Source organism: Schistosoma haematobium, chromosome 1 (genome assembly GCF_000699445.3).
Source record: "Schistosoma haematobium chromosome 1, whole genome shotgun sequence".
NCBI classification, from domain to species: domain Eukaryota; kingdom Metazoa; phylum Platyhelminthes; class Trematoda; order Strigeidida; family Schistosomatidae; genus Schistosoma; species Schistosoma haematobium.
Genome location: NC_067196.1, coordinates 58,401,895 through 58,533,960, shown reverse-complemented (window position 1 = coordinate 58,533,960; position 132,066 = coordinate 58,401,895). Strand labels below are relative to the sequence as shown.

General features: G+C 38.5%; 5 protein-coding genes across 8 annotated transcripts; 2 read left to right on the top strand and 3 right to left on the bottom strand.

Moving 5' to 3' along the window:
- Positions 1 to 3,842: 3,842 nt before the first annotated feature.
- DRAP1 (DR1-associated protein 1 (negative cofactor 2 alpha)) lies at positions 3,843 to 6,323 on the bottom strand. Its single transcript, XM_012944282.3, has 4 exons — positions 6,258 to 6,323; positions 6,108 to 6,180; positions 5,977 to 6,070; positions 3,843 to 5,939 (listed from the first exon to the last, which is right to left on the bottom strand). Exons 1-4 carry the CDS (start codon positions 6,294 to 6,296, stop codon positions 5,480 to 5,482), a joined length of 666 nt encoding a protein of 221 aa, XP_012799736.3. The 5' UTR covers positions 6,297 to 6,323; the 3' UTR covers positions 3,843 to 5,479.
- A 16,285-nt stretch (positions 6,324 to 22,608) lies between these two features.
- Positions 22,609 to 47,857, bottom strand: MS3_00001714 (uncharacterized protein; the record flags this gene model as incomplete). 2 transcript variants are annotated; one of them, XM_035729625.2, is made up of 9 exons in its annotated part: positions 22,609 to 26,096; positions 28,534 to 28,586; positions 31,371 to 31,492; positions 34,402 to 34,635; positions 35,288 to 35,345; positions 39,797 to 40,041; positions 42,220 to 42,394; positions 42,430 to 42,639; positions 47,813 to 47,857. In XM_035729625.2, 9 exons carry the CDS (start codon positions 47,855 to 47,857, stop codon positions 25,934 to 25,936), a joined length of 1,305 nt encoding a protein of 434 aa, XP_035586434.1. In that variant the 3' UTR covers positions 22,609 to 25,933. The 2 variants fall into 2 exon arrangements, with proteins under 2 accessions (XP_035586434.1, XP_051074622.1); XM_051209187.1 differs by lacking the exon at positions 47,813 to 47,857 and adding an exon at positions 45,550 to 46,229.
- Positions 47,858 to 58,731: 10,874 nt separating this feature from the next.
- MS3_00000864 (uncharacterized protein) lies at positions 58,732 to 62,402 on the top strand. Its single transcript, XM_051208462.1, has one exon. The coding sequence runs from the start codon at positions 61,920 to 61,922 to the stop codon at positions 62,283 to 62,285; it is 366 nt and encodes a 121-aa protein (XP_051074621.1). The 5' UTR covers positions 58,732 to 61,919; the 3' UTR covers positions 62,286 to 62,402.
- A 796-nt stretch (positions 62,403 to 63,198) lies between these two features.
- On the top strand, positions 63,199 to 96,844 carry MS3_00001713 (uncharacterized protein). The gene is made up of 8 exons (XM_051209186.1): positions 63,199 to 70,961; positions 70,997 to 71,040; positions 71,077 to 71,208; positions 71,245 to 71,468; positions 71,501 to 71,658; positions 71,690 to 71,855; positions 76,784 to 95,759; positions 95,796 to 96,844. Exons 1-7 carry the CDS (start codon positions 70,867 to 70,869, stop codon positions 76,892 to 76,894), a joined length of 930 nt encoding a protein of 309 aa, XP_051074620.1. The 5' UTR covers positions 63,199 to 70,866; the 3' UTR covers positions 76,895 to 95,759; positions 95,796 to 96,844.
- Positions 70,648 to 122,312, bottom strand: TRIP4_1 (Activating signal cointegrator 1). Of its 3 annotated transcripts, XM_051219627.1 has the most exons (13): positions 122,146 to 122,290; positions 109,751 to 109,855; positions 109,564 to 109,702; positions 107,821 to 107,901; positions 105,799 to 106,300; positions 100,745 to 101,001; positions 97,540 to 97,695; positions 95,068 to 95,249; positions 93,755 to 93,870; positions 89,467 to 89,567; positions 85,156 to 85,252; positions 80,627 to 80,744; positions 70,648 to 70,875 (listed from the first exon to the last, which is right to left on the bottom strand). In XM_051219627.1, exons 2-12 carry the CDS (start codon positions 109,813 to 109,815, stop codon positions 80,707 to 80,709), a joined length of 1,734 nt encoding a protein of 577 aa, XP_051074619.1. In that variant the 5' UTR covers positions 109,816 to 109,855; positions 122,146 to 122,290; the 3' UTR covers positions 70,648 to 70,875; positions 80,627 to 80,706. The 3 variants fall into 3 exon arrangements, with proteins under 3 accessions (XP_051074619.1, XP_051074617.1, XP_051074618.1); XM_051219626.1 differs by lacking the exons at positions 70,648 to 70,875; positions 80,627 to 80,744 and adding an exon at positions 84,987 to 85,120 and having other exon boundaries at positions 122,139 to 122,312; XM_051219625.1 differs by lacking the exons at positions 70,648 to 70,875; positions 80,627 to 80,744 and adding an exon at positions 84,987 to 85,120.
- Between the last annotated feature and the right edge of the window lie 9,754 nt (positions 122,313 to 132,066).

Here is a 132,066-nt window from a genome sequence, read left to right as displayed (position 1 = left end):
TGACTGAAATAAACGAATAAGACCACTCGGTAATGACCGATTCTGTATATCCTTGTATCAACCGAACCTGGATAAAATTTTAATATGTGGGGACTAACAGGATTCTTTAGACTACCAAATAAAGTCAATGGTGATGTATATGTTATTAGACTAGGAGCCATATTTAGAATTAAACTGGCAGATTTTTAATGTAAAAGCCCTATCTACCAAGTGAAAAATTAGCATATACTTCGTCTCATTGTATAGTCAGCTATTCCTAACCTTTTCAGTGTCTACCATCTTAGTTTTATTATATTCTAAAGCTGATATAAAAACAATGACTTCTGTTTACTACCCTGAATTATAAGTCTTTGACTCTAATTGACCAGACTGTTACTCACCAAAAGAGGTTGGTAAGACTCCTTACATCACAAAGTGAGTTTCAGGTTTCAATACTATAATAGCTAACAAGAATCAATGGAATGACGCCTATTCCTTAATGGAAATATCTGAGACTAAACCCTCAGCACTAACAACTTATGCGTAAATTCTAAAATATGATTTACAGAAGTTTATAGCTTTGTAGGTAGATATAACTGTTGAAGCAATTAGTTATTCGTCATAACTAAATTTTACAATTAGCATCATGGACTGATTTAAGCCGAAAAAAACCGACAGAAATAAGAAGCACTAGACAGTTATTTCTTCCTAATATAGCAATACTCAACAATGTGAATCCACGATCCAACAACAGATCGAACCAAAAACCTTCAGGTCATGCCGCGAGCGCTTAATCTTTAGATCACTGAGTCATTATTCAATGGTTTGCATATCCAACTTGAATCAACTCGCGATATTGCGTAACCACTACCCAATGTCACTGGTGAATAAATACCTCACATCCTACATGGTTGAATTCTACTGGTCACAGCTTCTCTCTCAAACTCCGAGAATCGCCCCCCGTGATTAGTCCGAAGAGAACACATTGTTATTATTACACTAGATAATGACTTTAACTATGAAATATAACCATCCCTACAAACTTTCCACGGTCATAATCAGCTACTATGTCTTATCAGTACTGTTGAAGCTGGAAAATGAAGACAATGACGTGGTTAAAAGTTATGAAAGGTCATCTATTAAAAGAGGATGTTCTATCACACCACAATGTAATACTAAGTACTATATCTCCAATTTAGTAATAAGACATTTAAATAAATTCAATAACCAGTGTTTTCAGTCCAAATTCATGAAACGAATATGTTCAACGCTAACAAAACCCAAACTCTGAAAAAATAATCGATTCCAACCGAAGTACTAAATAAATCATAAATTTACTTCTAAACTTGATTACAGTCACTATACACTAGGCCTAGACAGTTCAGTTAGGCTAAAATATCAGGACAAGTATATTTATGACAAGCAAATATTTTATATATACGTCCGAACGAAAAAAACATATCCAAACTTCTATTTAGATGAGGTCCTTTGCAACTATAAGTAATGTGGTGGTACAGACATACTGAAAGTAGTAATAGTTTAAATCAAAAACTTTTAGTAGACATTCAAGCCACATGATTTAAGGCAGTTCAAGCTGGCACATTAACATAAAAACGTAAGTCCATAGGGAGAGATAATAATGGCAATGACAATACTGATATTAATCACAAAACCCAAAGGAAAAGCCTTGGCAAGCGGGGGAAAATGATCAAGGAAGATGTATATTGATAAAATATTCATTTACAAAACCGATATCACTAGATACATATGTGCCCCATCCCCGTCGCCAATTGTTGTGCCGGAAAAACAAAAACGCTGAATCACTTATACTCAGAACGAGGGACCTCGGCAATTCCCACGATGCGAAAGTAAGAACACAAGACTGGTATAAGTGAAGATTTATTAGCCCAAACACTATGACAACGACGAATCGAATATAGTCTAAAATACACTGGTTTATATATTGATTGTATACCCATTTTGATTAATAATTAGGATTAAATCACATACTGAGTATAGTTCATGTCAACTGAATACAAGAAAATCGTATATTATACAGAAGAAAATATCATACTGCGAAAACAAATTAAATACTAAGCTGAATGATCACCACGTTGAATCAAGACGGATGTAGTGTTGAATAAAACTCATAATGAGTAACTCAATCGAAAACTAACTTTTCTTTCCATCATATCAAGCAATAATTAATCTACTGGGTATAACTCGGGTCCTAACAGTTTCCAACCAAACCTGGTTCGCAACACTGAGGTTCCTTCCTTTCGCAAGTCCCAGTGAGACAAGTGATGTTTTTATTTATCCTTCAGATTAATAGCCATTGGCTGATGTAGTCTTACTCTGGCCAATACAGTCCATCAAAGCAAGAGCTGGCCGGGTCTAAGTAACACATATTTCGACCATACTAACTGACATACTTTCACTTTGGAGTGTACTCACAACTTCGAAGCTGTTTACTGAGAGTCTGCAATCACACACATACAATACATGTGAGACATAAGTGGTCAATCGTTTGTTGGACAACTGATGAGATAGGAAACAAGTGATCATGACATATTGCAAATATTAAACTCTTGCAGCTATAACTGCAGGCAAATAGCTGTCGTTTATCAAATGCTGTCACTGGTTGATAGGCAAACTACCGCTCTGACAGGCAAATAAGAGACTCAAAAGGACGGTGCTGATACTTGGAAAAATAACAGAAAGGTTAAACTATCTGTGCACATTTCTAAAGAAATTCAGATTATGAAGAATCTCATACGTGAAATCAAAATGTGGAAGAAATTTATTACTAAGCAAAGTAACGAGTGAATATACAGATGAACGACAAGGACAAATCTGCTGTAAATACCCGTCTTTTTCTTTACAAAAGGATACGAGAATTACCCACATCACCTAGTCAGTGATCGATATTGTAGGACCTAGTACAGACGTGTATCACATGTGTTACCACATTTTATATCAGGAAAACGAGGGGGGACTTAACAAGACAAAAATTAAAGGATGAGAATATCAGTACTAACTACGGTGGAATAACTCAATGTCAAAGTCCAAAATATAGACCGTTGCATACTACGATTACCTTAGAGATACAATACTGACGAATAACTAGTGATATTCAACTTCACATAATTCGCATATCACACAGTCAATAATGAATCCTATACTCATGATAGTTATCAAGCAAATCCAAAGATTACCAGGACTTCTATGCGGTAGAATAGCAACTATGACATCTATGATGGGTGATTTATTAACGAATGATGAAAGTGGATAAGCTCATAATTATTTTGACAAATCATCAGATAAAACAAACGATTAATACACTTATCGACACAAACAGTTCCCCGACAGCTGGAAGAAGTTTCTAAGGTTATTTGTATGAACTTAAATACATTTCACTTTAACAATGAAGAATAATATAACGTGAATGTCACGTGCAGAATATGATACACAATCCTAATTAAGATCATACTCATACTTGATCAGAAATATTTATTTGCCTAGACAAAACAGAAACGAGCAAAGGCACTAGATCTATATGTTGTTGTTCGTGGATAAAATAGCGTATTATCTGTATTTGGAAAGGTGATCGAGATACAGAGCAATCTATCAACAATTGATTCACCGTAAGACCATCATCCCTACTCTCGTACCTAATTACATTTGAACACTGAATTACAGAATTGAACCAAGGAATACTGAAGGACTAGAAGCTAGTTAACGGAACTCGGTAACAAGATAATTCCCTTAGAATCAGAAACCATATTGAGTATAGTTACGACTGTTCAGAAAGCTGGTTATCCATATCAGAATCAAACACATACATCCTGAACTGTTTATTAAGACCACGGACCTATTTACATAAAACATTTATTGAGAATTCGGAAGCACTGAACAGCTGTTTCGTTCTAAAGTGGGACCCCGCGATAACGCGCATCCACGACCGCACCATCGGGGATCGAAATTTGCATCTTCGGTCTTGCTCGTGGACGCTTAACCCGTAGATCACTGAGCCAATGTTTAATGATGCGCACGTCTAGCTTCAATCAATTCACAATATTGCATTGTCTTCAATGTGTACCTTTCTCACATCCGGTACGTACTGAACTCTACTTGTCACAACTCACTAGAACTACAGAAACTTCCTCTCAAAGCTAGGCACCAGCGAACAAAATAATTATCATGGGGTTTTGGAAATCATTTGTTTCTAACTAAACTCTGCTTTTAGGAACCATAGTAGAAATCTAAACCGAATAAAATTCATTGTGGAGAAACGAATAATTTTTAGATCTAGTTAATATATTTCTTGAAAATGTTGCAGTGCCAAACTGCGATAACAAATGGCGCATTGAGAACAAACTAGATGTTGATAGGCTTATGTTGTTAATAACGGAGGTAAAATATTTAATTACAGGTCACCACTGTGTGAAATACATAAACCGAACTTTTAGACCCTGGCAACATATATTTCGGCACATTAATCTATAAACTCTTTATAGTTTATAAGTGCAAATCTATCCAAAGAAACTATAGAGATTAGGTTTAAATTAACGACGATATAAAACAAGTTGTCACAATGAGACTACCGAAAGATATACAAACAAACAACTGAGACGGATGTTGATAAAGGGAGTAACAACAAAGGAGATAAGGTTCAGAACAAGAATACATTTGTGCTAGTTTGGACGATTTTGATGAATGAAATTATAAGTACCCAAAAATCTGAACCAGCCCGGTCAATCAAAGATCACTCACTGAACAAAACTAGTCCAACCTTTTATATAACCACAAAAAGTATTGTTATTACTATGTCCTAACGTGAACCATTACATGAGATTAGCTGAATATCATCATTCGTAAAAGCCATGCTTTACTCACAACCATGATATTTCTTATCAACTGACTAAATAGTGACATCCATATCCTTTCATGAACATACCTCAATCTTTAGACGTCAGTATACAATAGTTCCCAATCACAATTATGTAAAAACAAATCGTGAGTTTGCCCATAGTACCGCCATTTTTTTACATATCAATAAGAAACACAGAGAAAGGTTTCATCAAACGTGTAGATCTTGATAATTTGGTCGGCCGTCACCTGGGACTACTTCATATGACAATGATTTTGTATATAAGATGCTCAGCTTATTGAGACCATAGAAATTTACACTACACAAAGTCCCTAGTGTCACAAATTCTGAGCACAAGTCTTAACGACAAGACCACCAGAGGTCACAGCAATGGTGAGTCTGCACTGTTTTTCAAAATGACCAGTAGAGGCTACATGAGCAGTTGGAATACCATGATTATCAAGTGACGACATATTCTAGTAACAATAGCGTTTATTTGCAACGGATGAATGAATAGACAATGACTTTATTCTGTACAAAGTGGGTTCTGAGATTTGATAAAAATTACAGATGGACTGTGTTTATGTGGTATTTATATAAATGTATTAAATACAAGTACTTAAAAGTGTATTATGCTTCAGTATACTGATAATCGACTAGACTTTCGTTCCGAACACCGGGATTACTAAAAGAAACGGAACCATTGCTCGAACTCCCGACAACGTCACCATTTTTGCGGATTTTACTAGCTTTAGTTGTTGACAATAAATCCAAGGCAGATCCGTGATTCTGATCCAGTGAACTTGAAGTTTTATTATCCTCTCCGATGGGACTCTGCTTACTTGCTTTCCGAAAGGTCGGAGACTGTTTTCGCTTTTGCCCTGAGTTCCTTTTAACACTAGAGGACATATTGCTTTGGTGTACTTCATCAACGCTCGATGACGTGCCATCACTAGTATCCGACTGTATATCTGAATCTGCACTTAGTTTGGAACAGCTCTGCTTTCGACTGTTAGGCTTTAAATCTGGGATATTGACAACCAAGGAACGCAAAAATGTAAAGCGAGGTTCGTGTTCTACGACATATTTACTGCAAAATATTACGGATTAACTACAACAAAATTTACATAATCCCGGGACTTATTGTTTTCGAGTTTCTAGTTGCAGTGAATTCATACGCCTGATTAAGCAGCTGTTCGAGAAACAATTCTAAGGAACGTGCTAAAATTCATATGGCATACACCTTAAATTCGCTTACAAACAACAGGAGGGACAGTAGCTGTCAACTTGCCGATTTCTTCATCTAATTGCATGATTTTTTTAATTCTTGTCTGCAAAGAGAATCAGGATTAATTTAAAGATATGGTGGGTTGTATTAAAATATGGAATATCCATATGCTAACCATACCGTTGGAAAGCGAGATGCAAACCTTCGTTTAGCTGGCATTTCTGCACTACTGAACGATCCGCTGAACAACGACCTTTAAGAATAAACTCCAACAAACCATATACTCGAAATTAGGTTGGGAATATCATCAGTCTTCAGTATTAAGGATAATAAGTCAAGGGACCTATATTTATCCTTGCAGCTTCCGTCCCTGTGAAGATTCAATAGTGCTTCGAGCATATGAACATGTGTTGATATTACGTGTTACGTTAGAGAACTCCAGTAGTCCACTACTTTGTGCGATAGACGAAACTCCAGAAGAAAACCATTTGGTCTTGATTTTTAACCTTTTTGGAATCTCATCTCAGACTATCAGTCCTAGATAGAAGGTAAGACAGTATTAGATCGCCCCATAACCTGCGGCATGATATGAAAACAGGCTGAAACGCCTCAGTCTTTCTACACAAGATACGTGAGTTATACCTTACATTATTTGATCTCTCACTGTCGAAATCGTCCTACCACAGCCGGTTAACACTTGAACTAAGGATTCTGTGCTTTAATTTCATATTTTAGATGCGGCCTCACGAATATCGGGTATAATACCCTAAACATTTTTACATTCAAGTGCCGAAATGACCTCCGAATACCATATAAGGCCCTAAAGTCTTTGGCAGCGGGACTCTCGCAGTTTCTCGGAGTTCTAAGGTCAGGGCTTATTGTGACTCCTAGATCTTTTTAATCAGTTTCACGTATTGTGTGATTATATTGTAGTGACTCACGTTTATCACGAGAACACGACTGGTTTAATAAAAACAATTATTATTATAACCAACTGTACCAGTGTTTGTTTTAATGTGCTTTTGTTTGACTGTGCTAATGACAGCTATTTTGTGCTTCCATTCTTATACTGACACTTCGATTGTAACCTCGCGCGAATTCGGTTACCTTCTGTAACCAAGGTTGTGTCCTGGCACGATCTCGGTATCCTTTCGATGCCACGAGATCGCCAGCAAATATAACTCGACTTGGTCCATTAATTGCCTTCTGATATTTGGCTTCTCGGGGATTTTATGGAGTCATTTGGAACGAGCTTCTTACGCCTTCTGATCTATTTGGCACGTGTTTCTTGGTAGCGGTGTTCATAGTTAATCTCAACTCGACACCACGCTACAATTGGTGACCCGTATTTTGGAACACGCCTCAGCTTCTGGTCAAATCTTCCAAAGAAGCCAATTCGGTGAGTCTATGATTTATCTATCCACGCCTGTCGTATATTTTCATATTTAATATATAATATACTCGACATGACGGATAACGATAAGAATAGTATTAATATAATAGACTCCCATTTATGTGTACCGAACTCTTGTTACTTTTTATTCGCGTGACGATGAATTCCACGCTTTATTCGAGAAATTTCCCCCTATTAACTATTCTCCTCGCTGACCCGGCTGTTTGGTACGGAATGCATTCGAATAAGCATTAACGTCTACCTCCCAGCATCAAATGGTTAAGTTGAACGGTTTCACTGCCAACTTAAAAGTGCTCTACGAGCACACGAGAACGACAACTGGTACGAAACCTTATCGCTCGTCCTCTAAGGTATTCAAACGAGCCTGATGGCAGATATACAATGTTCCGCCGCTGAACTGGTATACGGCACGACATTGCGTCTGCCCGGAGAATTCTTCACACCACGGAGCAGACCTGATTTCGGTAAATCAGACTACGTCCATCGACTGTCTGCATTCATGTGAACGCTGTCTCCGGTGTCAACTCGAATACAACATCGACAGGTCGCTCTCTCTCGAGAGTTATCTACCTGTTCACATGTTTTTGTACGAGTAGATTCGGTACGCAAACCTTGGCAACAACCTTACGAAGGCCCTTTTCACGTGATCGCTCGTCACGAAAAGACCTTCAAGGTTGATCGATATGGACGCGTCGAGATCGTCAGCGTTGATCGTCTCAAACCAGCACACGTCGATGACAGTGCCCTATCTGATAACCTGAGATTCAATGCTAGACCAAGCAAACCTACTAGCGGGATCCTCAAACCATCTTCAGGTCCCACGCTAGATACACCTGAAACCTCACTCTCACGTCCCAGTCAACAGCACGCGTCATCTGCACCGTCTACGGACGAGACGACAGTCTCACGTCCAGATCAGCAGACCACGCCGCCCTTGACTTCGGATGAGATTGCAGGCTCACGCGACGCGAACGAGACTACCGTCTCACGTTCCGGTCGCTGAGTACGTTTACCCGTACGCTTCCTCGACTAGTCGCACAGTCGACAACCGATACGGTGTAGGAATATTCCTATGCTACTTGCATGCTACACTCTTCTCTTTTTTTGATTTTCTTTTTGTTTCCTGAGCCCACGCCTTCGACCATCTCCGTTTGGTTCCGTCGACTTCAGTCAACTTTGGCGAAAGCTGGATTGGCCACCCACGCTCTTGTCAACGCACTCAGTCGATATATTGGTTTCGAATGCTTGTCATACGCTTGGTCTCGAACTTGGTCGTTATGGTCGCTTCTGGTTCATCGGCTCAACGTGGTTTCGTCCTACGTCTGCAGCGTTTCTGGTGCGCACTCCTACGAACGCCCTCTTCAGATTCTGGATACAAACCATTCTGGTGTAGCATGCCAACTCGCGCAATAAATACAACACATCGCTCCTGGTACTGTTCTCCGAAAACGACCTTCGTTGGCAACTCGACGATCAACGATCGCTTTCCTGTTCGCCAATTCTTCCGTCCTACAATCGCTCGTCAGCCGATCAGTCCCACGATTCAAACCACTATTTATCAAAAGTGTAAACCCTTTCTAGCGGGGGGCTCCTGTAGTGACTCACATTTATCACGAGAACACGACTGGTTTAATAAAAACAATTATTATTATAACCAACTGTACCAGTGTTTGTTTTAATGTGCTTTTGTTTGACTGTGCTAATGACAGCTATTTTGTGCTTCCATTCTTATACTGACACTTCGATTGTAACCTCGCGCGAATTCGGTTACCTTCTGTAACCAAGGTTGTGTCCTGGCACGATCTCGGTATCCTTTCGATGCCACGAGATCGCCAGCAAATATAACTCGACTTGGTCCATTAATTGCCTTCTGATATTTGGCTTCTCGGGGATTTTATGGAGTCATTTGGAACGAGCTTCTTACGCCTTCTGATCTATTTGGCACGTGTTTCTTGGTAGCGGTGTTCATAGTTAATCTCAACTCGACACCACGCTACAATTGGTGATCCCAAAGTTTGGGACACGCGACGATATAAACCGTCACAGTTACTCATTCATATCACTAACTCCTGCTAGAGTTAATTTCTAATGACCACCTGTTTATCCATTCGACCAGTGAGTTTAGGTAGCCCTGTATTGTCATCATTGTATTTGATGTACAGTGTGTGGGTCTCCAAATCTCTATATCGGCATGACGTAAGACAGATGACTTGGCGTCAGCTAGTAAATCACTTACACAAAGTAAAAATGAAGAGAATTAGGGACCTTAAATTGAAGGACTTCACGTTTTGGAACATCCATCATAAAGAAGCTCCATTTACCTGTGCTCGTTTTCTTCTATCACTGAGAATGTCATTTTGACAGTTTCTAATTACGAAATGGATTTCAAAACTTTCTAGCAATAATTCAAAACCTGGGCTAGAAAATTTGTTGAAAGCTTTACTTATATCTGTAAAAATTAAATCTACCGGGATATTACTGTCTTTTGCAGCAGTCCAATCTTCCCTTGTAACGAAATTTGTCAAATATAAAAGGCTTATCATACAACCATGCTGTTTCCTGTCTAAAAGATTATTTATTCTAAATAGTTTAGAATAGTTACCCAAACAACCTTCTCCGTTGGTCTGACCATTACACTGGTTAGACTAATGGGCCGATGGTTACTAACTAAGTCTCTACTCCCCGCTTAATAAACCGGACTGATATTTGCACCGTTCCGGTCTCTCGGCGGTTCAGACCGCCTCAGAGTGATGTCAAACAGTATTGTCAGAGACTCGGCAGTTACATGTATCAGGACTCCCATTATCCTAGGATTAATTTTACCAGTACTACTGAACCTATCTGGTCTTGAAGTGTTGAAGTAATCTTGAAATTTAGTGATGTTGGTTCCCAACCACACGATCTTTGAAGCCGAGCATATAATTACCAAGAAGATTTACATTCAGTATTTAACTCAAGAGAAGGTCATCAATGGTGAACTAAAGAAAAATTTATCGGTACTGCATAGATCAGACTTTCAGGTGTGGTCATTTTGTCCAAAATGTGTTCTTCAAGAAAGCTGATTAACACCATAGGACGAGTAAGTACAGACAGTAATTTGACGTCCACGTACGATCGTATAGACTGAGTAGTCACATCATGACAAATCCACCATCTTTGGATTAGGTCTATTATGGTAGTGAAGTTAACTGTACTAACACCGAAATAAACAATCATTTTACAAGATAACTTTCTTCTCAATAAAAGAGGATCCATCAGCAAGAAGCCAGCATTGTAACTGGTTGTTGGTCTCTCACCATCGTCCTTGGAAAACAGTTTGCAGAAATATTCTTTAAAAACCCCTATCTTTTCATTAGTATTTCTTGTCGATTCCAACAGAAATGACCTTTTCATTCGGCTTCTGCCTCATATAACAGACTGTTATTTTGAGAATAAACTACTATTATTAATAATTTTAAAAAATGACTGTTAAATTTAAGAGATAGCAATCATCTTGCTAGTCATTCAGTGATTTAAATGTAAAAACTACTATAAACATCAATGATTGGGTGGAGTTAAATGAGGTAACAAAGGAGATATTATTATTATTATTATTCACAAACATCTTATGGGTACATAAGTGTTGTGAAGAAACCATTTCGGGTTTCTTCAAAAAATGCAATAATACACAATTTTCAACAATGTTAGCATTATACTTGCCGTATTTTAAAAAAAATTTTAGAGTAATAATAGTAGAATATTAATAATAATAAATCGGTTCTGTGTAATGAGAAGAATATTGAATTGAGTTTAAAGAAGGAAATGGAGAAAATAAGGGAATAGAAATGAATTAGACGTGAAATACGCAAAACGTTTAATAGGCGTGTTTATGAACACAGAACGACCATGTATATATCGTCAAATTAGTAACAAAAAATAATTAAGGAAAAACAACTTATTATTGTAGTAAGATATGACGCTAGAATAAATGTTTGTGCAGTCATAGTTTGGAGTGATGCGATGAAAGTCTCAATTGAGTGAAAAGGATCATGAAATATCAATATGTAGAGTCATATATGCATAATGAAGATAAAACGGGTCTGAGAAGTCAATTTAAGTGTAACACAAGTTATTGTCTTAATTACAAACTTCATAATCTTAAGAATATTTATTTAGAGGGAAAGAAGAAAGAAAAGAAGTGAACACCTAATGAAAAGTTTCATCCATGATAAGAATAATAATTGCGTAATGAATATCAACCTCAGAAGGAAACCAACAATTTAGAAAAATGAAATAACAATCCTTTAATGCACTCGGATGAATACATTTAGATTTATGTAATAGTATACAGAGTGAAACCGGATATTAGTATAAATATTTGTGCAATAATAATTAAGAATGATGCTATGAAAGTCACAATTAATTTCAAAGGACAGTCAGGAATTAAGATAAGAAGATATAAAAGGAATATCTAATGTGTCGGGGGAACAATAATGATATTAATAACAGTAATAATTATAGATACGAACATAAGCAGACTTCATATATTAAGATAAATAGAAATAAAATAGATGTGGAAAGATTTAAAGGTTTTATTTTACTTTTCAGGCAATTAAATGGATGACGGGCCTTGCTTGTATAAATCATTATTGAATACATTGATATTCAATAGGTGACATAATCCACTTTCAGAAAGAAAGTCTTCAAGCAGACTTCTGAACCGGGTTGTAGTTTCACTGCAACGGAGGTTCACTGGCAGTCTGCTCCACATCGTTGAGTAGCGAATAAGGAAAGAATTCTGATGTAAGTTTGTGTGGGCTCTTGGAATCGCTAGAATATTCTCCTTATTGCGTAGATTGTGGGATGATATCATAAGGTATGAAGGGGTGGATACAGAAGAGTGGGAAATACCGTTAATAAGCCGGTAGATAAAGACAAGATTTAATTTGATACGTCTGATCCAAAGAGGTTCCAAGTCGAGTTGTTGACATCTTTAGTGATAGTCTTTGTTATCAGAATACCCCAGAACAGCTTTGGTGAACTTTCTTTGAACACCTTCAATTCTAATCAGGTCATTATGTCTGCAATTACTGTAAACTAAAATACCATATTCAAGAATGGGTAAGATACATTTTCTGTATAATAACAATCTCGATTCGATATTATTAAAGTTTATCATTATCAATCCGATCAGCTTTCTAGCTTTGGATACTTGAGATATAATGTGCTCAGAAAAGTTCAGACTGTTGCTATATCTTAAACCCAGGTCACGAACAGTGTTGAGAGGTTTGAGTGTATGTGTGTGTACAGTCAAATTTAAGTTAAGGCAGCGACCAATGTGAATAAATCCACTTTTGTCAACATTAAGTGGTAAATTCCACGAAACAGTCAATTCGTACAACTTGTTTATTTCCTCTTGGATTACCGCTGAAATATAGCTTTCTTTCGTAGGAGAAGAGAAGGAATAAACTACTGTCAAGCCTATGAATTTTTTAGTATTCAGAAACTATGTCCACATGAGAAGAAATATTTAGTGGTCCTCTAAATGCCTCCAGTTAAATCGCGTGCCCGTTAATATCAGAGTACACATGTCGCCAATCGACCTAATTCGCGTTAAAGAAAGCCAAGTATGAGAAAGAATTACGAATACAAGTATTTCGTATGCTCATTGATCCGCACGGACAAACAGAGAAAAGAATCGAAGTAAGCGAAACGAAGTGACGTGCAGAGAAGAACGAGAGTCAACCAATAGGGCATGCTCTAGAAAGACTCGATAATAATATTCAGACCACAATTACCAAAGACACAGAAAGAATAGTGAAAGAAATTAACAGACATACAATCACATAAACAAAACAGTTAGGGTTATTGAGTGAACAAGAAGAATACACAAACTAGCTGGTCTGCAAGCTAGAATAACATATATCAGCCTAAAACTGTACCAGCTACTGAAAATAAAGGCCCGTGAAATAAACCCCAAGTATGATCTAGAAAATCCTTAGGTGTTGCTCGGATATCTTCTGAGAATTTAACTGCTTACAAATTTGAACTAATTAAATATTGAGAAGTGGAAGAGTAGAAGTTGTTGGTATGAATTGTTTGGTTCACTTCCATTTGGCTTGGAGAATTATCGCTTATGACTGTGGCATCAGTGATATATTACAAAGCAAACAATTCACTGGTAACGATTCACTTCAACAAACCAGGTAGCTTCATTTAAACGGCACTATTATTACGCACTACAAAGTTGTTTAACCGATTGTTTTCTAATAAACATGTTATTCCCTGCTGTTAGTTCATAATTTTTTACTCTTCTTTAAACAAAACTCTAATCTACTGTATTTAGCTATATTCCGAAAATAAATATTAACCAATCAATACCTCAACCAACGTTTTTGAAAAATAAACATTGAAGCCACTCAAAACAAAGTTTTGTTAGCTCAAAATGTCATGCCATCGTTTTTTCTTAATTTATGACGATTAAATGCTAGCACCGATCATTCGGTAAGCTGCAATAAAGCTAATAACGTTATCAACTCACAGCATAGTAACAAACAATTCGAAATCCTGTATAGATAACCAAATAGCACGGGAACATTAGGCATGAATGACGAGGGTATGTTAGTTTTAAACATCATTTTTAATAAGATATTCAATGTTTATTGGTTCTGTTCGTAGAACAGAGCATGATAAAAAGTGATCATTTACTAACTTCAATGGGCCATCAGTGATTTAAGACCCACATTATACTTTGTAGTATAGAAATTGTAACTTACACATTTCGCGACTAACAATTGCTACCCTGACGTTATGGTTATACTCATATATTATCGTAATCTAATCTGACCAATCCAACTGATATTTGTTCTGCGACTCTACTATACGGAAATTTTCAGCAGGGTGGAACCCTAAAGTAGACAACCACCATAATGCATATAGTTTTGATCTTCTTGAGACGTGCTGGGGGAAAGTAATTGTAAAGTATTGTATGCACAACAAGGCGTCTTCCTCGGTTCATTAGCGCTTCTAAAGGCACTGTTTTCTCATAGTCGGAAGTAAAGGCCAGAACAAGTCAACTCTGGAAAATGTAAATCAAACTCTGCTGTGATCTTCCTTTGTAAATAATAGTGTGTCTCAATGAGTGAATATACTCAACTGAACTCCACGACTTCAAAAAATTCAGCCACTCTGCCTCGGCTACACCCCAACATTAATTTACATTCTGACTGTAATTTAAACTACTATGCTCCAGTAATAAATTTGAACACTTTCATTATGGTGAAAAGAACTTTACTTACTAATAAACATGCATTTCGGGAAGGACAGAACAGTGAACTATGTAAAACGGTAACATAAAGGCATTGTTTGCGATTGTAACAAGGCGTGTTTTCCCATTTTCAGGTCCATTATGACACACGCATCAGTCCCAGAGGAGGTTCGTGAGGTCAACGGGGTCACTGGGAATATGCTTCGCTTGTCAGTGGGACTAGAAGATCCGAAAGACCTATCACTCGACTTATATGAAGCTTTTGACAAATTGAACCAGAATCCCAAACCAATATAAACTTGTCCTCTTCAATTATTGATTGACGTTTCTTCGAATAAATTCACATAATGAATACTTTACAAATTTTTATGACTATTTACTTAATACGTACACAAATATCGGGCTAAGACTGACTGGCATCAATGCTACTGGTGAAGAATCTAGTTTTAGCAATCGCATGCTCACGCACGAAAAGTCAAAACATCTCTGGATAATATACGTGTTAGATAAGTACTGCATTCTAATGGACCGAATTTTATCTGTAATCATGCTGCGCAGCTCTTGGTTAGCGAGCATTCACATAATAAGCAGCCTTCTTATTGAGTTATGTCAGTGACCAGCTTCATTGTTAATTAGGCCACACTTAACTTATATCTCATTTTCCCGCTAGTGTCAGTTTGATCTTTCGTAAACGCGAACACGAGTGATTGGCCAGAGGTGTTCAAACAATTCAAAAGAAAACCTAAGCAGAATGGACACTGAGGTGTGCCATCGCTTGAACTACAAACATGGTGTCGCAATAGACCAATGGATATGAGATCTGTGGTTTTTGTACTACTACCCGCGTCATAAAACAATAACCGCCCAACGTTTTCAACCATTGCTAATATCAGGGAACAACGGACGATATGTAAGTCACCGAGATGACATTCGTAGCACACCAAGCCACCGAGGCTAATGTATCAAAGTGGTGATACCAATTGGGTTGTCGTCACTGTGCCAAAACACATTGTCGAACCTCGGCATTTCTTACGTGGTGTTATCACTGAATTTCAAAACTTTCGTAGACAACGATGACTGAACATGGAGAGCTACTCAGCGTCCTTCACTCCTAACACGTTGTACACTCGACCTTATACAGCCAGACTAATGTCAAGATAGCATCAAAGATTATCACGATTGTGATAACACACCGGTTCTGCCAATACGTAGGTCGTTTACACTACCCTTCTCACCATTGGAACTCACACGACTACCCAGACAAATGAACCTTCCGACCACTTCTGGAGGTTTACAACCAAGAGAGGGTGCAAACAGACTTGTAAGACCAATTTACATGCCGTACCCACTGCTATTCATTGACAACTGGTCTCAAAGCTTATCATTTGACCGTGAGACAATATGATAGGTGTACTCAAGATCAAAGTCTGCCTCCAGATGGATGAACTACACTACCCACCCCACCAAAGCTACCTCCAGTGATGGGAAAGTTGAAAACAAACGATGGAATGGCGCGACACCACGGCTTGGATGAGATAATGGAGACTGGCGGTCACACATCCTAATTCTTCCTGAAATACACCTCTATAAGGCTCTCGGGACGTTAGTAGACTCCCCAGACACACCAACCTAATAGACGGCCCGATAGTAAAGTCCTATCCCGTAAATCGACGACGGATCCAGTGTCAAGCAATACGACGGTTGACCGCTCGCCACGAATGACTGTACCCGAGCAATCACTGAAACGTGGTTATGCGATAAATATGTTCACAACCAAGACGGGCAGTAGGCTCCACACCAGTCAGTCTTACGGGTTTTCGGCAACAAACGAAGCATGATGGAAGCCAACTGCTTGAATGTAATCAGGACGTCTTATCGCTCAATAGATGCAGCAGGGAAAACGTAAACGTTCTGAAGACAAGAACGACAATAAATCAGCATAAGTGGTTTTCCTACATAAGACAAGAACGTTGTACGCCATCACTAGTTAGACCTTTGACGGCAGTCAGGACGGGCTACAAAGTTATAAACTGTGGAAATGCCTCTCGGTCGCATTGTCGAGTGTAAAGTTCGCCACACACCCCTATGAGCTAGTAGCAGGGACTAAAGACGCCAAGATTCTGTGCCACATTCTCTCTGGCGCTGATGTAGGGATAGACAGTACTCATGATGCAACCAACCGGTATAACAAGGAATTTTGCACACATTCTTCGGACTTCCCAGATAGAGCTCAACGTGGCACGGGGCGCTACACGGAACTACAACTAGACACCAGTCGAAACAACATTCCTCCAGCTGATATTGAGTGCTCTACACCCGGCTTGAACAACGCTCGAGACCGGACACATGGGCTGGAAATAAGGAGAATGCTTGAAGTGAGTACAAATAGACGGCCTGCTCTAGTACGTGCATTCCTCCACCAAAGTACCAGAACTGGTCACCCACCCTCGTCCTACTGTAAGCTGCATACGAGGCCCCTAGGTCATTGACACTGATCGTGCCTGATCGACAAGCCTTGGCAGTTACCACGGGAAATCACTGTTGTGTAACGAATGACCCTACCCCACCCACAGGCTAGCTGACGCAATATTCATGACGCTTACTGTGACACCATACCCAACTACGCAAAAAATGAAGCCTGGTTGGGTCGAAATATTTGCACTTCAAGGCCTTCTGATTGAGTGACAACTACAGATAAGACAGAAGTAGAAACAGATATTTCAAGAAAACCTTTTATTTGACTGCAAATCTGACAAATTTTAGTTGTTGCAAGTACAACCTCGAAAAACGGATAAATTGACCATGCTATTGGCAAAATATAGAGCTATCGCGTAGTTTACCAGGTCAGCTACCCGCCGACCAACAAGATACGCATTACTTTAGCATTCAAGCGACCGCTGGTAGTTCAACAAGCGGAGATACAGAATGCACTCAACCAACTATTCGAACTTACCAGTTGACGAGACACCTGAAAAGGAAAAGAAATAGCGTTTTAGAAATGGTAGAAAAACAATCAGTCCTGTTGAGCAAGATAATCACTTATCAATCATAAACATTTCATCACCTGAATTTAGCAACTCACCACTTGAATAAGGAGACTTGTGGTTACGACATATTCCGTACGATCTGAAATGCAAAAACACTCATATTTGCATCTTGTTACTAGTGCACAATCAGGCCTATCATTGAAATATCATATTCATTAAGGGCTCAAACTTTCATCACATTACACAACTAGCGCTTACCAAATTCAAGGAATTCACGACTGGCATTCAAAAACTGAAAGGCATCTCCACGAATATAGGGCGGTCTAAAATAGAAATAACGACAATATTAGCTGAATACCCTTGTGATATCAGATACTATCTAGTGGCATTCACTGTTTCATCCACATGTTAACATCATAACACTCCACACTAAAGCTTACCGCAAACTACCTACCCATAGAACAGTCACGACGTGACATGCACGAGAGTGAGTTTGAACAAATACATCTCGGCACGTCAGCTAACAAGCTATACCTCAGCTAAACACATCCAATGCTCAATGTGTTAGTTTATTAATTGGATATTACCGAACGCATCGATCCAGGTGATTAGGCTTAGTAGGTCCAAGAACGTTCTCTCCAAAGTTGCTGGGTACCATTGCTTTTCGAAAACGAGGGAATTTACGATCGACTTTTGTGACTACACTTACAATTAACCTTGGTATAGACAAGACTCTAGATAGCCCTTGGTAGTCTATGAAGTTGTGGCCGGCATATATTTCAATGGATTCGACTGCATTGGCTGAAACTCACTGAAGTCTAAATCACTGAGTTAAGATAATATAACTCTACAAAAGTGGTCAACGTCTTGATTGCTTGGGGTTGTGTTCCGTAACTCAGTCTTGTGAACAGCGATGGTTAGATCACACAGTAAATAGCCATCAGGGTATATTAAGATCTCTATTTTTAAGACTTGCTACGTAGTGGGAGCATATCTCAAACCATCCGGTTACTTCTCGTGAGTAATCCAAACAGTAACTTTCTCATAGCAGCATTATAATGAATAAAGAAACGCTTGTTGCAATACAAAGGCCTCGTCAAAATGTCCTAAACCATCCTATCATTATAGAAGTCGCCTTCCACTGTTGGTGAATTGAGACCTGGCTCGCTTACTGTATGAATAGCCAACATATGATTGATATGAGGACAAAAACGCTCCAAACATTGAGAAACCGTGACTGGGTTCCACTTAACACTTCATTATAAACCTTGGACCTAAAGATGTTACAGATGTTCATGGCTTAACAACGCTTTCGTTTTTAACACCTTTATAATTGAGGATCCCAATCCCAGTAAAACTAGAAGTCAAGAATCAAGGGGTACAATGATATATTTGTAAGTGAGTCGATATGCCGAGAAGCACGTAATCCAAGCTGACTAGTTGTCTCGAGGAATGCGAAAAAAGGCTAACCCACTCGTAATCTGGTGCGGATGCATGACCGAGAGCATTCATCTATGCTGTATCTAGTAAAACTAATGAGGTAAGTATCAATTTCGTAGACTTGGGGAACTTCTGTTACGGATAAATCGCCGTTATCAACTCGTCCATGACAAAACGTTTGCTGGCCTCCAGAACGCAAGATAATCTCGGTGCAAACAAAGGCATGATGAGATTCCATATAAGTACTCCAGAATTCTGGAGTCGAACGAATACACAGTACTTCACTTATGGTACGGCCAGACGAACAAAAAGAAAGAAAAATATGAAAGCTATGTTTTCAGACATCGGCATGCTTAATACCTAATGTTCGATTACCGAGACTTATTTCGTGTGAATTTTTATGCTCCTTTTGGAGTTAATATTATTATTTGGCAGAAAAAATGTCGATTTCTTTAGAACAGTTGCTGTTAATATTACAGCAACAGCACCAGCAGATGTTAGCCTTTCAACAACAACAGAACCAGCAGATGTTAGCCTTGCAACAACAACTATTTGAAACAGTTTTGGGCAGACTTTTCACTCAACCAGAAAATAAGAAATCTGTTTATGATACAGATAATGGTGCAGTAATGGACATTTCAGAAGCATATCCCGTGGAGGTTTCAAATCCCTGTATACCAGATAGAAAACGTAATACTGGTAAATTGTCCGGCTCACAGCAAGACAATATTGTGCTAAATGCACATTAAGTTGTGAAAATACCAGATGATCAGGAGCCAGATCCTGTAGATGAAGCCCAGAGTCCAGAATTAAATGAAACGATACTGGTTTTGTCTAGCTCTGAAAATAAACTTCAACTCGAACAAAATTGTGGTCCACGTGATTTTAGTCGAGAAAGCTATAGGGACTCATATTCAGAAAATAACCGGAGCAACACGATGAACCCAATTGTACCAAACGTTGCTCAAAATAATTGGGAGACAGAAAGTTATATTGAACTGGATTATCTAATTTCTCATGACAATGTACTAGATATGGGTTCTTATAATAATGCACAGAATTTTGATGGGATTTCTTATAAAAATGAAGAAAATATATCGGCTGTTTCAAATGATGGTCAAAAATCTAATTTAATTTTGCTAGGCGTTGACTTTCTTAATGACTCATTATCTGCTAACGAGATTCATAATGAATTTGAAAGTAATGACCTCAAGTCGAAGGTCGTTCATCATCATCTAGTCATTTTTAGTGGATTCTCCAGTCAATACGAGAAACATGGTTTAAACAAAGTCCTATTAGTTGTAGTTTGGAGCCATAAGGACCCAACATTATTTCGCGGAGGAGGAGAATGTTGGAGAGTTCAAAGATACACATAAATTTTTTAAAAAAAATCAGAATCTAAACTTGGAATCTTCAGAAAAACGGGGTGTTATAACCCAGTGAAGATTAAATTACAGGTAACTCCCGAGGACTACTAATGGACTAATATTCTATAAATATTCTTATTGTATAACTATTCAACAATTACATTATGTATATTTATATTTCTCTTATTATAAGCTTTATTTTGACCTATATTTTATTATTGTACGATTTACGATTCTTAAGCCATGCTCAGTCTATTAATTACTGTCCCCCTCGTTCACAACCACTTTTTGGCTTATTTGTGTACACATGTTATTTTCTATTTTATGGTACGTTGTGGTCTGTCTGATTGATATATAAACCGGGTATGTCTGAAATAAACGATCTGCTCTGATTCGATTCATATTACGGAAGCTGGTATTGTGTTCTGGACTCAAATGGAAGAGCTCGGAGGACATAGGACCAATAAGGACGCCAAACTGCCCACACCGGTTGGACGTCATTGGTTGGCCTAGTGTGAAGATTCGTATAAGTCGTATTCGGATTGGTAGATAAATCGTGTGGTAGAAAAACCAGACGTCAAGGTCATAACACTGGTGACTGGTTTGTGCTCATTTGCAGCAGATTATTACTGATGGTTTCTGGCAGATGCATTCGGCTTCGAAAGACTAGAACACGGATTCGATCAGGAATGGGTTTTAACATCATTTAGACCATCTTAGAAAGACGTGTTCGAGGGATATTGGAGTGCTGATCGAAGATTTCGGCGTGATAACTCAGCGTCTGACTACACAGTGTGATATCTTGAGTGACCCTCGGGGATCACTGGTCAAAAGTCAGACAATGGTGACCGCCTTCTGCAAGTTTGTACCGATCACAGACTGTCTCTTGCCTAAGTTCTCACAAAGCCATTACCGATGTGCGACTTGATTTCTCGCATTTGCAACTCAAACTCGGAATCAGACTGACCACATTGTTATCAAAAGAACCAGGTGTGGTTGTGTACAAAAATGCTGCTCCATCTGAAGTACTTATATGGAATCTCATCATGCCTTTGTTTGCACCGAGATTATCTTGCGTTCTGGAGGCCAGCAAACGTTTTGTCATGGACGAGTTGATAACGGCGATTTATCCGTAACAGAAGTTCCCCAAGTCTACGAAATTGATACTTACCTCATTAGTTTTACTAGATACAGCATAGATGAATGCTCTCGGTCATGCATCCGCACCAGATTACGAGTGGGTTAGCCTTTTTTCGCATTCCTCGAGACAACTAGTCAGCTTGGATTACGTGCTTCTCGGCATATCGACTCACTTACAAATATATCATTGTACCCCTTGATTCTTGACTTCTAGTTTTACTGGGATTGGGATCCTCAATTATAAAGGTGTTAAAAACGAAAGCGTTGTTAAGCCATGAACATCTGTAACATCTTTAGGTCCAAGGTTTATAATGAAGTGTTAAGTGGAACCCAGTCACGGTTTCTCAATGTTTGGAGCGTTTTTGTCCTCATATCAATCATATGTTGGCTATTCATACAGTAAGCGAGCCAGGTCTCAATTCACCAACAGTGGAAGGCGACTTCTATAATGATAGGATGGTTTAGGACATTTTGACGAGGCCTTTGTATTGCAACAAGCGTTTCTTTATTCATTATAATGCTGCTATGAGAAAGTTACTGTTTGGATTACTCACGAGAAGTAACCGGATGGTTTGAGATATGCTCCCACTACGTAGCAAGTCTTAAAAATAGAGATCTTAATATACCCTGATGGCTATTTACTGTGTGATCTAACCATCGCTGTTCACAAGACTGAGTTACGGAACACAACCCCAAGCAATCAAGACGTTGACCACTTTTGTAGAGTTATATTATCTTAACTCAGTGATTTAGACTTCAGTGAGTTTCAGCCAATGCAGTCGAATCCATTGAAATATATGCCGGCCACAACTTCATAGACTACCAAGGGCTATCTAGAGTCTTGTCTATACCAAGGTTAATTGTAAGTGTAGTCACAAAAGTCGATCGTAAATTCCCTCGTTTTCGAAAAGCAATGGTACCCAGCAACTTTGGAGAGAACGTTCTTGGACCTACTAAGCCTAATCACCTGGATCGATGCGTTCGGTAATATCCAATTAATAAACTAACACATTGAGCATTGGATGTGTTTAGCTGAGGTATAGCTTGTTAGCTGACGTGCCGAGATGTATTTGTTCAAACTCACTCTCGTGCATGTCACGTCGTGACTGTTCTATGGGTAGGTAGTTTGCGGTAAGCTTTAGTGTGGAGTGTTATGATGTTAACATGTGGATGAAACAGTGAATGCCACTAGATAGTATCTGATATCACAAGGGTATTCAGCTAATATTGTCGTTATTTCTATTTTAGACCGCCCTATATTCGTGGAGATGCCTTTCAGTTTTTGAATGCCAGTCGTGAATTCCTTGAATTTGGTAAGCGCTAGTTGTGTAATGTGATGAAAGTTTGAGCCCTTAATGAATATGATATTTCAATGATAGGCCTGATTGTGCACTAGTAACAAGATGCAAATATGAGTGTTTTTGCATTTCAGATCGTACGGAATATGTCGTAACCACAAGTCTCCTTATTCAAGTGGTGAGTTGCTAAATTCAGGTGATGAAATGTTTATGATTGATAAGTGATTATCTTGCTCAACAGGACTGATTGTTTTTCTACCATTTCTAAAACGCTATTTCTTTTCCTTTTCAGGTGTCTCGTCAACTGGTAAGTTCGAATAGTTGGTTGAGTGCATTCTGTATCTCCGCTTGTTGAACTACCAGCGGTCGCTTGAATGCTAAAGTAATGCGTATCTTGTTGGTCGGCGGGTAGCTGACCTGGTAAACTACGCGATAGCTCTATATTTTGCCAATAGCATGGTCAATTTATCCGTTTTTCGAGGTTGTACTTGCAACAACTAAAATTTGTCAGATTTGCAGTCAAATAAAAGGTTTTCTTGAAATATCTGTTTCTACTTCTGTCTTATCTGTAGTTGTCACTCAATCAGAAGGCCTTGAAGTGCAAATATTTCGACCCAACCAGGCTTCATTTTTTGCGTAGTTGGGTATGGTGTCACAGTAAGCGTCATGAATATTGCGTCAGCTAGCCTGTGGGTGGGGTAGGGTCATTCGTTACACAACAGTGATTTCCCCGTGGTAACTGCCAAGGCTTGTCGATCAGGCACGATCAGTGTCAATGACCTAGGGGCCTCGTATGCAGCTTACAGTAGGACGAGGGTGGGTGACCAGTTCTGGTACTTTGGTGGAGGAATGCACGTACTAGAGCAGGCCGTCTATTTGTACTCACTTCAAGCATTCTCCTTATTTCCAGCCCATGTGTCCGGTCTCGAGCGTTGTTCAAGCCGGGTGTAGAGCACTCAATATCAGCTGGAGGAATGTTGTTTCGACTGGTGTCTAGTTGTAGTTCCGTGTAGCGCCCCGTGCCACGTTGAGCTCTATCTGGGAAGTCCGAAGGATGTGTGCAAAATTCCTTGTTATACCGGTTGGTTGCATCATGAGTACTGTCTATCCCTACATCAGCGCCAGAGAGAATGTGGCACAGAATCTTGGCGTCTTTAGTCCCTGCTACTAGCTCATAGGGGTGTGTGGCGAACTTTACACTCGACAATGCGACCGAGAGGCATTTCCACAGTTTATAACTTTGTAGCCCGTCCTGACTGCCGTCAAAGGTCTAACTAGTGATGGCGTACAACGTTCTTGTCTTATGTAGGAAAACCACTTATGCTGATTTATTGTCGTTCTTGTCTTCAGAACGTTTACGTTTTCCCTGCTGCATCTATTGAGCGATAAGACGTCCTGATTACATTCAAGCAGTTGGCTTCCATCATGCTTCGTTTGTTGCCGAAAACCCGTAAGACTGACTGGTGTGGAGCCTACTGCCCGTCTTGGTTGTGAACATATTTATCGCATAACCACGTTTCAGTGATTGCTCGGGTACAGTCATTCGTGGCGAGCGGTCAACCGTCGTATTGCTTGACACTGGATCCGTCGTCGATTTACGGGATAGGACTTTACTATCGGGCCGTCTATTAGGTTGGTGTGTCTGGGGAGTCTACTAACGTCCCGAGAGCCTTATAGAGGTGTATTTCAGGAAGAATTAGGATGTGTGACCGCCAGTCTCCATTATCTCATCCAAGCCGTGGTGTCGCGCCATTCCATCGTTTGTTTTCAACTTTCCCATCACTGGAGGTAGCTTTGGTGGGGTGGGTAGTGTAGTTCATCCATCTGGAGGCAGACTTTGATCTTGAGTACACCTATCATATTGTCTCACGGTCAAATGATAAGCTTTGAGACCAGTTGTCAATGAATAGCAGTGGGTACGGCATGTAAATTGGTCTTACAAGTCTGTTTGCACCCTCTCTTGGTTGTAAACCTCCAGAAGTGGTCGGAAGGTTCATTTGTCTGGGTAGTCGTGTGAGTTCCAATGGTGAGAAGGGTAGTGTAAACGACCTACGTATTGGCAGAACCGGTGTGTTATCACAATCGTGATAATCTTTGATGCTATCTTGACATTAGTCTGGCTGTATAAGGTCGAGTGTACAACGTGTTAGGAGTGAAGGACGCTGAGTAGCTCTCCATGTTCAGTCACCGTTGTCTACGAAAGTTTTGAAATTCAGTGATAACACCACGTAAGAAATGCCGAGGTTCGACAATGTGTTTTGGCACAGTGACGACAACCCAATTGGTATCACCACTTTGATACATTAGCCTCGGTGGCTTGGTGTGCTACGAATGTCATCTCGGTGACTTACATATCGTCCGTTGTTCCCTGATATTAGCAATGGTTGAAAACGTTGGGCGGTTATTGTTTTATGACGCGGGTAGTAGTACAAAAACCACAGATCTCATATCCATTGGTCTATTGCGACACCATGTTTGTAGTTCAAGCGATGGCACACCTCAGTGTCCATTCTGCTTAGGTTTTCTTTTGAATTGTTTGAACACCTCTGGCCAATCACTCGTGTTCGCGTTTACGAAAGATCAAACTGACACTAGCGGGAAAATGAGATATAAGTTAAGTGTGGCCTAATTAACAATGAAGCTGGTCACTGACATAACTCAATAAGAAGGCTGCTTATTATGTGAATGCTCGCTAACCAAGAGCTGCGCAGCATGATTACAGATAAAATTCGGTCCATTAGAATGCAGTACTTATCTAACACGTATATTATCCAGAGATGTTTTGACTTTTCGTGCGTGAGCATGCGATTGCTAAAACTAGATTCTTCACCAGTAGCATTGATGCCAGTCAGTCTTAGCCCGATATTTGTGTACGTATTAAGTAAATAGTCATAAAAATTTGTAAAGTATTCATTATGTGAATTTATTCGAAGAAACGTCAATCAATAATTGAAGAGGACAAGTTTATATTGGTTTGGGATTCTGGTTCAATTTGTCAAAAGCTTCATATAAGTCGAGTGATAGGTCTTTCGGATCTTCTAGTCCCACTGACAAGCGAAGCATATTCCCAGTGACCCCGTTGACCTCACGAACCTCCTCTGGGACTGATGCGTGTGTCATAATGGACCTGAAAATGGGAAAACACGCCTTGTTACAATCGCAAACAATGCCTTTATGTTACCGTTTTACATAGTTCACTGTTCTGTCCTTCCCGAAATGCATGTTTATTAGTAAGTAAAGTTCTTTTCACCATAATGAAAGTGTTCAAATTTATTACTGGAGCATAGTAGTTTAAATTACAGTCAGAATGTAAATTAATGTTGGGGTGTAGCCGAGGCAGAGTGGCTGAATTTTTTGAAGTCGTGGAGTTCAGTTGAGTATATTCACTCATTGAGACACACTATTATTTACAAAGGAAGATCACAGCAGAGTTTGATTTACATTTTCCAGAGTTGACTTGTTCTGGCCTTTACTTCCGACTATGAGAAAACAGTGCCTTTAGAAGCGCTAATGAACCGAGGAAGACGCCTTGTTGTGCATACAATACTTTACAATTACTTTCCCCCAGCACGTCTCAAGAAGATCAAAACTATATGCATTATGGTGGTTGTCTACTTTAGGGTTCCACCCTGCTGAAAATTTCCGTATAGTAGAGTCGCAGAACAAATATCAGTTGGATTGGTCAGATTAGATTACGATAATATATGAGTATAACCATAACGTCAGGGTAGCAATTGTTAGTCGCGAAATGTGTAAGTTACAATTTCTATACTACAAAGTATAATGTGGGTCTTAAATCACTGATGGCCCATTGAAGTTAGTAAATGATCACTTTTTATCATGCTCTGTTCTACGAACAGAACCAATAAACATTGAATATCTTATTAAAAATGATGTTTAAAACTAACATACCCTCGTCATTCATGCCTAATGTTCCCGTGCTATTTGGTTATCTATACAGGATTTCGAATTGTTTGTTACTATGCTGTGAGTTGATAACGTTATTAGCTTTATTGCAGCTTACCGAATGATCGGTGCTAGCATTTAATCGTCATAAATTAAGAAAAAAACGATGGCATGACATTTTGAGCTAACAAAACTTTGTTTTGAGTGGCTTCAATGTTTATTTTTCAAAAACGTTGGTTGAGGTATTGATTGGTTAATATTTATTTTCGGAATATAGCTAAATACAGTAGATTAGAGTTTTGTTTAAAGAAGAGTAAAAAATTATGAACTAACAGCAGGGAATAACATGTTTATTAGAAAACAATCGGTTAAACAACTTTGTAGTGCGTAATAATAGTGCCGTTTAAATGAAGCTACCTGGTTTGTTGAAGTGAATCGTTACCAGTGAATTGTTTGCTTTGTAATATATCACTGATGCCACAGTCATAAGCGATAATTCTCCAAGCCAAATGGAAGTGAACCAAACAATTCATACCAACAACTTCTACTCTTCCACTTCTCAATATTTAATTAGTTCAAATTTGTAAGCAGTTAAATTCTCAGAAGATATCCGAGCAACACCTAAGGATTTTCTAGATCATACTTGGGGTTTATTTCACGGGCCTTTATTTTCAGTAGCTGGTACAGTGTCAAGCCTCCGAATGCCTTGGTACGACCGAGGTTGAGGAGAGTTAGTTCTTCCTCTCGGAATGCTCTTACATGTCCACGCGTTCACAGCCATTGCTAGGGAATTCATAATCACAGCCTTCTCGATGCAGGAGTGTTGTTTACGCAAGTACGAAAAGCGAATATCTGACACTTTAACTGAGAAGGCTTATTTAGAGGATCCAGCAATGGAGTTAGAAAACTCTGGTTCTAAACTAACGGTGCATATGGGCTCTAGGATCCTTTGGGAACAAATGGTATACGAACTAATTGTTGGTCACCGGCTACCATGGGACTGTATCTCCTGACGTTGCTCCACTGCCTTATGGATCAGATCTTTAGGTCGAAGGCTGCGGGTGTGACCCCCTAAGGAAACCACCTGTCTCGATTCGGGCACCTGGGCAGCATCTCAGTCCACACACAAATCAAGTGACTTGTGTGTCGCATATGCATTCGGTGCCCCTTGGTACCAATACTTATGTGTTCTAATAAATAAACAAACAGTTTCAAGGCTGCATAGGTTATTCTAGCTTCTGAGCAAACTAGTTTGTGCATCTGGAGTAACAACAGTGACTTCGCCTAAGAAAACACCGGAATTCTGTAGGTTATTCTATCTAACAGATAAATGAATCATGTGGAGTTAGGAAATACGTGTTCGTAAAATGCTTTAATCAGGGTCGTTATAAGGTTATTGGTTTTCGATCATCGACGATCAAGCTTCTCCTGGAATTCCTGAACTGTCGACGCAGTCTAAACCACTCTTTATTGAATTAGAATACCAACATCAACTTATATCCTATTTAATTTCTGGAACATTGAGAACTGTTAAACATTATAACTCGATAGCAAGAAATTATTTGCAATAAGGAAAAATGGTTTTGATATTACGCTTTCACAAGTGCACACAAACTGAACATAAGCATAAATTTTACAAGATTCAACAAAGGACTTACGGAATTTCAATAAGGCTCTCATAACCCCCTAAACTTTCGGCTAACGTAAACAGCTGAAAAATACAAGCATATGTATAGGAAATTTCAGATAATTTTATCGCTTAGTATGGTTCCGATAAACTTTAATATTCCTAATTGAATATATCGTTTTGTTCAGTTTTGTAACTCTTCACTAGTTCTGGTATTATTTCTTAACTCAATGAGCACTACACTTTTTATTATTTGCGTTTGATCATTACTTACGTGAGCACTTATATCTAGCCTTTTGATCGTCTGTTACTATAACTGCTGTACAATTTTTTGTCACGTATGACATATATTTACAAAATTTTTATTCAGTCTCAAATATATTTATATCTCTGCTATAGTATGCTGATGTGCAGTCACAAGAACTCCCAAACCGAATTCTTTTGTGCACGGATTTTCAACTCGTTCCGTGATTTTACTTTTTAAACGTTATAAGTTTTAAATAGATATCACGTGAATATAAGTAACTCTGCTCAAATCTCTGTTCATCTCTCTTCGAAATCATCAAGTCACCGTCAAAATAGAACCTGGCACAGAAGTGTGAAAGCCGTAGTTACATTAACGATTAATTGGAGGAAACCAACTACATGAGCGACGAGTTGGAATGGTGGTAATGGTGAGAAGGGTACACCTTGAAAAAAACGAAGGGGGAAATTATGGCTGGTAAAATTCAAGATCTAGGATGAACGGGTCAACGATTCTTTGCCATAGCGACAGATTTTGAGCCAACACATCTAAGATCCCCAACAGTAGTTTACATTTATCTCGAAGACTCTAATCAGAAAGTTTGCATCAGTAGACTCAGCTCAATCTAAACTTTCAAACAAAAAGTTAGGATTATAAGTGATAATCAACCGGAAAAATTTGTATCAAGAAATAAAGTCAAATAATAAATCTTTATAGCCTTCAAATATCTAAACAATATAACTTAAATTAATCCATTTCATTAAGACCTAGAAATGAGAGTATATATCATGCGAAAAGCTGTAGTGTGGTGGACTAGAGTGCGACATCGATCTATGAAATATTTGCTGAAATAGTCTGAATCTGGTTTAGGATAAAAGTTTCTTGAATGGGAGTTAAAAAGAAGTTACAGACGGAAACCACCAAACCTTTAAATTTTTGCAGTGATGTGAAGTACATTCATTTCATTTTTATAAGAGTAATTTTACCTCTTATTTTCTATTTAGTTTTTTTGGGCTTTAAACTGGCAGTATTGCCAGTTCTTATTGTTCGGGTTCGGTAAATGTTTGTCCTGTGGCAAATTTCTCATGTAATTCATGTGTATTTCGTAATGCTAAATGCTTTATATGTGGTAAAATTGGACACATTCAGTCAGTTTGTAATACTACTGTTCATTTCGCTCCAAGTAATGCTAAACTTTGTTATTCAAATCCTATTAAGTTGAATGCTTCCAACAATCATTTGTCTTCTACGATTTCGAAAAACAGTATAATCATAAAGCAGTCTAGAATCAAACGAAATCAGAATCATTGTGAGATAAAAGCTTCTAGTCAATCAACTTTCTATCAGATCTCTCATGTTTTTGTATCAGTTATCGTTTTGTAGTGAACAAAGAACACGAGTGGGACGACCGAATGTATTAGAACAAGAAATTACAGAACATCCCAATAAAATCTGAGAACCATACAGTAAATACTTAATTTGCAAAATATTAACCCATTGTCTCAAAATTGTCTGTTTCTTTTACAAATATCAGTCCATCGTCTCAGATTTCATTGTTCCTGCATTTTCGTACCGATTACTTTCCGTCCCCGTTCTTTCGTTCTCTATTCTCTACTGGAATACATTCTATTACTGAATACCGTTATATAGTACTTATATGTATATAAGTAGCGCACACCGCAGTTTGTCCCAATGATTCACATATTTCTGATGAAATTTTATATAAATCTGAGGGAAATGTGTTGAATGAATCAAATCATGATAGAAAATATGGTGCAGTTTTGACAGATGCTGATTTTTCTGGTGATACACTTCTCCAATGAAATTCTTAATAAATTTGAGGGAAATATTTCGGAAAAATTGCATCCTGATGTCATAACAAATGTTATTTGTCCTTACACTGCATCTGTCTCTTGCGGGAAACTTGTTCACTGCATAGCACAAGTGCTAAATCAGCTCGATTTTGATTACAATTCATGTGGTTTCAGATCAAATGTTGTTTATATTTATCATGAATCCACCTCTAATGAATCCTCTAATCAATGTGAGATATGTTTCAAATGAAGCCACATTATTCATAACTTGGGGCTATGGAGATCCAACATTATTTCGTGGGGGAGAATAGTGTTGGGACATCTATGGTTCAAATTCTGGATATCAGTGGTTTCAGTACACAACCGACATGGTGATTGTATACAATTCCAGGATCCAGGTGAGTCCGTTTCAATTTCTAGGTCATACATAGTCTACATCCAATACATGGTTGGACAGATACATGATGAACCTAACGAGAAAAGGTAAAATTGATTGCAGAAACTTAGATTCCAATTTAAGCTGTGACGGTTGTTGTGTTTGTATTAACTAATAATTCTTTTGTACTTGATGACTGCCTGATTTTGAATTCCAAATACAATACATTCGTTTGTGCTCACAAAGTTCTGTTTGGTCTAAATTGAGCTATTTTGGGGATTCCTAGTACGTATAATAATCCAAATACTTCTAATCATCACATACATATTTGAAAAAATGAATTTTATCCACTTAATCGCCTGTATTGACTCTTACTATCGAGTTCATAACTCTTTTAGAATATTTATATTATCCATATACGGTAACGCAATTACCTTCAGATTTGTAATAAACGTTTTTGTTTGTTCCCCAGTACATCGTAGATAAACAGTTATCATACCACTAAAACCACGCATCTGCTTTGCGATAATATCCCTTTGAGGAAATGACTCTAAGCCTTGAATATCAGAAAAAAATGTTGAAAATAAAAACGGCCGAATGCAAAACTAGCAAATATCAACTTGTTTACAATTAAACAGGTATAAAAGGTTAAAGGAACAACCGACTTAGATTTAAAAAATGTTGACCTAACCATACATCTTGAACGGATAGAAGTAATTTGTGGGAAATATACAGCGTACCATATCTATTCTCATTTTTCCGACTGCAGCAATGATAAAAATAATTCGTAAGTACTTCATGTGTTAATTAATTAGTATATGAATTAACACTAGGAATAATTTAATAACCCTGACATATAAACTAATGACCAGTATTAGTAAACGGAGAGCATAAACAGAAATTGACAGCTCTCACTTGAAATAAATATGTGTAACATAAACAACCCGTTAACGTTGGTAATTTTATTCTTTAAAGATGCATTTACAATTGTGACACATGAATCGATCATTAATTTTTCATGTGATTAAGTGTTTTAGTGAAGCGAGAATTCTTGTTTAGATATTTAGATAAGAACAAAGGGGTAAGCGAAGAAATATTTCCCTTTAAACAGTACCTTTTTGGGGCTTCGTACCACCCTTGTTCTAAACAAAGCCTTTGAAATCATGCACTGAATTCACCACATGGCTTGCGCATATGTGTTTTAAAAATAACTGAAGCTATCAGCATTCATCACAATGTTATTATATTCTCCTTTATGCCAATGTCTTTTTTTCAAAATGCCGATACTCTTTTTTTGTTATTTAACTGAAGCAGTATTTTTATGCTTGAGTATTTGATTTATTATCAAAAATTTTTTCGACTGTCGTACTAAATATTATGATAGACTTGTCAGTTCCCTAAATACGTGTTGTACATCATCCGTTTGCTAATTAACATCTGATATTAATAATCTTAACCACTTCTTTATTAACCACTCGTAATTACTTTCATAAGCTTCATGCAGTTGGTTCCCTTTAGGAATGCGAACATAGCCAAAACAACAGTTGAGGCAGAATAATACGAACTCATTACATTTCGTGGCTTCTCACCATCTGCTTTCAGTCATATATTTTTATCAGAATGGGTTTTGTGGAGATATTTAGAAATTTCACTGGTTGAAATCATGAGTCAATTGAAGCTAGACCACCATGGAAAACCTGGAAGCACATGGCACGAGACTGATAGGTCCTGGGTTCGAATCTCGCGGGGGGCGGGATCGTGGATGCGCACTGCTGAGGAGTCCCATACTAGGACGAAACGGCCGCCCAGTGCTTCCAGGTTTTCCGTGGTCGTCTAGCTTCAATTGACTCATGATTTCAACCATTGAAATAATATATTTATTAACCTGTGACATTTAGGCATGACATAAAGTGAAGCCAATGACATAGATGACGGAACAATCAAAATAACAAAGAGAGAGAAAGTCAAGGAAGTTGATGTATACTGACGAGTTCCAATCGATTGATTGCTCAACGATGATCCGTAGTGTCACGATGTGGTCTATGTACAACCAATGCTTACAGAATCCAGCCTGTTGATCTCGAAGCTGAGCGTCTACTGAGTCTTTCAACTGGTTCAGCAACACCCCATTGAAAACCTTTCCTGGTACTGACAGTAGTGTGATGCCTCTATAGTTCTCACACTTACTCAGATCCTGATTTCTTCGATCGTTGGTGGAGTGACAGCTATAGGAAGATCTGTATACGCAGCTTCGATGTCCGGTGGGTTCACTGGAGCTGGTCTATTCAAGAGTTCTTCAAAGTGTTCCACCCATCTGTCCCTCCATTCTTGAATTTCAGTGAATGCGTTGCCTCTCTTATCCTTGATTGGTCTTTCTGGTTCACTATGTTTCCCTGCCAGTTTCTTCGTCGTGTCATATAGTTTTCTCAGGTTTCATTCTATTGCAGCTTTCTCCGCTGTCGTTGTTGGGTCTCCCACATATTTCTACTTGTCAGCACTGATGTTCCTCTCCACTAGCTTGTTTAATTCTGTGTATTCAGCTTGTACCTTGACTTTCTTCTTGATCGACTGTTGTTGATTGCTGTCTTCTTGTGCTTCTTTTCTTGAATCTTATGCAGCGTTTCGATAGAAATCTATTACTTATGATGGGGCTTCTTTGATCCCTTCCCAGTTTTCCTCCATCGTAGTTCCTTCTTCCTTCAGTAGATCATGTAAGGCTTGGAACCCGTTGTTGAGAGTTATCTTGAATTCGTTGAGTTTGTCAGTATCTCGAAGGCTGTATTGAACCTTTGTAATGCTATTTCCCCAGTTGTCCAATGCTTCTTTAGCTTCAGTTTCATCTTGGCCACAACCAGGTGATCTAAAGCTATGTCAGCTCCTCTCTTGATTCTCATAATTGCACGTTGAGAATACATCGTAGAAGTAGCTCTTTTAGACAATGTTTTGCGATGCGAATATCGGGGTTATTATTTTCAATGTATTCACATAAAAAAACACATTTTTGTGAGTGGAACATTTGTAAAGAGAGAAGTGACATCCAATAAGACCATCTTTTTTACCATTTACACAGATATTTCTAATTGAGTCAACAACATCAAGTGAATCAGAGAGTTATATTTATTGATGTGATTTGTGACGGGTTTTAAAATATCAGCTAACCATTTAGCAATCAGATTATATGAAGAGCTATTCATATCAAGTATAGGACGTAGGAGAACATTCTTATGAATTTTGGGAATCCGTATAGTCTTGGCATAACGGGACCAAATATTCTTAGATATTCATAGAGGTCACAGTTAATAATAAATTCACCTGTCATCTTCGTTAGGATTTTATGTGAGGAATATTATCTAACGAATAAGCAACTGATTGGCATCAGTTTAACCATTATATGTAAATGTTAACCTCTATCTATACAATTGCGTCTGAAGTCTTATTATTCAGTAAACATTTACAGTAACATACCTGGATGTAGAACCCTTTCAACTAGCGGATGTTTCTCAAGCATCATAGCCACTATAAGTCCATTTCTCATGTGCGCTTTCATTCGTATTGGTAATGTGCGTAATCCTCTAAGACATAACATGCAGTCAAATGGAGACGGAACAGCTCCTGCAGCATACTGTATGAATCTTAGCTGCTTGTGTAGTTCTGACTGATTACGTGTAACCAGTGCGCCCATAACTACATCAGAATGACCTTATCACAGAAACAGAAAATGTTGTTAACGAATACTATGTAGTTATATGGATAGGTTCTTTTGCAAATTTCAAATTAATTTTCTACTACTTATTATATATACTATTGAACTTCAAATGTGCATATCCGTACATTTTTACACTGGACTTTACTTAGTAATAAGCTAAACAGGATCTTCATCACATTACGAAACAAAATCAACTCCAAACGACAAGAGTAATATTTAACTACAGTATATAGTAAAGTCGGACAGCTAGTTAAACTTAGTATTCTACACCGTTAAGTTTAGAACATAGACTGTCACTAAATATATAGGAGGAGGATGAAAATCTCAAACATTTCTTTCAATATGAGGGTAAAAAAGTATTCATCTGTACACCAAGCATCAACCAAACAACCCTTAACATCATTCAGCAATGAGTTCTTTATATTAGTGGTAGCTGACAATGACGCACACCATCTTAAATAAATAAATGGGTACTAGATAATCATAAGAAGAAGACGGCTTTATGAGGTCAAACAAATCCCCAAAATTATGAAAAGTGCTGTCTACTTAGAGATTTTATTCAATACTTAACCACTGAAGACACTATGCGAGGTAGACATAAATTAAGTTATTTTACCTGTTGGTTGTAATGAAAAAGGAGCTTACCATTCATATACTTTGTGAGAGAGTGTAAGACAACATTTGCTCCATGATCAAGTGGACGCTGAAAAAAAAGTAAATAGTCTAAATAATTTGCTACTTTATTTTAAAAAAGTAATGAAACAGTGGAAAATCGGTTGTTTGTGGTTAGGGTATAACGCTTATATCACCTATTCATGTATTTGAATAGTAGAAGTGTGCAGTAGGACCTAAAACGCATATTTCTTTCCATTTGGGATTAATCAACTGGATGTCCCGGGATTCTAGTGTTCATATCCACATTAAGACTCGTCAATTACAGCTCCAAACTAGGACTGATTATTCACTAAGCTACTGAGTTTAGATAGCTACTAACTTATAACCAGTAGGATGCTAATTCGTAAAGTTTTTGGAGTGTAACACGCGTTAGGACAAAAAACATGCCTTCCAAAAAAGACTTTATTAAAATGATTGAGAATTTTATTGATTAAATTAAGCTTCACTGCTGTTCAATAATTATAAATTAAACAAATAACTACCATATTTACACTTGTATGTTCATTATATTAGTGATTATTTACTTTATCATGACTAAAACTATACTTTCCAAACTTACAATGAATGTTTACTCGAAACTATATTTACATTTTCCTTATATTTTTTATAATCACGCGAGAAATCAAATTATTTTCAGTGACTAATTAAAAGTGCACATACAGTTTAAGGTTGATATTCAAAACCACTGAAAACGGAAATATGTTTCCAGTTTATCAACACTGATTTCAAACTAGGAATATTTTGTTATATATATATATATATATATATATATATATATATATATATACTCGAAATTATTGGAGTATGACTAAATATGATGCGCCTTATGAATAGTTTTAGGTTCAAATAAACAATAATTTACGAGGCGGATAGTCCTGTGACCATAACACGGACTATTTTTGTTATTTAATTACGATAACGAGTGTACTATTACGACAAGTTTCAATTTACACAATTTCCAATATACAGGGGAAACATTCGTAGTGATTTTATGAATAACTTCCTACAAACAATCGCTAAGGACCCAGCAATTTATTATTTAACATAGTCAAAAGTTCATTGTCTTCTCTGGTTACATTCTCATAAAAAATGATAATGAATGAATGTAGTAACAAGGTAAATTAGACACCTCATCACTAATCGAAAGTGCACATCGCCTAATAAAAGTCGGAGAACAACGGTGTTCCATGGAAATTTTACAGTCTCCTACTGGTTTGGATTTTACAACCTTGTACGCCAATAAAATGTAATTTAATAGTACCTCACATTTGACTGAAGTGAAGTCATAAACAGGGAAAAAAACTGATATATAATTTTGTAGGTATCATTGGGATATTACAAATATATTATTTTACTGTATTTATGATATATAATTTGCAAGAAGTAAATATCTCAATCATAATGTATATCCGTGTCCGATATTTACATAATAAAACAATGTGTAAAACTGTATCATTCATTATATAATAATAAGTAATAATTGTTTACCCACAATCATGTCTGATTAATCACACAACGTTGAAATTCTGGTTTTAGATATTTAGCATGAGTGTTGCCTCTTTTGAATATTAACTTGACAAGAATTCTGATACTTAGTCTCAACTCATTGTGATTGTAATTGCATTCAGTGGAAAAAAGTGAACACAAATCCCAGTATTTAATTTGTTGCTACAAATAATGTTACTGTTTTTATAAGTTATAAGGCAAGTTTAAATGATTCCTGAATGACAGGTGGACAGTAATAATGACATTTTTTAATGTAGCTATTATATTCACTGAAAATGTTTTATTTACAGGTCAGATCTTTCATATGATTATTTAAACACTTTATTGGGTATAAAGGAGTCGATATAATGGAATATCTTCTAACAACGAAATTCAGTGCCAATATGATGCCAAAAACCCACATAAGTTACATCCAGTCTGCAGTCAGCTACAACGTAGGACCAGGCACATATGTGCATCGGTCCAAGTTGTAATACCTTATTGGCACAACAAGATGAACACGGGATTCATAGAAGTAGTGGTGGTAATATATGAAAGAAAGATTGCATATAAGGACATAGTACAGAAAGGGAGAATTAGTTCGTAGAAAGAAAGATATGAAGTGATTTTAATCTCATAGTTTAAGGGAAGACAGAGTGTATACACCGACGCCATTGTGGTCGATTCTGAGCCATGTCATCCTATATCTCTAACCATTGGTTACGATAGTCGTACCCCAACCAAGTAGTCTACATTTACCAACATGGTTAAGGCTAGAAGTTAATGACTTCAAGCACTGATGCTGAGTTTTGGTTTGGTCGCCCCTAACTTACATCAATCACTGAACTTTGAGTTGTTACTAAAATTGATATCAAGGTTTCATTCGAATCCACGAATACTTTGAGAATAAATTGTAACATAAAGTCAGTTGTAATCAACATAGAACTAGGCATATATATGTTGGGTGAAGTTACCACGCTACCAAAACCAGTTGAAAAAAAAACAAAATGAATAGCAAATGAAACCAAAATAAAATCAATCAAACATTGTGAATATAGTTAGAAAACAAAGAAAAGGAGGTAATTAGAAAAAGTACAGGAACTCGGAATGTAAAAAAAGATAAAGACCAAATGTATTTGTGCTATAACGAATTGTCCCGAATCATGTCACCCAATCTGTCATTTTAATAACACATTGTGTCAATGAATAAAAATAAAGAGAATTAAGCGACAAAGAAGTGGAATGAGGCGAGGTCGAACAAAAAACTTATGCACTACTGAGGCATTGGCAATCCATCAACTCAAGCTCGAACTCTGCGTGCAAAATCGATACGCCCAACCTCTCATTTTTCCTTGGCCCTAATTCTCCTTATGTAGTATGTTTTGGTTTTTTTGTTATTTTTTAAATTAGTATTTTGTAATTTTAAACCTTAATCCTTAAAAAATTTTTCATGATTGTTATTCCGTATTTTTCATTATGACCTTAGTGTTTTTCGTTCTTCGCCATATCTGTAAAGTGTACAATTATCTTTTATAATTCTGACCCGTAACTTATTCTTCTCTTACCTCTTGATTATTGCGTAACGTCACTTGATATTAAGAATCTCGAATCAATTTATCATGCAACCTTTCCTATCTTTCTGTAGACATATATATACCATACAACTATGAATACGAATTTATAGCTTGATTAAATAATTTTGTCGAAAAGAAAATTTTCTTCGCTTAATTCTCTTTACTTTTGTCTCCAACCATTCGCTACAACTAGTGTGAGGAGCATGATCAAGTATTCTATATTCAGTAATATTGCTGAAATCAACAGTAAACGGCTTCATAAACTTATGATATGTCCTTAACTTTCTTCCAAGGTGCTCCTACATTGGTATGCATCGCGTCAAAATAGGTGGTGGTTAGGCATAGGTGACATACATCCCAACCACCTTGATCGATTAACAATCGTGGCCTCATCAAACAATTCATCAATTTCACCTAGCACCCTCTGCACAACCCCAGCATTTTTCACTCAGTTCCACAATATACGAGCAGTAATTTCAATAGTTAAAATCATGAGTCAATTGAAGCTACACCACCATGAAAAACCTGGAAGCACTGGACGGCCGTTTCGTCCTATTGTGGGGCTCCTCAGCAATGAGCATCCACAACCCCGCCTCGTGGGATTTGAACCCCGGACCTGTCAGTCTCACTCCAGGCACTTAACCAACTAGACCACTGAGCCGGCATCCAACAGTGTTAATTTCTAACTTCAACTAATCGACGAAATTGAGCAACACATCTACCATTGTCATCAGTGAGTTACTATCTCACAACTGACCCGATTGAACTCCACTGGTCACTGCTTCTCAAAAGAACTCCAGGATATACATCTTGAAGCCAATCACTAGTGAGCATATGTTGATTAGTATCAGAAGGAGTTTTGTGGAGATTGTAGTAGTTGAGATCGAATATAACTATGGCCGGATACTAGTATTCTACTAATATACTCTATTTTTACGGCCCATGTTTCAAATTCATACAGCAATACAAAGCAAACTCCTGAGCAATCAACATGCAACTATGTATGAGGACGAACAATTCGCCTATACCACGAGAAACATAAGCTGGCAATGGCTAGTTAATATTTCTGAATCCATGCAGAGATTTCGTCAAGCATAATAATAGAAAGAAAAATTGGAACGAAATTCACCGATTAATACTATTTTAAAGCGTGCATTATAGTCTAAGAAATATCTAAACAGTGATTATCAATGAAATACTTCAGCGGAATGAATGCAGTGCCCTGCAAAAGTGTAGTAATCTTCAGTTTAGACGAATGTAACTACTAGAGAAGAGTGAACCCTTGTTTTATATGGATATGAACCTATTGTCATAAAAAATTTTCAAATAACTAAGGCTTGAAATTTGTACAAAGAAATAGTTTGGGGACATATATTTAGGATTATCTCGGTAAGGTGATCAGTGAAATAATTTTGCTTACTTGAAAATAAGAACTCATGAAAGTATTGTCAACAACAACAATAATATCTTTGTTAAACTCATGAGCGATAGACGCAACAGCACTTATATCGACCAGACGCATTAAAGGATTTGATGGAGATTCTATAAGGACTAAGCGAGTGTTTTGCTGTAACGCCTGTCGAAACAAATTCAAGTCACGCATGTCAACGAAAGTAGTTGTTATTCCAGATTTCGAAGCAAGTCGACGCAGATATCGCCCATTTCCTGTTCAAATAAAAAAGCACTACAAACTGAATATAAATTAATTATTGAGTTGGAAATGACAAGTTATTATAAAACAAACTAAGCTGAAGACCTAGTAAAATAGTGGTCAGTAGGGGAACAAAATTCCGACTAACTCAGGCATTAGCGTGGATCCAATATTGATGTATGATTTAATGTACATACCAGTAGGTGTCCTCAGTAAGTCGTAAGCTATTAACCATAATCTCATATCAATAAAAAACTTAATCGCACAAAGAACAAAATCTTTTGATATTGCTTTGATATTTCTGTGTTAGAATAAGTCTTATCTTAGAAAATAAGTCTTAAGGAAACACCAAGTAACGTGACACTTCGTTGTACTAAAAATTTCAATCCCGATTTACTAACCAATAATTATGGTTTTCTTCCATATATGGATATATAGTCATTTATCTCTCTGTATACCTCAGCCTAAGAGTCTGACTTGAAGGGATGATACCAAGTCTTAACCTGTCTGACAATAACTTTTCTCCAAAACACTGTCTCAGGCAGCACATCAAACCGGGTGGTGATTGGCTACACATATAAGAGGATCCTTAACAACTTTAAACAATGAAGCTCTATGAATTTGACTCAGTCCCGTTAATAAGCTTTCATTGTCAAATATCAATATTGCGCAAATGTTGCCCTCACTATACTTCAACGACATCATTTATTATCTTAACACGTCGTTTGTTTTAAAGATATCTTATTTGTGCAACGGATGACGCAAACCAGTAGACTCCAACTAAAAGAGTTGTGAGCACTGAACCATCAGGGTTAATGAACCTTTCAAGACACATAAGAACATCCAAAATACTAAGTCACACCACTTCCTATTGTTAAACTAAATACAATAAGAAACAGAATCAAACATTTCCAGGGCCCTCAAACACTATTGATTCCACAAACAACAGGACTACATGACCACCAGCGTCAGACCCTATCATTAATAAGAAAAAGTAACTGCTGTCGGATGGTGAAATGTTCCAAAGCCCAATGAAGTGTATGTATCAAACTCGGCCAGTGGGTATACTTTAGCGTTCTCATAAGGGTTGGACAGTTTCCGTAAAACTTATTTTTATATAGTTGAACTACAGTAGGTAGAGCCAGGTGAAGATCTTGCTACGAAAGTCATCTTTCACCACACGATATTTTTTCTTCGAACCACATTTTACCATCGCATCTCTGATTTTATCTACCACTTCACTCAGCATCAGAGAACTGATGTTATCAAATATTGTGCTATGGTTTTAATTTAAAGGAACAGAGTGACAAGTTTGTGGATTATAAAAGGTACAAAAAACTTGATGAATTCCCAAACTCAGATTTAGAAAATAAAAACAGATTTTTGGATTCACACAAGTAACGACTGGGAAAGAAATTAACAGGACCTTCCAAAAATATGTTTCAAATATGAAGATTACGAATGACTCAATAATTTTAGCAATCTAAATAATAAAATTACAAGTAAATAAGATTTCCTACCATATTTGCTCATTTTATGATGAAATAACCAATAGTTGGTACTTTTGATGGTAGTAAAAACCTAAATGTCTTATTCACAACGATTATGCCTCTGAAGTTGACCTGACTCACCTTATGTTGCCAGCCCATAATACCTTCACAATACATAAACAGTTTGAAAACCATTGATTTTAATTTCAAGACAGAAATAAATGGGGAAACAAATGTTGACAAATCGTACTTAGGGGATTAAACAGTTTGGACACTAACGTTTGAAACCCAAAGCCATCGGACTCACAAGCCACAGTTTTGGCTAGTATGTATTGATTTAAAACTGATGGAGCAAGCAGTTAGGCAGACTTTCTAATATTTGCATATGAATTCTCTTCTGTAGTTAAAATGAGCCAGTGTAAGGTTATTAAGTTACATAATTCGCCACAAAGGTGTGCTAAGTGTTTCTAATACAGAATTCATCAGTTTATTCTGCATTTATCGTTAACTGGAAAAACTTAAATTGTTTTACAAGTCATTGCATTAAGTAAATTAGTAAACGAACTTTAATTTAGCGGTCTAAAGTAGCCAACATTTCACAGGGGTAACAGTGTAAGTATGAACTGACCAACTATATAAAAGATAATTTGTTTTTGACTTCTAAGACACGTTAATAGAAATCAAAATGTTAAAATAACAAACCTCCGTATAGATCATCGAACGCAACGATGTGGTCATCACTTGATAAGACCTGAATGAGAGTTCCTAAGGCTGCAAGACCAGAACTAAAGACACAGCAGTCATGGCCGTCTTCCAGAGATGCTATGCACTTTTCCAAACACTCCCGAGAGAAATTCCCAGACCTAGAATAGTCATACTTAAAAAAGTTAATACAGAACAAAACCTTATTACTTTTGCAACACCAGGAGAAAGCTGTTGGAAAGTAGACGACAAAGTTATAGGCGGGACAACAGGACGCCCCACTTCCTCTAAATACACTGGATTATATCCACCATGAGTAGCAACTGTATCGATACCGTCAAACGGTTTCAGTGCTTCCGTAAGGGATCGTGAAACACGTTGACAAACATCGTCATATAAGACCGAAAATTCGTTCACTTTCTGAAATAGGATAATAAAATCGTAAATAAAAAGGCGATTGGCCAGACAGGAATAGTTTGGGCTGAAAAACAGTCAGATGTTCAGTGTCGTTATGTGATTTATCAATCTAACTGTGAAATGACTGTTTAGCTCGACGAACTGTGTTTTGGTCTAAAAAGCTAGATTGCCGTTGACTTCCAGTAGTGCAGTTCGATATATGACGTCATGAATGAACGGACGTAAAAGTGATTTATATGACAAAGTCAGTCGTTAACGGTTGTAATTAATTTTAGCTCATAATAACAGCCTGGAGAATTTATTATTATTATTACTGGCTTTATTCAATATTATATTTTGGTACAATATAGAATTCTCAGCACAGGGTATTTCAACAAGTTACTTACGCAAAAACAGTAACAAATACACAAAAAGGTTTTAAAAAATAACCCGAAAAACTGTACAACTTTCAAAATTAAAGACATTTTAAGAATGCAGGTTATTGACTAGGTTAACTCTAACATCCTGTTCGTCACAGAGTATATTTGCTAGGCAAGGTATTATAGAACTTTCATACTTTTGCTTGCGAACACGGATTGTAATGTAGTTACGTCTCGTTTTACCAGAAGATATACAAGGAGAAAGATAAGAGTGAAGGGGATGGTTAGTATCTGATAAAATAACACCTGCCAGGAGTTTGTATGACTTTAGATATCTATCCACAACCATATTAATTATGACCTCGAAAGATTCACCACACGTCTTGCTAACTGCCTTCAGCACTCTCCACAATACAGCAAAGTCTTTTCTCAAAAGCTCGAGAAAGAATAATGGAGAACAGTAAAGAATAATAGGTAATATGTAAGAGTTGACAAATTGTAGGAGTAAATGACGAGTAATCCCAAGAGCATGCAGTCTCTTTATGTAGTAAGTCAGACGGAAAACCTTATTCCATAACAATAAAACGTGGGAAGACCAAGAGAGATCAGAAGAAAAGGGGACAACAAGATAATTGACCTTCGACACTGTAGCTATTAAAGAGTCTCCGATGGTACAAGCATTATGGGATCTCAAAATGGCGTTTAGATTCCGTTCATGTCTCATGCTAAGGCTAATAGCTTGACATTTAGACGGATTAAGTATGAGACCATTACCAACAGACCAACAATCAATACGAGACAAAAACTCATTCAGTTCTATGGGATGTAAAGAGGAAGAGATAGGCATACATATAATGAGATCATCCGTATATTTCACAAAAGTGTGTTCTGTGGAAGATGGCAGATCATGCAGGAAAAAAAGAGAAAATAAGAGGTGAAAGAACAGCTCCTTGTGGTACACCTTCATGAGACAGTAGAGACTCTGAACACTTTCCTCCAAACACAGTGTACTGTTTCCTTCCAGAGAGGTAGGAACATAGCCAATTGGTTATCCAGCTGTCAGTGTCGACGCTGATTAATTTGTTAAGCAAACGTTGTCTTGGTATAGAATCAAAATCTGAAGTATAGTCCAGAAAAACACATCGGACGTACTTCTTACCCTTTTCTAAGTTGAACACTATGTTGTGATGCAGAACAGCAACAGCATCTAAGGTGCTTCTTTTGCATCTGTAAGCAAACTGATATGGATAAATATGCTCTTTTATCGCAGGCTGAAGTGGAAGTATTAATATTTTTTCCATCGTTTTGAGGAAGGGTGAAGTTATTGCAATAGGTCTAAATTTTACATTCTTATCACCAGATGCTTTCTTGGGTACAGGGATTATCTTCATATTTCTCCACATTTTCGGTATGAGATTAGATGAGAAGGATCTGTTAAAGATAGTTGTGAACGGATAACATAGGACGTCAGCACACTTTTTGAAAAGGATGTTTGGGATACCATCAGGTCCCAAACATCGAGATGAATTAAGCGACTGGAGACATCTTCGTACATCAGTTTCAGTGAAACTGGGGACACAGCTATTATTTAAACCTGTCGATAAACGGAGCACCACATCAGATGACTGACGTACAAAAGACTTGTTTAAGTCATAAACAATCAGCTGGTTATCGCTCTTTGTCTGTCACCTGTAAGTTCTTTAAAGAGTTTCCACATACTTGGAGAGTTTTTGCAAGACAAGAGTTTTTGAGCAAACATACAGTTGAGACGTCTAATCTCTAGGCTTATCAGACCATTCAGCTTACGAACTTCATTAGAGTTTTTCTCCTTGTACATTCTTTCTTTCACTCTCCGTAGTCGTTTTAGTTGTGAAGATGTAAGTCGATCAAAACTTACAAAAATGGTTTCAGTGGGACAACAAGCATTAAAACAGAATTTAAGGTAACAAGTGATAACATCAGTAGTGATTTCCAGTGAGTCATCTGTAAATAATTCCCAGTTAGTTGTGGGAAACATGTTTTTCAGATTTCGGATATTTTCTTCTGAGTAATTCCTATATTTGACTTTCTTGGTTTGATGTAAGAGTGTACTCTTCCCATGCTTTCCATATACTTTGGGTAGAACACGAATTATACGGTGATCCGAGCTAGACAATAGAGCACGTTTACGAGTCACATATATACCCACATCATTAATAAAGGCGAAGTATGAATGAGCATCCAACGGGTAGAAAAATCTCCTACATTTTGGTGACCTAGTGACGTGAGGAAGCTACAGTCACATGAATTGAAATCACCACATACAACTGAAAGTGAATCAATGAAGGCAGTAACAACGAACTCAGTGAATTCATCAGCGAAAACAGATAGTGCAGATGATGTGCAATCTGGAGTCACGTAACTATTGTTAACATAAACATATTTGTATTTATTCAGATGTTCTGGACGACATCTTAGAGTTAGACAGTCGATAAAGTCATTTGAAAACTTAAAACACACAAACGAAGATCGACATCAGCTTATTTTTACAAACGTAGCTACACCGCCACCACACCTCTTTTTATTGTTTGATCGATCCTGAAGTTAAATTTTGAAGTCACGTAGTGATACCAGGCAGTCGTCCTGTAAATCATTTAACCAAGATTCTTGAATTGTGATGACACCACAATTACGATACATATTTTGACTTAGCAGGGATTGCAGATAGTCCACTTTGTTGATTAGTGATCGGCAGTTAGAATTTAGCAGCTCTGGAATCGACATACGATTAATGTTCATTCTCTTTAACTCATGTTGTCAACCACCACGATGTCTTTTACAGTACTTTCTGTAACTTGTGCAGCGAAAGGTCGTAGGCTTTTCATAAAAGCGCCTGAATAGGTTATGCAATTAATGAACATAATGATAAGTTAAAACAAATGAAAAAAACATAACTTGTTGAAATAATTAGGTGGCAGAAACAGGTAGCCCAGATATTCAAGCAGGCCGCCGGATCTATGAGAATGTGTGAGCTATTTCCTGTATGGTAGTAAAAGACACTACCCAATAGTTTACGTTTGTTACGTAAATCCAGTTTAAACACTAGACGTCAATCAGTCAGTCGAACAACAAATAGAAACTGGTGCGTGTATACATCCGTTCAAGTTACCATGCTTCATCAGCACAGCGAGATGAAATCGTAAATGCGAATCATAGAGTTGTAGATATTTTAATAACTAAACATCGCCACTTAAACTTAGAAGCTTATTCAGAATGACTTAAGTGGTTCTGGATGGGATAAAAGAGGTTTCTGATTACCGACCTCCCGAGCACAGTAATATTTGATTACTGATGCCTCCAGCTAAGGACCTAGCTATATGAAATAAGACGTATGAGTAAATTAATATGATGTACTGTACTGAATCCTTAAACATGTGCACTATTGAAGGACTCTAGAGAAGCTACTTGAACAACTTCAGCCAGAAGTGAATTCTGATACATACTAGCTGTGGAGAAGATAGGTAGCTCAGATGGACGATTTTGGTGGAGTTTTGTTCTCTGAAGTTGGATGGTCTGTTCGCGGAGCTTTCACTGTTATTCTGAACGACATCATCAGTACAGGCTTCGGGTAGAAGTGAAGTGTTCGGATTTCTCCACATATGGTTCACAGCTTGTCCTGTAGATCTCGACCTTGATTATTCCTTGTTTACCTTCAACCTTTCATTGTTCACTTCCTTATTTTGATTGAATCTCCCAATGATTTGATTCTTGGTCCTATATTTGTCCATAATTTTTCTGACTGGCTGATAAATTTGATCGATTTCGATGTGTTTGTCGATTAGCTGATTGACTTGAGTCCCAAGCTTCTGAAAATTCTCTAGTGTTCTTTTTAGAATTATCTCTATCCATGATCTCAACATTTTCCGGTCGAATGTGACCACAAGCATTGATAAAAGCGAGTATATGTCATGTCTGCTTAGGTTTGAGCACCCGGGCGGTACCCCTGCCCCCACACAAATTGAATGATTTATGTGGCGCATATCTATTTGGTGCCTCTCTGTACCAATGTTTATGTATTTAAATGAATAAATAAATATTTCATGGCGTTTGATCGCTAATTGATGTTCACGCAGGCGAAGATGAAGAGGGTGTCTGCTTTGTCCGATGTAGTGTTTTTCGCAGTTGGCACAATATATTTTGTAGATGATGTTCTGTTTTTCTTCTTTTGTAGTTTCGTCCTTTGGTGATTAATACATCCAAGAATGATAGTTACTTGTTTCACTCCTTTTTCATTGGGATATTTTGTGTCATCGAAGATGTTGTTGATCAGATTGCAGGTGTTTTCCGGCTTGTCCTTTTTGTCGATGATGAATATGTTGTCCACACAGCGGATCCACCGAAAAGACTAACTGTGCCCACAGTCCAGTTTAGGGTGTTGTACCTCCAATTTCAAAGTATTTACTCTGAGGTTCGTTTTAAAAACAAATACAGCAAAAGAGGCGGAATTAAGTTAATAGCAATATTTTTTACGATTTGTCTCAACGATGAACATCCATGTAAAGAATTCGATGTAGACTCATAAAAAACAATTTATTGGAGACTCATGAATACAGTGTAAAAAATTAAGAGAAAAGCTGCTCAATTCTTGCTTCTATGTTGTCAGTGTGAACAATAATTGTCTTTCGAATTCTGAAACTTAATAACAATGACGATTTATATGAGGGTTTAATTTCATATGTTTGGGACTGATATGTAACTAAATAAAGTAAGGCTTACAGTAAGCAACAAAATTTTACTCAGTCACGTGACTGTCCTATGTACATAGGACAGAAAGTTACCACTGGAAAATTCAGTGGTGGAAAACCTAAGTTATGATGTCTCATACACCGAAAAAATCTTTTTCAGTGATGCTGGAGGATGGAAATCGAGATACTCATGTCTCTAATGAATAGAAGTAACAAACTCGAGCTCCCAATTTTGGGGAAGCCGCCATAGTAAACTTTGGGGAAATGGCACAACAACCCCAAAATTTCTTCAGAATTTTATTACACTTTGGGGAAGTGGGCTTACACTTATTAATAAAATTGTGAAAAATTTTGGGAATTCTGCGTTTTTCTACAACTTTTCCCCTGACTTTGGGGTTTTTCCCCAAAATTTAACCATAATCTTAAGACAGTTTATGCAAACTCGTTTTCACGCAATACTTCTAAAATTTTTATAGAAATCACAGAAAAACCAGGTGAGAATACATATGTACAGTTTTTACTGCGAAGTTACATTATGTATGTTAACATACATATTCAATTCGTGTTATTATAAAATCTGCAGTTACGCAGACGACATTCGATAGTTTTAGGTAGTGTAAATTTGCTAGCGACCTCAGCCGTCATGATGTGCGATAAAATATATTACATTGGACGTTTTTGGATTATATTTGACTAGCGCGCCTAGTCAGATCTAATCTGAGTGGAACTTCGCCTATAGCTCTTCTAGGGTTAATACCGATCCCAAGACCAGGTAAAGGAGGAGGGCTGGGTATAGGGTCAGCAACCCAATGGTATTTACGCTGATTTATTAAGCAAAATACCTCATTAAATCGTGTTTAGAACGCTGAATTGGTTTCACTTCCTACCGATTAATCCTGTTACAAGCAAACCAGACAATTCTCTAAAACCGAAGCTTGCTTTAGACCCTATAAAATCCACACATAACCCCATGTTTTCAGCTTTTTTCTCAACCACTTCCATTTGCCTGCTTTTTATCCACTCATACCGTGTTTACACTTATTTTCTTCAGCATATTAGAATGTCCTTACTAAGTAAGTACCCTACCAAAAATGAAATAGACTGAGTAGTCATGCCTTAACTATTCATCCATGAACATTGTCTGCTTTGCTTCTCGTTTCTTCTTTTTCCTGCACCCTTTTCTGCCCCTTGAGATATGCCACCGGAAACAGATATTGGACGTGTGACTTAATCCTGCACCATCATCAAAGCCCCGTATATTCCAGAGGGAAATAAGTTTGCAGTTTCTAGAAGCCCTAACTTCATATGGATGTTTTCTCGACCATGAGTTGCACGTCGCAACTCAACCTTCATAAAGCACGCCGACTACGACACTTCCACCAAGATTCTTACTAAAACCATCTACACTCATATCTTATAAAATATCAGCCAAGCTGAGTAATTTACTACAGTGAAAATTGTATCTTTTGTAACAATTTGATCTTGCCTGTAAACTGGTATGCCTCATGTAACAAACTGTAATATAAGAATAAATTATTATTGTTAACCCATACTTTAGAAAACAACAGTTAAAAAACGCTTACTAGAAGAGACAATTTGAACACTTCCCTTCTAGTTCAAGGGTCTTCATTCAGAAGAAATATGATGCCCCACGGAGGAAGTCGAGATTCTTCGGAAGTTAAGAAGCCTATGCCTCTTCTAATAATCAGAGCAACAATTTTTATGGGTGCATGAACTGATAGGACAATGTGGGAGACCAGGAGGACCAGTTGGAGAGCTACAAAAACGAAGAGATACAATTTCGCGGTTCTTGGGATCAACGAAATCTAATGGACTCAAGCTGGACAGAAAGTGTTAGATTCAGGAGGGATGCTCCACACACTCAATGATTTACTCTGATGCCGTCCAAAGATGCAAGAAATGCACTTATAAGATGGGGATCTCATGTATACAGTACCATATTTAAAGTGTATTATAGCAAATATGTAAAGTGCTTTTAGCCCACCTTTTCTTTGGATCGCCATCCACGCTTATTTGCTTTATCTCTTGCGTCATGCAAGAAAGCCTGGCTTGCAACATTCATGGCGTGTATTGCATCCTTTTCTGGACAGGTCGCACTTCGGAATCTGGAACACAGAACACCTACAAATATATTATTACAGTAGTGTGGACTTACTTACACCGTACGGTAAAATTTGTACTTACTAATACCAAATTTACTTTTCGTCCTGTGCAAAGTGTATGTGATCGTCAGTTCCGGAGACAATAGGTGAGTTAGACAGGCTTCTGCTGATTTACGAGGGTCATCGGATATGAGCTCGTACAATCTGTCGACCTACAATTTGCTCAAACATCTGGCCACAAAGTCTTCCCCCTTGTGATATGGAACGAAAGATTTCATCCTGCACCATCCTCAAAGCCTTAGACATTCCAAAGGGACATACGGTTGCGACTTTTAGAAGCTCCCACCTTCAATGGACCTATCCTTGACCATCAGTTGCACATTCGCAACGCAACTTTCATGAAGCGCGCCAACTGTAGTACTGACTAAAACCATCTACATTCATATCTTAAAAATTATCAACCCAGCTATGTAATTTACTACAGTGGATATTGTATCATTTGTATCAATTTGATCTTGCCTGTAAACTGGCATGCCTCATGTAACAAACTGTTATTTGAGAATAAGTTATTATTATTATTACCTTACGAACTTATCACGCAACTTTAGTTCATCTAAAGCAACTTCAAAAGAACGCAACTCCTCATGTGTTCTTAATGGGAAAGCAATAGTTGAGTTATCTACTTGCTCAGTACGTCTGTCCATTACATCCATGGATAAGCGTACATGTAAAGCCATCAGTTTATCGATCCTGCTCGACAGTTCAGTGACTGCTTCCAGAACCATTTAAAAAATTTTGCTGTCATCACTGCACAACCTTTTCTTGTCATAATTACATTAAATCCAACTTACGGTTTATTAATTTTAGTTGATTTACATGGAAGCGGTGGTGAGAAAACCTCTGTTTTCGATGAACTACTTATGAACATCGATTAAATAGGTACATACTTCGCTACCAGTGAGAATCTTCTGGTCAAAATTTTGACAACTGAAAAATCTAATGGGGAAAATTCCGCTTCAACCTCAGCAACCTCTACTTATTCAGAGGTGCATAAATATCCGTTCAGTTTGCGTTTAGCAGCCCTAACACAAAAGTGATTTACTAAGTTGAACAATTTACGTTTCGGCTTGTTCGCTCCACATGATAATGTTTTATCGTCCGTAGTAATTTTCTTGTTGTAACCGAGTACTGAGGTTAAACAAACTTTCATTTCCTTGGCTAAATGGTAGTCATCTAAAAACAATGAATTTAAAGTGATTATAGCTGACCACAACGATGCAGTACAGTGCATGTTCTCAAACTGAAGTGACTATCAAAATCAACACCTTCAATAACATCCTTTTCAGTCACGTCACCACGATAAAGAAAATAGTCATTGTTCAGCAGCCATTCTTTTGGGATGCAATGAACTTGTTTTTTCTCCTTATCATTAACCAAGATTTATTGTCCGGAAAGATGCTGTAAATGAATGCCGAGGCGTTAAAAATTGAAAATTTATTACATTCATGAAAATTCATCAACACTTCCTGATGGATGATGCAAAATCACCAACCAACAGACACTTAGTGGCTAAAGTACTATATTTACGACAGCAATTGAGAAATGATGTCACTCTCTATCGGAATTTATGCAAAAGGGTGATAATAACCTCATCATTTTGTGTCCTTATACAAATGCATTTACAAAGTATGTCTGACAGCGTAATCCACGTACACTCATGGCTTAAGATAGAACACTTGAACATACCAATATTACTGGAGGGAAAAGGGTCGATATATAAATCTAAAGGGTTACAGAATGCCCGAAATCTAATTCGACCTCCATGAGCCATTTGTGTGACGAACCCTGGTCGACCATTGGCGATTACTACACTGTCCGGCCTTGTGGTAGATAGCCGTGAGTTTCGACAAGTGATGACTTCCTTGGATGAATCATAACTTAACTCAGACTGAGTCACATTGTCAGCTATATCCTGATTGAGCAAACTTTGAAAGTAAACTTCGGCATATCGTTGTACAGCTTGTTTAGGCGCAGCAAATCCGCAGTGTAGTGAACGCCTAATTTTCCTCATGTATGACTCAAAAGGGAATGCAGAGAACGACTCTAAACCGCCATGTTCTATTACGTCATCTACAGTGTGCTTTAAACTATGCACATTATAGATTAAGTGATGGCTACCTTAACAATTTCCGTGGCCTAATAAGAAGTTGTTCACATAAACCCGAACACTGTTCGCGATAATAAATATATTGACAAGGACAAGCACTGGAAGTTTCTGTACATTTATGGTGGTAACCTATCGTGAAGAACTACAGGGCCTAACTATAATGGGAACAACCGACATTTCAAGTGCTTTCCATACAGAAACTTAATTTAGTGAACGACATTTCCTTTGAAAGTCGCATGTAATGTGCTGTCTACATAAGTCTAGTGCCACATTTATGGATGTGAAAATTAATTGATTCATCCTGTTAAGTCAGTTAATAGCTAGATCCTTCCATAAGGAAATAAGATTTTTAGTGATACTTAAGTAGGTCATGTGCACCGGTTCAGACGGGAAACATTTTATCATATCAAGTGGCAGATTTTCAAATGGACTTCCACCACGATGATGGATAGATTGGGACCTACTATGAAAAGTGACATCACTTCTCAATTCCTGTTCACCATTGAAGGTATGGCAACCTGGACCGATGCATATATGTGCCTGGTCCTACGTTGTAGCTGACTGACTGACTGTTCACCATTGGAGAAAGTCATTCGACCACCCATTCGTGTCCCTAAAACCTGACATTTGTCACAGTCAGCGGTACCGTTGTGTCCAACAACATACCCTGACGTAACTGTGATCTGGAGTGTTATAAATAACAGCAACTAATCTAATTGTTAAATGTACCTGACACTTATCTATATAAATACCTACTGTCAGCAACTCTTGTAACTCACTTATAAGTGCTGCAGATATGTCGTTGAAATCAGATGGTTTTACTTCACCACCATAGATCCCAACTATGAATAGATTACTAACTAATGGACCTATTATACGACCTAGGATCGGACACAGCTGTTGGTTAGAGCTTTTGAATAAGCTTAGACCAGCGTAGTTCAACTGCAGCTTCAATTCGATGAAACGGAATTTACGTAGCCAATTTTCGGATATCCTCAGCACACTTGATTTCAGTCACAAATGGTAGTATATTCCCGTTTCCAGTAATTTGGGCATCGACGTAGAACACTTCGGACGGATGTTGGGAGTTCAGGAATGCACACTCGAAAATGTCCCAGAATGTCGTCTGCCTTCTTCACGGTTATGTCACCATCTTTCATCATGCCAATGACAATTCTGTCTACCTCTTCTTTCATTGAAAGATAAACGGCTGGAGACATTTGTGAAATCACACCACCTATAAATTCATTAACAGCTGTTAATAAATAAAGCTAGACTACTGTCGGCTGTAGTGTCAGAACACTGGACGTAACTATATGAAGCAGTGGCTGTTTCTGAGACAATATTGTCGCACTGCTCTGTACCTGCGGTGGTCCCTACTTCGGGGACGACAACTGAATTGTCGTTCGCTGCTGGTTAAGTGACACTTATTTATAAATTCTGCTCTTAACTTCTGCAACCTTCTGTACAAGGTTGATCTGGAACAGCCCAACAACCTCAAGTGTCTGGCGGCTTCAGACCGCCTATTAGCAATCTTATCCATCTGCACATTATTATTCTGAAAGAGACAGTTAACTGAAGTTAGACTGAACAAAAACAGTAATCGAAGTTCTGGACAGCACAAACAACACACCTGCATGGCGTGGGAAATTTGAAAAAGTGGTTTGAAGCCGATGACTTATTTTCTCGTGTCTGTTTGACCTATTAAAACAAAACCTGAAACTAGATAGACTATTCATGACCAAAAGTCAGTTTTTTATTACGACTAGCATTTCCTAATTGTAATTTAATAATTTAAGGTTTTATAATCTAATGGTGATGAAATCTTATTCTGGTAAAGATGCACAACGCGTCTTTTGGGGATTTCCCCAGAATTTCCCCGGAGTTGGGAGGTTGGGAAATGTCAAGTCACCGGTAAATCTGAAATATTTATAGTACTTCCTTGGGTTATTATTGTTTCAAGGAATAACTTTTTTGAATTAATGATTTCTGTTTGTAGTGCTTCATGCCCAAGTGACATTTCAGTGGACCTTAGCGATGCTTTTCAAAGTATGATACCGAACAAGCGTTTCACATGCTAGGATGACTTTGATAGCGCGTTAAAAGAGTTCCAAAAAGTATGGATTAATAATTTTATCTCTTCTCAGACTACCCATACTCATTACATTCACACGGAAAGCAAGTCGCTGAAGGATGTCGGGTTCAAATACCTGTTTGTTACGTTTCACTGTACATATGGTCATAAGCGTAATTCTAATGTTTGAAAGTGGATCAAAAACCACGAGAATTTTAACTAATATCTGACGTCTTAGGTCCAAATTGCTTAATTGCCAATCAAAGTTCAGTGAAAGACTGGAGGAGCAAGGATATGTCACCAAGATGCTCCACAATCATCCATGTAGTAGCTCATGGATGGTTTGTGATCCAGTGACAAAAAGATTGTCGTCGGAAGAGAAAGGGAATTTGAATCCAGTCATTTTGCAGTCTCAGTCAACAGATGAACTTATAGAAAGTGTCAAGGAGAGAACTGGTAAGGTGGTCACCGCTGCTGATGGAAAGACTTTGAAAGCTAAACTCTACGCAGGTGAGTGTATAAAAATATATTTCACGTTGTTGTACTCGAATGCAAGTAATGGATTTGCTGCGACAAAAAGGTGAAGTGAGGGAGCATGTAGAAAATGGATATGTAACGAGAATATGTTTCAGTAGTTATGACCAAATACACTTGTACAATAAATTCTATTCATAATACCAATAATAAGAAGTGATTATGCTTTTCGTTGTATTACACTTTGTAGATATTCCTTATTCCGGTTGGTTGTGACGGATAATTTCGATCGAGGACGTTCCGTAATGCTTACTTGGACGCGAAAGGAAATGCGTGCGTATGTAACGTGGATTCATGACAAATTCAAAGAAATCATGGGATCAACTACACAGACGGAAACATTTGTTATGGACTGCGAACGAGCAGAAAGTGAGGCTGTCCGTGTCACACACGGTTATGCAAACATTATTCTGTGATCCTTTCATATATGTCGCGCTTTCCGCAAAAAGGTACATAAAATTGCCTTAAGACACACGAAAAAATATTGAGAACGTACCTAAGTCGATTGGTAACGACAGGAACGGTTGGAAGGTATTTTTTGAAATGTATTTATTCAGTAGATTTAATCAGTATTTCAGAATAATTAACCAGAGAGACAGACGAATGTGACGTAAAAGTATGTGGGCGCTCGCATTTTATAGCGGTGTTCTAACTCTGGGCAACAACACAAATAATCGTGTTGAGTCGCTTAATCGCCAAATAAAAAGATATATACACAAAACGGACAGTTTGCACAAATGTATATACAAGGTTTTCAAATGGATCACACTACATCCTCTAGAAGTGTTGAAGCTACAATAATAGCCGGAAGAACCTGTAAATATGATGTTCCACATCGCATACTTCCGTTGCTAAACATACTAACGCGCTTTGTACGTTCAAAAGTTTTATAGGAACTGAAGAAAATGCATTTTGTCTACGTGGAATATGAAAACGGAGACTGGTTATTTATGGTTGAATGCGGACAGCATTATGAAGTGGATGTAAGCACTTGTGAATGCAATTGTAGAACATGTTTCACGTGTCAATACCGTTGCTGCCATATGCTACTTGCATATGATAAAAGACGAACTATTACAGGTAAGCTTTATTGAATATAGAATATAAACTGTAAAGCTCACCAACTTCTTAGGCACTGCAGCAGATGGAAGTTACATATTACGCAGAACTTCCGAAATAACACAACAATTGCATTACCGAGACGGAGTGATGAGTATATAAGGATTCTACGACGCCAAAGAATCGATAGACATCACATCATTGAGAAATATGGTGGACGTTTCGCGACAGAAGTTGAGAAAAGTCAACAATTATTATTTAAGAATTATCAATAACTTGTAAACTTGTTTTTATGCTTCAGTATTAATGATGATTCAAGAAACTTTTGCATAATACATATCTTCCTCTTATTTCTACTTTCATAAGAATGAGTACCAATAATGTTTACGAGTAAGTGTCTGTAAGAATTAAGAAGGCATAAGTGACACTACTTCTACGTAAGGTCTTACAGATTAGGCACCCACATGATATATTTACCGTCGTCGGATTACGTTTATTATCAAAATAGTATTAGTACCTAAATAGGCTGTAATTTCATGCGATTATTTCTGCTTATGAATTTAAATAAAACCAGAAGAAATATTGATTCAGAATAGCATGCATTCATCATATTTCGTGGTTCCTCGTCAGCTGCTTACAACCAAATATGTATCAGAATTTAACATGGAGGCATGAAACAGTTGACATAACTGAATGTTAAGGATTGGAATAACGTAGGTTATCAATAATAACCATATACATATGTATATATGCAATAACCGGTCAGAGGTTATTTGTTGTAAGAATCAAGAAAACATTAAGGATGGGTGTTGTAATAATCCAGTAGAGTTCAGAGACAGATAAGTGGTGTGAAACTTTTAAAGGTAATAAAGGATACGTGGGTTTAAAAACTGATGAGTTGGGTTACGTAATAATTGAATAGAATTTGAAGAGTTCCCATAATTGAAGAGGATCAAGTGAGCGGGTGTGAGTGACAGTGTGGTTTAAGAAATCGGTAACTAAATATGAAAAATCGAAATTAAATATCACGTAACCCATCATATTACATTTTAATTCCATGAATCCACGAATTATAATGAATTCACATCATTCTGCATCAATATTTGTCCTGGTGTTATTGAGACTAATTATAAATACCTACATGATTTATAATATAAAACACTGAGTATAGTTGTTATATCAGTAGGCAATATAAAACACAGTTATCGTGAACTTGTAAACTGGTTTTCCACATGGTCTTCCATAGTCACGAATTCCATAACTTGTTCACCGGCGTAGACCTTATCACAAAGCTTTGAGGACCTTAACAGCTTCACACAATTCCGAAAAACAACAAATCAGCCGTAAAATAAACAACCAAACTTAGTTTTCAGTATCACATTCAATAAGTGATTTCGGACTCCGTTAATAGAAATTCATTGATTATCCTTACAACAAACACACCATAAATTAGTGTTAATTACAATTAGGTTCAGTTACTATGCTCACAACAAACAGGCATCGTGCGACTTATGACGAACATGTGACTGATTAATTTGGCACTCATAGTAATTTTATGCACAGTTCCTCGATTCAACCTACATTTTACAAACAGCTTTGAACATCCAAGTTCAACACCACCATAACTAAGGACGTGAGTGAAATGCAAATGGTTTCACAGTTCATTTTGGCATATAACTCCGACATGGGTAATTAGATTACTAACATGACCACAACTCATAAACAATAAGAAAAGAAAGTTAGTGTCCGCTCGTCAGCATAGCCGAAAGCAAAATATGCTTATGTAGTAAGTGCTTGCTGTTATTAGGAATCGATCATCTACTGATGATTTTGTCTTCCAGATTAAACGTCATTTATCCCCACAAATTATCTTATACAATATTCTATTACTTTAGCTGAGTTTCGTGGACAGAATGGAGATATTAGTTTCATAAATTTGTGTTTTAGGTTGGATTGCTCGTTCAATGTTTGCCACGTATTTGGCCTGAATTAGTTTGGACTTATACCGAGTCAGTCTGTAATGCGGTAGGAATTCAAGAAGCTGACTGTGAAAAACGACATAGCTGACGAGATTGAAAAACAACTAACTGATTCACTGAAACAAATTAAACAACGAGGTTTTATTTCAGAAAAGGTGTTCGAAATGTTGAAACCTACAGGAACAATTACACTGATGATGTCACAGGTATTCAGTGTTTGACAACGCCTTTACCAGTAACACCTTCTAATATATTTCGTTCCCACCAAGAGAAATCAAAAGACAGAGTCGAGGAGATCGGAAGAGTGTATCTGGCGATTACCAATATATCGGAATTCTCTGATCTAATCTGGCTAGCGATTGCGGTAGATGTTGAGCACAGCGTTACCACACGTGATCTGGTGCGGATGCATGACCAAGCGCCTTCAGCTAGATGAGTCCACTAAAACATATGGTCAGCATCCAATGTCGGAAACCTAGAGCTATTTATTTTGAGGATTTATTTACCGCTACAACATCAAGACTATATGGCCTACCAAAAATACACAAAAGTGTCTTGCCCCTTCGACCAGTATTAGATATGAATAACTCAGCGTATCATAATTTAGCAAAATGGTTGGTGCAAATTCTTCAACCATTACACAAAGAAATTGTCAGACATAGTATCAAAGATTCCTTTGAATTTGTCGAGAACATGAAAAATCTATCAGTCAAGAATAAATTCATGATATCACTTGACGTATCATCACTATTCACTAATATTCCACTACTCGAAACGGTTGTATTTGCAATGAACTAACGGCGAGACGCATAGAAACCCCGATTCCTGCATACGCGACAAAACATTTAATTCTTAGATGCACTATGATTGTCCAATTCAGATTTGACAATGAATACTATAGACAACTAGATGGAGTCGCCATGGGATCACCATTGGGCCCTCTACTGGCTGATATTTTCCTTGCAAAACTGGAAAATGGACCACTTAAAAGTACAATTACCCATTTACCAACTTATTATCGCTATATAGATGATACCTTCATAGTATTAGAAAAAGAAAATGATAAGCACAATTTACTTAATATATTTAATAACGTTCATCCATCAATTAACTTTACATCAGAAGATGAACAGAATAATAGCATATCTTTTCTAGATGTCCAACCAACTAGAAGAACAAACGGAACTATAAAAAGAAAGGCACACAGAAAGTCAGCAGCAGGTCAATACACTCATTTCCACAGTGCAGTTCCAATCAGATACAAAAGGAACTTGATAAAGATCTTGGCACATCGTGCTAGAATGATTTGTTCTGAAGACACCATTGAAGATGAATTGAACAATATTCGGAACCTACTCAGTCTGAATGGGTACCCAATGAAATTCATCGAAAAACATATAACGGAATAGAAAATAAGGACAAAAATACCCACCGTCCCCAAGAAGGTATTATTCATAATACTACAATTCATAAATGACACCATTGAAGAAGTCATGACTCAGAAACTAAGAAAAGCTGTACAAAAAACATTTAATGCTGCCAAATTAAATATCATCTTCTACAACCACCCGAAAATAGGAACATCCATTAAAGACAGACTGCCAGAATTCGCCAAATCTATGTGTATCTATCGTTTCAACTGCTCCTGTGGAGCCAGTTGCATAGGGCGTACGATTCGACAGGTCCGTCACCGCGTTAAAGAATATCATCCAACATGGCTAAGCAAAGGACAGGTGAAAGTGATTAAAAGTTCTATTCTCTCTCACCTGGTTGACACAGATCATCAAGTCGAAGTGAATAAAGCTTTTAAGGTTACCTACAATATTCCATGAAATCTACCACATGGTTTACGAGTGCGCCTTTTGCACATTGCGGGAGCCATCGCAATCCATGTTCACAAACCTGACTTTTGCATCCAAAAGAAATTCGTACAACCACTTTCTCTGCCCTGACCTTCAGCATAAAATTTCCGTCAGAAGAACTATTTTCCATACTTCTTCCATTTTTATTTTATTTTTTAAATTTTTTAATTTTGTTTCTATTGCTTTTGAGCCTTATAACTTCTCAACACTCATCTCTTGATTCTTACGTAACTACTATTCGATTGACCATCCGTTCAAATTCTATTCCTTTTTTGTTTCTTATATTACGCAACATAGCAACTCCTTGATTACTTTGAATAGTAATAATCTTCTTTCTTCCAATTACTCAATGTTAACTTAACTATCATTATGTAATTATTGCGTAACGTATCCACTCGATGAGTATTATATTATTATTGTAAAACATATATATATTAGTGTAGAGCCATGATGAAAATCTAATTGAAAAGAAATTTCTTCGCTCAATTCGTTCCTTCTTTATTTACCATATGGCAAAATGGGAATTTTCACTAAATTCAAGAATTAACTCAATAATGCTTGTTGTTTGATTCTAGTTCTTCTAAAGTTATGTCGTATCGTACACTGGCAGCTTCAAATCGCCATCATATAACTATGAACGACTCACCATGTTAGTAGTTTGCTTTATACCAAGTTTATGATACCAATCGGTTGGATTAATTGCTTAAATCTGCAGTCTACAAACAGCTACCAATATCCACTTTCAACACCACCATAATTAAGGACCTAAATTAGATGCGAAATTCTTAACGCTCACCTTTCCATTAAACTCTGATTATGGTCTATTTTTGACTTCGTAAACGGTGAATTTCACCAGCCTGAATTAATGTTACAAATAACCACATTGAGCCTACTAGGCATTCACACAGGTTGTCAGCAACAAACATGTCAAACTGCTAATAGACTGCAATAAATGTCATGTAACAAGCAAAAAAATGCGAAAATTATTGTGAGATGGAAAGAAAACTGTTTATACCTGATAAATAACGACATCCCAAAATCCCCGATAATATGTTACATGTGCGCGAAAACCCATGGTGTAACAGCCCGACTGTGCAGTAATAACCTAAATATATATTGACTAACAACGTAAGCAACGACTGAATGGTTATCTGGAGCTAATTCTTTGTTCACCTAACGTTTCAATCTGTTTTAAACTATGCACTGTCCTGTGATATCTTTTCTTCCGACCATTTCCTACCTAATTTCCAATTTGTGAGTTCCATTGCCAAACAGCGAGGACCCTAATCCAAAAACTTACGGTGAGTTTAATCTATAAAGTTTCTGCAATCATAAGGTAATTTTAGATGGTGCACGCAAACACAGACACACAATTATCTGGATTTATTCAGTTGTTCTGATTCCTGTGAATGACGAAAAGTTCAACGGCACTAAGCACTCTGGAATTAGTTGCCATACTGTTTGTCTTATTCTGGATGCTTTTGGATTGTCACTACTCGTCACGAATGGCCTTATATATGTCGTCTATTGAATCTAATTATCGAAAATAATACAGGCGAGTTTAATTATTTTACTGGATGATTTTTCGTACTTAACATGTAAATGTTTTCCAGTTGTTTTTTCCACATATGTGTAAATGTCACTAGGCTCAATGCAGGAAATTCCTATGGAAAGTTCATAACGCGCCATATTCCTGCCCGGAGTTTCATCAGCAGTCCCAACTTTGAAATTATTTTTCTGGCCATGTTTAGTATTTTTAAATTGTCATGTACCTCAACAACTTGCATTGTAAACTGACCCATACATGCGTCGCATTAGATGTCTGTTTTTTAAAGTTAAAAATCATTTGAATCGCATTTAACATTTTTCAACAAACCAATCTTAGTTAATATAAGTGCACGTATTTTGAGTTTATGAATCGGTCTCTCATATTAGTTGCCTAAAAAGACGAACACGGTCACGAAATCTGAGTATTATCATACTGCATAGTTTAATAACTAAGCCATCAGGTAATTGCTGGTCAAACACACAAGAAAGCTGCAAACTTGACTTACTTGGACGCCCTCACGGTGACTCCAGACACTACTCGGATCAAGGTACCCTAAACAACTCTTTGGTCTCCCAATTCGACCTACTCAGCACCCCATTGTTTTCATCTCTCCCCCTCGGAGAAATTGCTATGGGATGTTCACACTTTCGAGACCACCCTCTTTATATTCAGACTTAATGGGAGGAACAAGTAGGCAGGAATCAATACCAGTCGAACAAGAGCAGAGAAAGCCAAGACACAAGCTGAATACACAGAAGTAAACAAACAAGTGAAGAGGAGCATCAGAACTGACAAACGTAAATATGTGGAAGATTTAGCAACGACGGCGGAAAAGGCTGCAAGAGAAGGAAACATGAGACAATTGTATGACACGACAAAGAAACTCTCTGGACATCGCCGCAAACCAGAACGACCAGTGAAAAGCAAAGAAGGCAAGGTAATCACTAACATTGAAGAGCAACAAAACAGGTGGGTAGAACACTTCAAAGAACTCTTGAATCGATCAGCCCCACTGAATCCACCCAACATCGAAGCAACACCCACGGACCTCCCAATCAATGTTGGCCCACCAACAATTGAAGAAATCAGCATGGCCATCAGACAAATCAAGAGTGGCAAAGTAGCAGGACCGGACAACATCCCAGCAGAGGCACTAAAAGCAGACGTAGCGGCAACTGCAAGGATACTCCACATTCTCTTCAATAAGATTTGGAATTAGGAACAAGTACCAACAGACTGGAAAGAAGGACTTCTGATCAAAATACCGAAGAAAGGCGATCTCAGCAAGTGTGATAAATACAGGGGCATCACTCTTCTCTCAATACCGGGAAAAGTCTTCAACAGGGTATTGTTAAACAGGATGAAGGACTGCGTAGACGCCCAACTTCGTTACCAACAGGCAGGATTCCGTAAGGATAGATCGTGTACAGACCAGATCGCAACTCTACGGATCATTGTGGAACAATCAATTAAATGGAATTCATCACTCTACATCAACTTCATTGACTACGAAAAGGCATTTGATAGCGTGGACAGAACAACCCTATGGGAGCGTCTTCGAGACTACGACATACCTGAGAAGATAGTCCATATCATACAGAATCCTTATGATGGATTAAACTTTCAAAACTGTGCATGGATGACAGTTGACAAACTCGTTCGAAGTAAAGACCGGTGTCAGGCAAGGTTGCTTACTCTCATCCTTTCTCTTTCTCCTGGTGATCGACTGGATCATGAAGACGTCAACATCTGAAGGGAAGCACGAGATACAGTAGACAGATAGGATGCAGCTGGACGATCTAGACTTCGCAGACGATCTGGCCCTTCTATCCCAAACGCAACAACAAATGCAGGAGAAGACGAACAGTGTGGCAGCAGCCTCAGCAGAAGTAGGTCTCAATATACACAAAGGGAAAAGCAAAATTCTCCGATACAACACAACATGCAACAACCGAGTCACACTTGACGGAGAAGATTTGGAAGATGTAAAAACCTTTACATATTTGGGCAGCATCATCGATGAACATGGTGGATCTGATGCAGATGTGAAGGCGCGGATCGGCAAAGCAAGAGCAGCATATTTACAACTGAGGAACATCTGGAACTCAAAGCAACTGTCAACCAACATCAGGGTCAGGATATTCAATACAAATGTCAAGACAGTTCTACTGTATGGGGCAGAAACCTGGAGAACTACGAAGGCCATCATCCAGAAAATACAGGTGTTTATTAACAGTTGTCTACGCAAAATACTTCAGATCTGTTGGCCAGACACTGTTAACAACGACCTTCTATGGGAGAGAACAAACCAGATCCCAGCGGAGGAAGAAATCAGGAAGAAGCGCTGGAAGTGGATAGGACACACATTGAGGAAAGCACCCAACTGCGTCACAAGACAAGCCCTCACATGGAATCCCCAAGGCCAAAGAAAAAGAGGAAGACCAAAAAACACGTTACGCCGGGAAATGGAGATAGACATGAGAAAAATGAACAATAATTAGATGGAACTAGAAAAGGCCCAGGACAGAGTGAGTTGGGGAATGCTGGTCAGCGGCCTATGCTCTATTAGGAGTAACAGGCGTAAGCAATTAAATCCTACAAGGAATAACAGACACAGGTAAGGTGGTCGTTATTGATTATGAAAGTGAGGAGGTGAAACACTGAACGAGTTACTGATTCCCTGTTAGGTTGAGAAAACCAATTTGAAATGTTTTTACTCAATAAGTTGAACAAACCGACATTCATACGGAAGCCGATTGTAAAACGTAGCTAATGCAGGAATTTAGGTCGAGTTTTTAAGAGTTGGACAAAATCTTGGCAATCGTGAAATATTATGGCTCAATCATCCGTTTAATTCTTCGTTTTGAGTAGGCATCACATTTTTTTATCATATGTTGTGTTGAAACCTATTTGTGTTGGAAGAGTGAATCTCACATTCCAACTATACGGTTACACGATCCGAATAAAGACTTACCGAGGAATAGCTACTAGTATTTAGATTTTCTGGCTTCGATAAGAGATTTGAACGTTATAATGTTGAACTTAAAGATATCTGGTTCGATGAGATCCACAAATCTAAAATATGGAGTGATACTGGGAGACTCGATTTAGCGAATTATAAAATGACGCATCTTGATCAAGGTATGGTGCACAACACTACAGACAACAGCGTGGAAATGTAATCAAAACAGTCAATACGAGTGATAGAAAATAATGCTGGTCTATAATAATGGATCTTTAGGGTCAATAAATAACCAGAACGATGCCTCTTAGCAGCCGACGAAAAGAGTGCTTTACAGAAAACAATATAGCGCTGATGAAAATACTCCAACATGGGCACTCAATTCACCTAAACAATGAGCTTTTCAGCATTTAAGTAATAAGACATTCATACCACCTCATGACGAAGCATTAAAGTCTGATCGGTATCGGTCTACTTGTCTATGCCACTAGAATAAAGGACATGTCTTATAATCGTAATCTCTTCATAGTATGACCACGTAACCTGAAAGATATTACGAGGAATTCGCATCATCACTTATTCTGATTCAGCCTGTCGTAGCAGTCAGCAGCTCACATTTAAGGAAACCACTACAGAGCACATTAGAATCAGTAATAGAATAATATATTCAACATACATTGAGTACCGCGCCCATGTGGATCAATCATGTCTCTCCGACTAAGCATCCTGGAGTTGACCTTCAGTCAGTTTATCCAAGTGTTCAGTTACTAGTCCAAACCATCTCAGTTACTTTATTTTTAGGCTTCAAGGATCGCGTGCTTATGGACCAATGTCATTGCAAATTCTTTTATGAAACGTACAATGCCAATCTTAACCACTTATTCGCTGGATGCACTTAGCTGAAAAACAGGATCAAAATGTGGTCATCTATTATGCAACAATGTTAACAAATACTTGCCCTGATATGATCTCACTTTTGTTACAACCTCTGAACTCCCCACACCATCCTTATCAGCACGAACAGCGTTAGTCAATGTGCAACCAGAACCGTTGTCTAGTAACGGAAATTTGTCTTTACATCTTACAAGACCTCTATAAAAGGAGTGTACATTAACAGCAAGCTTGTTGGGTTTGAACATCCGAAGACACTCATGACACCACGAGAAATGTATGAGCTGTAGTGACCAAAAGCTCCTTGAGATCAATTATTTCGTGAGCATTTGGTACCGACGCTAATGTTATTAGCTTTGCTCAATGCCAAATAGCTGAAGGCAACTAGTCGTGATCATTGCCACATAAAGTATGGAGTAAGCTTATTCTGAACAAGCTAGGCAGTTTGCGAAAGATATGTTTCACTACCTCTATATAATGATTTGTTCGTAAATAGCAGTGTTATATGCGCATGTCAGTTTATGGGCAAGATCAAATTGTTACGGAAGATACAACATTCACCGTGGTTGGTCACTCAGTTTGATGTTTTATAAGACGTATTGATCATAAAAGTACAGGGCATGAATGCAAATAACATTAGTAAGATCCGTATTGTCAACACGACGGTTGGCGCGCTTTATACAGGTTGCGTTGCAACGTGTAACTCATATTCGGGACTAAATACGTAAATTTGAGAGCTTCCGTAAACTGTTACTTTATATGCCTCTGGAACATCTGAGGCATTAAGATGGCGCAGGACGGAATGGCCCGCTCCACTTGCGCTATTGATGACATATTTTGAGAGGGCTGAAAAAGATGGTAAGGAAAAGAAAGGACGAGAAGCAGAGAGGACAATGTTCATGACTGTTGAAGTTACGTAATTTTTGGTGGAGTAATTAAAGTATGACTGCTTAGTCTAATTTTCTACTATTAATGCACTTTTCAAGCAAGAGCATTCTAATGGGTTAAAGAAAGCATGCATGAGTACTGTAGTGAATGGACAAAGGACTATATATTGGAGAAGGTTCAGAAAGAAGCCGAGGGTATAGGATTATGTGTAGTTTAGAAATATAGTACTGAAAAGCGTATTCTAATACACAAATGGCTATATCCATTATGCCGAAGCTATTTCAACTCGTTTTTTTAATTTTATACATTCCATAGGGTCATGAGCGAATTGTTTATTTTTAGTTGTAATAGTGCGGAGTAGGAGCATAAGGGTATAACTAATAATCAATGAATGATGGGAGAGGGTGAACCATGCGTCCTATGATTTGGCTATATTCACATTAATGACAATTGGGGTCCGTTGTATCCAGGATTGTTCTAGATATTAAGCGGTCCATAATAAAGTGCCTAATTAGTGGGCGGAAGCTCAGTTGATGAAGCTCGTTAATGTCAAGTAACAGGGTTATTAGTCTTTTGAACTTGGTGAGTGTCAGTTACGGATAGGTATTGGCAACCTATTCCACGATAAACTATATCCCACTGTAAAAAACTTACAACGCGTTGGTTTTCGGTGTTTCACTGTAGGCAGAGTCTACGCTTCGTTTCTGAGTCTGTAGATTGGGTCATGGGTCATGGTTGGGCAGGAGGTTGGAAATGAGAGTCCATATATTGCTTTGTAGAGCAATATTAGATTGTTCCTTAGCCGACAGTTCCATAAAGGTTTTAAGGAGTGGTGCTTACATCTATCCCTGTAGTTGAGAGTGGAGTCACATCCTAGCAGTCGGTGTGTGAAGCGTCTCTGAACATCTACTCGTATCTTGTTTGTGGTACTCATGTTTGAGAAAATAAAAAAGCAATATTCGAGAGAGGGTCGTATACATATCTTGTAAAGGGTAAGATTGGCCTCTGTTGTGAAGAAATTTTTTATTATGAAGCCAATTAGCAGTCTAGGTTTAGAAATAATGAACGAGGCATGTTCTTCAAACTTTAACACCTAGACCATGCACTGACTTGAGCATTTAAACTCTGCATTTATTCATATAAAGTTTTAATTCATAGGGATGTTTTCCGAAATGCGTGGTGCTACACTTGTTGAGGTTAAATGGAAACTGCTACTTTTTGCTCCAGATAGGTTGTTGAGGTCACTTTGAATCAAGGTTACACTTGCACTTTGAGCTTCAGGGTCAAACCTGTATACTATTTTGAGATCATCGGCGGATGGTCTAAAGTTTATGGTGCCACATATAACGTTTATATACATAAGAAGCAAGAATGGACCTAATACACTCCTATGAATGACCCCACTAGCTATTGGTCTAGGTAATAGGAGAGTCATCGTACTTTTTACGTTCTGTTAAGAATGAAGCAAACCATGAGTAAAGTGTGTTGTTGACTCCAAAAGACTTCAGTTTGACAATGTTATGATCGTTACCTGAAGACGTTTCCTAATATACCCAGCGTTGGTGGTGAGGCCACTGGCAAGGATTAAGTCCATGATATTTTGATGTCTGGTAGGGCTACTGACATACTGAGTCCACTGTCCAAGCTCTAGGCATTCAATAATTGATTCATAACGTTTCAATGCCATGACTGGGAACCAAGAAATTTCAAGTCTGTTGAAGAAAATATTGCTATCTCATCTATTGATGCGTTAGGTTGATGGTAGACATGCTCAGACAGTAAGGAAATGGAACTGGAAATTCTTGAAGCAATTTACACCGAATCCTGCAGCTTGTTTAGTTCAGATATGTCACATAATAGTGAGTATAAGCTAAAGTGAGCGTCAATAAAGCACCTTACTTCTTGTCCCTTCAACCTATCTCTTTGATTTGGGAAACGGTTATTAAGAGATATACTTAGGTCGGAAATATCACTGTTAGTCCATGCTTCAGATTCAATCAAAAATGATGGATGGTAAATGGGCACAAACAGGGCTAAATCGGTCTTTCTATTACAGATAGACCTAGCGTTGGTAAGACATATATTAAACAGATGGCCCACAAAGTTAAAATAAGTGAGAATAACTCGATTAAAGTTGTCATAGCCTCCAAGGTTGTGATTTGGTTTTAAAGTGAGAGGTTGATTGTTCTCCAGTAACTTGTTATTTTGATGGCTAGAGTCAGAAAAGGATATATCAAATGAGCTAGTGAAGTTATTTGGAGAGTTTATCCAGGAGTAGAGGGTGGGAGTACTCTCTGATCGAAACCGTACGGAGGTAGCAAGTTTATGTTCCGCATGTGGTTTGAAATGATTTGGGCCATATGCTTCAACAGAGGTGCCACTACGGGACGTATTCCAAAAAATCCGATACAGGCCGACTGTGAAGTGTGCTTTTATCTGAAAATAGTCTTCATAGTTAAGCTCATAGCTTCGGCTATAGCTATTTGCGTTAGCGTGAACGTCAGAAGAACCTGACTGTTATTATACAAGATGGCCATTTCTATGAAGTGAGTTGGTACTGAAGGATATGGAATGTTTTCCTTCTGAGAGTAACTACAGTTGGAATCCTGGGGAACGGAGATAAGATGTGGACCGAGAAACCTATTATTACCATACTTATTAATGGTTCTATGCTTTAGGGGTGAGAGGAGTGATAAGCACTCCGAAAGCTTTGTTAGCCTGAGTGTAAAAATAGTTGTTATACTCAGGCCTACCACCGGTTTTTCAACGTAGAGCTGGACAACCTGTTCGCAGTTGCTGGGTTACCTACGGAACTGTTGTGTTTAATCTTACGCGTTTTCCAGTTCGGTATCCTGGATTTTGTATCCACACTCCTTTTTGTCAGAGCTGGAGGGTTCCGTTGTCTCTGAGATGAATTTGGGTTGTTTCGAGTCATCTTGTGAAGTACCTTTAGGACTAATTTTCAAATGGATAGGTTTAGTTTGATGTGTCGTCACACGACTCACATCTTATCATAGTACTGAGCGAAAATCTGGGATTAGAATTAGTGTTATGCCTTTTGGTGGTAGTTGTAATCCGTACCTTATGCAAAGGTTTCTGATCTGAAGACGCATCTAGATCTGCAGAATGATCTCTCGTCTGTGGAGTGACAACATGCTTATTGTTCATGCGCTTTAAACTAATTACTGCGTTGCAAACCGTCTCTAGGTGGTTATTCGCTGTAAAACCATCATGCAATCATACCGCTTCACGTATTCCTACACGACGTTGACAGAGCGCTAGGTCTGGAGTGACTTTTATGCTCTTGTATGCAATTATTGAGCTAATAGTTTTGCTGTCTGATAGACTGTACTGACTTTTCGATGCACGTGAGTGCGGTGCATTTTAGGTCAACCAGTCTTAGCGTTGGCATAATGCACAAAGAGATAGAGGGGTTGTTACATGGAGAATCAAGTAGTGAAAGTGATATTTACAGATAAAACACACAGGATTCAGCAGGTTTGACATTGTCGTTAGATACAGGGGTTACAGATCTTGACCTTTTAGTTGGCTTAGTAGTCGGTGAAATTTCTCTCTTACTAGAGTTACTTGCCACAGTTTGAAGCTGAGTAGGAAGCTCGTTTAACTAAATGGAATATCTGAGTACATAGTTACCATGAAGTATTAACCGAGTTAATACTGGGATAAGAGATTATGAGTATACTATGTATTTCAAATATAAGGCATTTAGTTATAACGTAAGGGACTAATGATCGATGGAATATTTACATTTCAATTAGTGTAATCCAAAGATAAAGACGCGTCAATGTCAGTTGCTGGGGGCTTACATAAGATATGTGGGAAAGGAAATCCGCGATATGTATGTATTAACTGGTAAGTATCCAAAGTTGTTTTCCTGGGGTAACATGTGCCCGATATAGAAGATAGGATGACGATCTCACTATATTACATTATAAATTTCTAAACCACGTAAATGTTATCACTTTCGAATTTTACGGAAGACTAAATACATTCATTCAAATATCACTAACGTAGATGGTGTGTCGAATGGTTGTAGGCTTACTCGAGTGAGACGAGGAAAGTGTGACCAACCAGTCCATGTCGTAGTCACACCTTGCAGTTAGTACCTCACATGGATTACCCTCTTATCGTATCTAGGTACTGTGGTTGCTTCGATAACCTTACAACACAAGCGACGTTACCACAGAAACATGATAGTGTGAGTAGGTAAGAGGAACAGTACATGACCACTACTTCGTGGGCAATTCCATAGCATGCAATTAACTGACGAGCGCTAGCCATCCTTGAACTTGGCGAGGATCGGCGAAGTACTCGATACTCAGTGATCTAATTGCCGGCCATCTTGGCTAGAGTCCAGTAATATTTCACTGCCTTTACACCCCTTTTCTGTTTATCAGTCGGTCGTTTCTTGAGTAATAGTTGACTAACAATGCTGTCTTATCCTGTGTCGTTTAGATAATCTTCAGGATTATGTTTTTGGTGACGACTGATTCCTTAGATTTTCTGACTAAAGATGTAAAGACAGACTTTACTGAAAAATGAAGACGAAACAAATGTTACTCCTCACTTACTAACCGTCTGTCAAAAAACAGGAACCTGAAAACAGACTGTGGATCCTAAACTGAAATGAACTCCAATCTGATATGATGAAACTGAACTTCGTATATTGTTTGATTTTCCTTTAAACATGACCGATCAGGTTGCAAGATGTAGGATGTGTCTAGAGAATCAACAAATTACCTCATTTCAACACATTGAGGGATTTCCTATAAATTAATAAGATCTTATAGTCTTGCAACTAAGACTCAAGAAAACAATATTTTTCTTTTTCCATAAGAACTTTTAGTAACTCGACTCATAACATCCACTTTGTACAAGAATTATTCGGATAGATTATTAACAAAGATTTACGAAAATAGAGCTTACCGAGATCATTATCTGTTTCTCTACAGCTGAAAACATGTTCGTTCTCTTAAGCAGACGGCGCTTCTTTTAACGTCAGGGTCACCTCCGCGACCAATTAAAGTACTTCTGTCAGATGAGACGTCTTGGTAAAAATAAAAAAAGGCGATGGCAGTATTGCTACAAGGATATCGATGCTAAAATTCAAGACGCAGAACACCACAAAAGAATGTAAGTTGTAGTACTTATAAACTAACAAACCTCAGAATTGACCAGGATTTTACACAAGTGTCAACACTAAACAAAAAAAGTGAGTGACTTATCAAGTCCGCTAACCGTGATTCAGACTACATCGTAAAGGGAGATAAGAATTCAGCGAAACCTTTCAACGATATCCCTAGCGCATGCGACAGAAGGTTGCATACTTCGCAACCAAAACTGGAGAAAAGAAAACTTATTGAGATCGATATCTGGAAAGGTTGTCCAGTTTTTGTTAGCACTTATTATTATTTAGATGTACCAGCTTCAATAATGCCCTCTGGCAAAGGGTCTACTCTAGAAAAGGCAGTCGATAAGAATCCAGGAAATCATTCCCTACCTTGTCCAGGACAATCATACAACCCGACTTTGCACGATCACTTATCCCTCATTTCACGAATAAAAGCTATCGAATCTGCAAAGCAAAAACTGGAGCTTAAGACAGAGCGCTTTGTTAGCAGTCTAAGAGGTGTTAACTCGGTAAGAATGATGTTCGCACTTGATATTTCCAGTCACCGAACCCTCTTAAAGATATGGAAAAGTTCCTTCAGTCATTAAATGCTGAGTCTCACGTTACAAAAAGTAGTGAAGACGTTGATGAGATTTTTCTGCCTCGGAAAAAGCCTAAAAAAGTGGACCCTCACAAAAAAATGAAAAACGATCTCGAAAAGTAAGACGAAGTAATAAGATTACTTTTCCAGTTTACCTAAGTTGCTTAAGGAAATCAAACGTGAAAAGAAAACCAGGGAAAGGCGGAAGTCAGCAGCCAAAGCTAAAAGCGAAATCCGAAGTAAACTGAAAAAAGTTGATCTGAACATACCGTTCCAGTTGCCCAATGAGATATCGTCATCATTAAGAAAGTTGTGTGTAAGTCATACTTTTTCGGTTTTATAATTCTGTCCTAATCATAGCTAACTAAGTTTTTCTACTGATCTGACAGATACTTGTAAACTTATCCCATCTGTCTCCTAATGAAGACAAAATCAAAGACACGGTTAGGAATTGATTAGCGTAGACTAATGCATATAAGTGCGTGTTGCCGGTCAAAAACTTGATTCAAAGCGATGGATCTTTAGTGCGCTCACGTGGCACAATAGTCTATTTTGCGAGACAATTGTAAGATTTACTCGTCTTGTAGATCTACTGAACTGCAGTTGGATGCAGCGCGCAGACACATCTTCTGGAAGACAATATTTCGACCTTAGTTTCTTACGACTTGTAGGTCGCGATTACCGTTGTTATTTCCTTCCTGCTACTTCCCTTTCGCGATGGGATGCCGATTGTGTAGTTCAACAACGATACTCTGATACGTTTGGTAGTTTCGCTTGTAAATCTGTGCATAGCAAGTTTTCAGTAATGTAGTATTCGGTCTGGGCACCCGGGCAGTATCGCAGCCCACACGCAAATAATGAACTCTCTGTATCTGTGGAAACTACTTTTCTCGCTTCGAATAACAATCAAATGATTATTATTATTATTTACCATATTATTCACCCTCTTTTATACTTATACAGTGGCTCGTCTTTGGTGAAAATTCGACTGTATCTAAACGTTCTCGAGTCACTGTTCGGTTGAAAATTGTACGTTACCATTGAATATGAGTACTAAAGCAGTTTTTCTGAAACCACGTGCACCATCCAAACTGGCTGCTTTCAACGTTCCCACACTTATGCAGGTTGGACAACATATAGGGCTGGCTATGTCTTTGGAAAGTCTTAATGTCGATGTCTGCTGTCTATCCGAGACCCGTATTCAAGACTCTGGTGAAGTACTACAAATTCGCTCTCCATCTGTCGCTTCGAAAGCTTGTTTTACGTGCGCTTATCCAGGGACCCTGTGACATCTTTGTCTGGTCTTGCTGGCGTTGGTGTCGCACTAAGCGCTAGAGCTGAGGCAGCACTAATTGATTGGATCCCCATTAACAGTGATGAGAAATCGGCGTGGGAAACAATGTCTTTTCGTCATCTCCGCCTATGCCCCGACAGATTGCAGCCAGGATGCAATCAAGGATGATTTTTACCACCAGTTATCTGTTCTTCTCCAGAAAGTGCGTTCGACAGATATTGTAGTACTAGCCGGAGACTTGAATGCTCAGGTCGGGCGTCTAGGCACAGAAGAGAGTCGTTTAGGTGGCCGGTGGGGACTCGTTGGTCGCAGAATAGATAACGAGGACCGTCTACTGCAACTTTGCACAGACCACAACCTGTTTCTGGCTAGCACTAACTTTCGGCACAGTCATCGCCGATGTGCCACCTGGAGTCCTCCCTCTGCATCTCAAGCCTGGACTCAGATTGATCACATCGCGATCAGCTACCGCTGGCGTGGTTGTGTACAAGACTGCTGCTCCTTTTGGAGTACCTATCTGGACTCTGACCATGCTTTGTTCTGCGCCAATCTTACCTTACTTTTCAGTGGACAACGAAGTGACCGCCATCAACGGATTGATGTTAGCAAGCTGGTTGCAACTTCTGTTGCTCGTAAGTATCGAACCGAGCTAGCCTCTAGGCTAGCTACTATTCCACCGAAAAGTATAGATGAGCATTGGTTGCAATTGCATGACGCCATGAAAATGGCGGGTACAGTCAGTTGTGGGTTCGTGAAACATCCCGCTTATAAGCACTGGGTTTCTTCAGGCTCCTCACAACTCATTGAAGCCCGTCGGTCTACTCCAGGTGACCGTGAGTTTGACCACAAACGAAGGATGTTACGTAAGGAAATTGGGCAAAACTTGCGTAAGGACCGAGAAGCCTGGTGGTCGAAGCGTGCTAATGAGCTGGAAGCAGCAGCTGCATCTGGTAACTACCGGAAGCTCTTCCAACTCTTCCGAGCCACTAGCAGCAAGAAGTCTGGTGTGAGTGAAACAATCTGCGAGGATGATAGGATGCCAATCACTAACATCCATCGACGTCTTGGACGATGGGCAGAATTTTTCGAAGGGCAGTTCAACTGGCTTGATGCTCCGGCAGCATCGGTCAGACTGTCCCGCCCTCCATGGCCGGTGATGACTGATCCACCAAATGAGGCGGAAGTCCGCAAGGAACTCCAACTCTTGAAGCGTTACAAATCATCTGGCCCAGATGACCTACCTCCGGCTCTTTTTAAAGATGGTGGTGACTTTCTGACTAAGGAATTGACGACGTTTTTACAACGGTCTGGGAGCTAGAGAGTGTACCAACATCTTGGAATGAGTCGATAGTTGTCCCTATCTTTGAAAGGGTTCACGTCGTTCCTGTAACAACTATCGGGGGATAACTCTACTTCCGATTGCGTCCAAGCTATTGGCTTCTGTCATATTTCGTAGGTTGTTCAAAACCCGAGAAAGATTGACTAGCGAGGAGCAGGCTGGGTTTCGTTCTGGTCAAGGATGTATTGACCATATCTTCACCCTCCGCCAACATAACTAACGCGTACTTTGAAGTAGAACTTTCTCAACTACAGCACAATAAACGTTCTAACAGAGAAGCAGAAAAGGCATTATATAGCTTTCAAAAAGACAAATGTAATTACACTACGATTATCTGAATACATACCCAGTGAGAATAACTAACTTTTCCAAGTTGAAACTAGTTTTATTAATACAAGGAACAAATGCACTGTTTGATACATACAAGTTTGATTATATTATTATCATGTCACTCAGATTACTTACTTACGCCTGTTACCCCTCGTAGAGAAGCATAGGTCAGTTACTAGCACTGTCCATTCAACTGTCCTGAGCAATCCTTTCCAGTTGCTACTCATTCTGTTCATGTCTGCTGCCGACTCTCGGAGTAGTGTGTACTTTGGCCTTCCTCGTTTGCTCTTCCCTTCAAGATTCCAAGATAGTGCTTGCTTCGTGATGCAGTTTGATGATTTCCTCAATGTGCGTCCTATCCACTTCCAGAGTTTCTTCCTAATTTCCTCTCCATCTGCAAGCTGGTTTATTCTCTCCCATAATAGGCTTTTGCCTATGGTATTTAGCCAAAGGACATCGAGTATCCGGCGTAGAAAATTGTTTATAAACACTTGTACCTTTTTGTTGATGGTTGTAGTAGTTCTCGAAGTTACAGCTCCGTACAATGGAACTGTCTTGACTTTCGTATTGAAGATTCTGAATTTGATGTTGACTTGCAGACAGTTGTCTTGAGTTTCATATGTCTTTCAACTGTAGGGATGCTGTCCTTGCTTTGCCAATCCTCGCCTTTACACCTGCTTCGGTTTGGGCACCCGGGCAGTATCACAGCCCTCACACATATCAGATGAGATCCGTGTGGCGCATATGTATTTGGTGCCTCCTTGTACCAATATCTACGTGTTAAAATAAATAAGTAAATAAAGTATGCGGATGATATTGTCTTACTGTGCGATAATGCCCAAGCGATGCAATCCGAACCTAATCAATTGGCAATCAGTGTCCGTAGGTACGGTATGTGCTTTGCACCTTTGAAGTGTAAAGTACTTCTAAAAGACTGGCAGGATTCTAATCATGTACTCACCCTGGATGGTGAGCAGATAGAAGTAGTCGAGAAGTTCGTGTATCTGGGTAGCTGCATAAGTGCTGGTGGGGGTGTGAGTGGTGAGATCAATGCACGAATAGTGAAAGCCAGAGCGGCTTATGCCAATCTGGGCCACCTTTGGCGCCTTCGTGATGTTAGTCTGGCTGTAAAAAGTCGGATCTACAACGCGTCGGTGAGAGCAGTTTTGCTCTATGCTTGTGAAACCTGGTCTCTCCGAGTTGAGGACGTTAGACGACTCTCTGTGTTCGATCATCGCTGTCTCCGAAGGATTGCTGACATGCAGTGGCAACACCATGTCAGTAATGCAGAGGTTCGGCATCGTGTGTTCGGGCACAGAGATGATAATGCAATCGGTGTCACCATCTTGAAACACCGACTTCGGTGGCTTGGACATGTTCTACGAATGTCGTCCCAGAGAATTCCCCGTCGTGCATTATTTGCCGACTCTGGGACTGGTTGGAAGAAACGGAGTGGTGGTCAGTTCATGACATGGTGTCGTGGTATGAAATAAAGCTGCAAAGGGCTGGCTTGTGTCGGACCTTCACGACTCCCTGGTTGGGGTCCGAGAGATGGTGCTACACAGTGGCTAGAGACGTTATCAGATATGGCTCAGAGTAAAAGCCAGTGGCGATCCTGCTGTAACCTTCTTTTACTTTCTTCATAAAAAGTGGTTGTGTCTCCCTTAACTTAAAGATTTCTTCTGATTGTACCTTTCCGTTCCCTCATTATTACTATTACTATTACTACACTACCTCACACCAACCTCTTCGTTATTGTTCCTTTATCTTGTTTTTCTTTCTCCTCAAATTCTCATGGTTTTGTGTGGCGCATATATATTGTCGCTCTCTTGTACCAATATTTATGTGTTCAAATAAATAAATGAATAATAATAATCAGTATACAGCAAAGTCGGTTAGAGTTTGTGTGCGATGTATTAATTCATCAATTATAAATAGTTGCGTTTTAGTTTAAACTATTTGTGTATGAAAGCTAGTTTTTTACTTATTTGTCCTGATCGAAGCAGGTGCGTAAAGTGCTTAAACAGTCTATTTCCGCACACACGACCTAAGGCCGAATCACTTAGTCTCGTGGCTGGTGTTTCCTATGTGCAGCAAAATCAATGTTCACGTTTAAACAGCGTTATGCGTAAAAACTTGTGGTTGACGAAGTTATCATGCAACATCCTTTTATAATGTCTTGATTTAGAACGTCATCATGTCAACTGTCGACTTGAAATAATATTAATGCATAAACTTCCCAATCTATTTTCATAAACCAATTATGACCATTCTATTTTAGCCGGAAGGTTATCTATTTCATGAGGTTGAACGTCGGCGGAACAGATGTCCACGTGCTCGGAAAACGTTGGGTAGCAAAAGCAAAAGCACATCATTTGAACGCAAGCGCTAAGTTAATACATTAATGTAATCATTTAGATTGCTTGTAAATATGTGTGAGTATTATCCAGCGAAACCGGTGTTTTCTTATTTACCGTAAAATGCATTGACTGTATTTCACAGCATTCAGTAGACCAGTCATTGCTAAACACAAAACCTGCCATGAGGGTTCATTGTTCCTTGGATATATTCTAGTTTTTATAACATAAACCCTTCTTCTTGGAGAATGAAAAAATACCTTATAAGTTTGCGTTTGAGCTACTCTGACTCCTTACCATTCATAAATTCAACAAAAATCATAGATAAAAGTGTCGGGCAGTTGTGGACAGCTGCATAAACTTATAAGTAAGAATATTGTTAGGGGTATAGCACTGAGTCCTAGGGCAGAACTAGCCCTTTTAGACTGGATCCCAGTAGACAGTCGTTTGTGCGCTGTCCGACTGAACGGAATAGTAAGGATCCGAAAAGATAGGGACACTCGTCGTTGCCTCTTCGTCGTCTCTGCCTATTCTCCCACTGACTGCAGCTCAGGTGATGTAAAAGATGAGTTTTACAGAAAGCTTTTCGACCTTCTCCGAAAAGCTAGGCGCTCTGATGTAGTAATAGTGGCCGATGACTTTAATGCTCAAGTAGGTAAACCAAGCGATGGGGAAAGACACCTGGGTGGATCTTATGGTGTCGCGGCTCAAAGAACAGATAATGGCGACCGTCCGTTGCAGCTATGCTCAGATAACCGCCTGTTTCTTGCAAATACTAACTTTAAGCATAAGGAAAAACATCTTTTAACATGGCGACCCCCTAATTCGTCCCAACGTTGGACCCAAATAGATCACATCGCTGTCAGCCACCGATGGAGGGGCTCGATAGAAGACTGTCGCTCATTCTGGAGCACATGCTTAGATTCAGATCATGCTCTAGTGCGAGCGCGTATTTGCTTGCGTCTTACTGGACGTAGGAAAGACGCTTCAAGGAAACCTCTTAAGGGCCTACGTAATGATAGTCAAGCAAAGAGTATATTTCAGGAACAACTAGGAAAACAGTTAGACAGCCATATATGTGATGCCCACCCCGAGGCAGCATGGAATGATATCCGAAAAGCTGTGGAAACAGCAGTGATATCTGTTAGTACGGTAAACCACAAGGTTAGGGAGAAACACTGGATCTCAGCAGCATCTACCGCACTGATAGATGCTCGAAAACTCATTCCACCTGGCTCTGAACATAATGAAGAGCGAAGTCAGCTTAAGCGCAAGCTGATAAAAGCCTACACAATAATCGTGAAGTGGTGGGTAGCGGAAGCAAGAGAGATGGAAAAGGCAGCGGCAATAGGTAACAGCAGACAATTGTTCAGACTTGTTAAGGAAACCGGTATTAGGAAGCTGACTGTTAGCGAAACACTCTCAGAGAAAGATGGACATATTATTCATTCTCAATCCAGGAGATTGGATCGATGGGCAGAACATTTTAGGGATCAGTTCAAATGGCCTTCAGCCACACTTCGGTTTCCCACGATCTCCAGTCAACCTGAATGGCAAGTTAATATAGGTCCTCCGTCCCTTTACGAAGTTGAAAAAGCCATAAGAAATCTGAAGCGTGGGAGAGCGGCAGGCCCTGACAGGTTTACTCCTGAGATTTTTAAGGATGGTGGTCCAGTATTAGCAATGAGATTAACCGAGGTCTTAGGTAGAATTTGGGAACTGGACGTAATCCCATCTGACTGGTCTCAATCACTGATTGTGCCAGTCTATAAGAAAGGACAAAAATCCTCTTGTGACAATCACACAATAATCAGTCTGACTAATATAGTGTCTAAAATATTAACTTTAATAATACCTCGACGCCTAACTAATGAGGTATGACAACTTAAACCAATGCATATATATGCCTGGTCTTACGTTGTAGCTGACTGACTGACAATGCAAGAGCAGATAAGTTTTTGAAGTATTTTTATCTTTCAGTGGTAAACTAACAACACTGGTAGCTTACAAATTAGGTACTGCTTTAGAACAACACATAGACGAGCAATTTTGTTTTCAGTTAGATTCTTGACAGACTTTAAAATACAGTAGTATTTATATGGATTTATAAAGACATTAAACCAATATAGGCAGTTTATGAGTCAGTGGCAACAGTGAAACAGGTTACATAAATAGACATGATAAGTAAAAAGTATACATTGATAGTATGACGGCAGGTGTACTAGTTGTGAGAATAGTAAAAACCTGAATCAATGTCCCACCACAGGAAGTAGGTCGACAATTTGGGAAAGTCGACACTGAAACAACACTCACTGTAAATTATGGAAATTACTTCGAAGTGTTCAAATAGTTCGACTGTGAATTGTATATTTGAAAAAAAGTGAACTTGTAGATACACATAAATGTGGCGAAACCATGTAGCTTATCTTTTAGTTGTGGAACCTCCGTAGCCTGTTAGGAAACAGTAGACAGGTTAGCCGCTGTAAAGATAACTGCTCTAGTTAGATCTACCTTGTGCTAAATCGCTAGCTATATATCAGTTGAACTGTAGCCTTTGTAAGAGGTTTCTGGGCAAGCGTTGATATCATTACATTTCTGTTCACGATATACAATTGTTTCGTCAGAAAATCCGGTGTTCGTCTTGCTGTGCTAATGTGTGGCAACTTGAACCGATGCATGTATGTGCCTGCTCCTACGTTGTAACTGACTGACAGAAAACCTTGTAGATAACCCATTTAAATTAACATGGTACCTAAGCATATCTAGCCAGCTCTACTTGCAAGATATCTTAATATTACCGCTGAACAATATCACATGAAAAAACCACCAACCAGAATCTCGATTAATATGACTTAAAATTTGTAAATTTTGAACAACATATATAAGTGAACAATATTGTTTTCGATTAGATCCTCACCAGGCTTTACTCTAATATACAGTAATATTTATATGCATATTCGAAATTATGAAACCAATCAAGGTAGTTTATGAGTCATTGATAACAATGGAGAATAAGTGGAAATTACAGGTGTACTAGTTTTGATAAGAATAATAAAGGCTTAAATCAATTTTAAACAATCGGAAATAGGTCAATGATTAGAAAAAAATATAGGGGATCCGATTGCATTTAAGGTACTCAGTGAGTTCCTAAAGTTGAATGCTAGTCTCACAGAAGCGAAAATATCGTTGGAATTTATTAGTGACTGTATACGGACTGAGAGATATCCTAAAATATATTGGAAATCTTTACGCCGGAACAAAATTTATCCTAATGCTAGAACCCTTAAACGACAAACACTCGACCAAACAGATTCATCAGAAATACACATAAACAATCTGGAAAGAAATCTTTCACAAAGAGAATCTATGGTCGATAACCTACCACAGGAAATAAAATCACAATTTATGGATTATATTAACATGGTAGCGAAAAGTAGACCAGAAAAATTAGAGACAAAACTAATTCGGTTACTGGAACCTCATAAACCTGAAAGAAAATTTCCTATGGACCCTGAGCGGTACGTTCATAACTTTTCTAGTGTTACGTTAGACATAATGCATGTAGAGGCTTTGTCGCTCAGACCTAGATTTGTGACTATGGAAATAAAATAAATCAACCAGATACAGATGTGCAGTTTGAAAATTTATTTACACACAATATATTTGGTGCTCACTTCACCAAATGAACTCACTACGTTTAAGATCACGTTAGTGGACATCTGTCAACAATACAAAAATAGTAAATGTACTGTGAAAACTCCACTTACCAAACACCGAGATGCTTTACATATGCTTATAAAAGACAAAACTCTAATCATAAGCAAGCTGGACAAAGGAGAAGGGCCGATTACATTGACAAAATGAACTCGATTTTGAATGATCCGACTAAATTTCAAAAACATAAATATGAAAGCAGAAAAACTGCTGACTAATTCATTTAAGGAATTAAAAAATAAAGGTATACTTACTCCAAACATACACGACTCATTTAAACCCACTGGATCGAACTCATTGCGACTATATGGTCTATCCAAATTTCACAAGACATATTTTTCTCTTCGCCCAGTTTTAGATATGTATAATTCGCCTTATCATAAAACTACAAAGTGTGAAGTCCGAATCTTAGATCCCTTGCACAAACTAGTCGTTAACAGAAGCGTGAAAGACGTCTTCGATTTCATTTCTAAAGTGGAACATATGAACTTAAATGGGAAACGGATGATATTTCTAGATGTTGCTTCCCTGTTCAACAATGTACCTTTAACTGAGACTATTGAATTGGTGTGCCAACAACCACAAGAAAAGCAAATCAATAATGGAAATCTTGAGGTTAGTCTCAAAGAAGTACTTTCGAAATTTACAATGAATGTCCATTTTGTCTTTAATAACACATTATAGACAAACTGATGGTATAGCTATGAGTTCACTTCTAGGTACTATCGTTGCGAAACTAGAAAACGGACCTCTCAAAGAGGTTATCAATAAGTTTGACTTCTACTCTCGTTACGTTGATGACACTTTCATTATTATCGATCAGAATATTAGAAAAGAAGAACTATTTAACAACAAACACCCGGCAATCAAATTAACACGTGAAGAGAAAATAGGTAATATACTTCATTTCCTTGACGTTTTGTTAAATAGAAAAAAAATGTTTCTATCGGTAGAAATGTGTCTAGAAAAAGCTTTTCATCAAGCCAATACACATTTCTTAAGCTTCCTACTTCATTATAAGAGAAACTTAGTCAAATGTCTGGTAAATAGAGCTATCACAATATGCTCAGTCGACACAATTGATAAGGAATTAGAGCTCATTCCTAATATGTTGATTGAAATGGGCTATCCACAGGGTTTCCCGAAGAAACACTTGCGTGTAACAAATAAGAAAATAGCGACATAAACGGCCAGTAAGAAACCTCTTTTCTTGAAGCTGCAATCCAATGAAGATAGACCTGGTGATGTATTACGTGATAGACTGACTAGAGCAGTGAAGAGAGCGCTTAATGCAGCCAACCTCTATCTATCGTATTCGACCCGATCTATGGCGATTCCCCAACTAAAGGATAAGTTACCTAGTTATGCCAATTCTATGTGTATCTACGAATTCAGCTAATCCTGTGGAGAAAGCTATATTGGGTGCACTACCCGGCAATTAAACCAAAGAGTTACTGAACACCTTCCTTCGCGGTTAGAAAAAGGTAATGTCAAGGCAATACGCAGCTCGGTTCTATCACACTTGATCAATAGCGGTCATGTAGTGGACAGAAACAAGTCATTTAAAGATATTTATTCAGTAGTAAGCCACAACAGTAGTCCGTCAGTAAATCGAAAGCTTATGATAAAAGAAAAACATACATTTGTCGTCTAGTTAATTAATAACTAAACAGAAAAACTAATCAATAGTAACCCGGAAAACCCAGTTCCAATTTTTACAATATCCGTCCCGTCATAACTTATCTAACTAGGTTTCTCATATAATCAATAGGTACAAAGTTCAAGGTATGTGTACTGGCCTACTGCAGGATTTTCCCTATACGCACCCCTATTGATAGAACCATCTTTTCTAACATATTGTCAAGGAAATGTTATTTGTTGTCAAGTTTTTCCTTACATGTAAATCTGATTGATAAGTTGCTGGTTTTTAAATATTCTGATCGACAACATTAAAAGTATCATCAATGTGACGACAGTAAAAGTCAGGCTAGTGACGCACAAAGTCGATTGTCACAGCTTACGGTAAAGGAAAAAAATCCAGGTATATTATCTGTTTCCGGTTTACATTCACATGTTACACTTTAGAGCTGAATTTGAAAGCGCCTCCAACGCTTCTGTTGACAACTAACTAGTTTAGAGAATCTAGGATTCAAACCAGCCACTTTGCAGTCTTATAGTATGCACACATATGTCTAAAACTTAACGTTAGAGTAGATCCTGACTTGTGAACTTTGGGTAAGCCATAGACGTGGTGTGTTCGGTTCGATTGGCTCAAGCAGATCATAAATGATTAGAGTCATTATCTCCTATGTTTCAATTTTTTGAGCGAACTAGTTAGTAGTTTATCCGCTTTCATATTTATATCTTAACGTGGCTGAGTCTTTGAAATCCAGTCGCAACGTTCGATATCGCACTCATTTTGTCATATCTGGACGAAGAATAAATGAATGGTAACTACTAGGGATTATTTATGGACTATTATTAATGTATTCTTATTGGGTAATTATTAACTATATATATATATAACTTTTATCGTAAGCTTTCATTTGACCTATTGTTTCCTACACTCACAGCCACTTTCGGTTTGATCTTGTATAATCATTTTTCATTTCATGGTGTGATGCGGTCTGGTCTGCTTGTTTATAAACTAAGTATGTTTGAAAAATGACATCAATACCATGGAGGCTGGGATTGTGTTCTGAATTCAACGGGCAGGCCTAGACGAGAAGAACCGATGGGGATTCAAACTTGACGCAAGGCTGCTAGTGCTGGTTGACGGTCTATTGGTTTAGCACAAGAACAAGGTCATATAAGTCCGTATTCTGAGTGGCGATTTTGTCAAGTGATAATTGACACAGGCAATAGTCATAACGCATTTTATCGATATGATTTGGTTTGTTCATGACAACTAGCCCTCCTCTTCTATCTGGCTTGCTTATGATCAGTATTATCCGTCTTAAGCTTACGTAAAGCACATCGATGTTGTTTGGTAAGTGGAGATTTCGCGACATATTTATCACTTGTACAATTGTCAAATGTCAACCATTGTGGGTTTGAATCTAGTTGGTTCCTCGAAAGTATTTGGGACCAAATCTGTCGTTTAGAAAAAGAAAATCTCGAATTGCACGTTGGTATATAGTTCATCAGTTATATGATCATAGTTCCAAAATTTTAAATCAAGCGATACAGCTATGATATCTAAAATTATTCAAATTGATTTGCTAACTAAGAATTCCCGAAACAGCGCAATATAAGGAAGGTAGAACAAGATAAGCGCAAATGGACGTATTATATTTGTAACTTGTAATAAGCACGTAGTCAAGTACAAAAACCACAGGTTTTGATTACACAAAATTCAACTTAACACTGGAAAAATTATGAACGTATTATTTGGCGTCAATAGAGGAATTACGTTTTAATTTTCGACATCCGAGAGATTCCACTAACTTCGTACCTAACGTCTCAAATCTACTTTTTGCTACCGTGTCGACATAGTCCATAAATCGTGATTTCATCCCCAGTGGTGAGCTTTCGACATTATATTCGCGTTGGAAAAGGCTTCTTTCTATTTCATCGCTATCACTCACTGATAAACTGTTTCAGATTGCCTAATATTTTTATATATGCACGTAAATACTACTGTATACTGAAACAAAGCCTGATGACGGTCTCATTAAAAAATATTTTTCGTTAACGTATGTTCTAAATCACAATAAAGGGATTCATAGCATTTTAAGTAAAGTTTGTATAAAAGTACATGACATCCACTTCAATTTAAAAAATATATTCTTCTGATGTAACCTAAACTACTATTATGTCCCTCAAATTTGTTTTCAAAATGCCATTGATGATAAAACGTGTGCGATTAGGTAGCTCTACCTATACTTACTTCTGCGTTAAGTAAGCTCTTAGATTTGTCTTCATATTTAAAGGTGAACAGGTACCTTTCAACATCCTAGATCTTCGAGTACCTTTAATACCTCCATCTCGTAAAATGGATTGGTACTCCCAACCAGCTTATTTGTCCCTAGACACAGTGTACATTTAATTTCCCAAATAGGGGCCTAATAACTGTTGAACGTATCTGATTGAGATTACTCGGATACATGCACAATCTAGCGAAATGTAAACGAAAAAAAACTTTCCCACGACGTTTTACCATTAATTGGATTGGACCATCTACGGCGAAGGATATTTAGATGGAACACTTCTAATTATCACAAAGAGAACCAATTCACAACGCTGCACTGAAATTTGTTTCAGATAGAACACATAAATAATGAAACTCCAATCATCCTTGGAGCTGACTTATACCATCGGCATAAACGACTGAACGTTATGATAAGTGAATATTCATTGTTCTGAACAACACCATTTTACGTTTAGGTTAGGAACTCAGTAAGAACGGAAAAATGAATTAAATACTATTTCTTTCTCACGTTGAAAAGAGAAAGTAAAAACGGACTTGCAGAAGAAATCGCCGACTGTAATATACATTCATGTAAGATTTTTTTTCGCCGCAATATGTATATGCTTTTCTAGTTTATCTGTCAAAGAATATATTATATGATATGAAACTTACATATTTTGTGCTTCCCACGTATAGGGAATTTAATTAAAGTTTCACGTGGATCAGCGCAAATGAATACATACGGACTTTGTGATGGTCCATCAGGTTGCTAATATATTAAAAATAAATAAATATTCACTGTATCACAAGCTTATGACTCATCAAAGTAAAATGAGGTTGACAGGCCAAGTGAAATAATGTGAAACTTAATACAATTATAATGCTTGTTGTGATCAAAACAAAAAAGTAAGCGGTACAAACAAAATAGTAACAAGCACGATAATGGCTAGTTAGAAGTAAACATTTAGTACCTATAATGTTGTTGTCTATCTGTACTTCCGAATTTGATTTTAAGTCATAATGAATGTCTTCAACCATTGGTCTCTGCAGTTTGAAAATCATGGTAAGATAGCTCATACTTGCCAACATTACTGATCTCTATTACATAAATTGATCGGATAATAATATATTCTTTGGCAGAAGTAACTTTTTGTAACTTAATTAATCCAAGCTGACAAACAGCTAGTTAACCATACACGTAAAACGGGCGGAAACGGTAATTTGAATAACAACAAATAGAGAATTAGCTGTAATAATTGTATGTTTAAGCGGTTATCGACAAGATTGATGAAAGAATACCGATAACAGCGATGCTGCCTTCCCACAAGGAAGGATAGGGTTAGAAAAGGTCGACTCTAAAAATACACACCTCGCCTTCTCCTACGGGTTTCCGTCTCCAGCAGTAAGGTCTCAATAAACACAGAGTTAACACAAAATGGTGTGTGACGGCCCCAAGTAGTTGTCCCTTGGACACTGCGGTCACGCTCTCAGGTCACTAAGATCACCTCTACCCAACTGCCTTTTCAGGTACCTCTAGAAGAACCTTTCCACGGTGTAAGCGACCGGGAAGTGGGAACTGCCCTCACACACTTGACAACACTCAAGATCATTGTACTCATAATCAATCTTCCTATTCAATTCCTATTAATCCTCCTACCTAGACTCTCAACTCTAAACTTCCTCTTCAAATGTCACCATAACCAGAGATTCTAGTGCGCAAAACACTGTCCCAGGTCTACTAAAACCTCACCCCAAACTACACATTGGAGCCTTCAACGTACACACCCTATGTCAAATCGATCATTGGACCTCCTTGACTAAAACCTTAGAATCTTGTACCATTGATGTATGCTATGTCTCTGAAACATGCATACAGGATCCTAGTGTGCTCATTCACTTGACCTCACCTCGCCATAACAGCGACCCGACGGCAAATCCTCGTGGACTGGCGGGTGTAGGCATAGCACCAAGTACGAGGGCAGAACAAGCACACTTAGAATGGATCCTTGTTGTTCGGCTAAAGGGTTCCGTAAGAACTCGGAAGAATAGGGACACATGTCGTTACCTTTTCGTCATTTCTGCCTACGCTCCCACTCACCGCAGCCCGGATGAATTGAAAGACGACTTTAGAGAAAGCTTTCTGAACTTCTTTATAAAACTAAACACTCAGAAATGGTACTCGTAGCAGGTGACTTTAATATTTAAACCAACCAGAAAGAAATTTAGATGGGTACTTTAGTATCACCGCTCAGCGAACAAATAATGATGACCGTCTGCTGCAAATGTGCTCAGACAATCGTTTATTTCTAACAAACACTAATTCTAAGCATAAGGAGAGACATCGTCTAACATAGAGACTCCTGCATCAAATCAACGATGGACTCAAATAGACCACATTGCCATCGGTCATCGCTAGAGAGGCTCAGTAGAAGACTGCCGATCGTTCTGCAGTACATGTTTAGACTCTGATCATGTTCTAATGCGAGCACGCATTAGCTTGCACCTGAATGGACACAGAAAAGCCACATTAGGAAAATCCATTAGAGTTGAACTCAACGATGAGAAAGACAAAGATAAATCCCAGGAACAACTGAAGTAACACTTAGGCAATCTCGAAAACGAAGCTGACCAAGATATTACCTGGAAAGATATTTTAAAAAGTTTTGGAAACAGCAACGAGACCTACTAGTGGTTTGAACCAAAGAGTTACGAAAAACCAGTGGAGTTCCGCAACATACATTGCCCTGATAGACTCTCGTAAACATATTCCATCAGGCTACGAACACAATGAAGAGCGAAAACAAATCAGATCTAGGTTAACCAAAAGTCTACGGAACGCTCGTGAGCAGCGGTGGGCAACGAAAACAAATGAGATAGAAAAGGCAGTGGCTGTAGGTAACTCAAGATAGCTTTTCAGACTAATAAAAGAGACAGGAATAAAGAAGTCAAGTGCAAGTGACAATATCTGGGAAAAAGACGACACTTATCTGCTCTCAGTCTACACGTTTAAAACGATAGGCGGAATACTTTAGGGAGCAGTTCAGCTGGCCTTCAACTACTCTACAACTACACACCATTCCCAAACAGCTTGAATGGAACACTGAATTACGCCCCCCGACTCTAAATGAAGTTCAAAAAGCTAAAGCTAATCTGAAACGAGGAAGTGCAGCTAGTCTAGATGGATTAACTCCAAAGGTATACAAGTATGAGGGTCCAATTTTAGCGATTAGGTTGACTAATATTTTAGCTAAAATCTGGGAAGTGGATGTAATCCCATCCATATAGTCGCAATCACTGATTGTCCCAATATATAAGAAACGACCAAAATCAGCCTGTGATAGCCATAGAGGGATTAGTTTGACCAATATAGCATCTAAAATACTAACCATAATAATTATCGGGTGCCTAACAAAGACTCGTGAACTGCAAACTCGAGAAAATCAGGCTGGTTTCAGACCTGATCGTGGTTGCATCGACCACATATTCACCATCCGTTAGGTTTTAGAACACTGACATGCTTATCGGCGTCCAACAATGACAGTTTGTCTTGACTTAAAAGCAGCATTTGACTCTGTAAACCGAGACGTTCTGTGGAAGGGTCTGTATGGAAAGGTGTACGTCAGAAATCTTCTCAGGGCTTTTTACTCGAACACTATCAGTCGAGTCAGAGCTTATGGAGAACTGTCATCTGATTTTGCGACCCCAAATGGTGTCCGATAAGACTGTTCACTATCTCCATTTTTGTTTAATTTCATCACAGACCTACTGCTGGAAATAACTCTCTCGTCGACTGAACTTTCAGGAATTGACCATCTACCAAGAGGTCCACTTATGGGCTTAGAATATGCAGGTGACATAGTCCTGTTTCTTGAAGACGCTGATAAAATGCAAAGTCCTTCAGTAGCATTGACCAACAATGCCAGGGTGTTTGGTGTGTGTTCTTCCTACGCTAAATGCAAGTTGTTGCTTCAAAACTGCCTGAGTCAGCACCTTAGCTAAGGATCGGAAGTGAAGTAGTTGAACACGTCTGATCAGCACAAGTGGGATGGTGTCTGACGAAATCTCAGCACGGATTCAGAAAACTCGTTTGGCTTTTGCCAACTCACGTCACCTATGGCAAGGGCGAGATATCCGTCTATCAATTGAAGGACGAGTATAGTGCGCAGCAGTTCGTTCTGTTTTACTTTACAAATGCGAAACGTGATTGTGAAGGGCAGAGGATACTCGCAAGTTACTAGTATTTGATCACAGATGTCTTAGAAATGTTGCTCGTATCTGCTTGGATCACCGGGTAAGTAATAATGGTTAGGCGCAGAGTATTAGCGAACGATGGTAAATCAGTTGTTGAGGTTGTAAATCTTCATCAACTGAGATTGTGGGCCCACGCATTACGCATGCCCAATCACCGATTACCACGACGCGCAATGCTGACTAGTGTTGGAGACGGTTGGAAGAACGTTAAGAGTGGTCAAACCATCAGTCCATAAAGTAACTAACTAACTCTTTTTCCCTGTGTCATATCCTTATATGCAATCTGTCTTTATGCATTTCTAACACTGAGGTAGCTGCTTCTTTTAATACGGTATTTGTCTTGTTGTGTTAATAAGGTATTGCAACTAGGACTAATGCATATATTTGCCTGGCATTAATCGAATAACCAGAGGTAACCTATTACTGTATTGGTAAAAAAAACACGACCAGAAAGTCAAAAATCCAACTAATCTAAGGTTAGCAGTTGTTATGATAAGATTTAATGATACGAACGTTGATAAATGTAAGTACAATGCAAAGCCTAAGTATCGATTTTGAGAAAAAAATAGAGTTAAAAAAGACAAGATTATGATAAAATAGGCGTAATGTATTCATTAATTTTTATGAATAAAATATCAGTCTATTGAATTTAAAATACAATAATTAACCCAAATAAATAAATGAGAACCAAAACAAAAATTTAAATTAGATCATTAACTTATAACACCTTACTTTTTCACGATATTCTTCTTGTGTTATCACATTTACAATATTAACTCGACCAAGAAGACAACTAGTAGGATATGATGTTGGCATATCTGATTTGGGGACACCTATAATTAATAATAGTAATAAAAATAAAATTTTGGAATATTTGAGCAATATCATGATATTAAAATCTGTGATTTCATAATTCTGCATTATACAATTATAGTATAAAACAGAATAGTGTGCATGGACAAATAATTACATCAGATGCTGAAAGTTTAAAGAAAATTGAAACCATGAGCTTAAATGTTAAAGAAGAAAGAGTTTTAGTTACTATCGTTTAAAAAAGATACTTATGAATATTTTCAGTAAAAATAAGGATCTCTTTAAGCGAATTACTCTTCAAGTTGTATAAGAGGGAAATAATAGATCTAAGATTTTAAAGAATAGCAGTGGTAAGTTTAGAACAACGTCTTTACAGCGAGATATTATCTCCACTTTGAGAAATAAAACTGACTGAACTTGAATGAAACGCCCAGGTTTTTGTCAAGATTAACAAAGAAATCCAAAGCTTTAGAACACACAACAATTTAGGTGAGTGACATTTTTAAAACGTATTTCTATATCTGATATGATGGAAAGAAAAGTCAATTTTCGATTGGTTTACTCATGAATTTTGTTCAAGATTTCTTCCGTTTTTATTCAATGTAATGATTACTGAATGTAGTGTTTGTTTTCTTTTCTCGTATGATATTTTATTCTGTATAATATGCGATATTCTTGTATTACATTGACATGAACTATGCTTAGTATGTGATTTGTTATAACTCCAAGTATTTTTCATATATGTGATTTCATCTTAATTATTAATCAAAATGAGTGTACAATCAATATATAAATAAGTGTATTTTCTACTAGAGTCGTCGTCGTGTTTTGGGGTTAATAAATCATCACTTATACCAGTCTTTGTGTTCTTACTTTCGAGTTGTGGAAATTGCAGTGGTCCCTCGTTCCGAGTATAAGTGATAAACGTTTCCGACATAACAATCAGCGACGACCAGATACAAAAATTAGCATTAAAAGAGCCAAGACAATAAGCATTAAGACGACAAGTTATAACAATATCAGACTAAACCTTAAACTTGTTTGAATGCTGTACATAAGTATTTATTCGATACTAATGCTAGAAGACCGGGATAATGATTGCAGTTGAAAGAAACTCAAATGGCATATGAATCCAAACGAGTGAACAAAGAATTACCATTTGTGGTGCCGATTTATAAGGCTTGATTAATTACTATTTGAATTCACTTTAAATTATTCGGATACTTTCATTACCGAGGTGTCATATTAATAAAACGCTAGTTATCGCATTTAATTTTAGTTTATTCGGAATTATAATAATCACACAGTCATAAAAACATAAACTGTTGAAAGTACTGAAAATAAATACTATCTCACATATAACAATTTCTAATCTGAGTGGAACTCCGCCTGTAGCTCTTCTAGGGTTACCACCAGTCCCAAGACCGGGTAAAGGAGGAGGGTTGGGCATAGAGTCAGCAATCCCATCCTTCAGAAAACAAACTAGCTAGAGAACACTAACCAGAAAAGACAATTTAACCTATGTCCTCCGAGTTCAAGGGTCTTCATTCAGACGAAATATGATGCCTCATGGAGGAAGCCGAGATTCTTCGGAAGTTAAGAATCCTATGCCTCTTCTAATAACCAGAGCAACAATTTCTATAGCTACATGAACTGTTTGGACAATGTGGGTGACAAGGAGGACCAATCATTTATTATTTATTAATTAGAACACATAAATATTGGTACAAGGGGGCACCAGATATATATGCACCACACAATAATAATGAGGATGGGAAAAGAAAAAAAAATGGAAGGTGAGTATAAGAGAGAAGAAATGAAAAAGAGAACAATAACGACCACAGATTAGTGTATGGTAGTGTAATAATAATAGTAATAATTGTGGGGGAAACGGAAAGGTACGACCAGAAAGAATTCTTTCAGTTAAGGATGTTACAACCACTTTTTATGAAGGAAGGTTACAGCAGGATCGCCACTGACTTCTACTCTGAGCCATATCTGATAACGTCTCTAGCCACTGTGTAGCACCATCTCTCGGACCCCAACCAGGGAGTCGTGAAGGTCCGACACAAGCCAGCCCTTTGCAGCTTTATTTCATACCACGACACCATGTCATGCACTGACCACCTCTCCGTTTCTTCCAACCAGTCCCAGAGTCGGCAAATAATGCACGACGGGGAATTCTCTGGGACGACATTCGTAGAACATGTCCAAGCCACCGAAGTCGGTGTTTCAAGATGGTGACACCGATTGCATTATCATCTCTGTGCCCGAACACACGATGCCGAACCTCTGCATTACTGACATGGTGTTGCCACTGCATGTCAGCAATCCTTCGGAGACAGCGATGATCGAACACAGAGAGTCGTCTAACGTCCTCAACTCGGAGAGACCAGGTTTCACAAGCATAGAGCAAAACTGCTCTCACCGACGCGTTGTAGATCCGACTTTTTACAGCCAGACTAACATCACGAAGGCGCCAAAGGTGGCCCAGATTGGCATAAGCCGCTCTGGCTTTCACTATTCGTGCATTGATCTCACCACTCACACCCCCACCAGCACTTATGCAGCTACCCAGATACACGAACTTCTCGACTACTTCTATCTGCTCACCATCCAGGGTGAGTACATGATTAGAATCCTGCCAGTCTTTTAGAAGTACTTTACACTTCAAAGGTGCAAAGCACATACCGTACCTACGGACACTGATTGCCAATTGATTAGGTTCGGATTGCATCGCTTGGGCATTATCGCACAGTAAGACAATATCATCCGCATACTTTATTTACTTATTTATTTTAACACGTAGATATTGGTACAAGGAGGCACCAAATACATATGCGCCACACGGATCTCATCTGATATGTGTGAGGGCTGTGATACTGCCCGGGTGCCCAAACCGAAGCAGGTGTAAAGGCGAGGATTGGCAAAGCAAGGACAGCATCCCTACAGTTGAAAGACATATGAAACTCAAGACAACTGTCTGCAAGTCAACATCAAATTCAGAATCTTCAATACGAAAGTCAAGACAGTTCCATTGTACGGAGCTGTAACTTCGAGAACTACTACAACCATCAACAAAAAGGTACAAGTGTTTATAAACAATTTTCTACGCCGGATACTCGATGTCCTTTGGCTAAATACCATAGGCAAAAGCCTATTATGGGAGAGAATAAACCAGCTTGCAGATGGAGAGGAAATTAGGAAGAAACTCTGGAAGTGGATAGGACGCACATTGAGGAAATCATCAAACTGCATCACGAAGCAAGCACTATCTTGGAATCTTGAAGGGAAGAGCAAACGAGGAAGGCCAAAGTACACACTACTCCGAGAGTCGGCAGCAGACATGAACAGAATGAGTAGCAACTGGAAAGGATTGCTCAGGACAGTTGAATGGACAGTGCTAGTAACTGACCTATGCTTCTCTACGAGGGGTAACAGGCGTAAGTAAGTAATCTGAGTGACATGATAATAATATAATCAAACTTGTATGTATCAAACAGTGCATTTGTTCCTTGTATTAATAAAACTAGTTTCAACTTGGAAAAGTTAGTTATTCTCATTGGGTATGTATTCAGATAATCGTAGTGTAATTACATTTGTCTTTTTGAAAGCTATATAATGCCTTTTCTGCTTCTCTGTTAGAACGTTTATTGTGCTGTAGTTGAGAAAGTTTTACTTCAAAGTACGGGTTAGTTATGTTTTCTCATACCTATCGGTGAAATAACATAGAACAATCTTACTTTTAAGATGATTAAAAGTAATCAGAGTTGAATTATGCATTTATTTGTCATCTATTCTGTACTCACTAATCTTCATTTAATGATCGAGATAGTCGATATTTTTCACAGTTACGCTCACAGTAATAATCTTTTACAACTGATTGCTATGTATAACAATAATAATAAGTTTATTTGACGTTATATGTTTAGTACAATGCGGAATTTTGGTATGCAAAAATAATTAAGTATAATCTATAAATAAAAAGACTAATCCACAGGAAACCTACATATACATATGAGTATTTACATTACCACATCCCTAACTTAGTAAGATTGATAGCAATTTATAAAACTAAACCTGTGTATCCCTGATATAGAATAAATATGAATGTTATGAATACTATAATATCATCTTTAGAAAGTATTTTAAGTCTCAGTAATCGAATATTTTGCACTGCATACACAACAAAAGAATAAAATATTACCAGCCTTCAAATATTTATTCTCGATTGCAGTGATTTCCTCTGGATCAGTTTTATTTACTGTCGATGCTATCCACAGACATCCACGATACGGAGTATACCATGTTCTACCTTCTTCCCTGTTTATGCAAATAACACAGAGGAATTTAACAAGCATACATATATTTAAGTAAATCATTTTTAATGAGTCACAAAATCTTTGAATAATTAATGGATGAATCGATCTCATAATTTACCAAAAGCATGTTCCTACTACTTGATAAATATGCAAAAAGATATGAAATAAAACATTGTGAATATTCCAAAGATTTAAAATGAAAAGAGAAAAAAACGAATAAAGAAGTGATAGATATAAGACTCATAAATCAATCTACATAATTTACAACCATTGACTAGGTGGATCTATAGAGAATTCAACCAACTTGCTTGATGCTATCGAAGTGAACGAGAACACTAATCGGGACAACCAAATGTATTTGGATGAAAAATTACCGAATATCTTGGTAAAATCTGGGAAACATGCAGTACTTCATTTGCACAGTGTCAATCAATTGTCTAAGTCTTGATTGTCCCTTTATTTTCACACCAATCACTATCTGTTCTCCTCTTCTCTTTGATCTTTTTAACGTTTTACAGCCAGGCATTTCAATTTCCATTGGTGATACATACTGTAGTGAACAGAACACGAGTGGGGACAATCGAATGTATTTGACACAAAATTACAGGACTTGTTAATAAAATCTAACAATCATTAAATAAATGCTTAATTTGCAAGATGTCCACCAATTGTCTCAAAATGACTCAAACTCCATTGTTCTTACATTTTCATACAAATCGCATCCCGTTTCCATTCTTTACTGTTCGATCCCCTTTTCTCTCTGCTGCCAGACCTTCTGCTTACGACTAACATATACTACTTATGTCAATATAAGTAGCACACACTACACCATAACTAACGCACAACGTTACACAAACAGGAGCACGGTGTGCAAACTGCTTAATTATTGAGTAAATAAAATAGAATAGTAACTGATATTTTGATATGAATTATGATGAATCATTCTTATCTCAAGCCACTAGTCGAATGAAAATCAATTCTACAATTTTGATGAAGAAATCAAACTGCCTTACTCCATTGGAAAATATTTTAGGGACTAATCTATGAATCACGTCTGATCAGTAAACAAACTGTTTTTTGAATGACTAGCATTGTATCAAAGCTTTTGAATGTAAATAATTTTTTTTCGAGAAAATACCATACATTTGTATCAATTGTAAAACAAAAATTGGCTTTAAAAATGCATACGAGGACTTACAACTTGATTCCACGCACTAATAATGAAGCCCAAGGTTGATGAAGGCTTAAACAATAACCTTCATCGACAAGTTGTCTTGACTCATCATCTTGTATTCGTAAAAGAGAGGTTGATTGATTTAATGCCACAATGACAGGATTTTGATCATCATAGTTTTTGCTATCCATAGATTGAGGTATAAACTACAAAAAAGTGATTTTCACGCAATACTAGGGTTTTGACATTAAAATGAAATCTTTTTAAAGGTTAACTTTAAATGCACGGCTATTTTTTAAATTTTTTTCTAGTGAATTATTTTTTCAACCCCATTTACCAATAATTTTCATTCGGTTTCGTCCAATCAAATAGCTAGTTTTAAGTTCGTTATAATTGGTCGTTTATTTCTTAAAATTGATATAAAATGTCAGAACGTGACGACAGAGCACATTTTCTTCCAGTTATGGACGGTAGTAACGTACAAAGCACGAGCTCTGTCGTTTCTCACGTTGTCACGGAAACCGATAACCTATTCTTGAGCACATTGTATCCTGTAGTGCTCTAATCATTAGAACTTATGAAAAAGTTATGTATTGTCATTGTGCGGTGAGAGATTCTCATTTCCATAGAGATCGTAAGCCGTATATTAGATTTGTATATTGGAAAAATGGCCATATAACAACTAGCGGCCCCTCACAGCCCAATAGACGAAGGAGGTAATTTGATTAGTGTTATTATAATTTTTCATAAAGGACTTCCGTGAACATTCAATGTCCTTCCTTCATCTTTTGTACGTTACCAACTATCAAAATAACGTCGATGTGAATGTAACGTTAAGCAATGACGAAGAAGAAATTGTTTCGGTTACCTCAGAGGAGTTCGCTGAACGAGACGACGACAATGACGAAAACGCGTATGACAACAGACTATGTGATATTTTCAATCTTGCGCAACCGCCACATGAAACTGCTGATGCAAGTGCCTGGATATTTTGTACATGAGAAGCGATGTTCCATTTATTTTGGGCTTACGACCCATCACCACACGTCCATGGAATCCACTGTCCCATGTGCGGCGCTATAACGGAATCATAGCAACGCCTTTGTTCATGAAATTCGGAACTGTTAAGAGAACGAGTAAAGGCCCTTTTCAGTGCCACCCACAATTTCATTTAACTTCTTTTGTTTCAATTCCTTATTTCCATGGCAAAGGTCAAGTGATGAAGCTATCAAAATTCATTTTAGATTAATAATCACTATGTGATTATCGCCCACGTATTCGTAAACGCTTTTTAGGCTTTATCAAATATACGGTTTAAGTAAAGGATTTCGTATAGAAGAAAATTTCATCTAGTGAACACTAATCTGTCTAACAATAGTACACGGAAAACATATTCAGAATGTTTCAATGTTTTGTCATATAGTTACGGTAGACGAATGTAGTACGACAAGTTCACTAGTACAACGACATTATTTCTATGGGAAAGGTCAACTGAACTAAAACTGATGAATTCCAATTAAGCCTTAGTGATTAAGCAATATAATCAATTGAGATTTTTAATGATTTCGTGGACTAGTTGGAGTAAGACATTAACAGGTTTTCCGTTATACACTAACGCAGATTAAGTCGATAATAATACACAAAAATAGTCAGGATATATATTTCTACAGCAACCATTCATACGACTCAATAGGAGTCAGACATCAACACACAAAAAGTAAACAATTACCAGGACTAAACATCATATCAGCAGTGTGCTTGACTATGCAATTTAATTTGACGAATGTTTAACTGATATATATATATATATATATATATATATATATATATATATATATATATATATATATATATATATATAAGTTCAATGAATCCTGACTATATTTCTAGTGTATGTGATTGTCAACGAATAGAACTACCCATATCCTATACTTAGACCCAGATAATACAGAGAGAAGCTTAATAATAGCCCACCTACGAAGATTGATTATTAGTCAGCCGATAGGGTGACAATAGAGAGTACTATTGTGGTGCGTGCTACTTATATTGACATAAGTAGTATATAACGCGAGTTAGGAATGTAATGTCTGGCAGCAGAAGATTGGGAAGTCAAGAAAGGAAGAACGGGAATAGAAAGCAATTAATATGAAAATGCAAGAACAATGAAGTCCGAGACAATTATTGAACATTTTGCAAATTGGGTATTACAGTATGGTTTTTCTATTTTACCAAGTAACTCTGTAATTTTGTGCTAAGTAGGATTCGGTTGTCCTCACCTGTTTTCTCCTTCACTACACTATGACATCAACAAACACACAAATTAAATTATATAACGATGATAAAAAATAAAGAGTAGATAGAGTAGGGAGATTTGACAGGGGAAATACGAAACTAGGAATCACAGTGTTAACTACAAAACAGCAAGTAATGAGATGTTATTTTCGGAGGATTTGAATACCTTCAACAGTTTAAATTGAGAAAAATGAGACAACTTACAGTAGGCAGGGTTATTTCACCATTATTTGAGTTAACAGTTTTTTTATTATCTCCGGAAGACTGATTAACATTTGAAATAGTTGAAGATTTACAAAGTTCATCCATTTCTTCTTGATTTGGATTGTACAATTTCCCAGCTGCTTCATCTCTTGTATCCTTACAAAGAAATAAAGTACAATTATAATAACGCTTCTAAAATATTACGATGCACAACCACTTAATGAGACCGTTTCATAAAAACTTTTATAAGCTATATAAGTCTATATAAACATTCACATTTACATAGAGCCCGAACCAAACCCTCCACTAAATACTGATGACAAAGAATTCATATGAAGCATACTTTTGGAAATTAAGACATTAACAGCTTTGATTATAGATATTGAAAATAGGCAAATAGCCACGGTATAACGAGTGGAAGTGAAAAAAGTCACTTAAGGAAATAAAACATATCAAATGAGTAGCAATTCTAGAGGGCAATGATTTTTGTATGATAAACTTTCCAGTGACTTTGAGTTAAATAAAATACCAAATCTCTTGTTCATGAGTCCTGTGCTTTCCCATCATAGTTTGTCTTTTTCCTTGCCATAAAGTTTTATTCAATACCCCGTAGTTGCATCCCAACACTTGAGGAAAAGATTAGATTTCGTTGAGTATGTTTATTGAGTCGTTTTTAACCTATAAGAATCTCTGTTGGTAAAATATTATACGGCATCGCACAATTAATAGAGGTGTGACATTCAAACGGGCTTTGGAGAGTTGTCAATGTTCTCTTATTTATCAGTTTGAAAATAAACAGCTTGAACGTGTCTACGAAGTTTTCCGCTTTGTCACTGAATTGCATATGACAGAGTGATGAATAAATATGTTAATCAGTGATGTCATCTGATTGGTATGAAATGTACCAAGAAAACCGGGATAATTTGCGGATACATTAGTTAACACACTACAAATTTCAGTCCTAAGTTTGTTGGACTGATTGGTTATGCAGTGATCATTTTTGTACGGGACTGATTTACAATAACGTCATCGATTTTATTTGTAATAAGTAAAACCTGACAAACTATTATGATTCACAATCCTAACATTAGGGCCTTTCCGTTGTAACAAGAACCTGTTCTGTGAGTATGGTACAGGAGATGAAGAGTTAGAGACATTCAATACAGACACGTAAGACACTACCTGATTCGGAGTACGGCAAACGACATATCCTGCTAAAATACACAGAGATACTGATAAGACTGGAGCAATTTTATGCTTCAGACTGAAAGGTCGTCAATGCCCGTTAATTTATCCTGTATTTTAACAGCTTTTCCCATCATCCCATTTTTCATTAACAACAAACCCATCATGCAATGCTAAGACACTACACGTCTCACGTTACTAACTGCATATCAGAATCAGTAGGGTTTCTTCAGAGTGAGCATTACAAATAACAACAACACTTTTATGTTTCTACAAACCAGAACGACCTAGTTTTTTCTATCTCTCATAAAATGGTCCACCCTTACAATTAGTCTATTTAGCTTACAGTCTTTACCGAATGATAACTGACATGACACACAATTAGCAAGAAAATGTTTATGATTTATATATCTCTGCGGATGGTAAAAACAGACAATTGGAAGCTGTTAAACGGCTACGAAAAAGCTTTTTGGAATCCTTCACGGCTCTATTTGTAGTGAATAAATGTATTAAATAAGGAAAGGATTGATGCGCAAATGTTGCTACACATACCAACGAAACAGAGTGAATTCATTATTACGCTACAGTTTGGCTATTGTATGAATCAGAGACTGTAAATAACATGAAAGAATAAATGCCTAATGAAAAATAACTTCCCCATTTGTTATGAAAACCGCTGACCGACACCGAAATTTTAACTTAAAAACAGCTGAATTAATAAGGCTTTATGGCAGAAACTTTCGACATAACTCTTCAGTAGACAGAACTGTAGTAATTAGATATTTTCGATGCAGCTTACTATGTGTTATAGCCTAAAGCCGCCAATCAGGAGCAGCGAATTATCAATCGAACCAAAGACGCGTAAAACACGTGCGAGCAGCCTAGAGTCCTGATTGGTCCTGCTTCCCGCCTAGACAGCCAGTTAAGTCCAGAACACCAGTCTCAGCCTCTGTAATATGAATCCTTATATTTCAAACATGCTGAGTTTATATACCAATCAAACAGACAGCAACGTAGCATTAAACAGAAAATAACATTTGTACAAAATTTGGCCAGATGTGTCTGTGAATGTAGGAGGCAGTGACTAATAGACGGGGCATAATTCAAGAATGGTAAAACGTATAATAATGGTTCATAGGTCAAAATAAAGTTTATAATAAGAGGAATATGAATATGAATAGTTTAGTTATTTGACAATTATACGATAAAAATATACGTTTAGTATTGATCCATAAAAGGATCCCAAAGTTACCATTCATTATGTTTATCGGGACCTAACACTGTAGATAACTACTCAACTATTTACTATGTTAGAATCTTGTTGTCAAGATACCTTTATTTGTAGCCAATCAAAATCTTAAAGCTTTTATGGATTTTTGGAGTTTATTGAAATTTATCATAAGGTAAAACAATCAACAATTCAGATCTATACAATATGACTATTTGTTATCTTAAAAATTATTTTACAGATCTCTAGGTTGAAAATTAGCGATCAAATATAACTGCATCGGAAAACAGAGGTTGAACCTATGACAAATGTTTATATTTGGTCATATCACATCATTCGAACTGTTTGAAGATATCACCTGAAGAGACAGATAGTCTAGAATAATTCAAAAATGTTGAACTTCATCTAAGGATACGTTGAGTCTTTCATATGAAGCATTATACCAGTAACTAACCAGTGTGATTAAATGATCACAGCAAAGATTAATTATGTTAAGGTTGAAAACAATGAGCTCATCAGAACAAGTTAAGAATCCAATGTTCATAGTGTAACGGTGTCCCGTTCTATGTTGAGGAACTTTTCACAGGTGAAATTCAACACTAAGCCTATTAAACAGAAATGAGACTGTCAGTCAAAACTCAATAAGAATAACTCAATCAACATAAAATCAATAAGAAATGCTGATGAACATCATCAAGAGGAATGAAAGTTTCTTTAAAGAAGGAACATATAATTATTTCTATGTAAAACATTTTACTGGGATAATTTCATGTGTTATATGTACATACTAACCTCTTTTATAACATCGCATTTGTCTAGGTCAATACACATACGTGCAGACTGTAGACGATGTGAATGTCTTTGGGCTCGTAAGTCAATTACGCGTTGAGCTATCTTCTCACGAACTTCAGGACTTAACCATGCAGCTGATCCAACGCCACCCTCTGTTGCGAAATAATCTAATTCATCATCAATAACTCTAGTTCGTCTAGCACAGGTAGTATCAAACTCCAAAAGTTTATCACGTTTACATAATGCATTGATTAAACCTAAAACGAGATTATAAGGGTAGGAAAGAAATGTAAATATCTTCCACTAAAGTGGAGAAAAAGAGGTATACTAAGAAGGGTTAACAGAATAAATTTCATTTTCAAGTATAGAAGCAACGACTGTTTACGATCAAACTATATTCAAGAGAGCATCATACATCCTTCAATCATAGAGTCTTAAGTATTTGGAATAAATAATATCTACAAATTTGACTGCATTTAAAACTACATTTCTTACGATATTAGGATGATACTCCTACAGAAGCAGCCCTTCTCATGAACTGGATTCTGCGTTCACGTTATTTTAAAATGAGCTTAAGGTATTGTAAGGAACACATATAATGCCCTAACAACTTCAATGAAGCAATATGTATCGTAAATTAATTGTTCATGTATTGCTCAGTTCATCTTTTTAATTGATCACTACGATGGTTCCATCAACCGTTTGTCCTACAGTAATTTTAAAAATCGAAATGGCTTGTATGCTTCAACAATCTAAAGTATATTATTACTCTCCCCAAGTCAATAACTCAATTTTCAATCAACAAAGTGATATAAATTTATATATATATAGTCAGTCAGTAACAACGTAGAACTTCGTACGTACGTACATCAGTTCGAGTTGCCACACCACATTACAACAGAGATGCAGTTGTCCATTCAAATCCCGTAGTGGTAGAGGTAGCAAGAGCATAAGCAGTAATCGGGAAGATTAGGGCTGGAAGATGTTATTCAAGGAGTATAATCCAGTGAAATAAATTTGGAAAGAGGAAAAAATGGACATGAAGAAATCAGAAGATTAGAATTTGGGAGAACACAAAGAGTGGGTGCACCTGCACCACTGCAAACGATTTGGAGCCATGTCACTCAAGGTCTATAACCATCGGTTGCTATCATCTCGTGGTCCCCAACCAGGTAGTCTACACCTACCAACATGACTCAGTCTACTTGTCAGTGACTTCATGCACTTGTGCTATGTTTTGGTCTGGCCGCCCCTAGCTTTCTTCCAACCTACTCCTATACAATAAAACATCGCACATCGAGGCAGTCGGTCGTTGGACATATGTAACACATGTCCCAGCCATCTCAATTGGTGAAGTTTCACTACGTCATCAATTGATTTGCCATCCTTACCTAGTACCCGTGTCCTAACAACTGTGTTACTTACTCGATGGTCCCATGATATACGAGCAATGTTTCGAAGACACCTATGATCAAATACTAGTAACCTACAGATATCCTCTACTCTTACCGGCCATGTTTCACTGCCATAAAGAAGGACGGGACGAACTGCTGCGCAGTAAACACGTCCCTTGGTTGATAGACGGATATCTCGTCTACGCCATAAATGACGCAAGTTGGCAAAAGCTAGTCGAGCCTTCTGTATCCGTGCTGAGATTTCGTCACACACCAGACCACAAGGGCTGGTGAGACTTCCAAGATAAGTGAAGCGGTCGACACACTCAACTACTTCACTCCCTATCACTAGTTCGGGTGTCGATGTAACCCAATCCTGAAGCAACATTTTGCATTTCGAGGGGGAGAATCGCATCCCGAACATGCTTGCATTGTTGCTTAGAGTGGTCAGAAGACTCTGCATTTTGTCAGCGTCTTCATCAAATAAAACTATGTCATCAGCATACTCTAAGTCAACAAGTGAACCTCCTGGTAAAAGTTCAACCCCTGGAAATTTAGATGAGGAGAGTGTTATCTCTAAAAGTACGTCGACCACAAAGTTGAACAAGAATGAGGAGAGTGGACAGCCCTGACGAACACCACTTGAGGTAATCAATTCTGATGACAGTTCGCCACAAGCTCTCACTCTACCAGTTGTGTTCGAGTAGAGAGCCTTTATAAGGTTAATGTACTTCTTTGGTACTCCTTTCAGTGATGATAAACACTGCCATAGAACCTCACGGTCAACAGAGTCGAATGCCGCCTTAATTTCGAGATATACTACGATGGTGGGGCGTCTGAACGAGTGTCTGTGTTCTAGAATCTGACGTAGTGTGAATATCTGGTCTATACAACCACGTCCAGGTCGAAAACCAGCCTGGTTTTCTCTAGTCTGCTCTTCACGAGCTTTAGTTAGGCGTCGAAGTATTATTGAAGCTAATATTTTAGACACTATATTGGTCAAACTGATCCCTCTGTGATTGTCACAAGAGGACTTTTGTCCTTTCTTATAGACTGGCACAATCAGTGATTGAGACCAGTCAGATGGGATTACGTCCAGTTCCCAAATTCTACCTAAGACCTCGGTTAATCTCATTGCTAATACTGGACCACCATCCTTAAAAATCTCAGGAGTAAACCTGTCAGGGCCTGCCGCTCTCCCACGCTTCAGATTTCTTATGGCTTTTTCAACTTCGTAAAGGGACGGAGGACCTATATTAACTTGCCATTCAGGTTGACTGGAGATCGTGGGAAACCGAAGTGTGGCTGAAGGCCATTTGAACTGATCCCTAAAATGTTCTGCCCATCGATCCAATCTCCTGGATTGAGAATGAATAATATGTCCATCTTTCTCTGAGAGTGTTTCGCTAACAGTCAGCTTCCTAATACCGGTTTCCTTAACAAGTCTGAACAATTGTCTGCTGTTACCTATTGCCGCTGCCTTTTCCATCTCTCTTGCTTCCGCTACCCACCACTTCACGATTATTGTGTAGGCTTTTATCAGCTTGCGCTTAAGCTGACTTCGCTCTTCATTATGTTCAGAGCCAGGTGGAATGAGTTTTCGAGCATCTATCAGTGCGGTAGATGCTGCTGAGATCCAGTGTTTCTCCCTAACCTTGTGGTTTACCGTACTAACAGATATCACTGCTGTTTCCACAGCTTTTCGGATATCATTCCATGCTGCCTCGGGGTGGGCATCACATATATGGCTGTCTAACTGTTTTCCTAGTTGTTCCTGAAATATACTCTTTGCTTGACTATCATTACGTATGCCCTTAAGAGGTTTCCTTGCAGCGTCTTTCCTACGTCCAGTAAGACGCAAGCAAATACGCGCTCGCACTAGAGCATGATCTGAATATAAGCACGTGCTCCAAAATGAGCGACAGTCTTCTATCGAGCCCCTTCATCGGTGGCTGATAGCGATGTGATCTATTTGCGTCCAACGTTGGGACGAATTGGGGGTCGCCATGTTAAAAGATGTTTTTCCTTATGCTTAAAGTTAGTATTTGCAAGAAACAGGCGGTTATCTGAGCATAGCTGCAACGGACGGTCGCCATTATCTGATCTTTGAGCCGCGACACCATAAGATCCACCCAGGTGTCTTTCCCCATCGCTTAGTTTACCTACTTGAGCATTAAAGTCACCGGCCACTATTACTACATCAGAGCGCCTAGCTTTTCGGAGAAGGTCGAAAAGCTTTCTGTAAAACTCATCTTTTACATCACCTGAGCTGCAGTCAGTGGGAGAATAGGCAGAGACGACGAAGAGGCAACGACGAGTGTCCCTATCTTTTCGGATCCTTACTATTCCGTTCAGTCGGACAGCGCACAAACGACTGTCTACTGGGATCCAGTCTAAAAGAGCTAGTTCTGCCCTAGGACTCAATGCTATACCTACGCCGGCGAGGTCACTGGAAGCAGAATCAGGGCTTCCAGGTACACGAAGCGTAAATCGAGTCGGTTCTTTATTTTGGCATGGTGAAGTCAAATGAATGACGCTACTCGGATCCTGTATGCGCGTTTCGGAGACGCAGCACACATCGATGACGCGGGATTCTAAAGTCTTAGCTAAGGAAGCCTGCTGTCCTATTTGGCACAGTATTCGGACGTTAAAAGCTCCTACGTGTAGTTTAGAGCGTGGTTTCAGGAGACCAGGAATAGCGTTCCACGTACTCGAATCGTCTGCCCTAGCGGTGCGAGGTGATAAAAAGACGTGAGGAGGGTTAGTCATGGAGATAAGAGAGGTATTAGGAAGTGTAGGAAGGATTTGAATGTGACCAACTTGGTCTCATGTGCTGTTACGGGTATGAAGGCTGATATCACTTCCCGGCTGCCCACACCGTGGAAAAGTATTTCTTGAGGAACCTGAAAAGGAAATTGGATTAGTGTTGGTCTTGACGACCTGGAAGCGTGACCGCAGAGCCCAAGGGACAACTGCTTGAGGCCGGTCGCGCACGGCCTTTCGTGGAAGGTTTTTGACGTGTTAGCTCCGTTCTTCAAAGCGCCTTACCGCCGGAGACGGAAATCCGTGAGGTAAGGTGAGGTGTGACATTTTTAGGGTCGACCTTTTCTAACCCCACCCTCCTTGTGGGAAAGCAGCATCGCTGTCATGCTGGTTGTCTGAGGGAAACACCTTACTGCTGTTACACCCCTCTACAGTCAGCAGTACGACTTCGCCCTCAGACCTTGAGTTCCTGCTTTTAGCCTTACCGTTCTCCAATCGACCTGCCTGGCATGGTAGAACCTACAGGAACATATGTTCCAGCCAATATAGCTCGGTTGGGTCATCACGATAGGCAAGCCCGACCACCGCGTCAAGGTAGCAGCTTCGGTCGGTATATATATATATATATATATATATATATATATATATATATATATATATAAGAGAGAGAGAGAGAGAGAGAGAGACTACCAAGTTTCGCAGAGGGTGTAAGGATTATGAGAATAAAATATCAATGATCAATCTTAAATTGTCTCAGTAACAGAAATGGATAGTTTAGCTTACTTTTTGGTTATAATTCAATCGGGTTTAGGATATTTTTAATCTTTTAACTTGTAGTTTGGGAAAAAAAAATAAACGTGTTTGCAACAAATCATATCACATGATCAACAAACTTGCCTTGTTCCAAACGAATTTGAGCTCCCTGGGCTGACTTTTTTATTAGGTCATTGTCATCACTATCACTTTCTAGTCCACTATTTGAATTAGACTCAGTAGAGATTATTTCACTAGTTGATTCTTGTTTTGATTTCTGAGCTCGACGAATAAGTCGATAATATGGAGTTTCAGTGCCAGGTGCCCATGCTGCTTGCGATAGTTTATTGTGTAGTTTCTGACTGTGTTTAGCAGTCCCTAGTGATAATTGGTATTCCTCGTCTATTGTACAAACAAGACTTCCACAATAATAACATGGACCTGAACCTTCCTGTGCACAGACTATACGACCACAATTTAAACAATTATTGACTAACTGATGCTTAGTTGCCAAACACTGACAAGGATGCCGACCAGGCAAGAGAGAAACAAGTTGATCGCTCTGAGCTCCTTCACAAAATAATGGATAGAACTTGGTTTTTTTTTTATTTTTAGTAGTTTGTGATGATGACTGCTCTACATCAATCTACACCATCCAGAGAGAAAATGGATTTATGAGGGGATGTATATTTACATATAAGTACAATTATCAGTGAGACAAATTGGATATCGATTCTCAACATTATTGGTGAATTGATGAAGAATAGAGTTTCGGTAAGGATACAAAAATAAGCTTTTCTCTTTTCCCACCAACGGAATCTGTACGATATGATGCATACCAGACGTCATATAAGAAAGCGGGTGTACTTCACAGTAGTCAGCTGTGCTGTACTCTACAGTTGTGAAACATAACCATTGTGCTGTTATGAGATTTTCAATAACTATTTCGGAAGACTTAGTAACCAACGGGGAAACCACCGGGTGACCCAAGTTAAAGTGTAAACCAAAGTAAATAGATACCATGTGGATACTGCCAGGTATAGAAATTAGGAAAACGTTAGTGATGATCAGACGGAGATATGACATCAGGCTAACAAACTACTTGGACATGATCTGAAGAGTATATGGAGTAGAGACCTTTGAAACAGAGTCCATGAAATAATCGTCTGCAGTAAGGAGATTGTTTATGATATTCTATATCAATTACTAGTCCATTGAAATCTTAAGTGTAAGTTTTGCTGTCGACTGCTAACTAGCACAAACAAAGGTTTATGCTTTCCTGGAAATCACCTCTATCCACCTAATTTCCTTAAAGTGATAAACAGAATACACTGATTAGTATTACTATCCGTCAAACCGACACCTAAACTTTTTGCATATTTCTATGCAAAAGGCAAATCCGAAATACGACGCTCCATGCATTATTATCATTGTTATTATGAAAATGTGCTTCCTTACCATTAAAAGTCACCAGACAATTAGAAACAGGCTTAGTTACTTATTGAAAAGTAGTAGGTCGAAAATAAAACATTATATGAATAAGAGACTGATTCTTTGCAATAGGACATTTAGATTACAGCACACTTTATAACCAGTCAGTGAAAGATATAATTGTTATCTTAAAACAAATGAAGTGGTTTTCATTCTGCTTATGTCTGATATATGGGACATTTTAATAAGTAAATTATCACATTCAGTGGACAAAACGGTGGCAATGACTTAACAGTATCTAAAGCAGAACTACAAAATTACTTTAATTTGGGGAAGATAATGAGAATTTTCGTGTAGAATAATTCGAATTACAAGGGGTTCCGCTAAGAAGTACAATTAGGGCCATTTATTTTAGGAATCTTCAAAAGTTTAGTTGATGAACAGTGTGTGGTCGCTAAAAAATGTATATTTCTAAACTATATATATGAGATATAGATTGATTTTTATGATTTTCATTTTATGTACTCGGCTTTAGATAACACTTTTGGTGCAACGAGTGTCAAAACTAAAATAGGTAATACAGAGTTCAAAGCTTAGACATGATGGTTAAATGACATGGTTAGCTACTAAACAACCATCTAGTCAAAACAAGGAAATTGTTACTCATTGTGTAAATGATAAAAATAGTTCCGATATACCACATGTGATATTATGTTATCTAAAAATAAAACAAACCTTTTCTGAATTTGAAATCTTGTCGGAAGATGTTGATATATTATTTAAAACACCTGAACTACAATTAGATTTACGATAACCCTAGGAGGAAAAAACACATTTGAAGTGAAGTTAAATTATTTGGCACACGATAATAACTGGAGTTCACTTTATAAAATAGGATGTTTAAATCACTTTAAAGTTTACATATGGTGCTAAATACAGACAGCCATCGCACAATATCCAGAATGAGTTGTTTTCCTAAATAACAATTATATGAGCAAAGCTTTCCATATCGCACCAAGAAAATGATTTTGAATAATTTTCCACTGAAACATTTGCTAGTTAGCAGCCCACCTAATGAAATAATCCGATCAAGAACGTATAATGCTATAACATTTGTGTAAATTATATCAAATGCAGTTTATTTCTTTTCATCTGTATACGATTAAAGCATATACCGAAATAGAGTAGACCATTTGGTGGTAAACTCCACGTATAATAAAAATATGATTAGATCGATGGACCCATGTCCAAGTTAAAGTCAAAGTGACTATAACATGTTTGGTATTCTTGGACTTGACGTCATTAGATAATGTTAATCAAACCTTTTTCGTAACTAGAGAATTCCCTATCTTATTTAATGGTACTGAGCGCTATCAGTTTAATTAGGGATTCCTTACAAGCATTCTGAATAATGGAAAACTGCTGACCATCCCTCTGCTATGTTTGCTAGTTCCATTCACTTAGAACTCAGCGGCCAATGACAACACCGTATAGAGACTGAGACTCAACGCACAGCAAATAAAAGGCAACCAGAGATAAGTTAGATGGCTTCGTAAAACACTTATCGTTCGGTCATTCAGTTTCGGATTTTTTACCAACTACTTTTACTAATAAACCATCACCGGCACACAATTTCATTTTTTGCATATAAAATATTCCCATATATCTTAAACGTTGTACCGAAAGTGGATTAAATACTAATTTGTGACTAACAAATATTTTGCTGCATATACGTAGTAACAGCGAATAAACTTATCTTTATTTTGGTTGAGTTCAAACAGTTTTTGTGCCCTTGCTCATCATATTCATAAGATAACCATGACAATCTGTTGCAAAACTCCGATAACAAGATTTTAGAAGTATGAATATTTTTAAAGACGTGTATTTGCACAAAATGTATTAATACTGTGATCTCATTGGTTAGATAAAGCACTACCATTATTATCAAATCATCTAATGAATCTCATGAAAGCTTCTTTCCAAATACTAGATTCTTTACAATTAATTTAGCTGGCGCTTTGACACTGTTCGCTCCTACTGGAAACGTATACACAAACTTACTACGGGAGGAGACAGTAGTTAGTTAAAACTAATTCCTCGTGCCATTATATATATAGTAATCTTTCATTAACATTTTGTATTTTACTGATGTTTACCTGTACAAACTATTTTTGTTTGTTTGTAGCCCAGTACCATTTACGTTCTAAAAAAACAACCGATAGAATTTCGTGTTACCTTTATCTTTAGTCTTGTTTGTTGTAATCGTAAATGGGTTAGCTGTGTTTGTTGGTCCAGCGGGTTAGATGCAATCATAAGTGAAATATGTAACTAATAGTCTCTTAACCGAGACACACAAATGCATTCGCTCCAATCAAATGCCTAAAATGCCAATGCAAGGAAACGCTGTTGAAAATTAATAGCCAAGTGTGTATACTGAGTAATTTATAAGCTAGAAAATTATCGGTGCTACAAACTGACCTCCCCAGTAAATCCACTTCTTCGTATCTTCTCTCGTATCAGAATTTCATAAACCTGACGATTTTCCATTTTACGAGTATCTAGTAGAGTAGATACACGTCTTTTTATCATTTGAGTATCATCAACTTCCATGCAAGCTCTGTAACAATTTATCAATGATACTTCTAAAGAAAGTAATTAGATCTACTTTATAAAATCCGTCGCAGCTTTTTCACCCAATGTCTTGGTCAATATACATTTTACTTTTTCCATTATGATCTGCGGAATAGGTGCACAACCATATAAATCGTTACTGGAAGTTAGAAAACACACATCTTAACTAAACATTTACAAAGTCAAAGAAATTTGAAAGTAGTTAGGGACTTAGAATTGCAGCCACTACCGTCCTAACCACAAGCCCATAGCTTTAGTGAGGTGTGGGAACAATCATGTATCGCCTATGGAAGAGATATAATTCTAGAGGGTGGGAAATCGAGAAGTACCGATTGTTTCCAGGGCTATTATCACTAGCAAGTTAACAATATCCACAATCAGACAGCAGACATGAACGAGAAAATACCACGCTCCAACATACAACCATTGTTCGCAAAACATAAGAAATAGGATTGGAATATGACGAGCTTTTAACATGAATCCTAAGCAAAACGAAGCAACTTTTTGTTTGAAGAAATAAGTACAAAGTTTAGAAAACATGAGGTCCAATTTCGCTCAACGAAGCTTAGGGTTTATTGTAAGAATCCTGGAATTTGAGAACAAGTTTATTCTGGGTAGTGCATAATCTTTTGGAAGGCAAAGAGATAAGAGCGGGCCAAAGGTCGTGTCTATGATCTGTAGACAGTTGACTTTTCTATGCAACGTATCTTGTTCATTATTTCGCATTAACAGATCCTTCCTAACAGGTTGTAAAGAATGTACAAATAAATATTTTAAGAATGAAAGTCAATATACCGGACGTGGTTACTGAAGTATTAGGTAAGGTGTTTTATGAAAGACTTGGATAGAAACTCATTACCTTTGGGATAACGAGTAATGTATAATCGTAGAACTAAGAATATCTTACCCAAACAACCAGTAAAGGGGAAATAAAAGCGAACAAAGGGGAAATAAAGGGGGAAAGTGCCAAAATGTCTACTTTTTCGACTGCCCGGGGGGGGAATAATGCAAACTTTCCCCTTTTTGTCGCTGAATTGTCTACTTTTGCTCCAACTTTTAAAACACCATTGGCATAAACCCTAAGGTCTCCTATGTTCGCCTTTATTCCCACAACACACCACACTAAGACTGCAATCCACGTGAAAAACAGTATATGTCTAAATAAATTTATTGAAAAGAAAAAGCGTATTATTATACAACATTATTAACTATAGTTAATAGAAGAAAGATTTAAAGCAATTAGTCCCGTTTACGAATTTCTATAGAGCAACGAGAAGACGGAGTTGATCTGAAAAATGTGATGTATTTACGCCATACATTTAGAAAAAGCTGGTCAAATATATACTTTTGAAGACATTTTATATGTAAAGGTCAATTAAACGAACGTCCAAGTAAAAACAGTAATGAAGGAGAGAGTGAAATAGCACCATATAGAAAGAATAGGTCATTGTCGCACTACCCTAGGTTACAAAAATGATTTAAGAATTACCAGGGTAAAATCAAGTTTACGACAAATTGTTTTTGTACACATAAATTTACGATTAGCCAAGGCTTCTATAAATCTGGTAATTCATCCTCGAAAATTTCTATACAACTTTTTAAAAGCTGTATTGGTATTAATTCTGTGCCTCGTTTCAATTATATGTTTTGTCATCGATAAACATGGTTCTTACTTCCCACGTTGACCGGAACATTTGACATTAGTTGACCCGGACGTTGCTGCTACCTTAACGTGGTGGTTGGGCTTGCCCATCGTAATGAACCAATTGAGCTACAGTGGCTGGAACAATCGTTCTTCAAGGTTCTACCAAGCCAGACAGATCGGCTGAACGACAACAAGACTAAAAGCAAAAAACCCGAGGTCCGAGGGCGACGTCGTGCTGCTAACTGTAGAGAAGAGTGACAGAAGTAATGTGTTTCCTTCAGACAACCAGCATAACAGCGACGCTGCCTCCCACAAGGAAGGATAGGGTTAGAAAAGGTCGACTCTAAAAATACACACCTCGCCTTCTCCTACGGGTTTCCGTCTCCAGCAGTAAGGTCTCAATAAACACAGAGTTAACACAAAATGGTGTGTGACGGCCCCAAGTAGTTGTCCCTTGGACACTGCGGTCACGCTCTCAGGTCACTAAGATCACCTCTACCCAACTGCCTTTTCAGGTACCTCTAGAAGAACCTTTCCACGGTGTAAGCGACCGGGAAGTGGGAACTGCCCTCACACACTTGACAACACTCAAGATCATTGTACTCATAATCAATCTTCCTATTCAATTCCTATTAATCCTCCTACCTAGACTCTCAACTCTAAACTTCCTCTTCAAATGTCACCATAACCAGAGATTCTAGTGCGCAAAACACTGTCCCAGGTCTACTAAAACCTCACCCCAAACTACACATTGGAGCCTTCAACGTACACACCCTATGTCAAATCGATCATTGGACCTCCTTGACTAAAACCTTAGAATCTTGTACCATTGATGTATGCTATGTCTCTGAAACATGCATACAGGATCCTAGTGTGCTCATTCACTTGACCTCACCTCGCCATAACAGCGACCCGACGGCAAATCCTCGTGGACTGGCGGGTGTAGGCATAGCACCAAGTACGAGGGCAGAACAAGCACACTTAGAATGGATCCTTGTTGTTCGGCTAAAGGGTTCCGTAAGAACTCGGAAGAATAGGGACACATGTCGTTACCTTTTCGTCATTTCTGCCTACGCTCCCACTCACCGCAGCCCGGATGAATTGAAAGACGACTTTAGAGAAAGCTTTCTGAACTTCTTTATAAAACTAAACACTCAGAAATGGTACTCGTAGCAGGTGACTTTAATATTTAAACCAACCAGAAAGAAATTTAGATGGGTACTTTAGTATCACCGCTCAGCGAACAAATAATGATGACCGTCTGCTGCAAATGTGCTCAGACAATCGTTTATTTCTAACAAACACTAATTCTAAGCATAAGGAGAGACATCGTCTAACATAGAGACTCCTGCATCAAATCAACGATGGACTCAAATAGACCACATTGCCATCGGTCATCGCTACAGAGGCTCAGTAGAAGACTGCCGATCGTTCTGCAGTACATGTTTAGACTCTGATCATGTTCTAATGCGAGCACGCATTAGCTTGCACCTGAATGGACACAGAAAAGCCACATTAGGAAAATCCATTAGAGTTGAACTCAACGATGAGAAAAACAAAGATAAATCCCAGGAACATCTGAAGTAACACTTAGGCAATCTCGAAAACGAAGCTGACCCAGATGTTCAATCAGTCAGTCAGTAACAACGTAGAACTTCGTACGTACGTACATCAGTTCGAGTTGCCACACCACATTACAACAGAGATGCAGTTGTCCATTCAAATCCCGTAGTGGTAGAGGTAGCAAGAGCATAAGCAGTAATCGGGAAGATTAGGGCTGGAAGATGTTATTCAAGGAGTATAATCCAGTGAAATAAATTTGGAAAGAGGAAAAAATGGACATGAAGAAATCAGAAGATTAGAATTTGGGAGAACACAAAGAGTGGGTGCACCTGCACCACTGCAAACGATTTGGAGCCATGTCACTCAAGGTCTATAACCATCGGTTGCTATCATCTCGTGGTCCCCAACCAGGTAGTCTACACCTACCAACATGACTCAGTCTACTTGTCAGTGACTTCATGCACTTGTGCTATGTTTTGGTCTGGCCGCCCCTAGCTTTCTTCCAACCTACTCCTATACAATAAAACATCGCACATCGAGGCAGTCGGTCGTTGGACATATGTAACACATGTCCCAGCCATCTCAATTGGTGAAGTTTCACTACGTCATCAATTGATTTGCCATCCTTACCTAGTACCCGTTTCCTAACAACTGTGTTACTTACTCGATGGTCCCATGATATACGAGCAATGTTTCGAAGACACCTATGATCGAATACTAGTAACCTACGAATATCCTCTACTCTTACCGGCCATGTTTCACTGCCATAAAGTAGGACGGGACGAACTGCTGCGCAGTAAACACGTCCTTTGGTTGATAGACGGATATCTCGTCTACGCCATAAATGACGCAAGTTGGCAAAAGCTAGTCGAGCCTTCTGTATCCGTGCTGAGATTTCGTCACACACCAGACCACAAGGGCTGATGAGACTTCCAAGATAAGTGAAGCGGTCGACACACTCAACTACTTCACTCCCTATCACTAGTTCGGGTGTCGATGTAACCCAATCCTGAAGTAACATTTTGCATTTCGAGGGAGAGAATCGCATCCCGAACATGCTTGCATTGTTGCTTAGAGTGGTCAGAAGACTCTGCATTTTGTCAGCGTCTTCATCAAATAAAACTATGTCATCAGCATACTCTAAGTCAACAAGTGAACCTCCTGGTAAAAGTTCAACCCCTGGAAATTTAGATGAGGAGAGTGTTATCTCTAAAAGTACGTCGACCACAAAGTTGAACAAGAATGAGGAGAGTGGACAGCCCTGACGAACACCACTTGAGGTAATCAATTCTGATGACAGTTCGCCACAAGCTCTCACTCTACCAGTTGTGTTCGAGTAGAGAGCCTTTATAAGGTTAATGTACTTCTTTGGTACTCCTTTCAGTGATGATAAACACTGCCATAGAACCTCACGGTCAACAGAGTCGAATGCCGCCTTAATTTCGAGATATACTACGATGGTGGGGCGTCTGAACGAGTGTCTGTGTTCTAGAATCTGACGTAGTGTGAATATCTGGTCTATACAACCACGTCCAGGTCGAAAACCAGCCTGGTTTTCTCTAGTCTGCTCTTCACGAGCTTTAGTTAGGCGTCGAAGTATTATTGAAGCTAATATTTTAGACACTATATTGGTCAAACTGATCCCTCTGTGATTGTCACAAGAGGACTTTTGTCCTTTCTTATAGACTGGCACAATCAGTGATTGAGACCAGTCAGATGGGATTACGTCCAGTTCCCAAATTCTACCTAAGACCTCGGTTAATCTCATTGCTAATACTGGACCACCATCCTTAAAAATCTCAGGAGTAAACCTGTCAGGGCCTGCCGCTCTCCCACGCTTCAGATTTCTTATGGCTTTTTCAACTTCGTAAAGGGACGGAGGACCTATATTAACTTGCCATTCAGGTTGACTGGAGATCGTGGGAAACCGAAGTGTGGCTGAAGGCCATTTGAACTGATCCCTAAAATGTTCTGCCCATCGATCCAATCTCCTGGATTGAGAATGAATAATATGTCCATCTTTCTCTGAGAGTGTTTCGCTAACAGTCAGCTTCCTAATACCGGTTTCCTTAACAAGTCTGAACAATTGTCTGCTGTTACCTATTGCCGCTGCCTTTTCCATCTCTCTTGCTTCCGCTACCCACCACTTCACGATTATTGTGTAGGCTTTTATCAGCTTGCGCTTAAGCTGACTTCGCTCTTCATTATGTTCAGAGCCAGGTGGAATGAGTTTTCGAGCATCTATCAGTGCGGTAGATGCTGCTGAGATCCAGTGTTTCTCCCTAACCTTGTGGTTTACCGTACTAACAGATATCACTGCTGTTTCCACAGCTTTTCGGATATCATTCCATGCTGCCTCGGGGTGGGCATCACATATATGGCTGTCTAACTGTTTTCCTAGTTGTTCCTGAAATATACTCTTTGCTTGACTATCATTACGTATGCCCTTAAGAGGTTTCCTTGCAGCGTCTTTCCTACGTCCAGTAAGACGCAAGCAAATACGCGCTCGCACTAGAGCATGATCTGAATATAAGCACGTGCTCCAAAATGAGCGACAGTCTTCTATCGAGCCCCTTCATCGGTGGCTGATAGCGATGTGATCTATTTGCGTCCAACGTTGGGACGAATTGGGGGTCGCCATGTTAAAAGATGTTTTTCCTTATGCTTAAAGTTAGTATTTGCAAGAAACAGGCGGTTATCTGAGCATAGCTGCAACGGACGGTCGCCATTATCTGATCTTTGAGCCGCGACACCATAAGATCCACCCAGGTGTCTTTCCCCATCGCTTAGTTTACCTACTTGAGCATTAAAGTCACCGGCCACTATTACTACATCAGAGCGCCTAGCTTTTCGGAGAAGGTCGAAAAGCTTTCTGTAAAACTCATCTTTTACATCACCTGAGCTGCAGTCAGTGGGAGAATAGGCAGAGACGACGAAGAGGCAACGACGAGTGTCCCTATCTTTTCGGATCCTTACTATTCCGTTCAGTCGGACAGCGCACAAACGACTGTCTACTGGGATCCAGTCTAAAAGAGCTAGTTCTGCCCTAGGACTCAATGCTATACCTACGCCGGCGAGGTCACTGGAAGCAGAATCAGGGCTTCCAGGTACACGAAGCGTAAATCGAGTCGGTTCTTTATTTTGGCATGGTGAAGTCAAATGAATGACGCTACTCGGATCCTGTATGCGCGTTTCGGAGACGCAGCACACATCGATGACGCGGGATTCTAAAGTCTTAGCTAAGGAAGCCTGCTGTCCTATTTGGCACAGTATTCGGACGTTAAAAGCTCCTACGTGTAGTTTAGAGCGTGGTTTCAGGAGACCAGGAATAGCGTTCCACGTACTCGAATCGTCTGCCCTAGCGGTGCGAGGTGATAAAAAGACGTGAGGAGGGTTAGTCATGGAGATAAGAGAGGTATTAGGAAGTGTAGGAAGGATTTGAATGTGACCAACTTGGTCTCATGTGCTGTTACGGGTATGAAGGCTGATATCACTTCCCGGCTGCCCACACCGTGGAAAAGTATTTCTTGAGGAACCTGAAAAGGAAATTGGATTAGTGTTGGTCTTGACGACCTGGAAGCGTGACCGCAGAGCCCAAGGGACAACTGCTTGAGGCCGGTCGCGCACGGCCTTTTCGTGGAAGGTTTTTGACGTGTTAGCTCCGTTCTTCAAAGCGCCTTACCGCCGGAGACGGAAATCCGTGAGGTAAGGTGAGGTGTGACATTTTTAGGGTCGACCTTTTCTAACCCCACCCCTCCTTGTGGGAAAGCAGCATCGCTGTCATGCTGGTTGTCTGAGGGAAACACCTTACTGCTGTTACACCCTCTACAGTCAGCAGTACGACTTCGCCCTCAGACCTTGAGTTCCTGCTTTTAGCCTTACCGTTCTCCAATCGACCTGCCTGGCATGGTAGAACCTACAGGAACATATGTTCCAGCCAATATAGCTCGGTTGGGTCATCACGATAGGCAAGCCCGACCACCGCGTCAAGGTAGCAGCTTCGGTTGGGGAACCAGATGTTACCTGGAAAGATATTTTAAAAAGTTTTGGAAACAGCAACGAGACCTACTAGTGGTTTGAACCAAAGAGTTACGAAAAACCAGTGGAGTTCCGCAACATACATTGCCCTGATAGACTCTCCTAAACATATTCCATCAGGCTACGAACACAATCAAGAGCGAAAACAAATCAGATCTAGGTTAACCAAAAGTCTACGGAACGCTCGTGAGCAGCGGTGGGCAACGAAAACAAATGAGATAGAAAAGGCAGTGGCTGTAGGTAACTCAAGATAGCTTTTCAGACTAATAAAAGAGACAGGAATAAAGAAGTCAAGTGCAAGTGACAATATCTGGGAAAAAGACGACACTTATCTGCTCTCAGTCTACACGTTTAAAACGATAGGCGGAATACTTTAGGGAGCAGTTCAGCTGGCCTTCAACTACTCTACAACTACACACCATTCCCAAACAGCTTGAATGGAACACTGAATTACGCCCCCCGACTCTAAATGAAGTTCAAAAAGCTAAAGCTAATCTGAAACGAGGAAGTGCAGCTAGTCTAGATGGATTAACTCCAAAGGTATACAAGTATGAGGGTCCAATTTTAGCGATTAGGTTGACTAATATTTTAGCTAAAATCTGGGAAGTGGATGTAATCCCATCCATATAGTCGCAATCACTGATTGTCCCAATATATAAGAAACGACCAAAATCAGCCTGTGATAGCCATAGAGGGATTAGTTTGACCAATATAGCATCTAAAATACTAACCATAATAATTATCGGGTGCCTAACAAAGACTCGTGAACTGCAAACTCGAGAAAATCAGGCTGGTTTCAGACCTGATCGTGGTTGCATCGACCACATATTCACCATTCGTTAGGTTTTAGAACACTGACATGCTTATTATTTATTTATTTGAACACATGAATATTGGTACAAGAGAGCGCCAATATATATGCGCCACACAAAACAATGAGAATGAGAAGAGAATAAAAAAAACTAAGGAGCGCAAAAGAAAAAGAGAACAATAACGAAGAGATTGGTGTAAGGTAATGTGGTAGTAACGAGGTACAATCAGAAGAAATCTTTCAGGTAAGGGAGACACAACCACTTTTTATGAAGAAAGTAAAAGAAGGTTACAGCCACTGGCTTCTATTCTGAGCCATATCTGATAACGTCTCTAGCCACTGTGTAGCACCATCTCTCGGACCCCAACCAGGGAGTCGTGAAGGACCGACACAAGCCAGTCCTTTGCAGCTTTATTTCATACCACGACACCATGTCATGCACTGACCACCTCTCCGTTTCTTCCAACCAGTCCCAGAGTCGGCAAATAATGCACGACGTGGAATTCTCTGGGACGACATTCGTAGAACATGTCCAAGCCACCGAAGTCGGTGTTTCAAGATGGTGACACCAATTGAATTATCATCTCTGTGCCCGAACACACGATGCCGAACCTCTGCATTACTGACATGGTGTTGCCACTGCATGTCAGCAATCCTTCGGAGACAGCGGTGATCGAACACAGAGAGTCGTCTAACGTCCTCAACTCGGAGACCAGGTTTCACAAGCATAGAGCAAAACTGCTCTCACCGACGCGTTGTAGATCCGACTTTTTACAGCCAGACTAACATCACGAAGGCGCCAAAGGTGGCCCAGATTGGCATAAGCCGCTCTGGCTTTCACTATTCGTGCATTGATCTCACCACTCACACCCCCACCAGCACTTATGCAGCTACCCAGATACACGAACTTCTCGACTACTTCTATCTGCTCACCATCCAGGGTGAGTACATGATTAGAATCCTGCCAGTCTTTTAGAAGTACTTTACACTTCAAAGGTGCAAAGCACATACCGTACCTACGGACACTGATTGCCAATTGATTAGGTTCGGATTGCATTGCTTGGGCATTGTCGCACAGTAAGACAATATCATCCACATACTCAAGGTCGAGAAGTCTTTCTCTAGACAACAGATCCACACCGCCATTACTTACATTCATCAGAGCTGTTTCCAGAATGTCATCGATGGCAAAGTTGAAGAGAAATGGTGAGATTGGGCAACCCTGCCTAACCCCACTGCTCGAATGGAACAATGAAGAAAGGTGGTTGTATGCCCTCACTCTACCCGAGGTGTTTGTATATAGGGCTTTTAGGATGTTAATAAACTTCTCAGGCACACCCTTCTTCAACAGACAATCCCAGAGAACAGCCCTGTCCAACGAATCGAAGGCAGCCCTGATGTCAAGAAACACTACGATTGTTGGCCTTTGATAAGTATAGCGGTGTTCTAACATTTGGCGGAGGGTGAAGATATGATCAATACATCCTCGACCAAAACGAAGCCCAGCCTGCTCCTCGCGAGTCAATCTTTCACGGGTTTTGAACAACCTACGAAGTATGACGGAAGCCAATAGCTTGGACGCAATCGGAAGTAGACTTATCCCCCGATAGTTGTTGCAGGAACGACGTGAACCCTTTTTAAAGATAGGGACAACTATCGACTAATTCCATGACGTTGGTACACTCTCTAGTTCCCAAACCTTTGTAAACAACGTCGTCAATTCCTTAGTCAAAAAGTCACCACCATCTTTAAAAAGAGCCGGAGGTAAGTCATCTGGGCCAGGTGATTTGTAACGCTTCAAGAGTTGGAGTTCCTTGCGGACTTCCTCCTCGTTTGGTGGACCAGTCGTCACCGGCCATGGCATGCTTATCGGCGTCCAACAATGACAGTTTGTCTTGACTTAAAAGCAGCATTTGACTCTGTAAACCGAGACGTTCTGTGGAAGGGTCTGTATGGAAAGGTGTACGTCAGAAATCTTCTCAGGGCTTTTTACTCGAACACTATCAGTCGAGTCAGAGCTTATGGAGAACTGTCATCTGATTTTGCGACCCCAAATGGTGTCCGATAAGACTGTTCACTATCTCCATTTTTGTTTAATTTCATCACAGACCTACTGCTGGAAATAACTCTCTCGTCGACTGAACTTTCAGGAATTGACCATCTACCAAGAGGTCCACTTATGGGCTTAGAATATGCAGGTGACATAGTCCTGTTTCTTGAAGACGCTGATAAAATGCAAAGTCCTTCAGTAGCATTGACCAACAATGCCAGGGTGTTTGGTGTGTGTTCTTCCTACGCTAAATGCAAGTTGTTGCTTCAAAACTGCCTGAGTCAGCACCTTAGCTAAGGATCGGAAGTGAAGTAGTTGAACACGTCTGATCAGCACAAGTGGGATGGTGTCTGACGAAATCTCAGCACGGATTCAGAAAACTCGTTTGGCTTTTGCCAACTCACGTCACCTATGGCAAGGGCGAGATATCCGTCTATCAATTGAAGGACGAGTATAGTGCGCAGCAGTTCGTTCTGTTTTACTTTACAAATGCGAAACGTGATTGTGAAGGGCAGAGGATACTCGCAAGTTACTAGTATTTGATCACAGATGTCTTAGAAATGTTGCTCGTATCTGCTTGGATCACCGGGTAAGTAATAATGGTTAGGCGCAGAGTATTAGCGAACGATGGTAAATCAGTTGATGAGGTTGTAAATCTTCATCAACTGAGATTGTGGGCCCACGTATTACGCATGCCCAATCACCGATTACCACGACGCGCAATGCTGACTAGTGTTGGAGACGGTTGGAAGAACGTTAGGGGTGGCCATACTAAAAAGTGTCATCAGTCCTTGAAGTCACTAACTTCTGGCCTGAGCCGTGTTGGTAGATGCAGACTACTTGGTTGGGGTCCGCGTGACTATCGTAACCAATGGTTGGAGACCCTGGTAGACATGGCTCAGAATCGATCACAATGGCGTCAGTGTCTTGTCTTCCCTTAAACTATGAGATTAGAATTACTTTACACCTTTTTTACTTATTCTTTCTTCCTGTACTATATCCTTATAAGCAATCTTTCTTTTACATACTACTACCATTGAAGTAACTACTATGGATTTAGTGTTCATCTTGTTGTACTAATGAGGTGTGGTAACTTAGATCAACGAACATGTGTCTGGTCCTACAATGTAGATGACTGATCGACTGACATTGGCTGGTTTTGAAGCCATCTAGGCACATGTTCCACAACCCATGATTTGATTGTTCGATTACTACTCCCTGTGTGTGTCTGCACAAACATTTAGATTGGGATTCTATCTGATCATTAGTGCATTGTCTAGGTCTATTTGAAAACATAGGCTTAGTCCTTTCAACCAAAACCAGTTGAGCAACATAATACGTTTTCTCGATGGTTGCTTTCAATCTGTTTTATAACACCCCAAGTTCCCAAGTTTGGAGAAATTTTGAGGGAAATCCCCAAATTATGCGTTGTGCAACTGTATCACTACAGTTGGATTCATCTCTAAATCCCCATGAAGGTTTGTGGACAACTGACACCAGCTATAATGCAAGAAGACTAGGGTTAGATAATAAAACTTAAACCATAGACATGTGTTAGGATTCAGGATTAGGTTGAGAGTGCAAATCACGGGGTGATACCAACTTCAACGCAATGATGCATTGCAGATGCCCAACCAGCTGAAAAAAGGGGAATTTCGGAGGACACAAGTGAAACAATGGGCAAAATCGGAGTCTGCTCTTGTCCTAGAAGCCAGAAAGGAGAGACTCTTATATATGGACGACCTTTGAACGAATCCTAACTGACCTTGAGAAATATTAGCCAATAAGCAGTCAGTATGGAATAAAAATACATTATACACAACCAAGGCAATAAAGTGGATACACTTCTTATACGTGGTTCAAAAACTTGTCAAGGTTAGAAAGAGATTCAGAGGTTCTAAAATCGTAGTGCATGCAGTAGAGTAAATCATCCATATGTCTCCATAATGGTCGGCCTCTGGAGCCATAATAAAGTCGCAAACACTTCCAGCCCCAACCACATAGCTTCAATATTGTTTGTGTGCACTAAGGTTGTTGGTTCCGCAAAATACCACTTGTGGATAACGACACGAAGCACATAACCGAGCCTGTGTAGTAGTCTGTACGCTCTCCAAACATCCGTATATATTGTTGTGCCTATCTGAAGCCGGCGTTACTGGTGCCTTTATTATCCAGTTCGCGATAATTTTCATAATTCACCTCGGTTAGGAATTATATATGGGGTTTTCATCAAAAACTGACATCAGCTATAATGCCAGAAATTCGTTTAACCAAATGCACGAAAAACTTTTGCATTAAAATACGAAATCAATTACCTCATACCTGGTTGATTCGTCCACAAATTATAGTCCCACCGCTTTTTTATAGCCGATCAATTATCAAGTTTTGTACAAAATTCCCTGTAACCGATCGTACGTGGCAAGGTAAAAACGGTAATCCCTCTCAGATCTGTCCGCCGTTTCGTTTCAACGACCTTGAACGCGCTGACTGGAAGCGGGCATTCCGTATTTCAATTGCCGTGTGTGTGTTGGGTCCTATGAGTATTAAATGTTACCATATATAAGTCATCTTTTGATGCATAATAAACACTAAATAACTGCTAAGAGCATTAATTGAGTATTTTCTGTTTTGTAGTGCACACTTTAGCTCTGTTCCTTCGAAACTTGATCTGTGGTCCTAAGTGCTGTAGTGAAAGTCAACAGCTATATATAATTTGTTGATAAGGTCCAGGAAACAACGTAAGAAAGATAAAATAACGTAAAAGGTTATAGATACGCATAGTTTTTGTGAGTTAAGACGAAATGTCAACTGAAGGGTAAGTCCTAAATATTTGTTGTTCTTCCTTCAGTTAATTTTTTTCAAGGAATAACCTTTTTTTAATAACTATTGCGTGTTGTCTCTAGTGCTTCATGCTCAAGTGAAATTTCAGTGGAAGTAAGCGACGCGTTCCAACGTATTATGCTGAACAAGAGATTCGGAAGCTGGATTGAATTAGATAATGCGCTAAAGGATTTCCATAAAGTATGATAGGATAAATCTATGTTTTCTCAGATGACCCATACACACTATGTTCACGCAGAAAGTAGATTGTTGAAGGATGTGAGATATAAATACTTGTTCGTAGTGTTTCGTTGCACGTTTGGTCGTAAACGTAAATCAGGTCTGAATGTGAATAAAAAACCGTGAGGACTCTAACTAATGTGTTACATTTAAGGTCCAAGTTTTTAAACTGCCAATCGATGTTTCGCGTAAGATTGGAGGGTCAACAATACGTTATAAAATCTTACAACATGTCTCACAACCATCCGTGTACGTTACATAATTATGTCACTTCAGTACAAAACAATGGTACCTCTAATGGATATAACTTTTTATGGCTAAATACAAACAAGTTATATAATATTCACAATTAGGTTAACGCTTGATTGCTTCTACTTACATTTTATAAACAACTACCGACATCCATGTTCACCGTCACCGCAATCAAGGAGGTGAACCATTTTCATGAAAACTCAATCTGTGATGTATTTTTTGACTAGAAACACGGTGAACTTTACTTGCTTGAATTTGTATTGTTACAAATAACTATATTAAGCTAACTACAGATTTACTTACGTGGTGAGCAGGAAATACGACAAACTGCTAATAAATTGGAATAAAAACTATGTTACAAGCACTAGCAATACAGAAATTGATGTGTGATGGAAAAAAGCCTGTTAATAGCTGATAAATAACAACACAAAAAATCCACGACAATATGTAACGTGCGCGCGAAAACCCGTGGCTCACCCGCCAGTCCGTGCCATCGTACGTTAGCCTTAAGCACTGAAGTTGGCGCCGTAACCTTGAAATCTCAGAGACGTTCCTGATTGTCTCGTCCATAAATTAGCGTTTCGTCTGACTCGAAATTCACTCATCCAATTTGTTTAAATAGTTCTGGCATTATAGCTGATGTCGGCTCGTGATGAAAACCCGAAATCTAATCCCTAACGTTAACCATCAACTGTAAAACATAATTCTAATTTCTCACACAGGTTTAGAAGCCTCATTTTGTTATAGATATTAGGTCAGTCTAGCTTAGCTCAAAGGTCGTCCATAAATTATAGCCTCACCTTCGAGACAATATCCGAGACCTATTATCTTATGTGTTGTTGGTACGTCCATAAATTATAGTCTCGTCGAGAATACTATTTAGCAACACAAACACTACCGGCATTGCACTGGATCACGCCAAGTACTTTAACAAACAATTTACGTAAAACTAGTCTACGGATGACCTTTGAACTGCGCTGGGGTGACCTTGAAGGTGTCCACCTTCTTAGAAGGGTTAAATGTGAGTTATAGATTAGTCTTAGATAGTAGGACTAGGAGTTACAGTTGAACGCTAAGGTTAGAAATTAGATTTAGGGTTTCCATCATGAGTTAACATCAGATATAGTATCAAAATGCTTTTGGTCAAGTGGATGAGTGAATTTTGCGCGGAAATTCAATACCACTTATCTTAAATATGACTGATTCGTAACTCAGCAACCTAGTTATGAGAGCTACGTACAGTTGCGGAATACCGGTTCAGTAAACTCACTGTACGACGTACGTCTTAATCGACAATGATGCATAAAATATCATCAGAAATTTCCAGAAACTACACCTGTCGGGTCTGTTGAATCATTCTTTCCCGTTCGATTTTCAGGGTACATTTGTTGTTTAGTGTCTGGTAAGTTCACCAGTCACCTATAGCACTAAAAATATGTCATATGTCTCTGGTGGTGTGCTTACACCTGATGGCTTAGCGAGTACTAAAATCTGAGCAGGAAAAAGACCTTGTGGAGATAGGTCTGACAAGCTTATTTTGTAAATAGTTTTTAATATTATTGGTATTTATTTTGTCAATTTCTCACTGCATTACATTTATTATTAAATGGTTGTACCTGTTGTTTTAGTAAATGACCTTGAGCACTTTTTCCGTTGTGATACTAACATAGCGTGACATACCGTTGCTGGCTAACAAATACACTGCTTCTCACACATTCCTCGTTCTATTTTCATTCGTGATTGAGTTAACTGAGATCTAAAACAAATATTATTTACATTCATAGACTGTGAGTGCGAATACACCATACCTTACTTTGGATTACACCACTGGAGAGTTCATCGACACGTTTGGAATTACCAAGCATCTATAATTGTGGATTTATTGTACCAGATTAAAGCTGAACACGCATCATTTTGGGTGAACTTAAGTAAAGTCCCGTTTCTATTGTATTTGTAACATTTAACTGGAATATATTAATATTACTATTGATCTTTATTAACTTTGTTGATACCTTTTGCGTTTATATATCGTCTGGTCCACCACAACCTTAAATGTTTGGATTGTGACTGAGAAGGGTGGTATATCAACCAACGAAACGGTGGACTGTGCCCTCAAGAAATTTTTACCGCCCGTCTAGGTTGGTATGGTTGTGTTTAATAGAGCAGGATACATCTTGTCATAATCATAGTTAATTCTACAGTGGGTTTTACATGAGGTACGTTCTAACGGTGACCAAATATAACAGGTTGTATGGCTCCTACGTTTAATTTGACACACTGTTTTGTAAAATGTCTCAGATTTTCATCCTGGTTCATGTAGTCTCATATTGTGTGGGAAGTGTAGCCATTTTATGTATGATCACATTCCCCAAAGGTTTGGATATGCTACTACGAAATATCTGGAAGTCATTAGGTTGAAATTCAATGTCAGTGACACCGTTAGTAGGCCAACTTTGAAACAGAGCCTCAATAACTATACCTTTACCGAATATTAGCTCTCTGAGTACAGAAATTTCCTATTCTATTGCTCTTAAGCTAATATGTCAGAAGTGAGTAGGAAAGAAACAATATCGGAGTGCGTACTATACATACTCAGTCTGATTGAGAGAAGTGCCACCCAGTAGCGACGAAAAGTACATTATTATCACTAGGACTTCAGAGTTGACGATTGTGAGAGATTTATCAAGCCACAACTGTAAAAAAACATAACATGGAATGATTAGTTGCGCATATCCGCATGGCCTTCAAAAAGAAGATTGATATACATGTTTTTTAGATCGATTCCTTTAAGAATGTATCGATATTGATCAGCGTAATAAATAAGAATATACACAGCAACTGTGGCGGTGATTCATGGCCTCACAACAAATACAGGTCACAGAAGTCTTTCTAAGACTCAGAATCTTGAGGCTTCTCGTATCGATTCATGGAGGGTTTTCATGAGCTTAAGAAAACACAGTTACATTTAGGTTAACAGATTACTTCTGGTCAAAGTTCTTTTGTTTTTGATATACTCCGTATCAGCATATAATTACCTAATTTTGATACGAAATATTTGTAGATCATGTTTACTTGTCACATTTGGCAAGTTATCAATTTCATATGCAATCACGTTGAAGATGCCACAGGTATTCGGAGTTTGACAACGCTTTAACCAGTAACACCTAATATGAATCATACCCACCAAGTGAAATCAAAAGACAGAAGCGAAAAGGTTCGAAGATATATTTGATAGGCTATCAATATATCGAGGATCGTCTGATCTAATCTGGCTAGCGATTGCAGGGTTTGTTGAGCACGGCGTTCCCACTCGTGATCTGGTGCCGATGCATGACCGAGCGCCTTCGGCTAGTTGAGTCCACTAAAACTAATGTGGTCAGCATCCAATGTCGAAAACTTACAGAGCTATTTATTTTGAGGCTTTATTTACCGCCGAAAATCACTCCTGCCCTAGTGGGGTAGCGATGACCCTAAGACGTAGCCAGCCAGAAGTTTAAACCCAACGAGTTTGTCGTTGGTAAACACTCTTCTGATAGCTTGGTAGTTTTAGCAGCGTCTGGTCGTCTTTCCTTACTATAAGGGACCATGAATTACAATATAGTAAAAAAAATGTACAGTAAAATTTTAGTTCCTCGTAAACCTCGTCTTTTCCGGCCGTCGTAGAAAGGAAAAAAAGAATATGTTAGTGCATGTCGAAACGCACTCGTACGCGCGTAAAAACACAAAGTGGGCAAAAAAGAGGAGAATAAACTCATGCACACGTAATAGCGCAAAAAAAGGTATTTATAATATGGTTTTTTGTGTGGTTTTTTAAAATCGAAATATAAATATATAAGCACCTAGACTGGTGGCCACATTGGAACATGATCGATAGCATCCGATCTGCACTAATAAGGACTAGACAAGCATGACATTGATCACCACCCAGTGATCAATCAATTGTGATTACATCTCAGTCCTACAGGAGGTTAGTCACGGCTTGGATAGCTCAGTGGTAACGTCTCTGACTGTGAAACTGGGTGACACGAGATCGAATCCGCCAGGGAGCACCGGTTCCCTCAAAATTACAGGTACACCTTGCTGACGAATGCCACGTAGCACGAAACCCGGGTCCAGGGTTTCCTGTTGACTACCTCCAACCACCATCTAAATCTCAATACATAGTGCCCGCAGTGTCGAGTCACCTAGACTGGTGGCCACATTGCAACATGATCGATAGCATTCGATCTGCAGTAATAAGGACTAGACAAGCATGACATTGATCACCACCCAGTGGTCAATCAATTGTGATTAATACGAGTATCTCAAAAGCGCTTTGCACGCTATACAGAGGAACGTAGTCTGGTCTAGTCGAATAAATTTTGGTTCGTCAGTCCTGTGTTCCAAACCGAATACTGACAGTTCTGTCGTTACAATGAGTCTAAGTGGTGAACGCAGGAAGACAATCTATATCACATATCGATTGAATTATTCTCAATCATAAAGAGCCTGATACACACAACACGTTCTGCCCCACAAACACGGGTGGATTGAAGTCATCGCCATCACCATCAATGCTCCCTGGTCAGTAACTCCACCCTCCTTCCTTTTGTGATCTTAGGCTCATTTAAGCTTATTTTTGGATATATGTCATACCTCACATAATCCTCTGTGTTTCATATCCTGTTGGAAAGCACTGTTTCTATAAGTACCATTTCACAAGCTCATCAAACAGTTACAAGTTATGGACTGTGAGTAAGGCATCGATGCAGTGCTTTAATTGACTATAGTATTAATTATAGTTTGCCAATTAGAGTATAAGCATTAAGAAGGGTATAATGTAGGATAGTTGTTTATTAAAGCAGGCGGAAATGTATAGAAGTATATGAGTTGTAGATAAGGTAACGAGTGGAGAAATAATATTAATTGCTATTCAACATAGTGTACAGAAGAGTAAAAAGTTAATACAGGATAAACAGGAAGAAACTCACATTAACTTGGTGCTGATGTTATTTTGTGTTGTCCTAACCAGTTGATTGGAAACAGGCTCCATAGATGCAAGACCATTTGTAGTAGACAGTCGATTGTGCGGTTCTCTTGACGTTTTAGGGTTGCAGTGATCTGATGTGTACTTATACACTCTCTATCTTCCCTTAACCTAAGAAATTAAAATCGCTTCATATCTTTCTACGAACTGATTCTTTCTTCCTGTACTGTGTCATTATATGCAATCTTTCTTTTATATATCACCACCTCTGAATTAGCTACTCCTATGAATTCGGTGTTCATCTTGTTGGGTTAATGAGGTATGGCAACTTGGACCGATGTATATATGTGCCTGGTCCTACGTTGTAGCTGAGTGCCTAATAAAGAATAAACAGGAAGCAAATCACACTAACTTGGCGCTGATATTATTTTGTGTTGTCCTAACCAGTTGGTGGGTAACACGTTTCATAGATGCAAGGCCACTGGTAGTAGGCAGTCGACTGTGCGGTTCTCTTGACTTTTTAGGGCGGTAGTGAGTGTCCCTCAACGACCGAGTTTAGTTGAACAGTAATGATAGGTCTAGTGAGTTACCTGTCTACTTCAAGTGACGAAATACGGTGGAAAAATAACTAATACAACTGCAAAGTAGGAAAAATAAAGCAAACTGAACTTGGAGTCCATTTTGGTCTAGACATGTAGAGAGCCTATGATGTCTGAGTGAGGCGCAGTTGTGTCCGTACGTGCGAGATCAGTGCAAGTAGGGGCTTGATCAGGCAGTTTTACAAACGTATGTAATTCATCTGCCATGCGTATTTCGGAGGGAAAACTGTTCCATATTATTGCATACTTGGTGAGGAAGAAGTTTTCCCGAGTTTTTGATCTGTATTTCTCAACTTTGACGGTAGATACTTTGTTTCGAAGTTCGTATTCATGTGAATCTCGGGCAAGAACTATCTTATATGTTGAATAAGTAAGGCTTTTGAGTAATTTAAAGTAGAGAATCAAATTAGACCTAAGCCTTCTCTTCCAATGTGGTGCTATTCCTAAGATTTGGTATCGGGTACTGTGATCAATGACTGAGTCAGTCTTAAGTACTTTGCGGGTGAAGTCTCGTTGTATTCCTTCCACCTTTAGTATATCAGATAGGCGTAGGTTGGAAAATAAGAACGAGCAGTATTCAACGATAGGTCTTACACAAACTTTATAAAGAAGGATTTTAGATTCATTTTGATAGAAATTACGGAAAATGAAGCCAAGCAATTTCCGCATTTTAGATGCTTTGGCTGAGATGTTTTCAGATAAATTAAGACTGCATGAGTAATGTACCCCTAGGTCAGTTACTGATGCCAGTCTGGGCAGTGTGTGGTTGTTAAGTGTTAGCTTTATTTTAAGAGACGTGTCTCCTATGCATAACCAGCCACATTTCTCTGTTTTGAGCTCTAACCTCCAGCGGTTGCACCAGTCGTCAACCATGTTGAGTTCATGTTGGGTTGTTTGCATGGTACTACGTACATCGCAAATGTCAGTTTTATAGATGACTTTTAAGTCATCGGCATAAAGGTAGTTCTTACCTTTGCTAAAGCACTTGCACATATTGTTGATGTAGATTATAAAGAGCAATGGACCCAAGACACTACCCTGCACAACACCGCTGGTTATTGGTCGAGGTGTAGATGTTGTAAAGTTAATCTTGATTATTTGGTATCTGTTCGTAAGAAAAGACTTGATCCATTGCAAAAGGGGGTTTATAATTTCAACTAACTTAATTCTCTTGATTAGAAGATTATGAGGTACTTTATCAAAGGCTTTCTTAATATCGAAGTATAGTATAACCACTAGTTTCTTCTGGCGGTATGTATGCTCCTAATGTCGAAGTTTATGATACTAAGATAATTTTTGCTGATGCACTTTATGTTGGTATCTGGGGCATGAGATGTATTCCCATTGTGGGAAACCCATTCACTTAGTAGTTCATGTATGACAGTTTGGTAATTATACGTCACTCCATCGTGCGGTAACGAGTGAATGTTGTTATCTGCGTTCTTTCTTAGACGTTTTGCGAGACGACATATGGTTTGGGCTTTAGATGCAGCGGCGGGCGCAGTACGTTCCTCTGCCTGTTTATGTTTGTGGTGTTGACTTTGTACTCCGTCAAGTACAGAGTATATCTGGTGCAGGGCACTGAAGTCTTTCGATATATAGTACGTCCTTTTCAGTTTTCGCAGCTTAGACCTAGTCTTTCGGTCTATATAGGGAGTAATTGTTTTAAAAGTAATTTTAGAGGGTATAGTAGTGTCTAGTGCAGATTTGGTGGTGGTATTGAATATTTCTAATGGTTCTAAGAGGTTATCACTGGTAAAGAAACTGCTCCAGTCAGAGTGCTTTATTAGAAATTGAAAGTTTTATTAGTCAGCGTTTGCATAGTCTCTATATTGGAAACACGTATTTAATATCTTTAATTTTTTGCACATGGCAAAAATCGGAAGGGTGCAGAGGACTATTTTATAATCGCTGTTGTAAAACTTTTCGCCAACCACCATTGATGTTGGTGTGATATTGTGACAAAAGATCAAATCAGTAATGTGGTGATTTCGTGTAGGCAGGTGTACATGTTGTTGCCAACCGTGTATGTCTAAGGACCTAAGTATGCTGTCAAAGCACAATGGACCAGAATGTGTCGTCCAGTTGATGGTGGAAGGGTTGAAATCACCACATACAATTTCGCAAGTGAAACCAAGCAGGGCAGTCCGAGCAAACGACTCACTTACAATAGTGTCAGTTGAACTGGGAGTGTTAGGAGCTCGATATATGTATCCGATTAGTATTTTACATTCATGTGTGCACAGTAAGCCATATTGAATCAGGAAGTTTGTTGAAAGCATGGTCGCTACAGATTTCCGCTCTCAAACTTTCTGATACATAAACAAGACAACCACCACCCTTCTTGGTGACTCGATCATAGCGGAAGAGCTCATAGGTGTCTATTTGTAGATATGTGTCTGTGGTGTCGGAGGACAGCCAACTTTCCGTCATCAAAATAAGTTAGGGGTTGTTTAAAAGTAATAGGGTGTGTAGGTGAGTCATCTTACCTTGTACAGATCGAGAGTTGATTAACATAAATGTCAGGTACGGTGAGTGTTTGTCTAGTAGAAGGGTATGATGTAAAAGCAGTTGGAGGTTAGTGTTACGGGAGAACTGAAGACATTTGTCTGATTAAAACCTTTTTTGTATATTAATAATTTTACTGTGTTTTTGGATGTATTTGTTTTACTTAACCTCTGAACTTGTTTGTTTATACCATTAATTTCGGACATTTTGGTTTCTCTTTGTCATTGGTTTGGTATTTGAGAGTTTTTGCTCAGGAAACCTACAAAATTGAAGGCTTGTTTTGTAATTGTTATAATTACTGTTGTTAGAACGACATTTGGGTCGAATATTTGTAAATCGCGAATAAATTTAGGTATCTAATTGGAATTCGGTTCTATTGTTAATTTGGGTTCGTGAATTGCAAGCCGATCGACATACCGTACTTCAATAAAGGGAACGAGCAAAAACTTGGACGTGATAGTTAGGTTGATGAAAGAAGTATGTTAAAGAATGAAAGATAGAGTTGAATGGTTAGGTAGTGTGTTCGGGGAGTGATCAGGAGGCTCAGTCAAGGAGCTTTTAGGACTAGAGACAGTTATCGACGTTGAGAAAGACGTGCCATTCCCCATTAGGTCGGAGTACATAGATGCTCTCAGAATAGTAGGATTGTCGCTCTCAACATTTGGAGACCCCATACCAGCACTGTTGAGGGGAGAGAGATAAAAAAGGATGAGATGGTGTATATGTCGAATTTGGAGGGATTAACGATTCGTGTTGGGTGGCTTGACTTAAATAGTATTTAGAATCAGTAAGTGGGTCCCCAAGTAGGCCAACGTTATGGCTTCCTTGTGTGCGGTGGGCAATTTTAATCCTATTATG

What these genes read in the sequence shown, in the direction of transcription:
- DRAP1 (XM_012944282.3), bottom strand. Translation starts at nt 6,296, where the DNA reads ATGCCAGCTAAACGAAGGTTTGCATCTCGCTTTCCAACG. An exon ending in TTGCATCTCGCTTTCCAACG is followed by an intron (nt 6,181 to 6,257) that starts GTATGGTTAGCA and finishes TTCTCTTTGCAG; the next exon opens with ACAAGAATTAAAAAAATCAT. An exon ending in TACTGTCCCTCCTGTTGTTT is followed by an intron (nt 6,071 to 6,107) that starts GTAAGCGAATTT and finishes TATGAATTTTAG; the next exon opens with CACGTTCCTTAGAATTGTTT.
- MS3_00000864 (XM_051208462.1), top strand. Translation starts at nt 61,920, where the DNA reads ATGAGACAATTGTATGACACGACAAAGAAACTCTCTGGACATCGCCGC.
- MS3_00001713 (XM_051209186.1), top strand. Translation starts at nt 70,867, where the DNA reads ATGAGACGTCTTGGTAAAAATAAAAAAAGGCGATGGCAGTATTGCTAC. An exon ending in GCAGAACACCACAAAAGAAT is followed by an intron (nt 70,962 to 70,996) that starts GTAAGTTGTAGT and finishes AACAAACCTCAG; the next exon opens with AATTGACCAGGATTTTACAC. An exon ending in TGAGATCGATATCTGGAAAG is followed by an intron (nt 71,209 to 71,244) that starts GTTGTCCAGTTT and finishes ATTATTATTTAG; the next exon opens with ATGTACCAGCTTCAATAATG.
- TRIP4_1 (XM_051219626.1), bottom strand. An exon ending in GAAGTGGATTTACTGGGGAG is followed by an intron (nt 107,902 to 109,563) that starts GTCAGTTTGTAG and finishes TTTTCCTCCTAG; the next exon opens with GGTTATCGTAAATCTAATTG. An exon ending in AGATTTCAAATTCAGAAAAG is followed by an intron (nt 106,301 to 107,820) that starts GTTTGTTTTATT and finishes TGGATGGTGTAG; the next exon opens with ATTGATGTAGAGCAGTCATC.